This window comes from Phascolarctos cinereus, unplaced genomic scaffold (genome assembly GCF_003287225.1).
Source record: "Phascolarctos cinereus isolate Bilbo 61053 unplaced genomic scaffold, phaCin_HiC Scaffold_9;HRSCAF=440, whole genome shotgun sequence".
Taxonomy (NCBI): Eukaryota; Metazoa; Chordata; class Mammalia; order Diprotodontia; family Phascolarctidae; genus Phascolarctos; species Phascolarctos cinereus.
In genome coordinates this window covers 112,128,899-112,273,077 of record NW_027556402.1, presented here as the reverse complement: position 1 = coordinate 112,273,077, position 144,179 = coordinate 112,128,899, and the positions used below count along the sequence as shown (strand labels likewise).

Below are 144,179 nucleotides of genomic sequence, written 5' to 3'. Positions count from 1 at the left end.
GGAGTAGAAATGAAAATAGAATCCATGGCTGCTGATGAGATCATCAAGCAAAATACTACAGAAGAAGAAGAGAAGAGGACCAGGATTTATACCCAAGTCTCTCTTGACTCTAGGCCTGTTTTGCCTTTCCTTATATCATAGAGTGAGGATAGTTTCATATTTGTTTTTTTACTAAGTGCAAAATAGTTCCATTTAATATGATTAAATATTAAAGTTAATGTATACAATAATGATAAATAAACAATACAAGTAATTATAAATTTAATTTTACACATAAAATATATTTATAATAAATAACACAATATTAAATATTAAAATTAAATAATCATTATTTCATCCTTTGGAATTCCTTATTTAATGTAGTCACTTTTCATGGGTACTCATACTTTTGGAGCTTCTCCTGCAGGGAGGGTGATTTTGATTTTAAGCCTTTTCTTTATAGCTATCCTGTCCTTTTCTTGTTTTGCTTTCATACTCAGGATATGTGAAAAAGTCTCCAACCTATTGATTTGTTCTTTTGCCACATACTCCTTTGAGGTTTCATGATTTAACACCATGTAAAACTAAATTATTAATGCCATGTCTTTTGCTAGAGGTTGCTGGCACTTTGTGTGAGGGTGTAAAGAAGCCTGAATGGAGTTAATTTATGACTTAATTTCTTTGGATTTTGAAAATCAGTAACTTTTGTTTTCACTTTGATGACAAATACAAACATTCAGATATATGGGTGAAAATGAAGCCAATGCAAACAAGTCAAAAGCAAGAAAACACACAATTAAACACTCCCAATCAATTAAGAAAAATATGGTGCACCTTAGATTCTCAAATCCTTGAACGTTTTAGATATTTAATAAAAAATGTAGAAATCAATCTTACTGTTTGTATTCCCTGCATTTGATACATAAAACACTTAATAAAGCTTTTTTTTCATTCATTTGATGTATTTATTCATTGATTTATTCAGAATATGAATGATTTGGAAGAATGGGGTAAACCAAAGCAGCAGCATCAGGACCAAACTTAGAAGACGGGAGATATGGAGTTTTAAGCTAGACTCTAATCCCGGCTATGAGACCTTGAGCGAGTTACTGAGCGTCTTCAGTCCTCAGCTTCCTCGTTTATAAAATAGGGGTAATAATACTATACTACCATCTTCATACTGTTGGTATGAGAAGAGGATTTTGTATACATTATCACACCATATAAATGGTTTCACTGAATCAAATCCAATACTAGGACTAAATAGTCAGCCAACCAAATGATCAAAAAGTATTTATAAGGCATCTGCTATGTGCCAGGCAATATGCAAGGATGGCGTTGAGTCATTTCAAGTATGAAATGTTCCTGTCTCCAATTAAGTTATGGAATGCTGGCCTTCCTCCTCTCTGACTACTGACCTCCTTGACTTTTTTTTAAGTCTCAACTAAAATTCCAGCTTCTATGGGAAGCCGTGTGTGTGTGTGTGTGTGTGTGTGTGTGTGTATGTGTATGTATATACACACATATACACATTCCATATATATTCTGTGTATATGTGTGAGCTTATATGTGTATATGTGTGTATATATGTATATGTGTGTGTGTGTGTGTGTGTGTGTGTGTATATATATATATATATATATATATATATATATATATGAATGTATGTATACCCACAGAGCTTGCTTTGTATGTATTTGTTTGCATGTTGTGTCCCCTGTTAGATTGTAAGCTCCTTGAGGACAGGGACTATCTTTTACTTCTTTTTTGTATTCCCTAGCACTTAGCACAGTGCCTGGCACATAGTCAGCACTTAATAAATCTTTATGGATTGATAGGTGAACCATGAGAGTAGTATCACAAAAAAGAGCAAGTCCACAGTGTCAAATGGAGCAGATTAGGTGCCTTACCTCTGAGATCAACTTTCATTTACACTGTATATATTTTGTATATAAATACAAATAGTTATGTACATTTGTCTCCCCTGTTAGAATCTGAAATCCTTTTTGCCAGGGACTGTACTTTTGCCTTTCTTTGTATACCCAGTACTTAGGAGGGTGCCTAGCACATAGTAAACCTTAATCAAAACTGGTTGAATAACTGAATTACTGGTCCAAGAGGTAAAAGAATTTGATACCTTAAAAAAATCATTCAAGCTCTTACCCCTTATGCCAAAGCCACAATGAGGTGGGGGTAGTGTCCTTGTAAAGAAAATCATACTTGGCAAAGCTCCTAGTAAGCTATTCATCTCTGGCATCCCTGGCCCAGGGTAGGACTTTGGTTTATCCTCTTCTTCCAAAGGTGTTGACAAGAACAAGGATGCCCTTGCCACTTCGGCAGAATTTGGAATTTTCAATGTTCCTGGGGAAGCAATAACTATGTCCTCTCTCATGTAGGTTCCCAGCATGGCTTTAGCTAGCTAAAGGAGATTTTACCACCTCTGTCACTACAATGGATGGTTCCAGAGGGCCCCCCAGGGGAGGCCAGAGGATCCTCTGTTAGTCTCTTTCCTTGTTACAATTTAGAAATGTCAGGGAAACAGCTTAAATTGCAGCAGAAAGGATTTTAGATTAAGAGAGACATCTGAGGTGTATACTGTCTTTCTTTCTCAGGATGTCTTTCAGCTCAGCATGCTGAATGGAGGGACTTTTGAGAACAGAACAGTTAGAATTATAAAAATTCAAATCAAAAGAAAACAGTATGAGAATGGGGAAAGATAGGAGGAAAGGACGGTGAAATCATAGAACAGTGATAGCTGGCCAGGCAGGGGATAGAAGAACAGATGACTTTAAAATCAAATTCTGAACCCATGGAGGTTAAGTACTGATCTTTCTTCATTTCAATAAGGGTAGTCATTGTGGTGCAGGAGAGAGAACACCGGCCCCCAAGTCAGAGGATGTGGGTTCAAATCTTACTTCTGATGAATATGATCACATTCACATACCACAACTTGTTCAGCCACTCCTTAATTGACAAGCATCCTTGCAATTTCCAGTTTTTTTACCACCACAAAGAGAGCTGCTACAAACATTTTAGAACATACAAATTCTTTTCCTTTTTCCCTAATCATCTTTGGAAATAGATCTAGTAGCAGTATTGCTGGGTCAAAGGTAATTTAATAACTCTTTGACCATAATTCCACATTGCTCCCCAAAATGGTTGGATCAGTTCACAATTCTACTAACAGTGAATTAGTGTCCCAATTTTTCCATATCCCCTAGTTTATATTTGGAGCTATTCTCCCAAACATCTCCTCTGACTGCATGTTGAGTTTACAGAGCTGGGGGCAGGGGAAAGGGAGGTGGTAGTTAGGGGAGACATATCTTTTTATATCTCTTCTTCAGCAAAATTGTTCTTTATACTTCCACAACATTCACCTTTTCTTGTTTTGTGGTGGTTGTTCTTTCCATTTCCCTTGCTGTGGTTATTGTGTATGTTATTTTCCTGGTTCTACTTCTTTTTGCATTCAATTCAATTCAATAAACATTTTTTAAGTGTCTGTGATGTGCCAGGCACTGTGCTAAGCCCTGGGGATACAAATAAGGAAAAGAGAGACTGTCTCTTCCCCCAAGGAGCTTATGATCTAGGAGAAGACAATATATAAAAGGAAACTGTGACATGCTCTTCTACCAGTACATACAGAGTCTAGGGGAAAGTGGGCTAAAGCTTCAAGAGTAACGTGGCAAAAAAGTAATTCAGTGCTGCTGCAAGTTCTTTTGCTAGAGTTCTAAAGCTCTTTCCCTTAGGTATTTTTTTAATTAAATAATTTTTTTGGTTACATTTTAAATTCCAAGCTGTCTCACTTCCTCCTTCCCCACCTTGAACTAGAGGCCACCATTTCACACCCACACCCACCCACACCCCCCCCAACACTGAAACTATATATTGTATTACATATTGTGATATATCATATATCATATTATTTATCATACCATAATTATATTATTATATATGTATATGTGTACAGTATACATATGTATATGTGTATGTGTTATATACGTGTACACATATTTTATATGTATATATATACGTATACGTATATATTATGTGTATACATGTTATATGTATATATGTCTATATTATACATATGTATATATGTTATATATTTTTTTCTCTCTCTCACCTGCCAGCTGCTCAAATCTCAAATTCTTAACTAGCCTTCCGGTTTAATACCAGCCTCACAAAGCGTAATCAAGTCCCTTAACCAATCCAAAAAGATGTCCTGTTGCTCTTAGGGAGATATCCAGGCTTTGTTCACATCTACCGTCAATGTGTTCTTTCTTGGTGAAGGGAGCAGTCTCTCATCATCTACTTTAGCTGGGGTGGGGCAATTGTCTAGACTGGCCTCCCACTCCTACACAAATATATCTGGGGGTTTTTACATGCACGGTAGAGTGGAGATAGAATGCTGGACTTGAAATCAGAAAGAACTGGGGTTCAGATCTCACCTTTGATACATTATTGTGCACCTTTGAACAAGTCATATATCGTTTATGTGGCATCTCAAGCAATGCCCTGGGACTTATCTACTAATGCATAGAAGGGTTACATCTCTTTTGGTGGAGGAGCTTCCCATTCAGCATGGTACCCATGAAGGTGAAACTGCAAATCCTTGTCTTTCAAGTATATAAAGACTGAAGCTCATCTCTACATGTTCAGAAGACTTCTACATCCTTCCAGATGTACATATTGTTTCCTCTTCAACCCAGATGAGAAGAAGCTTCCAACATTACCAGCCCTCCAATGGGGGAGGGGGGCAGGAGGGGGAAGGAAGCCAGAAAAAGAAGGAAAAAGAAATGTATACAATAACTTTATTATATATTTAAAAGGAATAGCAAGTTGTATATAATAGATTTGCAGTTTCATGTACAATTATCTTTTTAATTATATATTATGTTATGAAAATGCTTGTTTTATTCCATAAATTAAAAATAAAATAAATTTTAAAAAAACAAAATGAAAAAGATGTACTGTAAGGAAAAGTTAAGTCCATATCCCATAAATATGGGCAAAAAAAGGCCCAGTGACTGGCGCCTGGGACAATGAATAAATGAATGAGTCAAAAGATCTGTATCCACTATAATTGATAGGCAATCTTGTCCAAATCTCTTTATCTCAATACCCCTAAGCCTCTCATCTACAAAACAGAGATAATTAGAGTGAAGTTATTACCCATATCTAGAATTGGTCACCACCTATACTGTGGGATTTTTCAAGGCATAGCAAGGATCCCTGGCAATGGGCAGAGGTCTCACTTCTAGAGGTAGAGTGTCTTCAGCTTCATCACCAACGGTCAATGTTTGTATTTGGACATGAGAGGAGGGGAAAGAAGCCTGGAGATGGTATTTTCAGGAGTCAGTTAGAGGTTGGAGGCTGGGGGCCATAGCTGTGCTCATCATTTTTCACTTGCATCTCTAGAGCTCCTCTGTCAAACCATGGCACCAAAGTGTAGTGGATAGAGCACTGGAATTTGGAGACAAGATGACTTGGGTTTGAATCCTGCCTCTGGCGCTTATTGGCCATGTGACCCTGAGAAAATCACTTAATCACTCTGGACTTCTGTTTTCTCATCTCTTATACGTGGATAATACAAGTATGTACTTCACAGCATTATATGAGAATCAAATGAGATAGATGCTGTGAATAAAGTGCTTTGGAAACCTTCATTTGTTGTTGTTATGAACTAATATTGTTATCCAAATAATTTCCTTATTAGTTACAAACTTCGCAAAAGACTTGCTACCACATCAAGGGATCCTGTCCTTAGGCAGAGAAGGCAAACTCACCTCTTCACATCTGTTCTAAGCTTCTTATTCATTTTTCTCTCCTTGCTTTCATTGTTTTGAGGTAAAATAAAAAGGCTAAGCTTTAACTGTCTGAGAAATGATGCTTGTCACCAAGTTACAGAACTGGATTTCTATTTATCCATTCTATTTTTTATTCCCTTGCTGAAGTGGTATCAATAGATTAGATCTGCTAATTACATTGTTAACACATGATCATACCTTGTCACCCTAAAATTAGGACCAAGACCCCATTATTATGAAACTGCTTCTGCTAACAGGACGAACCAGTGATTGCAAATAATAGTGGGACCAAGGGTGCCATGTCACTTGTCACTCAACGTGTTTGATTAGATTTTAGGAATTTTGCTGGTGAAGTTTCTGTCCAGAAGTCAGAAACCTTAAGATTTACTGAATATTAATACAGAGAGTTGATAAAGTATATTTATGAAAAAGTGGTGCCTACCTACTGAACACAGAATTGGACTGTTGGATGGTAGACTTAGAGCTGAAAGGAAACTTAGAGGTCATTAAGTCCATTCAGATGAGGAAACTGAGGACTGTAAGCTGTGCAAAATCACATAAGTAGCAGATCTGGAATATGAATACAAAGTTAGCTTTTTGTTTGTTTTTTGTTTTTATTCCAGACACAGCACTCTTTCTTTTGAACTAAGGTTTCTGAAATATCATCACAAAATTAAAGGTCTACTATAAAATTCTTTGATATTATACAGTTTGTAATACAATATAGGCAAAATCATACTTCCTTATGTTGGTATATATGTATGTGTGTGTGTGTATATATGTGTATATATATGTATGTATGTATATATATATGGAGAGAGAGAGAACCTCTCCCTCACTGTCAAATGGAACATATATAACATGGAGATTATTTTTGTCCTCCTCAGAATTATAATTTTGCTACATAGTATATTCCATACCTCATGATATAGAATTCTCTGATTGAAGTGTTCTTTTTAAAATGCAGTGCTTTTGTTATTCCCTCACATGTGGACCCCCACAAAGCCATCTCAGGTTCAAAATATTCTTATCACCCCTTGAAAACCATAATTCATGAACCCTGACCAATGTCTTTACTTTTATTATCAAGTCAGAGGAAATATTAGTTCAAAATCAGACATTTAATCAGACAACATAAAAAATAAAGTGACAGTATGAACGGAAGATGGGACACTGATTGCCTATCTCACCAGCTTTCACTTTCTGAAGTCTTTCAGAAGTTCCCTAGCATGTCATTGGTCCCCACATGGCCCCGAGATTGAGAATGAACTCCTGAACTCTCAAATTCCATCTTACAAGCTACAAACTCTTTCCAAGAGATCTTCCCCCGCCTTTTTGCCAGAAGTTTAAGTTCAAAACACGTCCCCAACTGGTGTAGTCTGAGGTCAAGTCCATTTAAGTGCCTATTTTTTCTTTAGCAGCATAGGCTGCTAAATGTAAAGTGCTTAGCACAGTGCTTAGCTCATAGCAGGTATTTATTTATTTATTTATTTTGTTTTTAGGCAGTTGGGGTTAAGTGACTTGCCCAGGGTCACACAGCTAGTAAGTGTCAAGTGTTCAGTCTGAGGCTGGATTTGAACTCAGGTCCTTCTGACTTCAGGGCCGGCACTCTATCCACTGCGCCACCTAGCTGCCCCACATAGCAGGTATTTAATAAATGTTTATTGACTAACTGACTTTGCAAACCCTAAGGCACTATAAATAAATGTTAGCTTACTGAGATAACCACATAGTCCCCACTTTCTGTATATGATTCAAATCATTTCAATAAACATTCCCTTCATTGATATCCTTGAAGCTGTAGCTATATCTGGCCGTGCCAGGTGGTGAGGTCAATAGAATATAAGTGCTGTCAAGTTTTAGCAAACTTTGAGTATAGCCACACTGAAAAACCCAGTTAAGTTTAGAGATCACCATATCATTATATGTCAGGCATAGATGATGGGGGTTTTTTTTTCAGCCATAATAGCACTCTAAGACCATCTACTAAGTCAAGAAGGAGTTGTAATTTGAGTTGGTGGAGAGCTTCCATACTTGCATGAAGAAGTGTATCCTTAGAATGTAAACCCCTCAAGCCCCTCAAGTAGTCGAACAAGGACTATTTAATTTCTGTTATTATATCCCCAGTAACTTGCATAGTATTTGGCACACAGCAGGCACTTAATGAATGCGTGTTTGCTTGATTGGCTGATCCATGAAGTTCAAGTTGAAATGTTAACTCAGGGACTTCCAAGGAACTGTTATTTTAGCAGTGAAGATACCCTTCTTTTGACATAAATTGGAGCCCTTCACACATTCTGTGGGTTGCTATGACTGAGAAATTCATCACCTTGTGGGCCACCTTCTGGTGAAGAGCCTCTTTAGTTTTAGGTTGGCTGGTCTTTGGAAAGTAGGCACATCAAGCCTTCATGTGAAACCCTTCTACTGTAAGAGTTGCCCTTGTAAATTATACATGTCTACATGGATTTTTTTCCAGATGTGCTTCCCAGGGAAGTGTGATCTCTCAAGAGTCTCCTCTACCCACCTATCTCCAAGGGAGACCAATTTGATTCTGGACAGGAGGAGAGCAGGAGATTAGGGCCAGAGGCTGGTCACTCTGCTCTCCACAGAGGGGATTCCAGGCTGGGAATTATATCTAACCACTCACTTAAATATTGCTAATGTGAGGAAAACAATTTTAGGTTCAAGCTATGTTCCTGATCACTATCTCTTAACAGGGTAGTAATGCTCCAGTTTATATGTCCAAGGCTTGACTCTCTTCCCACCAAATGCCAGTTATACAAGGATCACATAAAGTGAATAAGAAGTAAACCCTTTTATCTAAACCAATAGCAGAAATCAGAGAAGTCATGCAGATGAGAATATGCTAGATAAAACACAAAGTGAATGAGTTCTCCTACTAGGAGAGTGATAACTCAATTCAACTAAGAGAAAGAGTCCCCGATTTTCCCCCAGGGAAAATTTCTTAAAGTCTCTAGTGGAGAAGCTGGAGATAGGCGTATGACTAAGGCTGACTGTAGAGACTGGATCCTCTACATGTTAGCTTCTTTCCTGAGTCTTTCCCTTCAAGTGCCTCTACCTGGAAGAGCTGGAAGCCAGAAGACCAAAGATCTCTCTTCTCCAGAACTCTTCTTATTTCTACTCCTCACAGAGTCAGGGCACACTGAGTAAATCAATCAATCTCCACTAATGAGGAGAGTCATGAAATTGGACTAGAACCCTTGGCTACACTAGCTTAGTATGACATGCTATAGTGTCTACATGGTGTAGACTTTGAGAGCTCAACCGTATGATAAGGCATCAGAGTAAGACGTTAATGGAGGAATAGCACCTTTATAAGGATGAAAGGGAAAACATAACCCCTGGATACCCCTTTTCTCCTGAAGGCTTCACATAGCTCATTCTCATTCTCTTACTTTGTATTATTTTGTATAATAGCTGTGTCTTACTCTCCAATGATACTGTAAACTTCATAAAGGCAGGTACTATATTCATCTAAACTTTATATCTTTACCATTGCTTACCACACATAGAGTAAATGTTTAATAATTATTTGGGGGGGTGTACTTTTTGAAATATCTTAAAATATTTTTCTGAACTTACCAAATAAAATGAGCATTCCATTTATTAAGTAAAATAGAATACTATAATCCATGAAACTGTGAATCTCCATTATGTATAATTTTCTTTTCTTCGTAAATATATAAAAAGTAACTTTATGTTGTCCCATTTATTTGTATTTCCTTCTAGCTTTCCTGCTATTCTTTTCTGTGCATTAATTTTTTTAATAACACTCTCTTCTTTTTCTTTTTTGACAACTGTATTGCTATTCTCCCTCTTTACCAACTCCAACCTAAATCTAAGCTACTCAACACTTTTAAGTGCCTACTAAGCTAACCACTGGAGATATAGTTGATTAAGAGAAATTCAGTCCCTGCCCTCATGGAGCTTATAATCTAATGGAGGGAGACACACAAAACAGGGCAGGAAAGCAGAGGGTGAGGGAGCAAGGAAGAGACCAGGGGTACCCAAGATGGAGCTATCTTGTTCTGTGGAGTTGAAACCAGGTAGAGCAGCAGACGCAGGGTGAGCCAAAAGTCTAATTTCTGCCCTCTGTAAAGGAAGGCATTGGGAGGAATGTGGTACTATATCCTCAAGCCCTCCAATCAAAAGGGAGAGGAAGCTGAGGGATGTGGTATCAATCAAGGCTTGAGTTAGTAGCAGAGTGATGAGAAAATGAAAAAAAAAAGAAAAGAAAAACCCTTATAAAATGTGCATAGATAAACAAAATAAATTTCCACATTGGCAGATTCTGAAAATGTATGTCTTATTCTGCACTTTGAGAAATCACCTCTCTTCAGGGGATGAGGAGCATGCTTTATCATTGGTCCTCTGTCATCAATTTACTATTACATTGATCAGAGTGCTTAAGTCTTTCAAAATGATTTTTCTTTATAAAGTTGCTGCTATTGTATAAGATGCAATTCAGGTCAATTAAATAAAAATTTGTTTGCATTTGCTTATGATGTACAACACACCATATGAGGTGTGGAATTACAAATACGAAAAGCAAAATAGTCCCTGCCCTGAAGAAGCTTGCATTTTAATGGAGGGAAGGGAGACTATAGCATATAGTCACAATTACATGAACATAAGGTAGAATATGATAGGGATTAGAGATCCAGACAAACAGCACTAGAAAAATTAGAGGGAAAGAACATTTTTTAACTGGAGGAATCAGGGAAGGCTTCACAGAAGAAATGAATATTTAATTGAGTTAATATAAAGGTAGTGAGAGTGGGTAATTTTAAAAAGAGATATTAATGAAAAGGATACAGACATAAATGAAATTACTTAGCAAATTTAGAAATGAGACAAAACTGTAAGGGATACCTAATGCAATGGATGACAGTGAAGATTTGAAAAGATCTCAACCAATTAAAATGTTGGGCTGCATCCAAGATGGAAGGAAGGAAGGGAAAGAGGGAGGGAGGTGAAACTCTTTAACAACTTGTTGTTTTTTAGTCTGACTCTTCATGACCTCATTTGGGGATTTCTTGGCAAAGATACTGGAGTGGTTGCCATTAACTTCTCCAGCACATTTTACAGATGATGAAACTGAGGCAAACAAGGTAAGTAACTTGCCCAGGGTCACACAGCTGGTAAGTGTCAGAGGCTGGATTTGAATTCAGGTCTTCTTGACTTACAGGCCCAGTAGTTTATCTACTGCACTACCTAGCTGCCCCTTCCAAACAATTAGTTTTCCAAAAATTCAATGGGCTACCTCAGACCATCCTAGTGAAGGGTCCTCTCCACCAGCGTTCTTCAAGCAAAGGCCAGATGACCACTTATTTGGCTAATATGGAGAGGATTCTTGTCCAGACATAGATTGGAATTGATGGTTTCTGAGGTTCCTTCCAACTCTGAGCAAGCTCTTTAAGAGGAGGGGCTATTTTTGTTTTGTTTTTGCATTCCTGGCCTTAGCACTGTGCCTTGCACATAGAAGGCAACTAATACATGCTTGTTGGATTGGATTCAGATCCTGTGATTCTGCGAAAATATATTTTAGAAGAAGAGGCACTTCGGCACCAGGGTGTTCTTTATGGGGAAAACTAAAGCAATGACGTTCTTTAGTAACAATGCTTAAAGTTAAAAGTATAGGGTAAATACAGCAGGGTGAAAAGGGGACCAGACAGCCTGCAATAGTAGAATTCCTAAGCTCACATCAATAGAATCATTTATAGAAAACAGGGAACACGTGGTTCTCTGTTTAAGACCAAATGTAACTCTGCCACTATGTCTGTGTCTGCACTCTGACATAGTCAGAGTAAATATACAACACTTTGAGCCACATTCCCCTGAATGGATGTCATTCCCTGATGGCAGCTGAGATATTCAGGGAAGGGCTTTCCGCCTCAGGCGATGTTGAATCTAAAGAGTCAAGAGTGGGGGTCGTGGGGGTGGTCTCAGAGAATGTCCGAACATCCTTCCATTGTTTGCCCTGGTGGGAAGCTATTTGAAGATGTCTATTCTGCACCTTCAGCCACACAGATGTTGTAGAGTCCATACTCTCATCCTTGCCCCCTACCTGCCCCATAGGATATTAATTGTTTTTATTAACCCAGTTCTCAAAATTTTATTCTTTTTGTTTTGTTTCTTTGGTTTCATGGAGGTCACGGTTCTAACTGGCTCATAATGGAAAAGACAGAGTTGAAAGAAGAGAACAAAGGCAAAGTGGTTTAAGACAATACCATTCAAAATGAAAGAAAAATTGAGACAAAATCCCGTTGTTGCCATATTACTTAAACATATGAAACATTTATCAGAATATTTAACACCGGTAAAATCAGAACATATAACTTAAAATAGTACCCCATAACTGTTTCAAGGGAAAATGTCATTCTTTGTCCATATAGGCCTACAACACAAATGTATGTCTCTATCTGCCTTAAAAAAGATATCTAGAAAGTCATTAAATACCATTCTTTTGTTTTTTGGGGGGGGGTTTTGAGGCAATTGGGGTTAAGTGACTTGCTTAGGGTCACATAGCTAGTTAAGTGTCTGAGGCCAGGTTTGAACATCTTCCAAGGCTGGCGCTGTATCCACTGCATCACCTAGCTGCCCCTAGGTACCATTCTGTATGGTATCATTCATTAAGAACCTTCTCATGCCAGGCACTGGGGTTAGCACTGAGGATAGAAAGAAAGGTAAAAGATAGTCCCTTTCCCCAAGGTTCTCCCAGTCTCAGGGAGGAGATAACCGACAAACAATTATGTACAAATAAGCTATATAGAGAGGATAATCTCAGAGAGAAGGCGCTACAATTGTGGCGGCCTAGGAATGGCTTCTTGCAGAAAGTGGGACTTCAGGTGAGACTTGAAGAAAGCCAGGGAAGGTAAGAGGTGGAAATGAAGAGGGGGAGCCCTCCAGCACTCCAGGAATGGACAGCCAGTGAAAATGCTTGTAGTCAAGGAACTCACTACCTGACAAGTTAGCCCAGCAAATCGCTGGTGAATTGTTCCTTACCCTGAAGCAGAAGCTGCCTCTCTGCAGCCTCTATTCATGGCTCCTTATCCTGACCTTTGAGGTCAAGCAAAGTAAATAATCCCTCTTTCATAGAAGGGCTCAGAAAGTACTTGCTAATAGCAACCATGTCCCCTGCTAAATCCCTTCTTTTTCAAGCTAAACCTAGGTGTTTGGGCTCCAAATTTAGGTGTCTTTCCATTACGCTGTCCTGCACTCCTATTCCTTTGAACTTCGTGCAAAGCACCTAGCACAGTGCTAGGGACACAGTGGGTGACTATCCAGCAGGGACAATATAGGAAGGCTTCCAGCTTCAGGGAGATTAGAGGACCTTGAAGATCTGTCTCCTCCACTTTGGAGATTCTAGGTTTCTAATTCTCACTGATCTCCTTGTGAAACAATTCCCCTCTGTCCCCTGCCATAGTCCAGATTCTGGGACTGATTCCTTTAGGGAATTTAGAACACTTTATACTTTGAAATGCTGGGAGATGTGGATTTGACTCCCATCTACATTTATTACATTTTTGCTAATTGCCTCAAACACTTTTCAGCCACCAGTCCCCCCCACCCTCAAAAAAAAAGAAAAAGAAAAGAAAAGACAATGTTTAGCGTTAGAAGAAGGAATGTCATGTTCAAGGAACCAAATGGAGGCCAATGTCAATGGATTGGAGAATATGTAAGGAGTAAAATGTAAGAAGACTAGAAAGTTAGGACCAAAGCTTTGGGGGCAGGGGGAGGGGAGGTAGTTATAGGTTAAAAAAAAAAAAAAGAAAACGTAGCAAGACTCTACTAACTCTCCCCACCCACATGCGCTGGCAAGTTGGGTCTCCAAATAGCATCTACATCTTCTCCCTGAGGTTCTAGAAGTACCCCTGAGAGACAATGAAGTTCTTCTAATGCTATTAGCTCATGCTTCCATTCTAGTATTCCCATTAGCAATTGCCATACCCCCTCAAAATCACTGCTACCACTGATTGTCATTCAATTGAGCACTACTCTTTGCGACTCCATGGATCACTGCATGGCAAAGAAAGAGTGGTTTGCCATTTCCTTCTCCAGTGGATTAAGGCAAGCAGAAGTTAAGTGATTTGCCCAGGGTCACACAGCTAGTAAATGTCTAAGGTCAGATTTGAACTCAGGTCCTCCTGACTCCAGGCCCAGGGTTCTATTTGCTGAACCACTTAGCTGCCTCCTATCATTAGTGACCCACTATCAATGTAACCAGTTAGCTTTTTAAAATTAGCTTTTTCTCCTGTCCCCAGGAACCTCACCATCCTGCAGGATCACAGCCTTGACATTCACAATCCATCAATTCCCTTTGCTCCTGGGGTTCCTTTGAATGGAGAACAGAGCAGAGAGCTCCTCCTAAAACCTCCATTTAAGGAAAGCACCCAGAGCAGCCATCTCTTCATTTCACACCCACCCACCCACTCTCCTTTGAACTCCTTTACTCATGCCCCCAGCTGGATACTTTCCCCCTCTCCGCTTATGAATGTGGTATAGCCAAACAACTGGTCCACACCCTTGCTGCCAGTTCATGGCAATTGGGCTTCTAGTTAGATTCATTACCGGGCTAGTTTGAGCTGGTTACTCTTGAGCTAGGCTGCTGGTCATCCATCTTGTGGTTCTTCCAACCACTCAAAGTCTCAGAAGGCCCTACACCAAAGGAAAGAAGACACAAACAGGAAATGGCCTCATTTCAGACATAGGCATGCTCAGAGGCCAGGTACCCATGGGCCACCCAACTGTCAGGAAAGGGACCTTCTCCACTCCACCCCAACCCTCTCCCAATTCTAGAGAGTAGTGTGTGCTTATTACACCTCATGGCCAGAAAGAAGGAAAGAGAGCAAGTTTCTCTTTGGGAGCTTTTTGTAGACATTCTTACCTCCATCTTAAAAATCAAGCAAAAGGCCTCTCTTCACTAATTGGTGAATGGACAGGAAACAGTTACAGAATGCATACAAATGCTCTCAGGTGGTAAGCCTGAGACCTCTGTTCCACATAATCATTGTTCACTTCCAGAAGCAGGCTCAGCAAACCACCTCCTTTATGAATGCTCCCAAGACTGGGGCCTCATTGACCAGTTCCCTGTTACAAAAGAAAAGAGGTCATTGAAATTTTTTAAAATGTACAACACAATAGATTTTTATTAATTTAACAAATAGGTTAGATATAAAAACAAAATCCATAAAACAGAATGAGAAAATGATAAACAGGATAGTTTTGAAATTAACATGTTGCATTTATTATACGCCTTTAAAAAAAAGCAATCTGTGTATGAGAAAGAGTTGCAGTTTTATATAAAATCCTCTTTCTGTTCTGCTTTGTAAATGGCAATGCTCTTTTTTTGGGTGTGTTTAGATTCAGAAAAATTTAAATTAAAAAAGATGCTCAAATGAGTAATACAATACTGGACTGAAGGGACACATGAGTGCTTTTGGGTAGGTAACCTAAGGCTGGGCTCCAGATTTATGAAATAACAATAGCATTTTTCACTTTCATTTTCACATTATATATATATATATATATATATATATATATATATATATATAATACATTCAATTATCTGATCTATATAACAACCATCAGAGGAAGGTAAGGCAGGTACTACTATTTATATTTTATAAAGAGAGTAGGGATAAAAAAGAAATCAAGTCATTAGCCAAGTTACCACTCATCTAGTTAGTGACAGAATTAGGATGAGAACTCAAATCTCTTAACTTCTAACTAAAGCTTAGTGGTGAGATTCTTCCCTCCCATCATTCTCTTCTCTAAAGATTCTGATCTTTTCATGAGAGTATGTAAGAATGGTGGGGGGGGGGGTGACTGAGATCACTTCACATACTTACATAAATAGTTGTTCACATGTTATCTTTCCCTATAGAGTGTAAGCTCCTTGAGGGCAGGGACCCCATTTCGGCCTTTCTTTGTATTCCAAAGCACTTAGCATAGCATCTGACACACAGTTAAGTGCTTAATGAATGCTTGTTGACCCCTAAAATGTATTAAAACACTCGCTTCTCTCCATTCAGTGCTTCCCAGTGCCTTTCATTCCAGGAAAAACATAGATTTGGGATGGGAGATGCTGTGTTCATTCAGAGGTAAAATGTAGAAGAGTTAGATACTAATGTTCCCCTATGCCACTGATGAAAATCAACAGAGGGGAGAGGGGAAAGGTACAGAACACACTTGTGGAATAATAGAAGAGAAGAGAACAAGGATCCAAAGGAGAGACTAGGAGGCTGTATTGTGTGTGTGTATGTAAGCCTGGCTGACACTCTCCTTCCACCTTCTTCCATGTTGTTGTGTGAAAGTGTAACTCCCCAGGATGTAGAGATCAGGTGGGCTAGAATGGTCATGGTTGCATAGGAGAGCCCCAGCTTGCTGCTTCTGATGGCTTGGAAGAGTTCTTCTCCTCAGGTGTTGAGGGCTGTATGAAAGCAAGGCAGAGAAAGGATTGCAAGCTTGGTTTGTTTCCGTGTTTGTCTTGCGAAGCCCAACAAGGAATAGAAAGCAGTTTACTACCCTGTCAGATCTCTTTAAACAAAGGGGAGCAATAAGAGCATGTGTGAGGAACCCATCAGATTAGGAGCAGACTAGCCCAGCTGGAAGAAGCGGAGAGCCCAGCAGGGACACAAGGTGCTGCCTGAACTGGGAACAGACTGGAGACAGCTGTGGTTGGTGAGAGCAAGTGAAGTCCAGCACACACCTTCTTTCTCCCTGTTTCCCCCAGTGAAGTTCTGGGGAAATTCTCACCCAAAGTTTAACTCAATCCCTTTTCTTTCCAATTCCCCCTGCGACAGTCGTAGAGAAGGGAGGAAGACCAAAAGGAGACTTCAATCTAGGCCGTAGTGTTACTGGGCATTGTCACGCATTGTTTCAATATCTCAGTTATTTGATGCTATTGGATGTTGCTAAAAAATTACTTAGCCATAAATACTGATTTGCTTAATCTCGTGCTCAGTGGATAGAGTCCGAGCCTGGAGTTAGGAGGACCTGAAGACAAATCCAGCCTCAGACACTAGCTGCGTAACCTTGGACAAGTCACTTTACCCTGTTTGCCTTAGTTCCTCCTCTGTAAAATTGGCTAGAGAAGAAGATGGCAAATCACCCCAGTATCTGTGCCAAGAAAACCCCAAATAGGATCATGGGGAATCTGACATGACTGAAACAACTCTATGGCCACAATAACATGACTTTGGTGGTTCAGACTGAGGGGGAGGGAAGTCCACAAGAAAAATGGGGGCTCATGTCATTAGAAAAAGAGATCTGTATTTTGAGTAATTTATTATACCACAACAAACCTACTACCCTGTTTGCACTCAGAGAGAAAGTTAACGAGGAGAAGCACCAGTATAGGAGGTAGTGTGGTTGTCCCTGACCACCTATCTTTGACATTGTTTCTGGCCTAGCATCAGACAACATCAGACAACATCCTTACATTCAAATCTATATCCATACTCTATTTCTTATGGAAACATTGTGCTGGTGACATCAAAGGGTAAGTGTGCTTATTGCCAAGAATGGCACTTGATCACTGGGAAGAAAATTCAGGTAATCCAAGAAATTATGAGGGTAAGAATGTCCATTGAAGCAATGAACTTCCTTTGAAGAGAAATGTTGAGTGAACATTAGCCTTATCGTTACTGTTGGTACTACTACACTTCTGCTCTAATTGGTTCGTAATTCTATGAAAGCAAAGGACTAGAGAAAGTCAAGATGGGTTTGAAAACCCAGCAGGAAGCTATAAATTTTCCTTCTTGGAACGCAAAAATGAAAATGAAACGATCCTTACCCTCAGGAGTTTACATTTTACTGTGGATGGCAGTGGGGGCAGAATGTGCATACTGATAAAGATAAAATAGAAACAAAACATACGCAAAGTCATTTTGAGAGAAGAGGAACTCATATTTGAGAAAATCAGAAAGATCTCTTAAAGGAGATAGCACTTGAGCTTTGGCTTGAAGGGATATGGAAACCCTGTGAGGGACAGGCATTGTTGATAGAACACCTATACGAATATTCAATAATGAGCAAGTGAGAGTCAAGTGATTCTCTAGGAAATATCAGTCTTCCATATAAGGCTACTTCCTGCTTTTTATACAACCTAAAGATATTTTTCATGTTCTTCTTAACTCCATTTCTTATAAATACACCCCGCATTGGAGATGGAGTCTGGTAGGTAATGAGCCATTTAGATATATCAAGACATGATCTCATGAGCATTTTTTTTACAAGTTTATTCCATTATTCAGAAGTCTCCATATGTCTAGAACCAAGTCTTTTTTCTTCTCCAGTGGTCATTTGGGGGAAATAAAATAATCCCTACAAAGGACTGAGGGGAAAAAAAGCCCCTATCACAGGTCTGAGAGCCAGGGCACATGTATTCAGGCAATTACAAGCCACAAAGTCCAGCTCATACTTTTCAGTATCTAAATCATCAAAGAAAACCTCCCAAATAACTCGAATCAGGAAGTCCCTAGATTAGGTTTGTGTCTTTCTGTTAAGCATAATACAAGATGGCCTAAGACTGACACAGCAGAGTGCTCTCCTTGATAGCTGGGGGGAGAATAATGTACAGGAAAAGATGATGTAATGACTATATCACTTTCATTATTCTCTCCCAAATGAATAAGCCTCCGCACCACGGATGAGCTCACTTACTATTAGTGGGATAACATCTGTAAGCTCTAACCCACTGCTGAACATGCTCCTGGCTTGGGACTATATTTAATCAGCACAAAGCCAACAGTTGGGACACACACCTGCCTAGGTGGTGTGGTAGGCCTTAAAATCAGGAATCTGGTAAGAAGAGGAAAGAGGGAAAAATTCCTGCTTTTTTCACATATTGTCACATGCAACGTTTTTTCCTTATGAAGAAAGGCATTAGTCTCCTCTCAGAAACAATCTGGGACTATTATTAGAGTAAACTATGTAAAACATGTGACAGATGCCTCTTCCCTCTCCGGCTTTGGGCTCAGATGTTTGTCATAGCCTGCTAAGTTTAAATTTCAAACCACGGATAGGAATCTCTCTGCTTCAGTTTCCGTTCTCATACTTAACTTCCAGGCAGGCGTGCTATGCAGACAATTGAGAATTTTGCAGCGTAACCTCTCTAATAGACTTACTGTAAATGATGAATCATCCAAGTATTTAAATCTAATGGATAAGGCTGTAAGTCAATTTGGTATTAAAGAAGCAACATAGCGAAGGTCATTGGTTAAATGTGTTAACACAGAGTAATGTGGATGTTGGGAATACTCACGTGGGTCTGTGCTAATGGTCATGAAATAAGAACAGTCAGAAGTCTGTCTTGTGCCAGTGACTTCAGGATGACTTATTCACTGACAATCACTCTATTCTGAAAAGGATGGCATGAGTCAAGAATTTAATTTCATTATGTTCAGTAAAGCTTCTCCTCTTTCTTTCTTCCTTGTAAAAAATGCTTTGACACACTTGACTCTTTTTGAGTGTGAGATAATGAGAAGTTTACCTCACTCTATTCAAGGTTCTTGCCCTCTCTCTCACCCCTACTCAGAGCTCTAACTAGGGTGGAGTGTTCAGAGCTTTTCCCCAGGGCCAGGAATTTAGAGGTGCTTACAATAGTCTAGTCCTTCAGAAGCATAGAAACAACAGAGCTTAGCATCTAGTTAGCAAGATTAATGAGTTAAAATGGAAAGCTACCAGATGATATCCTGGGAAGAGCTCCCTCTGTAAGCTGTCCACCACTGAACCAATGTCCCCAGGTTCTCTGTCTTGCCCCTAGAGGGGGATGTCTGGCCCTCCATCTCCTTTCTTTACTTCAGACTCCTCAACAACAGCCTCACACTGGTGTCCCAGGCTCTCTATCTCCCTAACATTGGGCTGCGTCTTTCCCCCTCCAACTCCACATTGACTGAGGACAGCTCATTTGAGTACAGTAATTCTTTATTATTGCTATAGCTGTCTCAACTCCACGAATATCCAGTTTTTGAGACCATGGAGAGACCAGAGGTAAGAACTGTCAGCCAGACAACTATGACTTTTTTTCTGCTGCAAATAGGGAACTCCTACAATCTCTTGAAAAGATGAATTGCTGAAATCTGCTTTAAATCAATTAGGATTACATGTCTTTCTTTGATGAATTACGTGTCTTTTCCTTGGTGAATAAACATTTAGTTGCTAAAGGATAAGAAATCTAGTCTTAAAGTCAGGAGGAAGATATGGGAGGTGGAATATCTTTCATGCCCTGTATTCATGTAATTCCTAGAATGTTAGGGTTGTAAAGGATCTTCAAAATCTTCTAGAAAAGCCTTCTCATTGTACAAATGAGGAAGCTGAGGTTCAGTAAAGTAAATGATTTGCACAGAGTCACTGATGGTAACAGAAGGAGGATTAAAATCTGGACCTACTGATCTCTACTTCAGGATTCTTGCCCCTACCCCTAGGAATCTAGTTTCTCTTCTAATCCTTTTCCAATGACATTTTTTGAATTTCTGTTGTGGAACTACATTATTTTACCATATATTATATAACATTTTTAAGTGTTTTGTAAGATAAAAATTCTGATCTTATAAGAGGAACATTATTTCAAGCCATACTCCTAAACTGGTATTGTTTACCTGTAGCTGATGACTGATAATTCAATATTTTTTCAAAATGAAAGTGTTTCTATTTTCCCACTTTAACAGACCATGAAAGGTCATGCAAGGAAGAACATATTGGAATCCTCTAGTAAAGATTAACCTTAATTCTGAAACTTAGCAAGGACTGAAAATGGTATAATAGCATTTTGTCTTTTTAACACAGTTTATGGATTTTGTAATTTGAAATTAAAGGAACAACATTTCAGACAGTGGAGTTTCCTGAGACTCTTCAATAACTTTAGATTGTAAGGCAATAGGTATAGAGCCTTTCTAGCCTTGGTCAGACCAGAAGAAGAGGGATATTGAATTCCATTGGTAGCATATTCCCAGAATCTAGCCCTCTGGTCATTAAAAAAAAGATTTCCTGCAGAGTATCTCATAGGTAACCCCAAGTTTGAGAGTTTGGGGAATCACATAGTCTAGAGAGAAAATGGTATTTCCTGATGTAGTATGCTTCTTGGAGGAAGATCAACCACATAGTGCATAAGCGGGTGCACCACACCACACTAGAGGTTACACTAGTTCTCCAGTCCCTCAGTTTTTCTTATATCCCAAATCCCCTTGCTTTCCAAGCAACATACTCTATCTGGTAATTTATTGATTAAATTATAATGTCATGTGAAAACAATCTTTTCTAAAGACTCAAATACAGGGATATAGAATGATTCACAGGAATGCAGGTATATCTCTAAGTCACACAAGGCTCATAGGAATAATTCTATGCCTTGTTCATAAATATGTCACCTGTGGCCCAGGGGTCCCCTCCTTATAATGGTTTCTGGGCTCACAGAGACCTTTGTCTGATTCAGGTGACCTTATTCCAAAGGGGATTGATCAATTGCTCTTTTTGGCTCATTGCCCATACCCAGAGTTGCTCCAAGAAAAACTCTGAGTATCCTCAGGTTGTAATTAGCATCTAGGTTTCCCCAAATATGGGTAAAAGGGAACCTTTGTTCCCATACATGCTCTTTGAGTACTGAATGCTTATTAAGTACAGGATAACCTTTATTTCACCCCACAAAAAGTGCAAAAGACACTAATATCATAAGCATAAATAGACACAGAAGATACATAGACACTCATAGGTTAAGAGCCTCCTTTCCTCCCAGAAAATGAATTTGGGAATTGTTATCAGGGTAAACACTTTGACATTCTAATGAATCCTTCTTTCTCACAAAGTCCTACATAGTCTCCACAGGACAAACAGTTCCATCCCCTGGCTTAGACTCCCCTGGAAGGTAAATATACTTTGGGGACCACTGAATAAGGAACACTTTTCTCCTAAGAATTACATCCTATGATGTCATTGGTCCTCTTTGAAAATGAAGAACATACATACATAAAACACCATCTGTGTAACTCACTGGTTTTGTTCTCTAAGTAGGATGTGGTGTGGTGCACCTACTTATGGACTATGTGGTTGATCTTCTTTCTCCAAGAAGCATACTACATCAGGAAATACCATTTTCTCTCTAAAATATGTGATCCCCAAACTCTCAAACTTGGGGTTACCTATGAGATACTCCCCAGGAAATCTTTTTTTTAATGACCAGAGGGCTAGATTCTGGGAATATGCTACCAATGGAATTCAATATCCCTCTTCTTCCACACCAGATGTGATATTCATTGGTATTGTCTATAAAAGATTTTCTTGGGTCAAGTGGACAAACACATGTTTGTCTGCCAGTTGCTTCTGCAGAAAACACATCAGAGTCCCAGTTGTTACCATCTGTTGAGTTGGGAAAGTACATGAGGGATTTCTCCTCTCAGGTCACATGAAAGCATGTACCAACCTCTACCATATTCTTCTGCTGCAAGTTGATATCAAGTACTCCTGGGAGAGGAAACTGCATGGACATAGATCCTACCCCTCATAGAACCTTCTCAGGTTCTCACCCCTCATGCAGAATGCAGGTCTGTTATACTTCACCATCATCTATCTTCTGAACAGGGGAAGGAAAAAGGAAGTCCAATAGAAAGTTAGTTAGAGAAGGATCCACTAACTTGCTTTTATAGAACATAGGTTCTTTTATAGAACAGAGCTTCTTCAACAAGCATCCATCTTTTTGAGCTTCAATATATCAAATATACTGAATTCCCTGTGTCCTATAAGCAATGCATCAATTCTATCAGTTTATACTCCACAATGAAGTGTCCTTAAAGGTGCCACCAAAAACTCGTGCCCAGTATTTACATCAGTTTGACAGGGGAGCTCATTTAATCCATCAAAGAAGACTCTGATCCGCCTTTTTAAAGCTCAATGCATCAATACATTGGTAGTGGAGATTAATTTAGCAGAGTCTCCACAGAATACTTAGCTTGCACCTTTGCCACTTTATAGGAAATAACTCAGTACTAAAGGATTTGGGTGCTTTGGGATCATAATGAGATTACTGACTACTTATCAGGAAGAGGCACTTAGTTGACTTTAAAAAGGGAATGGCTCTACCCTCTGCCTCTCTTTTCTTTTCCTGGCTATAGATCCTGTGAAAACTGTTCAGGCCTCTTCCTGGAGGTGTGCAAGAGGGAAGCAGATGACCTTCCCATCTCCCTGCCCCCCACACACACCTATGGCAATTACTCCCATATGGCAGCTAGAACTGGTGCTAAAATGAGAGAACTTCAGACTAGGCTTCTGTCTGCCTCTTTTGCTTTGATTTTCTTTTTAAAAATAGTTTATTACTTAAATTTTTGAAGTAACAAGTATTTTAAAAATTAATCTGTCCCTCCCACTACACCCCTCCCTTGAGCAAAATTTTTTTAAAACTGAAAAATAAATCCCTTACTTCATAGCTACATAATACAAACAAGTATCTAATTAGCCATGTCTGACACTATATGTTTCTTTCTGAAGTTTAAGTTCACTCACTTTCTGTTAAAAGGAATGTCATGTTCCATATTCATTCTTTTGGACTTGTAGTTTCATTTATCAGAGTTCTAAAGCCTTTCAAAGTTGTTTTTTTTCTATAATATTGCTGTCATTGTATAAATCATTCTCCTGGTTCTCCTCACTTTGCTCTTCATCAATTCATAAAGTTCTTCCCAATTTCCTCTGAAATTGTCCATTTCATCATTTATCATGACAATATTTCATTATATTTATATCATAATTTTTTTAGGCATCCCCTAATAAGAGAATACCCTTTTAGTTCCCATTTTTGGCTATCATGAAAAGAGCTACTATGTGTATTTGCATACACACAATCCTTTTCCTCTTTCACTGACTTCTTCAGAGGTACATGCTGAATAGTGGTATAGATGGGTCAAAGGCCTTGCACAGTTTGGTAACTTTCTGGGCAAAATTCTAAGTTGCATTCCAGAATGCCTAGACCAATTCATAGCTACACCAACATTGCATGAATGTGTCTATTTTCCCATAATACCTCCCACATTTGTCATTTTTCTCTTTTGTCATAGACAATCTGATAGACAATGCAGTTCTGAAGAAACTTAAATCTGCTATAATGTTCATTTCTCTAATTAAAGTGAGATAGAACATTTCTCATATAATTGTTGGTAGCTTGGATTTCTTTCTTTGAAAACTACATTTAAATATCCTTTGACTATTTGACTATCTATTGGGGAAAGGCTTTTAGTTTTTCTAGATTTGAATCAGTTCCTTATATGTCTTAGAAATGAGAACTCTATCAGAGAATCTTCCTACAAAGATTTTTTCCAATAACCTATTCACCTTCTAATTTTTACTATAGTAAATTTGTGCAAATCTTTTTAATTTTGTGTAATCAATGCTATACATTCTATTATTTGTGTAATCATGAACTCTTCTCTTACCCACAGTAATAAAAAAGGTAATTTTAGTTAGAAAAGTAAGAAAAGGTAATTTCTTTCCTCAAATTTGTTTGTGATATGATAAATGACCATTTCAAGTTTTTATTTGTATATGGTAGGAGGTGTCGGTCTAAACCTAATTTCTGCCAAACTGCTATCAGTTGTTCCAAGAGTTTTTGACAAGTAGTGAATCTACTAACTGAGATCTTTGGTTTTATCAAATACTATGTTTCTGTGTTTATTTGGTTCTTTATGTTGTGAACCTAATCTCTTCTAGTGATAGACCTCTTTTTGTAACCAGTACCAAATCATTTTAATGATTACTATTTTGTAGTACAGTTTGATATCTGGTACTGATAGACCCCTTCCTTTCCACTTTTTTTTTCATGACTACCCTTAAGATTCTTCACCTTTTGTTTCTACTTTGTTTTCCTTTCCCTGATCATAAGTGACTGGACAACAATCTGGAGTTGAAAACATCCAGACTTGGAGGCAGTCTTACGCATTTGAGTCCCTTGGTCAGAACTGAGTAGTGGGGGGGGTGGTGAAGAGGGGAAGGGTAGATGACTATTCACAGGGGGAGAAAGTTAACCCTTGCTCTGTCTTGCCAAAAAACATGGACCTGGAGGAAATTGTTTGGCCAATACAAAATCAAGGTGAAATATGAAATCCTGTTAAGCAGTCTTGCAAACTGCACCATGTCTTGCTGTTTTAAGTATCAACCTTCTGGGAGAGTTTGACAATTATTATGTTACTGGCTGATTGTTTTGTTGTTTTTTTTTTTTCTCTGTCAAAGAGCACTTGTGGGTCCTATGAGTTTTTAGCATTTCTTTCATGTAGAAGAAATTAATTGGTGATCTACACTGTACACTGAGTATCTTTCTATTCTTTCTATTGCTTTGGAGAGACCCTAGACATGAGGCAAAACCTAAGCTTTAAGGAATTTCTCCCCAGAGTTCCAAGTTGGTGGGGTATAAAGAGCATGAGTTAGCCAGACTTTCTCAGGACTGAATCTATATACCTCCTAGCATCCAGAGCAGAAGGGTTTCTGAATGGAAAGAGAGATGACGTAGAGTTCTAGGTCCCTGGGCCCAACAGTAGTTCTTATAGTTAAATGTTAATGTATAAAGGACCTATGATTTCATTGGTATGGGCCTGCCTCCACTGATGCAGATTACAATCTATCCATAATCTTACAGAGTTACCTGAGGTTAAGTGAGATTAAGTGACTTATTCATGATCATATAGCTAATAAGTGTCAGAGGTGGAATTTAAATCCAGGTCTTCTTGACTCTGAGACCGATGTTTTATCCATTATGCCACAATGCACAAACTGAGACCTTAAAATTGGCTGAACTGAATTGAATTAGTGTCTGATTTGTTTTTAAATGCTTATGAAGAATGCCCAGTATATTTAGGGGCAATGTTCAAATTATTTTTATTTTTAACTAAGCACACGCATATCCCTGGAGTCTACACTAGAGGGAAAGATCTGTGTAGGGCTAGCCAAAAGTCGGGACATTATGACTCTTCTTAAATCTGACCTCATGTTAGAAACATTCCTAGCCTAGGGAGGTCAGATGAGGACTCTTGCTTCCATCATCCCCTGTCCAGACATTCTTCTCCACCACGAGAGTCTCTTTAAGACTATCAAAAAATGTTTTTTATCCATTAAGAAAAAATGGAAGCAAAAGCCCTCCACGAGAACAGAATGCTGATTTTCCTATTTAAGCTTTGTTGATGTCGTTAGGTTTTTTTTTATACCACTGTCATTTCCCAATATACTACCTCCCCAGAGCCCTTTCTTGTAATAAATCAAAACAGCTAAGCAAACCTACTAATATAGCAACAATATCCGACAATGTGTGATATTCTGCACCTTTAATCTCTCATCTTTCTATTGAGAGGAAAGTAGTGTCTTCTGGAACCAACTGGGCATTGATTTAAACTGAGATTAAGTGTTTTTCAATGCTGTTTTCATTTTCATTATTGAATTTATTGTGTATATTATTCTTCTGCTTCTAATTGCTTCATTTGGTATCGGACCATGCAGATCTTCCCATGTTTCTCTGAATTCCTCATGTTTGTCTAAAACTTTGAAAACTGACCAACACATTTGTGTGTTTATGGTTTATCTGTATATCATGTGTATAATTTCACCACATCATTTTGCCTTAGAACAATCTCTTAAAAGCCAGAGACCTCACTGAATGTACCTTATGTGGCATAGCCATGGTAGACAGTACAATTCACATTCGATACAATTGAGTAACACTATTATCAGTACATTCAACCAAGCTGCAACAATAATTAAAATGTATCCTATACTTTTTTTTAATTGTTGCCATATGTATTTTATAGCATTTAGAATGCTAGGTAAATAATTAAAAAAAAAACAACCCAACACCTCTCTCCCTTTCTCCTTCCCCACTCCATGATTTGTGGATTTGTCCTATACAAGAAAGATTCCATCACAATGATTAATAGCTAACATTTGAATAGAACTGTGAGGTTTATAAAGTGATTGTCACATGCTATTTTATTTTATCTGATAACCCTGGGAGACAGATATTATTATTATCACCATTTCACAGGCAGAGAAACTGAGCCTCTAAGAGGTTCCAAAACTCATCTGGGATTAGACATCTAGTAAGTGTCCAGAGTGGGATTCAAACCCAAATCCTTCTGACTCCAGGTCCCATGTTCTTCCTTCCTTCATTCCCTTGTTCCTTCCTTCTTTATTTTCTTTCCTTCCTTCCCTCCTTCCTTTCATCCTTTCTTCTTTCTTCCTTCCCTTCCCTTCCCTTTTTTCCTTCCCTCTTTCCTTTCTTTCATTTAATTTAATTTTTATTTTCAGTTCCAAGTTCTCTCTGTTCCTCCACCTCCCACTGTGTTCTTTCCATTAAATCAAGCTCCTTCATTATAAAGAACACTCTTGCAAAGAACAACTCTATACAACAAAGGCAGTGCTCTTGGATTCTACCCAAGGAACAAGAGCTGCAGTATTTTAGAATGCCACTTTACAACTACCATAATCCTCTCTCTGACCTCCCCCCCCCCCGTCTAACAGCCTCCCTCTTTAATTCAGGGGTTATTAATCTTGGTTATATCATGGACCCCTTTGACAGTCAGGGGAAGCCCCCTTTTCAAGACGGCGTTTCTAAATGTCTAAACTAAAGTACATATGTCAACAAAGGACAATAAAGGTTAGTGAAAATAAGGATTTCTGTTTATCCCAACCTTGTTCACAGACCTGAAATCTGTAATGGAAGAACAGTATTGTAGACAGCTGACATTGCTGGCAATGAGATGAAGCAAAACTTCTTTAGAACAATCCTCTCTAAAGAACTCTTACCCGAATCACCTACCTCACCCTCACCTAAATTCCAAATCCATTCAAATAAAACAACACACTGAAAGATCTAGAAAGAAGAATGGGAAAGGTAAAGTGTGTGAGTGTGTGTGTGATTAAGCTCCTACTAAACTCAAGGCATTTCTTTTCTCTCACTAATTTATTAGTGTCTGGACATCAGCCCTGCTTTTTAGCAGTGCATTCATCTTAATGAAATTTCATTAGAACTGAACAATTTGTATGTCAGTTTGTATGGAGTTCATGATAAAGATATTTTACTTTTTTTTTCCATTTGAGTGCCTCTGTTCTTTTCTTTTCTTTTTTTTTTGGTTAGGTGATGGGGCCAAGTAACTTACCCAGTGTCACAGAGCCAGTAAATGTTATGTGTCTGAGGTCAGATTTGAACTCAGGTCCTCCCGAATCCAGGGCCGGTGCTCCATCCACTGCACCGCCTGGCTGCCCCAAAGAAGAGTGTCTCTGTTCTTTTTTTTCATTTTTGTTTTTTCCCTCCTCTTTAGAAAAGATATTTTCATCACAAGGAAGATAATAATAATAATAGTAAATATTGAACCTGTACAGATTGCTTTCAAAACTCTTGCAAACAGCATGAATCCCTCTCAACTCCAGAACTTCTCGGGAATGTTAGCCAGTGGGGTGCTTTGGGTAATTATGTTTATGCAAATACAGCTCAAGGCTCCATTCCAGTGCACAATCTATTACAGACCAGTAGTGACCTTAAATCAATGTAAATGACAATGGGAAGACAACCAATGTGTGGGTAGATGAGGTGAGAAAAAGAGTCACTTGATCTGCATTTTCTCTCAGCTTCATCTCTGAAGCCAGTATGGAGCTTTACCATAGACTACCTGTTAAGTACAGACATTCACCTTGCTAGGTCCAAGGCTGCCTGACCCCTGGGTTCAAGGACAACATTGCAAACTCACCTTTTTTCCATTGACCATAGACTAGCTAGGTCCTCTCCTTCTCCATCAACTCCACCCTTATGTACCATGCTTTGAAAATAGTCATCCTTCCAAAAGTTTCCCCGACAACCAGAATCCTTGCCTTACAATGTTAATACTTGGTGCCAACATAGAGTCTCTGAGAAAGTGGGGTTCAGGATGTTGCTCTCAGTGAAAAATTCTCTTTGAACCACAAGCATCACGAGAAATAAAATCCTAGAGATAGTCTTCCTTGGTCATGTACCCTTTATACCGTCTGTTTTCAAGTTGGAGATTGTGACCTTGTGGCGGATGTGGTGGAGGATATTCTAACGGTGTCATGGAGCCTATCGTCCTGGCCCTTCCAGTACTTTATCAGCCATACATCCTCCTCATAGGTTCTCACTTCTTTTCTCCAGCTTTTCTGTTCTCCTTCCCAATGCTCTTATCTTTTATCATCTTCCCTTCCCTGTTGAAATCTTCCCTTTCTTTTTGGTACAAGGAAAGATATACTATCCCTATCATTCTTGTTTTCTCTACGATATGGAAACTTTGTCAGACAGTATTTTTGAAAGGTAGACTGGTGATCAGGGATATTTTCTGAGGAGAGGGAGTCACAGGGACTTTCAAGGGATTAGGCTGAATTTCTGGTTTTGCCTGTCTTTGACACCCCTTTAATTCATTCTTCATGCCATCCCATGCCTGAGCTTTCTTAGGTACATGTGTTCTCTGCCTAATTTTTCATTTGAGGTGATTAATTAACTTTATTAAAATTTTGATTAAGATCAAGGTCTGGTTACTATATTAAACTTCTGAATGCAGTTCTTATTGATAGAACTAGGATTAGTGAGTTGACTCCGAAGAGGTTAACACTTTTTCTGGTTTTCAACCTACTTGAAAGGATGGGAAGCCTTGATTCATCTGCCCAGCATTCATCATTCTGAGGGTCAAGTGATAGGAATTTCTATTTATTCTGATGATAAGTTTTTTTTTATTGAACACACTGAGCAGTAAGCTGAACAATTCAGTGCTCTCTGACTAACAGATGATGGAAATAATTGCTTATTCCCACTCCTAGATCACATCAGTAGACAGAATGAATCATGGGTTATATTCCTGGAATGTATGAGGAGTTAATCATCTTAGTGAAATAGGGTAAGGACTTTTGGCAATTCTCTCAAAAATAGGACAAGGCTAAGTGTTGGCCTTTTAAAGGTGTTTTCCAGAATGTATATTTTTGAATGCCACATCTGGCAGAAAAATGGTACTTGTAAAGAAACTAATTAAATAGCACCTGAAAAGGAGATGGATGAGAGACATGACAGCCATCTCCAAGTGTTTGAAGTGTTATTCAGCTTCAAGTACTATTCAGCTTGTTCTACTTCTCTGTAGAGAACAGAGCTAGCTATGATGAATGGAAGGCACAGGGAGGCTGTATTTGACTCGATGTAAGCCTGGGGGGCAGTTGGGTGGCTCAGAGGATAGAATGCTGGGCCTGGACTCAGTCAGGAAGACTCATCTTCCTGAGTTCAAATCTGGCCTCAGACACTTACTAGCTGTGTGACCTGTCACTTCATTCTGTTTGCCTTAGTTTCCCCATATGTAAAATGAGCTGGAGAAGGAAATGGCAAACCACTCCAGTATCTTTGCTAAGAAAACCTCAAACAGGCTTGTGAAGAGTTGGTCACAACTGAAACAACTGAACAACAACAGCAAAGGGAAAACTTCCCAACAGTTGCAGTGTTCCAAAATGAAACACCAGGGGATGTTCAACAGTATTTTTCCCCTTGCTAGAATTTCTAACCTAGAAGCTGGAGGACCCCTTGTCTGGGTTACTACAGACAGGATTCCTATTCAGTCCCAAGTTGGACCACAAGAACTCTGAGGTCTCTTGCAACTCCAAGCTCCTGTGACCTTCGGACACAAAAGCTCTATCTCAGACCCTATGGCAAAGAGCTTCTCTTTGGTTGCTCTATAATATGAGCCACATCCCAGAGATGTTTAAGTCATCATATGATCGTTACTACAACACTAGAAGGGACTTTAGAGATCACCTAGTCTAGTGTTTGTTGCTGTTCAGTCATTTTTTCAGTCATGTCTAACTCTTTGTGACCCCATTTGGGGTTTTCTTGGCAGAGATACTGGAGTGATTCGTCATTTCCTTCTCCAACTCATCTTACAGATGAGGAAACTGAGGCAAACAGAGGTTAAGTGACTTTCCTAGGGTCACACATCTAGTAGTCTGAGGCTAGATTTTAACTCAGGGAGAGGAGTCTTCCTGACTCTAGACCTGGTGCTCTATCCACTGTACCACTTTGCTGACCTCACCTAGTCTACTTTCCTCCTAATTAACAAATAAAGAAACCGAGTCTCAGAGAAGTTAAGTGATTCGTTCAAGATCCCATAGATAACATATAGCAGAGGCTTCATTCCAAGCCAAGTGCTCTTCCAAGCCTAGCCTCCTTCCTACTCTACCCCCATTTCTCCCTATCTCTCTATTTCTGTCACCAGCCAGTCACATTTATGATGTGCTTACTATGTGCCAGGCATTGTGCTAAGCATTGTAGACACAAAGAAAGGCAAAAGCCAGTGCCTGCTCTCAAGGAGCTCACAGTCTAATGGGGGAGACAACATGCAAATGACTATGTACAAACCAGATATAGACAGAATAAACTGGGGGGGAAATCAGTGGAGGGCATGCACTAGCATTACAGATTGTTGTTCATCCTTCGTTCTCCAAAAGGACCAATGACAATGGGAGGATGATGTCATGACTTTCAAATGAATTAGATTTCAGTGAGGCAAGGCTGTGCAAAGTCATCAACCTTGCTCTCTCCTCCAGAGTCATCTGAGTCCAGTGGCAAGACGTAAGCCAAGATGGTTGGGCTAGCATTACAGGGAATTGGGAAAGGCTTCTACTAGAAGATGAGATTTTAGCCAGGACTTGAAGGAAGGGAAGGAAATGAGGAGGTGGAGATGAAGAAAGAGAATCCCAGGCTTGAGGAATAGCCATGGAGTGTGGAGCTAGAAGAGCAGCAAGGAGACCAGTTGTCCAATGACACCATGCTTGCCCTCAGGTAAGTTTCCTGATCTTAGCATAGATACTTCCTTTCCTCCTTTTTGTTTACTGAAGACAAAAGGATATGAAGGATGTGGGTAGAGATGGTCATGCACTGTGTCTTCTCTTGGAACAGCATGGAAGCTAGATGTGTAGTAAGGCCAGCCCCAGTACCTAGTTAAACAGGAAAGGTGCTAGTTAGCTCAAGAAAATTGTTATATAGATAGATATAGATGCACACAGAAGCATAAACACTCACGTACATATACATAAATGTGTATATATACATATCTATTTTCAATTTAGGTATCTACTAAGAGAAGATTCCTGTGCTCTGTAACAAATCAGTTCTCTTATCAAGTCCAAAATCTCTTGACCTTTTAAAGTTCACAAGGTCATCCTCTGCTTAAGGGGAGGGAGAAAAGACAGAACCTCTTTCCTCTCCCTCCCCTCCCCTCCCCACCCCGCAAGCCCTCCACAAGGTGATTCTATCTTGGGAGTTTGTCTATGACTGGAATGGATTCCACCACCAGGCTGACCTCCAGCTGGAATGCCCTATTCCAAAGTAACTCGCTAGTTTTACTCCAACCCCCCACTTTTGTTGTTCAGTTGTGTCCAGCACTTCATGACCCCCATGGACCATAGCATGTCAGGTCCTTCTAACCTCCACTATCTCTCCAAGCCCCACAGAGCACAACTAACTCTTTCACCAGTCCTGAAACACTTCCTCTGTTTCATTCCATCCAAAGGCTGGAATCCCACTATTCCTTCCAAATTTGATAAAGGAATTTTCTCACCTAGTTTAATGCCTTTGATTTATTGATTTCATAGAAGTGTTCTCATATAAGCAGCTACATGATCTAGCAGATAGAGCACTGGACCTGGAGTCTGGAAGACTTGAGTTTATATCCAGCTTCAGATGCTTAACTAGCTGTGTGACCTTGGATAAATCACTTTACCTCTTTCTGACTCAGTTTCCTCAACTATAAAATGAGGATCATAATAGCAATCACCTCCCAGTGTTGTTGTGAGGATCAAATGAGATAATATTTGTAAAGTGCTTAGCACAGTGCCTGGCACATAGTAAGCACCTAATAAATGCTTGGTCTCTTCCCTTTCCCTCATCTGACATAGCTATTGGCATCTTGTTAGTTACTTTAAGTTTGATGGAGGTAAATGATTGATTAAATTGACTCCTACCCTTATAAGAGCATCATAGATCTAGAGGGACTTTACAGGCTACTGAGTCTGATCCCCTTACTTTACGGATGAGGAAACAGACAGACAGAGACTAAGTGACTTGACCAGTATCAAAGAGCTAGTCTAAGTGTCTGAAGCTGGATTTGAACTCAAGTCTTTCTGACTCTAGGCTCAATGCTCTATCCACTGTACCACACTGTAAGGGGAACTTACAATCTCTCAGGTCTCAATTTCCTCATCTATAAATAGAAGGGATTGGCCTCAATGACCTTTACTTTTCCTGCTGGTATTGTAATTTATTGGAAGTATGAAGTACCAGGAAAACATAGATAAACATTCCAACAAGATATAGAAGTACCTATAGGAAATCCAACATTTTTTGGACTGGTAAATGTTTAGCTAGAGGGTACGCTGGCAAATATTTAACAACAGGACCTCCGTGGGGGGAAATGTACTTATGATACCCCTTTTAAGTTTAATTTTCATTTTTAACATTTTCTCTATAACTTGCTTAAGTCCAGACAACCAACAGAGCAATAAACCAAGTGCTGGTTTGTAGTGTTTGCCGATTTTCAAGATATAAATGCTCACACTGAAAATTTAACTATTGGCTTCCACCAGTAAGAACTGACTCTATCATACCACTATTAGAAGGGTTGTAAGGCTCATAATCAGTCACCTCTTTTCACCCCTTTACACTCTCCTGCCAGGGTGAAGGAGGTTTACTTCTCCCCCCCTTTTTTTCTTCAATGATCTTTACTATCCTTTTCACCTCAAAAATCTATGGTCCTATGACCTGTCTGGGTTCCAGAACATGGAAACATTGATGTAGAACTGTAAGAGACCTTGGTCATTATAAATTTTTGGAACCTTTTTTCAATTAAAAAGCATTATTTTTCTCTTCTTTTCACCTTGAAATTGGAAAACAATTTAAAAAATTCCTTATAAAAATATGAATAGCTAAGAAAAACAAATTCCCACATTGTCCATGCCCATAAATGCATGTCTATTTTTGCATCTTGATTCCATCACCTCCCTGTCTCAGGAGGTGGGTGGCAGAGTTTATCACTGGTCCCTACAACAGGGGAGTTACCAACCAATCAGATAAACGCAGGCCAAATCACAGAGCCATAGATTTTGAACCAGAAGGCACGTTAAAGGTCATCTAATCAAGGCCCCTCATTTTGCTGGTGGAAAAAATGAGATTTGGAGAGATGCAATGTAGTAGGTGGCAATACCTGGATTCTCACCCAACTCCTCTGACCCTAAAACCAGTATTCCTTTCACTCTGCCATATTTGTTTGTTCCATCATGGTGTGATCAAAGACAGGAGTCTAATGAGTAAAGATTCTTTCTGCTCCTTTTTTGGGGCCAAACCAGCTGGCATATTAGAACACAATGGTTTCTGCATCACAGTTTGATTTGTCTTTTGACCGGTGTATTAGACCCAATGGTTAAGCTGCAATAGCAGATCTGCGGGTACTTTCCTCAAAAGAATTGTGTCCTGTCATTAAATCCAGAGGAGATGTGTCTTGTCCTCTTGTTAAACCACCATGTTTACTTTGTTTCAAAGCCTCCTTTGTACATGCTTATTGGGATAACCAAAGACAATTTGAACAAAAACTCCTCTTTATAAGGATTGTTTGAAGTTGGGGGTCACAATCTTTCCTGGTCACTTATTTTTATTAATGGTGTCTTTTAAATTAAAAGAGAAAAAGATGGAGAAAAGGGGCATTAGTCTCATGGATGATGATAAGCCATTTGGCATTCCATTTTGTACAATACCAAACACATCTTAGAGCAGTTGGACACTTAATGGGATGTACTGAACTTGGAGTCAGGAAACCTGGGTTTGAGTGGCCACTTTTCAAGTGGCATCAACTCTGAATGTCATCTACTTAGGAAACAAATAGTTCTGATAGGGGTACCAGAAAAAACCATATTATCAATATAACACTTTGGGACAGGGTTTCTGACCTGGTGAGTTAAAGCAATCCAGAGAAAATGGAAAGGCACCAAATATGAAATACATGTAAAGAAGGATCTGAATTCAAATCCCTGTTCTGGTATTTACCCTTTTTAGCCCAGGAAAAGTAATTTCACCTACTGAATCTCAATGTTCTGAACTCTTAAATGGGGTTCTGTAATAATAGTTGCACCTCCTGCCTCATTAGGGTCACTATGAGGAAAAGGTTTTGTAAATCTGAAAGCTCTGATGCTTTGTGAACTATTGCTATTTTTATATCATCTGGAATATGTAGTTGTTTTTCTTCACATGAAATATTCATGTAATTGATGGGAGACTTTTTTTTTGCCTTATTTATCCATGGGTCTATGTCTATGATATGTTATGACGTAGTTTCAGGGTGCTTTTTCATAGCTTTCCGAACATTCCTGCTGTGAAGCCAGATGACCCTGTCAAGCCACAGTATATGCAATTCCTCTCCAATTTCATTATTTTTCTTTCTAATACATCCAAACCACTTTCCTTGGTATACAGTAGATGGCAGGCACGTGGCACAGTAGATGGAACACTGGACCTGGAGTCAGGAAGATGAGTTCAAATCCAGCTTCAGATACTTCCTAGATGTATGACTCCGGTCAAGTTTCCTCCTCTGTAAAGTGGGTGTCATGATAGCACCTACCTCCCAGAGTTTTTGTGAGGATCAAATAAGATAAAGCTTCAAAAGCTCTGAGCAGGAAAGAATATAAGCAACAGAGAGAGAAGCAACGGCAGAACCATGAGCTCATCACTTCATGCTGGTCCAGGTAAAGAGGCCCTAGTCTCTCTCCCTACATGGAAGATTATTAATTATTGCCTCTTCACGCAAATGCAGTCAGAGAAGGAAGAGACTCAGCTGCCTCTGTGGGAGCCTTTTGTATGCACACCCAGTCCTGACTTAACAGCCAATCCAAAAGGTATATAATAAATGGACTAGAAACACTAATAGAATAACTGTGCACACATAGAAATCCACATGGGGGATTGCAGAATTCTGAGCATTCTATGTATGCTCATAAGGGCTCACCTCTCATTGGCCAGCCCCTTATTACATTTAAAAATTAAAAACTAAACTTCAATTTACAAATGAAAAATGGAATAACAGGCTCACAGCTGGAAGAGAACTTAGAATCTCTAACTGAAGGACAAAAGACTTTTTCATGATAACACAAGGAATAAGTAGCAAAATGAAGATTTGAATTTTGGTCCTCTGATGTCAGATTTCCACTATTCCACACTGACGAGGGCAGCTAGTTGGTATAGTGGAAAGAGTACCAGGCCTGGAGTCAGGAAGACTTGAGTTCAAATGTGGTCTCAGACACTTATTAGCTGTGTGACTTTGGGCAAGTCACTTAACCCTGTTTGCCTCAGTTTCCTCATCTGTAAAGTGAGCTGGAGAAGGAAATAAACCACTCCAGGATCTTTGCGAAGAAAACCCCAAATGGGGTTATAGAGAGTCAGAGGTGACTGAAAAACAGCTGAGCAACAACACAGTGATTCACCAGTATAGCCCTTACTTATATGAAGTCAGCCTAGAGTCTACCAATGGTGGATATTTAGAATATTTTAGAATAGACTCTGGGAGAACTATGAAAACTCTGTTTTGTTTTGTTTTTTTTTAACATTAGGGCTCACAGGGGCATACCCATCCTCTAATGTATGTACGCTTAGAGTGACCTTGGTGATGCCTCTTCTACTTAACCTCAATTTTCTCATCTGTAAAAAAGGATAATAATGCCTGCATTGGTGACCTACCAAAATTGTTAATGGGTGAGAATGCTTATAAACCCTAAAGTGCTGTAGAAATGTGAGTTGTTATTATAAAGATAAAATGGCTTCATTCATTTAAATTGTGTGAAGTGCAGTTGAATCAAATCTCCATTAACATAATCAGCTTTGTTAAGTCACTTGTATCAGTTTCTAAAAGCATTGTTGACATATGTAATAAAGATTCATGGTTTCACACATAATGCTCTTTTTCCTCTTCTACTGTGTATTATGAACAGCTAGGTAGTACATTGGATAGAATGCCAGGCCTGGAGTCATGAAGACCTGAGTTCAAATGTGGTCTCAGAAACTTACTAGCTGGGTGACCCTGGGCAAGTCACTTAACTCTGCCTCAGTTTCCTTATCTGTAAAATGAACTGGAGAAGGAAATGGCAAACCACTTCAGTATCTTTACCAAGAAAACCTCAAATGAGGTCAAGACTGAAACAATTCAACAACAAACTGCTTATTAACAGGGCATTGGCCAATGAAGGATCAGTTTTGGGAGCATGTACCTTTGGTGGGCTTGTTTCTGGAAGTTCATAATAAGCTGAAATGAAGGAGCCCAGAGGTGCATTTGAGTGTTTGGCTAATCACTTGGTAATGAAATGGACTTTTGCTTGGCTGCTAAAGTGGAACCAGGTCGGGCAGCTAGGTGGCGCAGTGGATAGATCATCGGCCCTGAAGTCAAGAGCACCTGAGTTCAAATCTGACCTCAGACCAAACACTTGACACTTACTAGCTGTGTGACCCTGGGCAAGTCACTTAACCCCAATTGCCAAAAATAAATTAATTAATTAATTAAATTAAATTAAAGTGGAACTAGGACAGCCGACAAAAGATTCCTGAGGAATCAATACAACTCTTTCCTTCCCCGGGACCCAGCTGAGCTGCTGTGGGCCTCCAGAGGAGGAGGGAGGGGAGGGGGAGGAGCTCAGGTCCTCTCTTAGCTGGAGACAGCAGTAAGCCCTAAGCATATAGCCATGGAGTTGTTTCTGTCCCTATAGTGTCTATCCTTTCCTGCCCTAGGTAAAAGAGATGGAATGGATTAGGCTGTGACCCAGTCACATATGAAAGGTTGGCAGAGCCGCAAGAGGTCCAGGAGCTGGATTCCCTGCCAGTTTATAAGCAGAAGAGCTGGATCCATCAGCCTAGAGGAGCCAGCCAAGCAATGTATTGGCTCTGCAGCCAAAATGCTGGCTCTTACAAGCGAGGGATTAACTCTGTACATTGACCAGGCCACACGTGGAAGTGAACTTGGTGGCAGCAAATGCTTTGGAGCAAATATTGGAAGTCTGAACCCACTCTCCTCAGGGACTTAAGTGGTGTGGGAGAGAGTGTGTCCTCAGGTACTGAGAGTGGAGAACATTTCTCTTACTATTCATGCTCTATCTTCTCAATAAATATTCCTTTGTAAAAGCTAATTGATGTTAACTGGTGGAATGATTTTAGGTTACTAATCCTTGGTAATTGATGTTGAGAATATATAGCAATGGGGCTTCAAGCCACTAAGCACTAGAGGAGACTCCCATGACCCCTCAGAAGCACTCTAGAACCCTGAGGGGGAAATGGAGGAAGGCTTCCTCTTAGGAACTCATCTCTTCTGTGAAAGCGGGGGTTTGTTGCTGCTGCTGTCCAGTTGTTTCAGTCACCTCCAACTCTTCACGACCCCATTTGGGGTTTTCTTGGCAAGGATACTGGAGTGGCTTGCCATTTTCTTCTTCAGCTTATTTTACAGATGAGGAAACTGAAGGAAACAGGGTAAAGTGACTTGCTCAGGGTCACACAGCTGGTAAGTGTCTGAGGCTGGATTTGAACTCAGACCTTCTTGACTCCAGGCCTAATGCTCTGTCCATAAGGTGGGATAAAGATCCCCAAAGCTTATACATGTATATATGGAAGTTTCTTTCTTTCTTTCTTTCTTTCTTTCTTTCTTTCTTTCTTTCTTTTTCTTTCTTTCTTTCTTTCTCTTTCTTTCTTTCTTTCTTTTTTCTTTCCTTCCTTTCTTTCCTTCTTTTTCTTTCTCTTTCTTCCTTCACATTTTTCTTTCTTTCTTTCTTTTTCTTTCTCTTCTTTCCTTCCTTTCTTTCCTTCTTTTTCTTTCTCTTCCTTCTTTCCATTTTTCTTTCTTTTTTCTTTCTTTTTTCTTCCTTCCTATCTTTCTTTCAAAGGGATTGTTTAAGTTCAAGATAAAAACCATAACATTTAATATAAAAAATAAAAGCATTGCTGATCACTTTATGAAGTAACAGTAAAGTAATCCTAGTAGGTGACACTTGCAGAGTCTTTATGGCTTATAAAATGCTTTATAGACATTATCATACTTGAGCCTTACAAAAGCCCTGAGTGAGATAACCAGAGCAAACATGATTATCCACCCTTTACAAATAAGGAAACTGAGCTTGAGAGAAGTTAAATACTTGACCAAGGTCACACAGGTAGAAAGTAGTAGGACAGGCCTCAAACTCTGATTCCAAGTCTAATATTCCATCTTCAGAGAGGTTTCTGAATATGGTAGAAAGAGCATGGGATTTGTATTCTCCAGGTGTGCATTCAGATCTTGCTGCTAATACTATCTGTATGACCCTGGGCAAGTCACTTTTCCCTTCTGCACTTCAGTTTCTTCATCTGTAAAATGGGAATAACTATACTTTGCTTATCTACCTCATTAGGGTGTCAGAGAAGAACAAACATTGCTAACCTTATGGCACTACCTACAGTGAATATGAGTTACTGTTATACAGTCCTGCCTAAGATGTTACAACATAATGCCAGTCTGACAAACTGTAATCAGTTATTGAATATGTTACCCTCCTGTGTTTTTTTAAAATATGTGTAGCATTTGTACCTATGAGAACATTTTTCTCAGTGAAGCTGCACACATATATTTCACTTATGTGCAATATGAAACTTAAAAAAAAAAGTCAGACTTCTTTTGGCTAACAGTGAGGGGAAAAGCATGTGTGGTACATTACTGGTGGGGAATTTCCAAGTTTCAACTCTCAATTTGCATTAAATTTTTTGTGTTGGAAGCTTCTGCCTAAGGATATCCCTTGAATTCCTTCCTCAGTACCCCATCCAAAGGCATTTAATGCATGAAATTGTTTGTGTTTTAAAATTCACCCTCTCCCTACAGTGATGTCAGACCTATGGTAATGGTTGCTTAATGTGCCAATAATCGAGGGTGTTTGTTTGTATTTAGTATAAACAAACGACAACTGTATGAACATGTGAAGAAAATTCTCCTTGGATGAAGTCAATTGTGCTTTGTGTGTTTAAGGGTCACTTTTACTAAATGAGTTTCTTATGTCCAAAAGAAAAAAAAGAACCAAAAACCCAAGCAAGAAGGAAGGAGAAATTTCATGAGTAAAACAGTTGCATTTTAATTCAGATGCTAATAACTTGAAGACTAGAATTCTGAATTGTTGACTCTCTTAAAATGGAACCAGTAAGAAATGAATCACTTTATGCAAGCTTTTATTTGACCTTTCCATGAAAGCAAGTTCTCAGTCTTGGAATTCACCTTCACTTTGATCCCCAACCACCATCCATCGACTTCAGCTCCACCAGAGGAGGGAGGCCAATCAGTGTTAAGAGTTAAGGGACACATTGAGTTTGGGGTGTGTGTGGGGGGGAATTAATGCAGAGAGAGTGTGCTCAGGAGAAGCCCAGTCAAGAGTTCACTGTGTTAAGACAATAATGCTTTTATTGATTCTTCCTTTTTGTAAAGTGTTTACAAGAAAAAAAAATTCAGTCCTTTTTTTTTTATTGCCTGAAAGTCGTCCACTTGAGCTGGCTGTGGGTTAATATGGGTATCAAAAAAAGCATTTTGCTATAAAAGAGAGGACTGACAAGGGTGTAAGATGTCTACATTTTGGGGGACGAGATCATCCTTTACTGTTTGTATGTTTAAGTTATTATTATAAAATATAACTTGTATTTTTGAGTCACATACAACTTCTGGTTTTGAAGAGTGTAATTATGACTTTGCAACTGAAATTTATTTTACCAATTGTTATTGTATGGCTTTGAAAATGCCTCTAGGCAATAAGAGTAAGTATTTCCAGTGACACGATGTTTGAGATTTTGTTTTGGCATTTGATGATGGTTTTTGCATTGTCCTGGGTGTCACAGATTAGCCCTACTTTTATGAAATTCCCAAGAACTTTTGTTCCAACTTTTGTTGCTGATGAAATTAATATCCTTAGACATGTATTTGGCCTTTAAAAGAGGAAAGGAGAAATAGAGCCAGAGAACTGCCTGAGAAGGACAGAGAGGGGAGAGGTTAGACACAAATAGTGAATTCAGGTCCCTAAGTAAGGTGGAAACCTAATCCACACCACTGCATCCCCAACTTCTTGGCCTCAGAGAGGTTTAGCACTGGCAAAGTTACAAAGGGGTGCCCAGAGGAGGAACCACCATTCAGTGGAGGAGTTCTATGTCAATTACTAGCTTGAGGGGAAGATTTCCTGGATCAAAGAACAAAGGAACATCAAGGCATAGAACTTATATGTGGAAGAACAAAACTGCACCATGTTCTTCACTGATTTCACAAGTCAAATGAACCATTCCACTTGATGAAGGGGACAACTATAGCAGCCCCAAGTTCTTTCCACTTTCAAGAAAACCCCAACCAGAGTAGTACCATGCATCTGGAAGACTGTCTAAGTCCCTGAGAGGTTGGAGGACCATTAGAAAAGGCAGGAGAATTACTCAACTATAGGCTTATGTTTAAATTTTTTGTGTTTTGCACATTGCATTGAGTAAAATAAAATCCTCCTTTTACTCGATGTGTTCCTAGCTTGGGTTCTTGCATGAAAATTGAGAGACCTTATCCTCTTTCATGGCAACTTAGACCTAAACTAAATTTGGTATTTCCAAGAGAAAACCCAAGGTGGGATTAATTTTTTTTTTAGACAGTTGGGGTTAAATGACTTGCCCAGGGTCACACTGCTAGTAAATGTTAAGTGTTTGGTCTGAGGCCGGATTTGAACTCAGGTCCCTTCTGACTTCAGGGCTGGTGCTCTATCCACTGTACCACCCAGCTGCCCCACCAAGGTGGGGTTAAAAGAGCCAATTCTGATATTCCCAGGAGAGAAATACTGAGTGGGGGCATGAGCCCAAAAGAGATATATTAGGAAGGAACCCCCCAAGTTTGAACCATTCCATATAAACTCAGAACCTGGTTTAGGGGTCATGGGCTCCACACACATTAAGCAAAATTGTGTGAGATTTTGTTCGGTCTGCTTCCACTAAAATTGGCCCAAGTTCATGATATGAATCACACCAAACTTTATATTCTTTCCCCCACCCTCACCCCACAGAAAGAACAAATATCATGGGGAAAGTATACCTCAGGAGTCCACAGAGTTTCTTTAAGGTCCAGTGCATTTTGGTCTTAATTTGTATTAAAAACAGGATTGTAGAGAATTTGTCTGCTTTTGATTTTAGAAGACAGCTTTTCATTCCTTATTTAAAAAAAAACCCAACAATAACACTGAAATGCCCAAGTAGCTTTATTAGGACTATGGGGCCTCAGGGTCCTGATTCGGTATGGATGAACATTTGGATTGCAACAGCACTAATTATACCTTTACTAAGATCAAAGGATATAGGAACATTAGCAGTTAAGAATCCATGATGAAAGTTGTATACAGTGACAGTCAGCATGACTCCTTATCCCTCTCTTGGTCCCTTATAAGTACATTCTTGGTCCTAATGGCAGCAGTTTGAGGGAACAATGAAACTCTTGCCATGTCAGAAGTATAACAACCTTCCTCCTCAAAGACTGATTTCATTCCCCAAATGCTAGATACCATATCAACTTGGGACCAGAAGGAAAGTTGCTTGAGGAAGTATCAAAAATGTGGTCTACCTGGAATTCTGCAACATGACTCTAGACTTTCTCCCTCTTCTGTTTTCACAATCTTTTTTTTCCCTGTGGTTAAATTTCTACCGTACTGTCATCTGAGAGGTACTTCTTTATCTTGACTCCATATAAACAAGCAGGATTTAATAGGAATCTCATCAAGATCTGACCCAAAACCTACTACAGGCACATTTGAACCTCTCTGGTCAATGGATGCTGAATTCTTCCTTTCTTTTTCTGTACAAACGTCTCATTGACTAGGGAAAAAAAGCTGCAAGGCACAAAGGGAATGATCAGGCTTGCCCTCTGTCTATGGATCAAATCAGAATGGGACTATTTGTATTCATATTTTTGTTGAGGAAAATCTGTGACATACATCAGTGCATCACAGGTATTTCCACAAATATTATTGCTTAGTATCACCACTCCTTGCCTCTTATCTTTTTTATTTATTTTATTTTATTTTATTTTATTTAGTTTTTAGACAATTGGGGTTAAGTGACTTGCCCAGAGTCAGGGGTGTTATGTGTCTGAGGTCAGATTTGAACTCAGGTCCTCCTGACTCCCCCCCCAACCCTTATCTTGAAGGACAATTCATGAAGACCATAAGCCTTTGCTAAACACTTCCAACACTCTTCTAGCATCAACAAAGCTTCTCTACCTCTGGTTCTTTGACTGATTCTTAAGGCAGTTTTGTGTGTGTGTGTGTGTGTGTGTGTGTGTGTGTGTGTGTGTGTGTGTGTGTGTGTGTTTGGAACATTTGGGAAGCATTTTATGTGGCTAACTTGCCAATGGATTGTTCCATCTTCCTGCTCCATGTGGATATCAATTCCCTTTAATTGGCTGAAATGAGCACATCTTAAGCAACTTGTAGAAAACATCTCATGGAAATTTTCATGATTTAAATCATATTTGCCCTTTTTCTAGCATGGAAAAATATGTGTTAATGACAACAATATTTTATACATGGAAAGGATAAAAATATTTGAAACTGCATGCTCTATAATTATAATGACCAAGAGATATGAATATGTCCCTACCTTCCTTCTTGCAGAACGGGAGTTTATGGGTTTGGAACATTGAAGGACTTGGTAAATGTTTTTGTTAGTTTTGCTGAACTGCTGGGTTTTTGTTCTTTCTTTTTTATTGTTTGTTAAAAGGATGGCTCCTTGAGGAGAGGAGAGAGGGATGTATAGCAACATAACGTTGAAGAAAAAGCAAAATATGTCAATAAAAGTATTTTGTAAAAGTGAAAAAAAGAAAATACGTGATATATCATCATGATGTAGAATCCTAGTCTTAGGATTCATTGAAAGCATAGGATGCCAAAGCGCCTAGTGAATTGTAAAGTGCTTACAACTGTAAATTGTAAAGTGAGGGATTGTTATAATCATTATTTCGATTAGGTAGCTAGGAAACAACATGGAGCAATGAAGACCAACCTTGGGGTCAGAAAGACCTGGGTTGGAGGGCCATCTCTGATATAAACTAACTGTGTATGACCTTGGCCCACTGACTTAACCTCTCGGGGCTTCAGGCTACTCTTAGAACTGGTAAATCACAGACAAATTGCCCATCTACAAGTGTGGAGGGAATTTCCACACCAGGTAACTCCTCACACCAGTGAAACCACACCAGACCCCATATGCTATTCCCTCCAAAATTTTATAGTAGAAGACTTCATTTGTAATCTAGTTTTATTAATTAAGTCTAAGAAAAATGTCATATTACTGCTATTTTCAAATCCTTCAGTACTTGGAGTTATTGAAGATAAGATACAGTAAAGAAGGAGAAAAAAATCCCCCAGGGTTCTGGAGTTTTGCTTAACCAAGACAAAACACATAGTTAAATTCAGGGTGCAACATGTTGAACGATTTCCCTACCTCCACCCTGCTTCCCATTCCATCAACATACAAACTTGGCACTGGATACCACTTTTTAAAAAATATTTTGGAATAAAACAAACATTTCCATAACGTAGTGCAATAAAAAAAAAGATGATTGCACGTGAAGCTGCAAATTTATAATGTACAACTTGCTATTTTAAATATATAATAAAGTTATCATGTAAATATTTTTTTCCTTTTTTTTTTCCCTTCTGTCCCCCTTCCCCTGCCTTAAAGACAACTACAATTAGACACAATTTTTTTTCCTCTGGATATCAGATATGTCCTTTATAGTTAATTTAGGTATTTATAATAGTCAAAATAACTTATTTGCTCAAAGTCATTCTTTTCTTTTTTTTTTTGGTCTAGGCAACAGGGTTAAGTGACTTGCCCAGGGTCACACAGCTGATAAGTGTCTGAGGCCAAATTTGAACTCAGGTCCTCCTGATTCCAGGGCCAGTGCTCTATCCACTGCCCCACCTAGCTGCCCTCAAAGTCATCCTTTTTTTTTTTAGGCTTTACATTTATATTCCTATTAAACATATTTTCACATTAGTGAAGTTGTAAGTAATAAAAATTAAAACCAATAGGAGGAACCATCAGAAAGATGAAACAAAACTCAACAGAAGGTAAAAATAAGTGATAGCAATTTGACTTCCATAGTTCTTTCTTTGGATGTGGACAGCATTTTCCATCCTGAGGCCCCTGGAGATGTCTTAGATCCTTGTAATGCTGAGAAGGGTTCAGTTTAACAATATTAGTCATCACATAACGTGACTGTTATTGTGTACAAAGTCCTCTTGGTTCTGCTCTCTTCACTCAGCATCAGACCATATAAGTCTTTCCAGGTTTTTCTGAAGTCAGCCTGTTCATCATTTCTTATAGCACAATAGTATTCCATTACATTCACAACTCGCTCAGCCATTCCCCAATTGATGGGCATCCTCTCAATTTCCAATTCCCTCAAATTCATTCTTAAAACGATATTGTTGTTACCCTACACAATGTTCTCTTGGTTCTGTTCATTTCACTCTTTATTATTTTGTGCAAGTCTTTCCATGTTTTCCTAAAATCATTGAGCTTGTATTTCTTATAGCACAATAGTATTCCATCACGATCCCCTCCCACAACTTGTTTAGCCATTCCCCATTTGATGGGAATCTCTGAAATTTCCAATTCTTTGCCACCACAAAGAGAGCTTAGGCACGGATCTTAATCTTCTCGTGCTCTTAGTTGGCATGTCAATTTGAGAGCCTAAAATAACATTGCAATTTCTTTCTAATTAGTATTTGAAGAAAAATATTAAGCTATCTAAAGAAACCAATAATAAGTTGAAATTTTTAAGGGAAGATGGGCATTATAACCATGCCTTACTACATGAGTGATCTCCTGATCCCTGAGGAAAGCAATGCACCAGCGCATAATTCAATCTGTCTCAGTCAGAAGTTAATGGACCAGTGACATCTAAGTTCATAATGAGGCCAGTGTCTTCACTCTATCTCATTTCTTTTTCTTTTTTCTTTTTTCTTTTGTCTAGGCAATGGGGTTAAGTGACTCGCCCAGGGTCACACAGCTAGTAAGTGTTATGTGTCTGAGGCCGCTTTTGAACTCAGGTCCTCCTGAATCCAGGGCCGGTGCTGCCCTCACTCTATCTCATTTCTACAATGTAAATGATCAAAGGAAAAAATCTGAGTCTTTTCCCTAAGGAAAACCATCTCATCTTATCAAAGGGAACCAGTTGCTAGAGTAGAATGAGGGGAACCTTGCAGGGCAGAGACTGCCCATCTTAGATTTTGGGCTAGAGAGAGACAGCAAAGTTTGCACTTAGGTCTGCCATGAAATTTAATTTTTAGGATGGCAGATTTCAGAGGGATCAGAGAAAGGATAGGGACTAAATTTTTTTGTGTTGTTATTTTAAGAGAAATGGAAAATTCTCAAGAGTGCAATTCTGAGGTCACAAAGAAAGAAAATTATAATGAAGAAGAAAAGGGGGAATTGTCTAAATCAGTTGATATGGATGCAAAGGAAACTAATTAACTAACTTTGATTCTTAAAAGATGTGCAGCAGATGGAAATGAAGGCAGGAAATGGATATTGAATACAATAGAGTGGTGATGTCTTATAAGAACAGTGTCAGGACTGCTAAAGCTCAGAGTAAACTAATTCTGAAAGAAATGCAAAAAGAAGACATAGGAATTCTCTTTGGAGTATCATGATAACTGTCAATAAGGAGAAGGCACATTCATTTTCATTTTCTCTGCCAAGGAAAAATTGTCTTTTGACAGGAAAGGAGACAGTAAGAGAGCAACTGTTTGCCCTTGATGAGTTCAAGTTGCCAGGGTCCAGATGAACTATAACCTAGAAAACTTAAAGAACTGGCAGATATTATTGCAGAGCCTCTGCCAGTGATTGCTAAAAGGTGAGGGATAATGGAAGAGGAACCACAGAACTTGATGAGGACAAATGTCTCAATTAAAAAAAAAAAAGAAAGGAAAAAGGAGCACAGTGGTATCTATGAAATATAGGTTGGTGAGCTTGACTTTGATTCCTATCTAAATACGAGAATGAATTATTTAAGGGATGGTTAGTAGACAGTTAGAAAAGGAAGCAGTGAAAGCCATCATGGCTTCATCAAAACCGGATAGGCTAACCTTATGTCTATTTTTTGATAAGGTTTTCAGACTGGTTGATCAAAGGGTTACTATAGACACAGATTTGCTATATTTCAGCAAAGAATTTGACAAAATCTCTCCTGCTATCCCTATGGACAAGACAGAGAGATATGCACTAGTTGATCGAATAGTCAGGCAAATTGGGATTTTATCAAATAACTACGTCCAAAGTCATAACTGTTCTAAACCAACCTAGAAGGTAGTAATATCTACTGAAGTGGTTCAGAAATCTGTGCTTGGTTTTGTGATGATTAGTATTTTCAACAACGACTTGGATAAAGGTATGGATGGCACCCTCACAAAATTTTTGCAAGACACAAAGTTGTGAAGTATTTCTAACACCTTGTATGACAGAATCAATATTCACAAAGATCTTGATAGGCTAGACCATTGGGCCAAATTTTGGAAGATGAAAGGTAATACAGATAAATGTCACGTCTTTGTCAGAGGTGCAGTTCTAGCACCAGCACTCTTTTAGTTCAGGTTTGATACTGGAATGAAATGAGGTACTTGTAAGTCATTGAATAGTTAACAAATAATTTACTTTGCCCTTGCCCTTACTCAGCAAAACTATACAATGTAGATACCCTAGAAGTTAGCTTCTTCAGAAGTGGCCCTCTCTCATGTCCATATGGAAACTTGTTTAGTTATAAACATGTTTCCATATGGTAAAATTCATGGTGACTTGTGTGCTCTTCAGAAATCTACCAAGTCTGCAGAGCCCAGACTCCCTGTGAACCAGGAGCTGTGCCAGGGAAGCCCAGGCCAATCAGCACCCATGAGGCAGCTTTGTCTTTTTTTAGGTAAAGTCACCCCCTGTTTGAACTGGAGGAAAGAAGCTGCTTCAGGGAAACATTGGTCTTATCGATCAGACAACTGGATGCAAAAAGACTACATCCCAATGCATGATGATGGCATGTTACAGTTAATATGGTGACATAAAAACTGTTAGAAGAATTAGATTCTCCCACATGTATTCCGGCAAAGATCTAAGAAGGGCACAAGATTGAATAATGATCAAAAATGAAAAGGGAAACACTAAGCTCTCTATCCAACCCAGGACTACACAAAAAGATGCCCAGAAATCTGGAAACTGAAAAAGATAGAGACAGAGACAGGGAGAGGGACAGAGACAGAGAAAGAGAAAGAGAGAGACAGAATCAAACAGAGAGAGAGAGAGAGAGAGAGAGAGAGAGAGAGAGAGAGAGAGAGAGAGAGAGAGGGAGAGAGAGATTGAGAGAGATTTCATTAAGGAAACCAGCAGAAGCTCAGAAAAAATAAGTCTGAGACTTACCAGCTCTAACTGGGATGTTCAAAGCACTCTGACTAGGAATGGTCTAGGAGCCCTGGAAAGCCTTACTAATATGACTTGGACACTGCAGTGAGTCCTGAAGCCAGCAAAACTTTGACCAAGGATGCTCCAGGGACCCAGAAACCCACAGCACTTCAACTGGGTAAGCTTGAGGATGGGAGAAGAAGACAGAAGCCCACAACTCTAGCCAGAGATGCTCCATAGGGGCTTGAAGCCCATAGCCCTTGCTGGAAATGCTCTAGGTGGACCTAAAGCCTGGCAGTTCACTAAGCATGGAAACATCAAGAGAAGAGGAAGCCAGTGGTAGAAGAACCAGAAATCAGGAACAAAACGAAACCAGGTCTGACTGCCTCATCCAAGAGTGTAGGAGTTCGGATGTCCTGGCTCTGGCACAAAGCCCAAAACCAGAAACTGAGGCTGCAGATGTGAATAAACAGAAAAAAACACCCTACTGTGAAAAAATATGATGTATTCAGAGAAGATCAAGAGATAAATACAAAAGTGAGCAACTACACAAGTACATCCTAAGTATATCCTAAAAGACAGAAAACGGCACGGACATAATTGATTGGGCAGCAACCTCAGGCCTCATTGTCCTGGAGGGAACACTGGCATCATTCCAAAAACCCATCAGCAAGAGTTCTGGGCCTGCCCCTCTCCTGACAAGCCCCTGTGAAGGAATAAAATGCCCAGGCTCCAACAACACAGTGCCACCCTCCACCCAGAGATGGCCTAACACTGACAGCACATGGGAGGAAGGCTCCTTGTGACTTGGTGAGAATGAGTTCTATAGGGACCACCACCCTGTCTCCTTCCCTAGTGTAAGTATGTGGGGTGTGTGTGTGTGTGTGTGTGTGTGTGTGTGTGTACCCCACTGGACTGGACTGCCCAGCCATGTCCACTCCTGTAACTTCCCCTTTGAGGCTAATAAACCATTGTGGTGATCAGCATTCCAGGTGTCTCTCCTTCCTTGAGGAATCCAAGTCCACTGGCTAGTTCAGCCAGCTCAGTGATTACAACAAGATTGAGGAAATGAAGCAAGAGTTTTAAAAACTCATAAAAACAAAATTATGAACAAAATAAGAGCTTTGGATGAAAAAATTGAGAGAAGCCCAAGTGGCTTATAACAGAAGGTAGAAAACCTTATCTAAGGAGTGGGCTCCCTAAAAAAGTGAATGGAACAGACAAAAATCAATGACTTCATGAAACAACAAGAAATATTAGAACAAAGTTAAAAGACTGTTTCAAAAAACAGAAGAAAATGTCAAATAGCTATTCTCCAAAGCAGCATACCTGGAAAACAGGTTAAGGAGAAATAATTAAAGAATCATTGGACTCTTGACCATGACCAAACAAAAGATTTCATAGTTCAAGAATTCGTAAAAGAATCTCTTAGAATCAGAGGCTAAAGCAAAAATAGAAAGAATCCAACAGTCACATCATGAAAGAAACACCAAATTGAAAACATAATGTAAGATGGTGGTGTGGCTGGAAAACAGTTCATCTGAAAAAAAAAAGTCTGGGAGTTTTAATGTATTCCGAGTTCAATGAGTCAACAATATAATATGGTAGGCAACAAAAGAAAACAAACAGCGAAACCAACAGCAAAAACAACAACCTAATATGATCTGAGACTAAAGAATATCACAATGTCCAAGACAAGGAAGATGATAGTCTTCTGTGCCCTACCATGGTCAGACCACATCTGGAGTATTGGGTGCGGTTCTCAACATCACATTTTAAGAATGACATTGAGAAGATGGAGAGTATCTAGGAGAGGGCAAACCTGATGATGGAAAGTCTCAAGATGATAATCATATGAGGTTCTATTGAAGGAATTAAGGACGTTTAGCCTAGAGAAGAGAAGATTGTGTAGGGACAAGTATTTGGATGGGTTAGACTTGTTCTATTCAATTCCAGAAGGCAGAACTTGGAACAACAGGTAGACGTTCCAAAGAGATTTGAGATAAGAAAAGGTTTTTCCAACACAGATTTGTCTGCCTTGGAAGGTTCCTCTAAATTCGAGGTGTGCTTGTTAGGCATGTTCTATAGAGTATGATCATTCAGACAGGGGCTAGACTAGCACTGGATGGCCTCTGAGATCCCATCCAAAGAGGAGATTTTGTGATTCTACTTTCTGAGTCATAGAATCCACAGTAGGAATGCTTTTGCCTCGAAGCCTCCCCTCCGCTTTAAATGGTGCTGTCTTTGTCAAACTGCGTGCAATCAAATGACTGCAGTCCCACAGCCACATGTGCCCCATCTGGGGTTGATTTGTTTATTACATCTACCAGACACATGGTTTTATGTTTTGATTTTTCAAGTTTGTTTTGTTTATTTAGGCAGATGTTGTAAATTAGCTATGAAAATATTGCAGATGAGGGAGAGAGATTTTTTTTTAGTTGATCTGAGTCTGAAGTGGATTTTATGATGAACTCATAAAGACAGCTCAACCTCAGGTCTCTATGCAAGTGCCCTGGAAAAACCTTGGAGGAAGTTGAAAAGACTTTTGAATGTCATTTTTTTCTCTCTTTGGTGTGTAACATCTTGCTGCACCTTATTGCTTCCCAGAGGTCTGGGAGGTATTGAGCTTAGATTCCTTTCTGACCACAGAAAAAGTGAGTCCTTTTGACCTGTTCCTAGTTTTTCCAGTTGTTACAATAATGCAATGTTCTTGAAATAGCGTTGGTAAGGGACGGCTCTCCAAGTGGAGAGGGGAGAAATGGGAGGAAATGAGGGTCTGTGGGATATAGATCTTTAGAAGAGATATCAGAAGGAGTCTAGTCCAATGTGATCATTTTACAGAAGAGGAAACGGAGGCCAAGGGGTCTAAATTTGCCTATGGTCACAAAGGCAATGGTAGAACTTAAACCTATGTTCCCTGCCTTCAGGGCCAGTACAGTTTTCACTGTACAACCTTACCTTCTAAGGTGTTTTAAAAATAAAAAATATTTTTAAAAGAAAGTGATGGTATTTGGTATTGATTGCTAAAGCCTTCTCTTTATCCTACTATAACACTAAGGAAGGCTTTGAGTTATGTATGCAATCGGCATATCTGGAAAGCATCCATCTCATAGATATTTTATTAGAGATAAAAAGTCTAGACACCCAGAGAGATGTGTGCTTTGTGGGGAGGGGGGAGGTGGAATTGGGCTGGCCAACATATGAACTTTGAGAAAAGTGGGGGTAAAGATGACATGGTGATACCCCTACAAAGAGAACTCAGTATGAGTTTACAGCCACTTTCCTATGCTAAGATTTAGATGTCAAGGTTATGATAATAAGGCTATTCCTCTAGACAGGAATAACTTTGTGGGGCCAATGCTGAGTTACGTGAGTTGGAGGTATGGCCAAAGCTAAGTGGACTACAAATGGGATTGGGTGGAGGAAAAAGCAACATTTAAATACAGAATGCCCTTGAGGATGAGTGGTGGTTCTTGGTGGAGAAGGATGAATGGCCAAGTGTGAGTGGAGTCTCTCTATATGTTCTTGACCTTGAGTGGGCTCAAGGTCAAGAACTTCCCTATTGTGTGGTTTGTCCTTCATTCTCAAAGAGGACCCTGACATCAGACAGATGATGACACGATATGGATTTGAGTGAGGCAGGGCTGTGTAAAGTCATCAGCCTCACTTTCTCCTCCACAGCCATCTGGGTCCAGTGGCCAGATATAGATCAGGATGACTGGAGATGGCTCAGGATGCAGTGGGAGACCCTTTTAAGCTAAGGTCTTTCCCAGTTCTCACTTTGAGTGAGGCAACACACATTCAGTGAATAGGCCTGTCGAAGAAGTGAGTCAAGGGGTGGTCCCTTTAATAAAAAAAAAATCAAACTGCGAGAGGAAGAGCCTCAGGGCTGCTGGCCAAAAAAGAAATAATTACTATTTACATTCACTCTGAGCCAGGAGGGCACAAAAAAATAACCATTAAGTGGTGCAGGGGCAGGACCTATTGTTGTCCAATCCACAAGAGCCAGAACAAGCCTTGAGGAGCAGTCAAGACTTCCAAAAAGACAAGCCAACAAACAGCAGCCAGAGGAGACCTAGAGCACATATATAGCCAGGATACTCTAGGTAGCTAATGCTTCTTCCTCCCTGTGGTAGTAGAAGGAAGGGTTCTAAGTCCAGGAACTTAAATTCTGTTCCTGGAACTCCTGGCTATCTATAGACAGCATTTGGGTTGCCTGGGACTAGATGGGATAGCAATCAGAACAGCAAATGCTAAAGCGCATTAAAGCACTATCTAAACGTTAGGAGCAGTAGTAATAGTAGTAATGACCAACATGGTGCATCATCAGCAAATCTTCTAGATATGATATAATCTTAGGGAAATGCAAGAATTAGAATGTAACGAGCACCGGAATCAGAGATCTGGAGAGATCTGAAGTCAGAAACTCTGGGTTCCCGTCCTGGTTTTGTTACTTATCACTGTTATAAACTTACAGAATTAAGTTCATCTTTATGGAACTCATTTTTCCTTCTGAAAATCATGGGGTAGAGCATAGGTTTCCAAAGTGGGCAATACCACCACTGGGGGGTGCAGGAATGATCCAGGGGGGTAGTAGTAGCCTCAGGTGCAATTGGAGGGTGTTGAATAAAAATGAGGGAGTGGTGGAAGTATGAGGAAAGAAGAGAAGATAAGAAAATTTTGAAAAACCATTTGTACATGTTTCATCTGTTGTGTAACAGAATTAAAGTGATAGTGATTACATTATATTCCAAATAAACACACAAAATGCAAGTTATAACCGATTAATGGTCAAGTCTGCCAATAGGTCTTAACAAGCAAGTGTTGGCAGGCAAGCCAGTCACACATTGTTGGGAAGTCCAGCATGTAATGGCAGGAATATATATAATGACTTGTTTACAATACAATACTATATGGTTGCATGATGCAATATTGCATCATCAAAATTTCAATTCAGGAAAAACCCCACAAATTTACAATGAATTACTAAATTTAAGATGCATCATTTTTAAAAAATGTATATTTTTTTGATGTGACACAAATTTTTTAAAAAATCATTAAAGGGTTAAAGAAAATAGATTTCCAGAGGGGTGCTGAGGAATTTTCTTTTAAAAGTAGGCCAAATACATTTGGGAATCTCTGGGGTAAAAGATGGGGGAAATCATTTACATAGAGCCTACTATATGACAGGTACTGTACTAACAGATATTATCTCATTTGGCCTTCACAACAATACTATGAGACAGAAGCTATTATTACCCCCATTTTTACAGTTGAGACAAATGAGGTTAAATGACTTGCTCAGGGTCATGCAGCAAATAGGTGTCTGGGGCTTATTTGAACTCAGATCTTCAGGCCTGCTACTCTATTCACTGTACCTATGTCTGGTTAGAGTATACAACTGTGATTTCATTTGTATAGGGAACTTCTGAATGAGGAAAGTTCTACCAAGACAGAACAGCAACTTATAGTTGCTGCCAGAGCACCCTAGACTTACCTAGGGTGATATAACCAGTATGGGTCAGATGGGAACTCTAACACAGGTAAAAGTTCAAAATGAGGAATTTGGACTAAATGTCCTCTAAGGTCCCTTCTGATTCTTAATCCTATGAATGCATAAAGTAGTATATTTCTTTTGATATGTTTATCCAATATTTCAGTCACCTGGGTTTACCAACAATCCTTTTTTTTTTAAATAAAATTGTCCATCAAAAGACTTGCTTTTTAGTTCTGAAATCAAATGAGGTCTCAGAGTCTCTGAATAAAGAGTACAGATAGCGCTGATTGTTATCTAGCCAATGAGAAATTAGAACACATGAAATAAACTATTGATTAAAATCTTGACACCCTGACTTTGTGTTCAGCCCCAAAAAGCAAACTCCCAGTACGTGTCCTTGTCAATATATTTAGTGGTACTTTTGTTTTCCTTCTGTCAAGGGTGTTTGCCTTGGGTAGTTACAACTCTGGGGTCATAATTCCTCATGACTTGCTACCTTGCAGTGGTTTTCCAAACAATTGAGTCACTATTGCAAATTGCAAATTTTTCTTCTGATTGTATTCATTTCTGCATTTGGTTCTTTCATAATCATTACTGAGAGTATTGCCAGAATGCCCATGCATAAGTTTGAAGCAGTGTGATATAGTGGAAAGAACACTGACTTTGGTGTCTAGAGAACCTGAGTCCGAGCCCCAGTTCTTCTTCTGACTACCTAGGTGACTAGGAGCAAATCCTTTCATCTCTCTAGGCCTCAGCTTTATCATGTGAAAAAATAGGATGTTTCTTTTTTAAAAAAGTTTTTTTAAGTAAATTAATTTTTAAAATTACATTTTAAGTTGTGAACTTTCTCTCTCCTAGACTCCCCCCTCATCTCATGCTAGAGAAAGCAACATTTCTTTTTTAGATCATGGTAGAGTGGAAAGAAAACTCATTGACTCTGGAGTCAGAGGACCTGGGGTCAAATCCTCCCTTTGATAATTTTGTCCTGTGACCTTAGGTTAGACACTAACCTCCCTGGACCTCAGTTTCCTCACTTGGAAAAAGAAGTATTTGGTTAGATGAACTTTTGGGCTCCCTTTAGTTCTATATCTGTTATCCTATATTATGTCTTCTCATGCCTTCTCATATAGTACAATTCTTTTTTTTTATAGACATAACATATTTTCTTTGTAAATGCTGATTCTCTAAATCTGTTTCTACAAATTCCAAAACCCATAACACTCTGTACAGTTCAAAAAATTCAAATTTTTTTTGCCAACATTAGGCGCTATTACACAGAAGGAAAATCCTGCAATGAAAGAATACTGGTAGGATGTATACAGTACAATTCTTGTCTATGTTCTTCCCTGAATGTTCCATCAAGGCTCTATCCAACACATTAGAGACCTTTCTTTAGGGGCTTTAACATTCGGTGGTACCATTATGGCATTTAGGCTCTCCATCTGTTATCGTTTTTTTTTATTTGAACTTAACAAACAAACATTTTAGTATATAAAGAAGAGCAGAGAGGATTGAGTATGAAACAGTGAACTCCTACTACATGTAAAATTTGATTTTTAAAGTGTGTATTCAATTGAACACAACAATAACCAAACTGCCCTGCTTTTTGGTATTCCCGTATGAACTTCCTTCTATTCTTTTCTGTGTATTTTCAAATGTCTCATTAATGCTTCTTTCATTTCTTCTCTTTTTGTATCCCTATTTCTCTACAACTCCCTTCTCCCTTCTCTCCCCCTGCCATCCCTGAAGAAGACCTCTCTATCTTTTTTTTTTTTTGGCAATTGGGGTTAAGTGACTTGCCCAGGGTCACATAGCTAGTAAGTGTCAAGTGTTTGGTCTGAGGTCAGATTTGAACTTAGGATCTCCTGATTCAGGGCTGGTACTCTATCCACTATGCCACCTAGCTGCCCCGCTGAAGACCTCTCTCTCTTGTCACAAATAAGTATAGTCAAGCAAAACAAGTCTACACATTGGCCGTGTCTGAAAACGTATGGCTCTTTCTGTATCTTTCCTCCATCACCTACCTCTCTGCTGAGAAGTGGGAAGCATACTTCATTATCAGTCTTAGGAAGTTATAATTGGTCATATTCTATAATCTTTCAAAGATTATCACTCATTCTTTTTACATAAATGGTCCATCTCCTTTTCCAGTCACACATATAATGGATGATATCTGTGATGCCATTTTTTATTCACAAGTCGTTGCTTGTGACTACTTATGGTCACCATGTATCACCTCTGGTTACCTGCAATTTATATGCTTTAGAATCTGTGGAGAAATGTGATTAGTAGCCATGTGACAACTCCAGGAGAATGTTATGGACAGTAAGAAAGGCATCTGTGTTCGTTCCTACATCAATGACTTGACTTGGAAGCATGTGGCAGAGTGGAAAGACTGTAATTGAAAGCTGGTTCAAATTTTAGTCAATCAATTAATAAACATTCATTAAGTTCTTGTTATTTGCTAGGCACTGTACTAAATGCTAAGGATATAAAAAGAGGTGAAAGATACTTCCTGCCCACAAGAAGCTCACAATCTAAAAAAAAAAAAGAAGAAGAAGAAGCAGCTCACAATCTAATGGGGGAGATGACATGCAAACAGATATATACAAAACAAGCTCTATACAGGATAAATAGGAAATAATTAACAGAGGGAAAGCACTAGAATAAAAAGGGATTGGGGAAGGCTTCCAGTAAAAGATGGTAACTCAGTTGGGACTTAAAGGAAGCCAAGGAGGTCAGTAATCAGAGAGTGAAGGAGAGAGAGTGTTCCAGGCCAGTATTATTGGATAAAAATTACTTTGGGGGAGTAAAGCTTAAGAAGATTGGAAAGTAGGAGGGGACTTTGAAGGTCTTTGAATAACAAAACATTTTGTATTTAATTCTGGAGGTGACAGGGAGCCACTGGAGTTTATTGAGTTGGGAAATGACATGATTAGACCTGAACTTTAGGAAAATCACTTTAGTGGCTGCATGGAGGATGCACTGGAGTGGAGAGACTTGAAGCAAGCAAACCCAGCAGTAGGCTATTGCAATAATGCAGACGTGAGATAATGAGGGCCTGCACTAGAATGGCTTCGGTCTGAGAGGAGAGAAGGAGGGATAGTTGAGAGATGTTGCAAAGGTGAAATGAAGAGACCTTGACAATAGATTGGATATGATGTGTAAGAGACAGTGAAGAATCCAGGATGACTCCTGGGTTGTGAGCCTGAGGGACTGGGAGGATGCTGTTGTCTTCTATTGTAATAGGGAACGTAAGAGGGGGAGAAAGTTTAGGGGAAAAGAAAATGAGTTCTCTCTGGGCAAATTAAGCTTAAGCAGTCTACTGGGCATCCAGTTCAAGATATCTGAAAGACAGTTGGAGATGAAAGATTGGAGGTGAATTTGGGGCAGGATAAGTAGATTTGGGAATAATCAGCATAGAGATGACTTAATTACCATGGATTTAATTATCCATGGGAGTTTATGAGATCTCCAAGTGAAGTAGTATAAAGGAGAGAAGAAGGTCCAAGACAGAATCCCGAGAGACACCTGTGGATATGGAAGAGGATCCAGCCAGGAGATGGAGAAGGAGTAGTCAGATGGGTAGGAAGAGAACCAGGAGACAGTGGTATCCTGAAAACCCAGAGAGAAGAGAGTGTCAAGGAGGAGAGAATGATCAGTAGTGTGGAAGGCTGAAGAGAGGCCAAGGACAATGAGGATATAGTAACGGTCATTAGTTTTGGCAACTAGGAGATCATTAGTAACTTTGGAGAGAGCAGTTTTGGTGGAATGATAAGGAAAGGAGCCATATTGTAAGGGGTCAAGAAGAGAGTCAGAGGAGAAAAAATGGAAGTTGATGACCTTTTAAACCTTTCTGAGGAATTTAGCTACAAAGGGCAGAAGAGCTATTAATAGTGGGGATGGAAGAATCAAGTGAAGATTTTTTCAAGATGTAGAAGACATGGGCATGTTTGTAGGTAATAGGGAATTAGCCAATAGACAAGGAGAGATTGAAAATAAGTGAAAGAGTAGGGATGACAGAGGGGGCAATCTATTAGAGGGGATGTGATGCAATGGAATCACTTGATCAGATAGAGGGATAAGCCTTTGTAAGCAGTGAGGCCATTTCATGATTGATATAAGGGTGAAGGAGGAGATAGTAGTAGACAGCATCTGAGTGATAGGAGATGAGGAAGAGGGGAGAAGGAGTTTACAGCAAATACTCTCTTTTTTTTTTCAGTAAAACATGAGACAAGGTTTTCAGCTGAGAGAATGGCATGAAGAGGAATCATGGGAGGTTTTGCATTGATTTATCAAGCAATGAATGCCAATTGCCTAAGAAATTTGGACCGGGGCCCCTTCTTTAGCTTAAGGCTGGACCTGAATACAGGAGGAGACAGACTTGTATACATTAAAAACAACCAAATAAGACCAATTCATCAAAAGGAAACAATACAACATTAGGTAATATGATTTCTAACTGCATGAAAAATTAGGGACTTTCTAAGTTGGGAGGGGGAGAGCAAACAGGTATAATTCCCTGAATTCAGAAAAAGAGGTGGCCCACTCCCCTCAAGTGTCTGTAAACAATCAAAGGAGCATGGCAGCAATAACTGATTGATTAGTATGGGAACAGTTTTCAGATAAGACATATGGACTGCTTGAGATGTACAGCTGTGAGAAAACTCCTTGCATCAATCTTTGGTACTGATTGGGTCAACATAACCTAGGTCTTTAATTAAGGGTCCCTCAGCAATAGGTAAAGGTGGTCTAGCTTTCCAGCCATTCAGGAATAGGCTCAAAAACATACAACAAAATTTTCTTCCAACTCCTACAATAGAATACAATTTTCTCACAAGACAGAAGTTGGACTAGACCCATAATTGAACAGAATTGGAACTGAGCTAGCTCCAGAATTGAATCACAAGATGGGGTCAATGTGGTTCACTCAATTCCCACAATTAACCACTTACTATCCTAATCCCCTCAATTCCCTCAAATTGAAAGGTTTGGAAGAGATACCGTGGAGGATGTGATAGTGAGCTGATAAATTCTGCCTCTAAAACGTATTATGTGGCCATGACTAGGTCATGCAACTTTTCTGAGCGTCAGTTTCCTCATCTTGTGCAATAATGGATCAATTTCAGCTTGGAGATGATATTATCTCTAGTGGAGAGTCCCAGGGATCGGTCTCTGGCCCCACGCTGTCTAGGAAAGCAGACAATTCCAAGTCCTATTTGTCTTTGGTGTTTAAAACTAATTTACCTTTTCCTGATGATATTGTATTTAGACTAATCTTAACCTTAGTTTGCGTATACTGAGTCCACCCCAGTTGATAACAGATGGCCACAATGCATAGCTTGTTCTTCCAAATGCAAATATATATGGAATAGCATGGGTATCTCTGGACTGATTCTTTTGGTATCTTTAGCCAAGGACTCATGTGACATACAGCAAGACCTCTCCTATTTTCAGGGATAACATTGCTTTATAGATTTCCATCTTGGCCAATATGTACCATGACTTTAGTAACATAAATGATAACAACGTTAAAAGATAGTTAAATTCTGATGAATCATAATAAACAACCTTGGTCCTGCTGTAACATACTCCCCTTGGCTTATTACAGCAGTCCACATAATTTTAGTAGCTGCAGGGGGAAAAAAGCCTTTGACAAAAATATAACATTCATTTATATTAAAAATCCCAAAATCTATAGGCATAGAAGGCTCTTTTTTTATGTGACCAAATGCATATATATTCAAAACCAAGAGCTAATGTCATTTGTAAAATAGAAGCAACTTTGATTGTGTTGTATGTGACTCTCTGTGACTCCATTTGGGTTTTCTTGGCAAAGGTACTGGAGTGGTTTGCCATTTCCTTCTCTAGCTCATTTTACATGTGAGGAGACTGAGGCCAACAGGGTTAAGTAACTAGCCCAGAGTCACACAGCAGTAAGTATCTGGGGCTGGATTTGAACTCATAAAGATAAATCTTTCTGATTCCAAGCCCAGCACTCTATTCATTGCACCACCTAACTGTCCATGGATTCAGAGGACCTGAATTCAAATCCCAAGCCTAACACTGAGTGACTTTGGGCCTCTGGGTAAGGCCCTTTCTGGGCCTCAATTTCTTCATCTTTAAGCGTGGGGATGGGGTAGGGGAGGAGAGAGTACACTAGATGACCTTTGAGGTCCTTCCAGTCCTAATTCTATGGTTCTCTAATCCTATGACTCCCTGGAGAGGAGATAAACACAGGGGGAGGCATAAAGAAAAAATGATGCAATTTGTTACTAGGATTTTGTTATTCTTTTTTTCTGTCTTTTTTTTTCCAGTGTGGGAGGAGGTAGGAGGAAGAGAAAATTAATGCTTATTAAATTTTGTTTAAAAGATGCAGTGACTGCATTATATGAGCTGCCTAAAACTCAGAAGCCTTTCTAGATCCCCAGACAGAGATACCTGGGAAAAGGAGTGCTTGGAAATTAGTCACTGAACTGTTGACCAGGAGTTGTTAAGTGAGTTTAAATCCCCCGTAGTGAGATCAGTACAGATTGTAGATGATGTAAAAGGTCCTCTCAGTGAAGGGGCCAGGAGGGGGAACATACTCCCCAGCAGCTGCTGACCGCGTGCCAGCATTGGCAGGAGGGAGGGGTATGGGCCAGCCAGAGGAGTATCGCCATGGAAAGTTATGGTCATTTTCAAGAGGGAGTGCTTGGGCATCCTTTGAGTCCTGACCAAGAGATGGCAGAGAGACAATTCAGGAGTGTGTGGGAACTGGCATAGAGAAGAATAGGAGTCTACAAGACAGCCTAAGACCACTGGCCGTACCCTGAAGAAATAGCATTGGAGATCACAGTACTCAAACGTCTATAGATGCTGCATATTTAGTTTGGTGAAAAAAAATTTCATCTTTCCCAATAGAAGGAAGAAAAACTCTTCGACTTTGTGTTCAGATTATGTAACCTTTGGCTTCTCCAGGATACACTCCTAACTCTCCCAGACTTTCTCTACGATGTCCTAAAACATCTGCACCCTGGACATTTACTCCACCCCTAGACTTCACGTTGGAAGTATCCTCTGGCCCTGGAGCCTCTCCCTGGCTGGTTCTTCCCAGAACCTCCATTTCAAGGAGCCAATCCAAACCATCCATGTCTTCATTTCTCTCCAGGCTGTGCTGACTTTCCTGGATTTTCTCTACAATGGCCCTGTGAGTTCCTTTATCTCTCCCCAACCCCCTTTTTAGTTCCTTTTATGCTTTATCTTCTCCCATTAGAATGTAAGCTCTTTGGGGGCAGAGACTATCTTTCTTTCTGCTTATATTTATATTCCCAAAGTTTACTGGAGAGAGCACAACTCCAATGGGCTGGCCATGTTGTTCTAATGCCAAACGTACGCTTGCCAAAAAGACTATTTTATGGAGAATTCACACAGGGCAAGCACTTATGTGGCGGTCAGAAAAGGGTGATACAAGGACACTTTCAAGGTCTTTCTTAAGAACTTTGTAATTGATTGTGTGACATGGGAGACACTGGCACAGGACTACCCAGCATGACCTGCACTCATCATAGAAGGTGCTGTGCTCTATGAGCAAGGCAGAATTAAAGTAGCTCAAAAGAAACACAAAATGTGCACCCCACCCCACCCCACCCCAAATGGACGTACTGAAACTTGACTCTAATGTAGTGATGTCATTCTGGACCTCTTCAATCATGAAAGACAACAACCAACCATATTCCCAGAGTTTAGCAAAGTACTTGGCATATAGTAAGTGCTTAATAAATGCTTGTTGACTTATGACTCTGTGCCCAGCTCTGGTTTTATGGACCATTCCCAAGACTAGATTTGGTCTGTGCAAAGATCACTCTGACTCGTTGTCCTCACCCAGAGATTTTGATTAGAAAACAACCAAACAAACAAACACATAATTTCATTGGGTATAGGAGGCAACTTCCTCTGAGGAATTCCTTCTACCAATGCAGATGCAACCTCAGTCCTGCAAAAGTGACAACATAGCTAGTATGTTGTCTGACTTCAATGCAGATCTTACTGATTTAGTGACAGCCCCTTTCTCTCTGCCAAAACCTCTGAACTCTGTGTAATTAAAATGATAAAACTTAGTCCCAAAGGAGGGATTAAAAAAGTAGATCTTCTTCCCTTCTCTGCAGAAGTGGGAGACTATGGGTATGGAATATTGCATACACTGTCAGACTCCATTGGCGAGGGAGATAGTGATGTAGCCTGATTCACAGCCATGTGGGAACTTCAGGAGAATGTTAAGGACAGCAAGAAAAGATTTGTGTTTGTTCAGTGACTTTGCTTGGAGGCAATGTGGTTTCTTGGTAAGAGTACTCAGGATTTACTCTGGGAAAATCTGCAAATACAGTTCCTACCTATGCCTCTACAAATAGGTTGCCACCTCTAATGGATAGTGCTGGTCTTGGAGTCATGAAGATCTGGGTTCAGATCCTGCTTCTAATACTTACTGATGGGTTGAACCTAGACAAGCTGTTTAGAGACACTCTTTGTGTCTCTTTCCTCCTGCAAAATGAGGCGTTTGGACTTTGCCCCTAATTTAGCTACCTCCCGAGGTTGTCTGAGGATTAAATACGATATTTCCAAAGGGTTTAGCACAGTCCATCTCCCACACAGTACTCAAGGCAACAGTAGTATTGGATACAGAACAGTCTTTATTTGACCTTTCAGAAAACACATGGAACTAGTAAGCCTCTCGGGAGTCCATAAATAAATGTAGAAAACTCATAAAGGGATTTTTAATAGCCCGTGAAAAATCAACACAATTCCCCCAATTCTCTTCTCTCTCTGATGGGTTTCACTCTTCACAGAGTCCTACAATTCCTCAGACTCAATCACATTTCTTAGTAGGGAGTCTCCTTGGACAGAAACTGAATTGGGGGGAGCTGCTGGGGCTACTCTACCACAGGAACTGGCACAGTTTCCCTCCAAACTCATATTGCCACTGTGATTTGGACTTCCCTAGAAGGGAAACTTAACTTTGGAGCTGCCAGATAGCTGACTTCCTTCTCATAAGACCTACACTGCCCAGATAATATGTAGGGTCATGGGATCATATATTTAGAACTGGAAATAATCTCAGGGGACCTCTAGTCCAACACCCCCCCCCCCCATTTTACAGATGGGGAATTGGACCCAAGGCAGTGAAAAGACTTGTATAAGGTCTCATGGATAATCAGTAATAGCAGAGGTGGGATTTGAACTTAGAACTTCCAACTCCAAATCCAGCATTCTCTCTACTGTTCCATACTGCCTCTCTAGGACTTTTATTCTATCACCAGGGAGCAAAGCCAAGGCCCTTTGACACTTCATATTGAAGCCTTAGTCCTTTAGCTGTAGAGGTCATGTGGTTACCCATGTGACCTCTAAGAAGGCCCTTTACTAAGAAGGTCCTCCACCCATTCTGCTCTGGAAAGTCCCCTTCTTTTCAGCCAAATGGTAGATCTCCTAATTCTTGAATTTGGGATTACTACCAAAACAATCCCCCTGGGGAGCACTGCCCAAGAAATCTTTCTTTTGACTAGAAGGTTCTTGTTCCAGGAACAGGCTACCTAGAACATTCTTCCTTCCATAACCAGCTGCCGGTGGCTCAGGAAGGACTTGTCCTTAAATCCTCTACTCAGGCTCCTAAAGCCAGCACACAAAATTCATGTGTGCTTTTCAAGGACCACCCTGAGTGTTGCTATCTCTTGGGCCATGAAAATACACTCTTGTGTACTCTTCTCAGAAAGGAAGGTCATCCAAAGACTCTCCTCTTGAGCAGATTTGACTCCCTTCTGTTTTTGCCTCAAGGCAGCCGTTAGCTTCTCCTGGTGCAGGCTGAGGGAGGAAAAAAGTCCCCTGAGCACACAGAGCTGTAGCATTCCCTAAAAGACCAAGCAAAAAGCAGCCCAGAATCTTCAATGAAGACTCCTTTTCCAGGCCAATGTAAAGAAATGGCTCCTCTAACAAGGGTGCAGCTAAGAATCTAAATCAACCAATTCATCCTTTTGGGGCAGCCTCAAGCACCTGCAATCATAGGACTGGGGAATGGCTAAAGGGCAGCTCAGTGGTGCAGTAGATAGAGCTCAGGGCCTGGAATCAGGGAGATACATCTTCCAGAGTTCAAAGCTGGCCTCGGACATTTGCTGGCCATGTGACCCTGGGCAAGTCACTTCACCCTGTTTGCCTCAGTTTCCTCATCTGTAAAATGAACTGGAGAAAGAAATAGGATCATAAAGAGCTAGAAGGGATCACATAGGCCATCCACTGTAACCATTTTACAGATGAGAATACCAAGGTCCGATAGTTAATTGCTCAAGGTCACATAGATGGTAAGAGGTGGCATTTGAATCCAGATCCTTTGACACTAGAGTCAGTACAATTTCCACTGTGCATGCTACCTGCTCTAATGAAGGAGCATCTATTTGTTTCCAGGTCTTTGCTACCAGACAAAAATATTCCTATGATATCCATAAATTATTATCCCATGCACTTCTTGAGATTGGAAAGGAAGAGGTATGTTTGAATGTTCTTTTTTTTGATGCCATTGGAAGTATCCATTTAAAAGTTTTAGAGATTCACATGCTCTAATTTGTTCAGCCCTTCCTCAGTCCATGGACACCCCATTAGTATCTAGTTTTTCTCCACTATAAAAAAAGCTACTAATAAATACTGGTGTGCACATGGGGCCCTTTCATCCTTCTTTGATCTTTTTGGGGTTTAGGCATAGTATTGGTATCAGTGGGTCAAAGTATATTTACAATTCAGTAATAACTTTTGGGGTATAGTTTTTTTAAATGTATTTTATTTTCAATTTACAGAACAAAATAAGCATTTCCATGACATAGTACAATAAAACAGATGATTGCCCATAAAACTGCAAATCTACCATGTACAACTTGTTGCATTACCCCACATGTACGCAAATATTTATTTACAATGCCCCTCCAGCATTTGTCATTATCTGTTCTTTGTCAACTTTATCATCCAGACAACGTGAGGGGAATATCAGAGATGCTTTGATTTTCATTCCTTTGATTATTAGAGATTTTGAGCATTTTTTCTCCCATATGGTTGTTAATTACCTGGATTTTCTTCCTTTGAAAACTACCTGTTCATATCCTTTGACCCTATTTATCATTTGCGGAATGACTGAAAAAAATTATGGCACATGAATATAATGAGAAACCTAGGAAGACTTGTATGAGCTGGTGCACAGTAAATTAAGAAGAACCAGGAAAACGATTTATACTATAACAAGATTATTATGGCAAACTTTTTGAAAGACATAGGAACCATCTGATCGATGCAATGACCAATGACAATTCCAGGGAATTGATAATTATGGGTGCTGGCCAGCTCCTGAAAGAGAGACGCAGAATAAGATATAAATTTTCAGACAAGGACAATATTGGAATTTCTTTTCTTGATTACTCATACTTGTCATGACAGTTGTGTTTTTTTCTCTTTTTTTTAGTGGTAATTGGATAGAAGGGAGAAAAAAATAAGTGCCTGTTAATTTTTTTAAAATTTAAAAGCAAAAACCCACTATTTAAAAAAAGTGCCAGAGAACATTTAGCCTATTTGTTATCATCTTACTCTCCATATGTGTCACTTTAAGATGTAATTCTACATTCTAGAACAGAATATATTATCCCTTTAATTAAACAGGCTACTTGTGAATAGCACTGATTCCATACGCCTTCTCGGAGCACACGTTTTCCTTCTTACACACCCTGTCCCAGGATAAAAACCAGGCCTGAGCCTGCACAGACACATCTCAGGTATTTGCAGCGAACAGTAAGCAAATGTTTGATTCATAAAACCCCCATATCCACTTCTGTCCCTTTCGCTCTGGTTTCTGGCAGCCTGTGGCTGACTTCAACAACATATGTGCTTACTCACTGTCTTTATTTTGCCAACATAACACCCACAATCTCAGAGATATTTTCAACTTCCTACAGAGTATGCCGATGTCTATTTATATTGACATCCAGACAGGTTCCTTTCACCACTGGCACAGAAATGACATTTTTTAGACTAATTATTGCTGTGATAATGTAATGCAATCTGTCCAGCAGACAAAAGGCCAGACTGCCTGCCATTGCTCAGAGAGATTCTCTTCATAAAGGATTTTTTGATCCCAAGAAACTCACTATTTGATCCCATGTGATTCTAAACATTTGTAAAGAGAAGGGTGACCCCCTTCTAGTTCATAGGATCACAGAGGTAGAGTTGGAAAGGACCTTAAAAGCCATTGAATATAAGACCCTACCCATTTTAGAGATGAGGAAACTGAGGCAAAGGAGATTAAGTTATTTGCCCATGGTCACATAATCAGTAAGTGTTTAAGATGAGATTTCAATCCACACTTTCTCAATTCCACATTTAAACAAAAGCCTTTAAGCAAAAGCTGTCTATTAATAGTCAGTTGACAAACATTTATTAAGCACCTACTATATGCCAGGCACTATGCTAAGTGTTGGGAAGATAGATAGAAAAAAAGGCAGTCCCTGCCCTCAAGGAGCTTACAGTCTAACGGGGAAGACAATACTTAAAAGAAAGCTGAAAGGGGGAGGGAATAGAAGGTAACCAATGTAGGGCAGAGTGATGAAGACATCCAAAGAGTATAGCTGAGTGGGAAATGAATAGTTAGTTAGTATAGGCACCCTCAAATGGAGGTTTGGGAAGGAGCTGTCCAATCAGAGGGGCAGAGGGCAGGAATGAGGTATGAATACCAAGGCTAATGACATCTTGCACAATGATGAGGTTCTTGGGGCATGACAGAGTCCACAGTCCAGTCCAAATGGAAATAAAGTGTGATTTTAGCATCATTTGAGCCATCAAACTACTGGGATTATGTATTTGTCCTTGGCTTCCTCACTGTGAGAGTCTAGACAAAAAGTCATTTAATCTCTCTGATCCTCTGTGTCCTAAGAATAGTTTAGAAAGAATATGATTTTGGAAATAGTTGGAAAATATTTACCTGTTATCTCCAAATTGATAAGATGGGGGTCCAAGATGGAGATAGGGAAGTCATTCCATAGGAATTGAGAGTTGGGCTATGGCAGTTCCATTTTTTTTTTGGCAGTGTATTTCTTGGGAAGACTGGAATGGAGAGAGGGGGATCCTGGTTTCATCATTAAAGTAGGGAGTATGAGCTCTGTGTGGGCTGCACAAACAGTGCAGAGAGATTGGCTCCCCTAGCACTGCAGTCACAGGGAAATAGCTAAATGGAAAAGAACTAGAGGAGACTTCAGGCCAAGATTACTTCCTGAATGGAGGCATACCACCAAGATTCTATATACCTGCTACAGGAGAACCTGAAAATTGCACCAGACAAAAATCATGATCCAGAAATCCAATGAGAAATGACAGAATATGACTTATACCCCCAAACTGCACAAAAAATCATCAGGAAGTATATGGGCAATAGGAAAGGGAGTCTTCAGCACAACAATACCAGCACTGGCAAAAAAAAAAAAAGCCATCAGCTTCTCTGTATGTAGGAAGGGTGGAGAAGGTATCCCAGGCAGGAAGAAAATTGCTTCTGTTTGAAGGTTCTGAAGGTTTTAAGAAATAAAAGGAGGAGTAAAAGGAGGAATATGTTAGTATGGAAAAGAGGAAGAAGAGGATGGAACTTGTTATTTGTCATCATTGGGATGCATTGATGATGATGATGATAGCTAGCATTAATACAGTGCCTACTATGTGCTGGCTAGGAGGAAAGGGTAAGGGGAGTGGGTATCAGGTGAAAACCCTGATCTAAAGAGACAGAGGAGGGTCACACACACACACACACATACACACACGCACACACACACAGAACTTGTAGAAATATATCAAAACTCAACAGGGAAACAAGTGGGGATGTTTTGGGAGGCAATTAAGAGGAGGTTAATATGAGCTAGGTTGTGCAATGGATAGAGGACCATTCCTGGAGTCAGGAAGATCTACCTAAGTTCAAATCTGGCCTCAGATACTTACAAACTATGTGACTCTGGCCAAGTCCCTTAACTCTGTTTACCCTGATTATTTCATCTGCAAAATGAGCTGGAGAAAGAAATGGCAAAACCACTCTAGTATCTTTGCCAAGAAAACTCCTAAAGAGAGACACGAAGAGTTGGACACAACTGAAATGGTTGAACAACAAATGTGAGGGAGGGAATGGACAAAAGCAAAACAAGCTTCTTGATCCTGAAGGTGGAAAAATTAAAAACAAAGAAATAGAATCTAAGGGGGTACCCATAAATTGGAGAATGATTAATCAAATTGTTATATGTTAATGTAATTGAATATTATTATCCCTTAAGAATATGACAGAAGAGTAGATTTCAGAAAATCCTGGGTAATATGAATTGATACAGAATGAAGAGAGCAGATCCAGAATAATTTTTTTCAAGGGCAACAATACTGTAAAGAAAAACAACTTTGAAAGACTTAAGAACTCTGAGCAGTCCCATTGGTCATGGGACATATGATGAAGTATGTTGTTCTCCTCTAACAGAGAGGTGATGGCACCAAGGGCAAGCATTGGAGTCCTACAGAAAAAATCTCTTCACTAGACAATTCTGGTACTTTCAAAATTCATATCTGAATAGGACATGGAGAAGGAAATAGGTGCTAGGAGCTTCCACGGAATCAAAGCCAAATAGATTCCAGATCAGAAAGGAAGAAGGAATGGCTATTCATTGGGGAGTATGCTCAGAGCTGGGTCGCCAGAAGTTCTACTTCCATCTGTGGCAGAGGTTCCCAAACTTATTTGGCCTACCACCCCCTTTTCAAAAAAATTACTCAGTGCCCTCCTGGAAATTGACTTTCTTTAACCCTTCAATGTTTTTAATTTGCATAATTTCAAAAAATATAAATTTTTTTTAAAAAAAACTGAAGCATCTTATATTTAATAATTTATTGTAAATTTGTGGGGTTTTTTCCTGCATTGAAATGTTGATGACACAATATTGTGTCATGTAACCTATAGTATCGTATCATAAACAAGTCATTACATGTACATATTTGTTCTCTGCATGTTGGACTTCCCAACAATGCAAAACACACTCACCTGACAACACTTGCTTATTATTGGACTTGAGCACTGATAGATTATAACTTGCATTTTGATTGGAAAATAATGTAATCATGACGACTTTAATTCTGTTACACAACAGATGAAACATGTATGAATGGTTTTTCAAAATTTTCTTCTCTTCTTTCTTTATGCTTCCACTGTTCCCTTATTTTTTATTCAATGGCCTCCAATTGCACCTGAGTCTTCTATAGACCCTCCCTGGATCCTTCCAGGGCCCCCTTGGAGTGGTATCGCCCACTTTGGGAACCTATGAAAGGGGTCTCTGAGAGGAACAGTCCTCCTCCTCCTCCTCCTCCTCCTCCTCCTCCTCCTCCCTGGTTAGTCTTGGAGAGTGGCCAAAGTTGCTACCAATTTATATCATTAAAAGGGTTCAGCTGAAGATAAGGACAATGACCTTGTTACATTACTACCGAGGTAATTTTTGGCTAGGAAAAAGCAGGTCCCTTTCTTGGGAGTCAACCATTACTCAGTAATCTCTGGCTTCCTATAGTTCTTAACAAAAAGTCCAAACTCTTTCAAGCATCCCTTTCCAGTGCCACAATGTCTCTAAAGTAGATGAGCTCTTAGAATGCTCCTGTGGAGTCCTCTGACTCTTGGTGGCCCCTGTCCAAGGCAGCAAGCCCAGGAACTTCCCAAGGATGTTTATTGTTATCTACAGCAAATCTTGTTATCTAGAAGAGGATCTGTTTGTTGTTATTGCTTCGAGAGTAGTTAGTTCTCTTAAGGCTGTCTTTGTTGACCTTTCCTCATCCTCCAAGGATCTGGCTTAATCCACTTTATAAAGAGTTGCTCCTTTTTATTTCCTGCAGAGAACGCTTTGAAACCCAGGAACTTAAACTCCCCCATTGCTCCAGGGAAGATCTCACTTTGACCATAGAGAGAAGGGAAGGGATGACCTGTTCCTGAGGTAAGGAAACTGGATAGTTCTTGAGTTGAGTCTTCATCATACAGTTTCATTATTTCCCATTGAAATGTCAGAATATCAGACACACCCAGAGACCACTATAATTACAGAATCACTTTTCTGAGTCAAACGGTAGTGAGTTGTTTTTGTTTTTGTTTTTAATCTGTTATTTTGGATCAGCTCTACTCCCAGCCATTATTGCAAAAATAACCAAGAGTTGACTGCTTCAACAAAGCATATGCTCTCCTTAGCATATCACAGCGATGTTGAAAGGGTCAGGGAAACCATATTTGGTAAATGATTGGAGTTTGGGTACTCTGTGAATAATGTTAAGTGTTGAGCAACTCGGTGGTGCAGTAGATAGAGCATTACACCTGGAATCAAGAAGATTTATCTTCCTGAGTTAAAACCTGACCTGAGACACTTACTAGCTGTGTGACCCTGGGCAAGTATTTAACCCTGTTTGCCTCAATTTCCTCATCTGTAAAATGAGTGAGAGAAATGGCAAACCACTCCAGTATCTTTGCCAAGACAACCTCACATTGGGTCACAAAGAGTCGGACACAACTCAATGACAACAACAAGGAACCATAAGACAAAATAAGCAAAATAATTGTTAAATCAATTGGCCCCATCCTTAGTAAAGATACACAGTAAGTCACTTCAGCCAGCACCTGGTAACTTCTCTGACTGTAGACAGGCAGCTCAGCTGGCCCTTTGTCTCAGGAGTCAACATTGCTGATTTATACATTGATCCAGGAAGGCTTCTCCTGTGATGCTCTTGGGATGGTGGATTCTAAACACCTTTCTAGATGGAAGGCATGCTACTGTGGAGAATGATGGGTCATCTGCACTTTTTAGCATAAAAGAGTTGCTATCTAGTGAGCTCAGTGTTCAGAGTTTAGCTACTGGATCCCTAAGCAAAAAATGTAAGAAAAGGTTACATCTGCTTAACCTTTGCTATCTGGGAAATAAACAGGTTTCCAGGGTTGAGGGGTTTTTTTTCTTTTCTTTTCTTCTTCCCTTGAAGTGTAAGGGTTGCTCAAGTGGTGTGTATATCAGAATCATTATCTCCCAGCTGGAAAGAACCTTGGAGGCCATCGGGACACCTGAATAAGAATTCCCTCTAACTATATGCAATAAGTCATCATCCAGCTTTTACTTGAAGACCTGCAATGCGGAAGGACTCACAATTTAGGAAACTGTCCATTCCACTTTTAGGTAGCTTTAATTGGCAGAAAGTTGAGTTTTGGTTTTTGTTTCCATAAATCTAGCCACTACTTGCCTCTTCTCAGCTTCCATCCATTGTTCTTATTTCTGCCTTCTGGGGCCAAGCAAAATAAAGCTAATCTCTCTTTCAAGGAACATGCCTTCAAATACTTGAAAACAGTTATCATGGCCTCACTTAGTCTTCTCTTCCTCGGACTAAACGTCCCAGTTCTTTCAGCTGGTTCTGGAATGCATGACTCCATAGATCTTCATCATCCTAGTCACCCTCCCTTCACTCAGCATGTTCTGGTTTAGCAACGTCCTTTTCATGATCAGGATAGAGCTTAGCACGACCATCACTTCCCAAGTCTTATACCCTAAGTCTCTCTTAATGTAGCTTAAAATCAGGGTTCTTTTTAGTTTTTTTTCCTTCACACTGTTGTTTCATATTGTGCTTGTAGTCCACTAAAAACCTAAAACCTTCTTCAGAAGAACTTCTGTCATGCCATACTTAGCTTATCTTGTACTTTTTTTAAAAAAAATTTATGTTAACGCTTTACATTTATCCCCATTAAACTATGCCTCTTTAGATTTGGCCTAAAGTTCTAGACTGTCAAAATCTTTCTGAATCCTGACCCTCTTCTGACATGTAAGCTAGCCCTCGTAACTCTGAGTCATCTGCAAATTTGATAAGCATGCCACCTATGATTTTATCATCCAAGTCGCTGATACAAATGTTAGACAGCACAGAGCCAAGCACACATCCCTGTAGTTCTGAACTAAAGATCTCCACTAGAGATGACATAGAATCATGAGTGAGTATTCTTTGGGTCCAGACATTCAAAGAGCCCTAATCCATCTAATTGGACTATCAGCTCTCCCCCACCACTGCCTTTCCCTCCAATAAGAATAATATTGGAGACTTTGTCAAATGTCTTTGAATTTTTCCAGGATTCAAAGACAAGCTTGCTAGCCTATAGTTTGCAGACTTCCTTCTCTTCCCTATTTTGGAAATCAGAACATTTGCCCTTTACTAGTCCTGTTGTATTCTGCCTGCTCTCCATGTTCTTTCAGAGATAACTGACTGCCTCTATAACCAAAGCTTATAATATTTAATAACTGGCCCCCCTGTCTTCAAGTCCTCAAAGGTAGACAGGTGCTCTCATCTCATCTCTTTGTCTATCAACTCCCTATTACACATTTTTTCCCATCCTTTCTGGTTCAAATATCTTTCTCTTTGGAAAAGAAAACAGAATTAAAGTAATAGTTGAGCAGTTCTACATTCTCTTTGCTGTAAGTTATCACCAGTTGTTTTTTTTTTAAGGCAAATAGGGTCAAATGACTAGCCCAGGGTCACACAGCTAGTAAGTGTCCAAGGCCAGATTTGAACTCAGGTCCTCCTGAGTCCAGGACTGGTACTCTATCCACTGTGCCACCTGGCTGACCCTGCAAGTTATCATCATTTCCTCTGCCCCAAGCAGCAATTCCTGATCCATGTTTGGTCTGCCTCTACTCCCTAATACAGCTTAAATTTTTTTGTTGTTCATAGCTTCATTTGCGACCACAAGTAATTCTGAATTTAAGCATTCCTGACACTATCCTCATAGGACAGTGCCATGTTTTTGTATTCGTAATCTCTTACCCTTTGGTGTACACCTTTCACCTAATCACCACTTATGGCTCCAAGAAGCTACAACATGAGGAGCAGCCACACCCTGGCAAAACCATCTTGGCAGACAGGCTAAACCAGGTTGAGGGTAACCGACAGGCCTGAAACCTGAGTTAGGGTGATGTCTACCCCAAAAATGTGAAGATTTCCCACAATGGGAGGATGAGAACAATTTGTTCCAATGACCATGAAGGCTTAGAGCTTGGTCAGACATCAAAGATGCCAAGGGGATCCATTGTATCCCAGGCAATCACCAGTCATCCTGACTTTTGTCTTGTCACTGGACTTGGATGATTCTAGAAGACAGAAAGAGGCTGATGACTTTGTGCAGCTCTGCCTCTCTTCAATTCAGTTCACACACAAGTCAAGACATCACCCATGATACCATTGATCCTCTGAAATGAAGGACAAATAACAACCCCTTGCTTCTATCTTCTATAAGTTGTTTTAAAAATCTAAGTTTTTTTCTGATACAACCATTCTGGAGAGCATTTTAGAATGATGCATACCTTTTGATCCACTTATAAGATCTGTATCCCAAAGAGATCATAAAAAAAGGAAAAGGACCCACCTATACAAAAACATTTATGGTAGTTCTTGGTGTGGAGGCAAAGAATTGCAAACTGAGGGGAATGATTGAATGAATTGTGATATATGATTGTAATGGAATACTATTGTTCCATAAGACATGATGAGCAGGCAGATTTCAGAAAAACCTGGAAAGACTTGCATGAACTGATGCTGAGTAAAGTGAGCAAAACCAGGAAACAATGTGCACGGTAACAGTAGCATTGTGTGGTGACCACCATTGATAGACTTAGCTCTTCACAGCAATGCAAAGAAGACTCATGATGGAAAATGCTATCTACCTCCAGAGAAAGAACTATGGAGTCTGAATGCAGATTGAAGCATACTATTTTCTCTCTCTCTCTCTTTTTCTTTCTCATGGTTTTCCTCTTTTCTTCTGATTCTTCTTTCACAACATGACTAATATGGAAATATGTTTAATATGATTGTATATGTATGGCCTATGTCAGATTACATGCCATCTTGGGGAGGAGGTATGGGGAAAAACTTAGAACTCAAAATCTTACGAAAGTGAATGTTGAAAACGAAAACTAACTAAATAAAATTTTTTAGATGTAAGTTTTTTTGATGAGGTCACTGCAAATCTGCATCAGTCTCTGTAAACAGCCATTCCGTTTCTTCTCATCAGAAGTATTTCTCTTTATATCTTCATGATTTCATTCTCAAGAACTTCCCAATCCTCCTGGGCTAACTTCCCCTTGTAGAATTTCATACCATGCAGTCCTCCTAAACCTTCTTCTAAATTCTTTGAAATCTGTTGTCCTCAAATTTAGGGGGCATGTCAGACTATGCCTAGATTTTTTTCTTCTTTAAGTCAGAAATTCTAAAAATGAATGGTTCTTACCACCAAGGTTGCATCATTTCCACCCCAGCACATGGTTCCTCCTTGTTGCTGAGAATGAGATTCAGAATGGTAGTTTCCTTTCATTGGTTCCTCTACTTTTTGAATGATGAAATATTATTAAATCAACACACAAAATTATTAGCTGTGCAGTTTTGGAAAAAAGAGTAGGGGAGGGAGAAGAAGAAGGGGAGAAAAAAGGGGAGGGGGGAGAAGGAGAGAGAGAGAGAGAGAGAGAGAGAGAGAGAGAGAGAGAGAGAGAGAAATAGAGAGAGAGATCTGCAGTCAGAGTCTGGAAAATTGAAGGCCCCTATCCCCTGTTATATCAAGTATCTATGACAGACATGATTTCCCAAGTCCCTCATCTATTTCCTCTTTTAGTACAAGTGGTTTATAGTGTACTCTGGTGATAATATTGCCTTTGTTTCTGAAGCCTCAGTTGATCTCTCCCCAGATGGTCTCCACTATGTTTCCTGCCTCTGGTTCAGGAATTTCCCCTCATGAGCCTATCTTATTGATATATAGTGCTCCTCAATCTATTCCCCACTCCCCTTTCCTTATCCTGCTTCTCTTAAATAATGTCTAGCCTTCCAGAACCATGTCCCAGTTACCATCTCACTACATCTAAGCAACATCTAGGAAGGCAAGTTTGCATGCCTGAGTTAGAATCTGTAGTTCTCTTTGATCTTTAGAGACATCTGGAGCCATGGGTTTTTATCATTGGCTTCTTTTTGGATTTCTTTATCTATGCCTAAGGGATAAAAATTGTGTTCTCATTTCGTAAGGATACAAATGATCCCCCCCCCCCCAGACTAGGCAAAACAAAAACAAAAAACAAAAAACAAAACAAAACAAAAGATGTAAGTGACATTAAGTGGCATACACTTGGATGTTGGATATACTTGCAAGAGAAAGTGATAATGAAGAATTCTGGATTTCTTCCCTGTCCTGAGGGGGAACTCATTTGCTAAAAATCCTGTCATTCAGCCAAGGCAAGTGAAGAGATCACCTGTGAAAGCATTCTGAGTCTTTCTTTTCCTTAGCTGCCCTGGGCACATTTGAACTTGTTCAGCCAAGACCCACATCCTCCTCTCTGGTTTCTGTTTGATTTTGATTCTATGTCCTCCCTGCCTGTCATTCTCCCTCTCCCCCTGTCTCTGTCTTTCTCCTCCCTCTTCCTCCCGCTCCTCTGTTTTGCTTTAAAGTTTGGGAACTTGTTCAGACATTTAGCAAATGCATTTGTGCATATGCCCAAGTGAGGCTATTTCCTGTGTATGAGGAAGTCTAACTTTACTTTTGAGGTTTGGCTGAGTGCTGTGGGAGGAGGAGAAGGAGGAAGAGGATGAGCAGGAGAAGGAGTGAGGGCAATGCTGTCTCTGAACCTGTGCCCACAGGGGCGGGTCTAACCCACCCAGGCTTTCTCTGTAGAAACACAGAGATTATAGCCTTCCTCACTGTCTCAGTGGATTATGAGGGAAATGAACCCAGTTTGGAGTAAAGGGAGTATCCTTGGATTCCCAAAATGCACTTTCTGCAGGAGATAGGACAGTGGTCAATTCTGCTTCCAGATGTCAATTGATCTCACCGACCAACCCAAAGCCAGATTTTAACAAGTCATCCATTTATTCAGTTCCCTTTATCTCCAAAGTCAATTCAGTCCTGGCCCTTCTTTCAAAATCCAGCAAGAAGCCTTTCACTTTTGGGGGGAAGAGGGCTGGAGAAATCTACTCTACTCCTGGGGCCCTACTCATCTTTGAATCAGTCAATAAACATTTATTAAGCACCTACTACGTACCAGACACGTGCTAAAAGCTGAATAACCCCAGGGCTTTACGAGTGTGGGTTCCTATCCAGTGAAAACAGTGATACTAGGGTTTCCTGTATGTGATAGATGACCAGAGACCCAAAAAGTGGTGGGCACTATTAGAGCACATGCACAGATGCGTGCACTTATGCCTAATGTATTACATTGTTTATATGAATGTATGTAGAGATGCCAATCTATGTAGGTATGTCTTAGTCTGGGGCTTCATTGGGACAAGGGGGTGACCCTGAGTTCTCAAGGGCTATGCCAGTGAAACACAAGCCTTGACAAGTCCTAACCGACCTGGAAAATCTTCAAGTACAGGCCTGGCTATGGTCTCTGCAGCTGGAGTGAGGCCACTGACTTGGCGAAACTCAAAAAGGTTCAATCTCAGTTTGGTCACAGAAAGTTGATTTTTTTTTTGGAGGGTTGGGGCACAACAAGCCATAAAGACTGTTGACTAAAAGAAAAGGGGCTGTAATCTGGGGGAGTGAGAGGAATACCCACATCAATGATGTCATGCTTCAAAGTTACGAAGTATTTTATATATGAGCTCATTTGATCATTAAAACAACCCTGGGAGCTGAAATACTACTTTTGTTGTCTTTGTTTGAGTCATTTCAGTCATGTCTGACTCATCATGACCCTATCTGGGGTTTTCTTGGCAAAGATACTGGAGTGGTTTGCCATTTCCTTCTCCAGCTCATTTTACAGATGAGGAAACTGAAACAAACAGGGTTAAGTGACTTGCCCAGGGTCACACAGCTGGTAAGCATCTGAGACCAGATTTGAACTCATGAAGATGAGTCTTCCTGACTTCAGGCTCAGTACTTCAACCGCTTCGCCACCTACCTGTCCTGAAGTACTCCTGGATCTTAGTGCAGTTTTAAGCTACACCAGTATGGGATACTCCATATATCACAAACCCGGAGGGCTTGAGTTCCCCCAAAACAGTATTTCATATTTGCATGTGTACATTATGTGAAGCTCTCTCTTCGTTTCCCATGTGAGGGAACTAAGAGTCAGGAAGAGGTTAACTTTGTCAGAGGTGGAATTTGAAGCCAGATTTTGCCTGACTCCATGTCCAGTGTTCCTTCCTACACTGTGTCTCATATACACCTGGATGCAGCATCTTGAAGCCATTGTTCTTTTTTTTTTTATTCTATTTTTAGGCAATTGGGGTTAAGTGACCTGCCCAGGGTCACACAGCTAGTGAGTGTCAAGTGTTCGGTCTGAGCTCAGATTTGAACTCAGGTCCTCCTGACTTCAGGGCCGGGGCTCTAACCACTGTGCCACTTAGCTGCCCCGCCATTGTTCTTTTAAGAAAGATGTTTGGAATAAGAGAATGCTGTGGATGCCCCAAAGTGGCTTTCCTTTTCCACTAATGCAGTAAAAGAGAGAGGAGATTGAAGTGATGGTGTGTTATAGAAGTGTTTGGGTGGAGGAATTGAGAAAAATATGTTGGAAATATATCAAGTAAAAATTTTGTATTTTCCTAGTGAGGGAAGTCTAAGAATTATTCTTTTGTTTTTGTTTTAAATATTTATTTATTTATTTTTAGTTTTCAACATTCACTTTTGTAAGATTTTGAGTTTTAAGTTTTCTCCCCTCGCCCCCTCCTCAAGATGGCATGCAATCTGATAATAGGTCATACACGTGCAATCATATTAAACATATTTCCACATTAGTCATGTCGCAAAGAAGAATTAGAACCAAAGGGGAAAACCACAAGAAAGAAAAAAAAATTAAAAAGGAAAAATAGTATGCTTCGATCTGCGTTTAGACTCCATAGTTCTTTCTCTGGATGTGGATAGCATTTTCTATCATGAGTCTTTTGGAATTGTCTCAGATCATTACTTTGCTGAGAACAGCTAAGTATGTCAAAGTTGGTCATCACACAATGTTGTTACTACTGTGTATAATGTTCTCCTGGTTCTGCTCACTTCACTCAGCATCAGTTCATGCAAGTTTTTCCAGGTTTTTCTGAAGTCTGTCTGCTCATCCTTTAAGAATTATTCTTTAGAGAAGACTCACCCTGTTTTCAGAAGCTTTGGTGAAGAGAATGTCAGAGTTGAGTCAATAGTAATGGTGGTGAATGGTGGTGGTGGCAGAAGCAGGATTCAGATTCAGGTTCCTAGAATCTTACCATTCCATGCTCTTTCAATAAGAAAATTCTTTAGTCCTGAAAACACCGTGGGGCTGAGCAACATGTAGGCTGTGCTGGTATGTGCAAAGGCACAGGCATGGAACACGGAAAAAATGGAGAAGAAGGAAAGGAGAAAAGAAGAGAAATGGAGCTTAGGAATCACAGAATTTCAAAAGGACCCACATGTACAAAAATACCCATAGCAGCTCTTTTTGTGGTGGCAAAGAACTGGAAATTGAGAGGATGCCTATCAGTTGGGGAATGGCTGAGCAAGTTGTGGCATATGAATGTAATGGAATACTATTGTGCTATAAGAAATGATGAACAGGCTGACTTCAAAAAAACCTAGAAAGACTTGTGCGGTCTGATGCTGAGTGAAGTGAGCAGAGCCAAGAGAACGTTGTACACAATAACACCCACGTTGTGCGATGACTAATACTGATAAACTTAACCCTTCTCAGCAATACAAGGATCTAAGATATCTCCAAAAGCCTCATGATGGAAAATGCTGTCCACATCCAAAGAAAGAACTATGGAAGTTGAATCGCTATCATTTTTTTTCTCTTCTGTTGAGTTTTGTTTCCTCTTTCTGATGGTTCCTCCTATTGGTTTTAATTTTTACTTACAACTTCACTAATGTGAAAATATGTTTAATAGGAATGTAAATGTATAGCCTATATCAGATTGTGTGCTGTCTTGGGGAGGATGGTGGAGAGGAAGGGGGAGAAAAATTTTGAACTCAAAAGCATATGGAAGTGATTGTTGATAAATCAAAATAAATTAACAAATCAATGAAAAAAAAAAAGAATCACAGAATTTCAAAGATAAGGGACCTTAGTTGGCATATAGCCAAACTCAAATCTGAAAAATTAGGCACTGTTGGTGGAGCTGTGAATTGGTCTAGCAATTCTGGAAAGCAACTTGTAACTATGTTCCAAAAGTTATTAAATTTTTAATGATGTCATATACTTTTGGACATGGTTAATTTGGGAATTTGTTTCACCTGACTGTGTATATTGTTGCAGGGGTTTTGTTTTTTGTTTTCTTTTTTCCAATGGAGAGAGAAAACAAAAGTTTGTTAATTGAAAACAAATTAAATTTTAAAACTTGTTCTTGTTTAACAAAATATAGGTGTCCCAAGATCTTAGTGCAGTTTTAAGCTACACTAATATGGGATACTCTATATATCATAAATCCAGATGGCTTGAGTTCCCCCGAAACAGTATTTCATATTTGCATATGTACATATATGAAGCTCTCTTTCCACATTTTTTTTCTGAAGGACTACTCAGCTTCTCATAAACTATTTCCATGATGATTGGTCATGATTCTTCCAGCCTCCACTCTATTCCACACTCCCAGCCCCTCATTTGTTTTCTTATTTCACTCTGGTAAGGAAGGGATAATGGTCACTTTCAAAATGCATGTTTTTCAAAGGAAAGGGCCCTACACGTACCATATTGTACAAAAATGTACATGTACATGTACAACATATAACAAATATTTATAGCAGCTTTTTTTGTGGTGGCAAAGATGTGGAAATTAAGAGGATGTCCATCAATTGTGGAATGGCTGAACAAGTTGTAGTATATGAATGTAATGGAATACTATTGTGCTATAAGAAATGATGAGCAGGTGGACATCAGAAAAACCTGGAAAAACTTACATGAACTGATGCAGAGTAAAATGAGTAAAACCAGGAAAACATTGTACATAGTAACAGCAACATTGTATGATGATTAACTTAGCTCTTCTCAGCAATACAATGATCTAAGATAATTCCAAAGGACTCATGATGGAAAATGCTATCCACCTCCAGAGAAAGAACTGAGGGAGTCTGAATGCAGATCAAAGCATACTATTTTTACTTTATTTATTTTTTGTGGTTTGTTTCTTCTCTCACAACATGACTAATATGGAAATATGTTTTACATGTTTGCACATATATAGCCTATATCAAATTGCTTACCATTTTAGGGAGGGGGAATGAAAAGGAGGGAGAAAATTTAGAACTCAAAAAATTTTTTTAAAAGAATGTTTAAAATTGTGTTTGCATGTAACTGGAAAAATAAAACATCTTTTTTTAAAAAAAGATGCATGCTTTTCATAATTTTTGTTTCACTCACCCAGAATGTAGGACTGACCCAGCTAACCTAAAAGAGCTGCTCCACTAAAAAAGCTTATACACAGGTCTACTCCCCAGAATCATTGTTCCTGCTTAGGTCTCTCCTGATACCTCATACCTGAACATGACCTTTTTGCCCTTGAGGCAATCTTCCTCTTTCTAAAAAGAAAACCTCACACATTAAGAAATGTGAACCCAGAATTAATGGGATGACAAAAGAAATGTCTGAGAACAAAAACCAACATTATTTTTTAACCAGAAAATGATATTGCTGAAAAATTTCTGGAGCATAGTAGTAGGGTCCTGAAGAAACAGTCATATTTACTTAAGGCTTTGCTTATTTAGGTAGAAAAACATCTGTTTCTGAAAAACCATGCCTCCAACTCAACATTCCTTCAATAGTCTGCCGGCTGGTTGGCATCTTACTGTATGTTGGAGGATTCATACTGGAATTAAACCTTATAAATTTAATGTATGTAGTAAAGTTTCAGAGGTACCAAACCTAGAGTTAGGAAGACCTCAGTTCAAATCCATCCTCAGACATTTACTTAGCAGTGTGAAGCTGAGCAAGTCACTTAACCTTTGTCTGCCTCAGTTTTCTTATTTGTAAAATAGCCATTGTAATAGCACCTGCCTCCCAGGGTTGTTGTGAGAATACAATGAGATATTTGTAAAGTGCTTTTCAAACCTTAAAGATCCATATAAATGCCAGCTATTATTTCAATGCCTCCATGAAGGAAACATACAGCAACACAGACCCTTCCTCCAATGATGCAGATAGTAACCTGTCCAAGTCTCCATATAAACAAGAAATTACATAGGAGGACATCATTAGAGAAATGTATGATTGGAACAAAGAGATGGGGTATTCACATAATGAGGTGATCTGGGTTAGGCTTGACTTGTGACAGTCCCCTAGTAGTTTAGGTTTGATAGTGGATCCAAATGAGACATTTGTAGGTTTTTCAGCAAATAACAAAAAGAGATTTACTCAGCCATAATAAAGAAGGAAGACTACTTAACAACGACAGTCACCAAGGACACCTGGAGTTTTTTCACCTGAATGAGGCTCATTTGCCTGGGTTGCCCATAGTGGTCCAAGCATCAAAGAGGGTGCCAGGAGCACCTCATGGCTACTGGGTACTTAGATGACTAGGAAATGGTATCAACATCCTGAGCTTTAGTCCTCTGAGCCAATCAAGTCCCAAGGATTGTCTCAATATCTTTTAAGGAAAAGCTAGCCTAAATGCTTCAGGACAGCAGGTACGATATTGTTCCTTCCACTTGAGAGATAGCCCTCATGCTCCATTAATATCTAAGGAATGTTAAGAGAAAGAGAAGAAGTTCTCCCGCCCATTTAAATGAGCTTCCTGTGTCAAATTTATGAGAAGATATAGGTGACAGTCCTTTGATAGTGGGGGAATTGTTTAGGGAGGCAGCATGGTGTTAAAAACAAACAAACAAACAACAAACCCACTAGATTCAGAGCTCTAAGCCCTGTGGTTAATTTCTGGCTCTGCCACTGAGTAGCTGGGTGACTTTAGGTAAATTCCTTCCCCTCTATGGAAAACCTCTATTTTCTCGTCTGTGGAATAAACTGGTTTGACTAAGTTATCTTTATGGTCTCTTCTAGGCTCTAACATCCCCTGATCCTACTTTCCCCAACCCCTTCTTTGCCCTAGCACCTGTGCCAAATTAACATCAGGCATTTAGTCTAAAAAGAGAATGTGGCCAGGGTGAGGCCAGAGGGCACATTTGCCTGGAATTCTTGAAGATGCTGCTGCTGGCTCCTTTCTCACTGGTTACATCTCTGTTGGTGGGCACAGAACAGCTGAGTTTGGAACTCAATTGGGCAGACCACTGACTTTTACCTAAGCCTATCAGAGGTTCCCAAAGTGGGTGATACCACCCCCTGAGGGGCTGGAATGATCCAGGGGGCAGTAGTAGCCTTGGGTGCAATTGGGGGGCGTCGAATAAACATAAGGGGGTGGTGGAAGCACAAGGAAAAAAGAAGATAAGAAAATTTTGAAGAACTGTTTGCACATGTTTCATCTGTTGTATAACAGAATTAAAGTCGTAGTGATTACATTATTTTCCAAACAAACACACAAAATGCAAGTTATAACCCATCAGTGGTCAAGTCCACCAACAGGTCTTAACAAGCAAGTGTTGACAGGTGAGCATGTTGCATATTGTCAGGAAGTGCAGCATGCATCAGCAAGAATATGTGTGTGTAATGATTTGTTTACAATATAATACTATAGGTTACAAGAAGCAATATTGCATCATCAAAATTTCAATGTAGAAAAAACTCACAAATTTGCAATACATTATTAAATTTAAGAAGTATCCTTAAAATTTTTATATTTTGAAATGATGCAAATTTCAAAACAACCATTAAAGGTTAAGGAAAGTAGATTTCCAAGGGGGTGCTGAGTAATTTTTATTTTTTTTTAAAGGGAGACAGTAGGCCAAATATGTTTGGGAACTTCTGGCCTAAATGAAGGGGAGGCTTTACGCAGGAGGTGAAAGACACCCTTAATTCCTTTCACCTTGAGAACACATGTTGTTTGAGCACATAAAAGAAAATAAAGCTTAATAATAAAAGATTAAGAGTAACATAAAACATAACATAAAAGATTCTAACAGGCAGTTCTCAAAGGGAAGAAATCCAAGTAATCTAGAGCCATATGAAAAAATGTTCTAAATTATTAATAATTAGAGAAGTGCAAACAAAAACAACTCAGAGGATCCACCTCACCCTTATCAAATTGGCGAAGTTGACAAAAAAGGGGAAATGACAAATGTTGGAGGGGCCTCTGGTACATTAGCATTATTGATGGGGCTGTAAATTGGTCCAGCCATTCTGGAAAGCAATTTGGAACTATACCCCCAAAGTACTAAACTGTACATACACTTTAACCCAGTGATAACACTGTTAGGTCCATACCCCAAAGATATCCAAGAAAAAAAAAAGGTTCTATATGTACAAAATATTTATAGAAGTTCTTTTTGTAGCAGCAAAAAAATAGAAACTAAGTGAGTTGCCATCTATTGGGAGAATGGCTGAAAAAATTATGGTACATGAATATGATAAAATATTATTGTGCTGTAAGAAAGTATGAAAGTGAAAGTTTCAGAGAAACCTGAGAATTGTAGGAATTGATGTAGAGTGAAGTGAACAGAACTAGGAGAACAATTTATATTATAACAATAACACTATGAAATGAACAGTTTTGTTAATTTTTTTTCCTTTTTAGGCAATTGGGGTTAAATGACTTGCCCAGGGACACACAGCTAATAAGTGTCAAGTATTTGGTCTGAGGCTGGATTTGAATTCAGGTCCTCCTGACTTCAAGGCCACTGCTCTAGCCACTGCACCACCTAGCTGCCCCTAAAATGAACATTTTTTAAATAATTCGAACTATGATCAATGCAGTGATGAATCATGGTTCCAATGGATCAATGCTGAAGAATGCTATCTACCTCCAGGCAGAGAAGTGATGGACCAAAAATACAGAATTAGACACATTTTTGGACATGGTCAATATGGCAGTTTGCTTCATTTGACTATGAATATGTGCTGCAAGAATTTTGTTTTGTTTTGTTTCTTTCTAGTAGAGGTAGGTAAGAGTGAAAAAAATGCATGATAACTGAAAAGAATAAAGTTTAATTTAAAATGAGGACATTGTGCTTTTTCTCTCATTCAAAATGTTTTTAAAACCTTGTGTCATTCATCTTCTTAATATCCCTATAGAATTCCTTTCTTCTCTTCCTTCTTTCCTTCAAAAATAATTTTTTTAAGCACCTGCTTGGTACACAAGGAAGCCTGGTATATAGAGAAGCTAGAGAATCCACCAGAAGTCAGGATAGCGCATGTTCCTTCTCTGACATACTGACTATTTGACTCTGGTCCAAATGGTGCCTGTCCCAGTCAACTTTAAAGACCAAAACTTATAGAACTGTTGCCCATCAAATTGATAGAGAGTTCCCTTATAAGGGAACTTGTTTCAGCCATGAAATTACAGGTCCTAATACTTCGCCCCTCAAAAAAATGTAGAGAATATTTGCTGGACATGATATGAAATTTAGATAGGACACCTTGGAGTTTGGGCAGCTAAGTAGCACAGTGGATAGAGCTAGCCTGGAGTCAGGAAGACTCCTCTTTGTGAGTTCAGATCCAGCCTCAAACATAGCTGTGTGATTCTGTGCAAGTCACTTAACTCTATTTGCCCCAGTTTCCTCATCTGTAAAATAAGCTGAAGGAAGTAACAAACCACTGCAATATCTCTGTCAAGAAAAGCCCAACTGGTGTCATGGCAAGTCAGATGCGCCTGAAACAAATCAACAGCAGCAACAAAAAACTTTGGAGTTTACAGACTAGTAGAGGGATAAGACAAATAAAATATCTCTAATACACAAATTATGTTATATGTGCCTAAAAAGAGGAACAAAGCGTGCTATGTAAGTGCAAGTAATTGGACCAGGATTAGGGGAAGCTTCCTGGAAGAAGCGATATTTGAGAGGTGCTTTAAATGATGGGTAGGAACCAAATAAAGAGAGAATGTCAATGAATTCATGTGACTCCCCTACTCAAGTGACTCCAAAGGCTTCCAGTTATTTCTAGGATAAAATATACTCCTCTCTTTAGCTCTTTTTTTTTCTTTTTGGTGAGACAATTGGGGTTAAGTGACTTGCCCAGGGTCACACAGCTAATAAGTGTCATGTGTCTGAGGCCAGATTTGAACTCAGGTCCTCCTCACTCCAGAGCCCATGCTCTATCCACTGCGCCACCTCGCTACCCCTCTCTTTAGCTCTTAAAGCCCTATACAACCTGGCCCCAACCACCTTCCTGGCATCATTGGACATTATTCCCCCTCCTACACTCTTTGACACAGCCATATTGCCCTTCTCTGTGTCATTCAAGCATCATACTCTATCTGCAGGCTCCACACTTATTGTCATGGCTGTTCCCCCATTCCTGAAATGAACTCCCTCCTTATCTCTGGCTTACAGAGAACAAGACTTTAAGTTTTACAAAATGCTTTATATATGCTGATCACTGGATCCTTACAACCCAGTGAGGTAGGTACTATTATCCTTATTTTATAGATGAGGAAACTGAGGGACAGAGAAGTTAAGTGATGCCCACTGTCACATAGCTAGTATCTGAGGCAGTTTTCAAACTCAGGTCACAAGTTCCACAATCAATAAATTGAGCCACCTAGTTGCCTCTATTCCTTTGAGTTAGATATAGTGCAGGCACTGTTTTCTACAGGAAGTCTTTCTTTGCTGCACTCTGCTCTTCCCCAACTAATAGTATTCTCCTTTCCAAATGACCTTGTACGTAACTACTTTGTAAATATCTGTATTTATTCACTTGATATTTATGTATTTCTCTCCCTCATCAGAACTGGAGTTTCTTGTGAGAAAAGATTGTTTTAGTCTTTGTACTTGTATCTCCAGCACCTAGGATAGTGCCTGGCACATAGTAGGCACTTAATACATTTAAGTTGATTGAATTATGTTACCTGGCCAAAATAAACAATGTCATGAGGAACTGAAAGAACTCTCACTGATATTTGAAAACCTAAGGTGAAGGGAAACTGTTTAACTTTTTTTTCATTGATGACTTGGTTAATACCACAAATGGCAACCTTAACTATCACATTTGCAAGACAGCCCAAAACAAGGAGGAACAGCTAATAACTAGGTGGCAAGGTCAGAATTCAAAAAGATCTTGACAAGCTAGAATATGGGGCTGAAGTTTGGCAGATGAAATCTAACTGGGATAAATGTAAGCCTCACACTTGGGTTTTAAAAACAGACTCATAAACACAAGATGAAGGAGGCATGGTTTGTGGTTGTTCTGTCATGTCTGACTCTTCGTGACCCTATTTGGGGTTTTCTTGGCATAGATACCAGAGCGGTTTGCCGTTTCCTTCTCCAGCTCATTTTACAGATGAGGAAACTGAGGCAAATGGAGTCAAGTGACTTGCCTAGGGTCACACAGCTAAGTGACCAAGCTGGATTTGAACTCATGAAGATGAGAGTCTTCCTGATTCCAACATCAATGTTCTATCCACTGAACCACCTAGCTGCATATTTAGATTAGATGTCAAGAAAAGCTTCCCAGCAATCATCAAAACTACTTTGTACAGGCTGAGAAATAGAGTGGTGGATCAGTGGAATATAGTAATCTACTGTTTGATATACCCAAAGACCCCAGCTTCCGGGATAAGAACTCACTATTTGACAAAAACTGCTGGAAAAATTGGAAAAGAGTATGGCAGAAATTAGGCATAGACCAAAATCTTATACCATATGCCAAAATAAAGTCAAAATGGGTTCATGATTTAGATATAAAGTCTGATACATAAGCAAACTGGGAGAGCAAGGAATAATTCACCTGTCAGGTTTATGGAGAACAGAAGAATTTATGAGAGATAGAGAACATTATGAAATGCAAAATGGATAATTTGGATTATATTAAATTGAAAAGTTTTTGCATAAACAAAGCCAATGCAAGCAAGATTAGGAGGGAAGCAGAAAACTAGGAAAAAGTTTTTACAACCAGTGTCTCTGATAAGGGCTTCATTTCTAAAATACGTAGAGAACTAAGTCAAATTTATAAGAATACAAGTCATTCCCCAATTGATAAAAGGTCAAAGGATATGAACAGGAAGTTTTCAGATGAAGAAATTAAAGCCTTCTATAGTTATATGAAAAAATACTCTAAATCACTATTGAATAGAAAATTGCAAATGAAAACAGCTCTGTGGTATCACATTACACCTATCAGATTGGCCATCATGATAAAACAGGAAAACGATAAATGTTGAAGATGTGGGGAAATTGGAACACTAATGCGTTATTGGTAGAGTTGTGAGCTGATCCAACCATTTTGGAGAGCAATTTGGAACTCTGCCCAAAGGGCTATAAAAATGTGCATACCCTTTGACCCAGCAATACCACTTCTAGGTCTGTATCCCAAAGAGATCGTAAAAATGGGAAAAGGACCCACATGTATGAAAGTATTTATAGCAGCTCTTTCTGTGGTAGCAAAGAATTGGAAATTGAGGGGATGCCCATCAATTAAGGAATGGCTAAACAAGTTGTGGTATATGAATGTAATGGAATACTACTGTGCTATAAGAAATAATGAACAGGCAGACTGCAGAAAAACCTGGAAAGACTTGTATGGACTGATGCTGAGTGAAGTGAGCAGAATCAGGAGAACATTGTACACAGTAACAGCATCATTGCGTGATGACTACCTTTGATAGACTTAGTCCTTCTCAGCAATGCAAGGATCTAAGACATCTCCAAAGGTCTCATGATGGAAAATGCTATCCACATCCAGAGAAAGAACTAGGGAGTTTGAATGCAGATGGAAGCATACTATTTGCTCTTTTTTTTATTCTGTTTTGTTTTGTTTGCTCTTCCTTGTGGTTCCTCCTATTGGTTCTAATTCTTCCTTACAACATGACTAATGTGAAAATATGTTTAATGGGAATGTATATGTAGAGCCTATATCAGATTGCATGCCATCTTGGGGAAGGAGGCAGGAGGAGAGGGGGATAAAAATTTATAACCCAAAAAAGTGTGGAAGTGATTGTTGAAAACTAAAAATAAATTAATAAAAAGAAAGAAACAGAAGAAAAAGAAAGGCTTCCTATCAATTAAAGCTATCCAAAAATGAAACGGTCTGCCTTGGGAAACATTGGGCACTGCCCTCAATGGAGGTCTTCAGGTAAAGGCTAGATGACAACTTGTGGGGTAGGCAGTAATGGGGATTCTTTTTCAGGCTACTGATGTCTCTTTCAATTTGAAAATGCTTTAAATCTTTGATTCTGTGATCCTAATGAGGGAGAGCATTCTAGGCATGGAGAAGAGAGAGATAGGTGTCATTGTGGTATCATTGATATGAGGAGCTTCCAAGTGAGGAAACTGTCTCTACCAATGCAGAATGGCACCTTCTCTATAATTTATAGGCAGAGTTGCCTGCACCGCTAAGAAATTAGGTGATTTACCCAGGGTAACCTGTGTGAACCCAGGTCTCCCTTTCTCCAAAGCCAGCTCTTCATCCATTTAGCAATGTTGCCTCTCATGAGCGAAGGTTAGAGGTGGGAGAGGATATTATGTGAAAAAATATTTCCCTAAAATATCTTCAATTCAGCAAGTATTATTTGAACATCTCATCATGGCACTAGCTGTGGGTGAGGCAAAAGAAGTACAAGGCTTGCTTCTTGCACTATCTCATTGGGAAGGCAAACATACAAGCATAAAAGAGTTAAGTAAACACAATACAAGGAAATATATGATTAAAGGTCAAAATGATATCACAAGTAGTATTGGAGTTCAGAGAAGGAACAGAGTGGCCAGGAAAGCTTCCTGGAGGAGGTGACACCTGACCTGGACCTTGAAGTTTAAGTAGCATTTGGATAGATAAAGCTTGGGAGGGATGAGTATTCCAGGAAAGAGGAACAGCCTGCAGTACTTAATTGAATTTTCACTTAAGCTTATCTGAGAGGTCTAGGCCCCAGAGGAAGATAAAAAAGAATGTGTATCATAATCATAAGCAAATCACTTGATTTCTCAGAACTTTGTTTTCCCACATCTATAAAACTGAATGACTTTATATTGCCTTTATCACAAGTTTCCTGGGAAGGGAAGTGTTAGCAAATCTTAAAGAGCTATTTAGATGTGAATTTCCATTGTAACAGGCAATGAAGAGAGCCCTGAAATACATTAGACAAATTTGATTATATAAAATTTAAAAGTGTTTTTTGCACAAAGTCAGTGCTAGAATATAAAGAGAAACTTAAACAGAAGGCATATCCTTGTATCAAATATCTTCTGAGAAAATCTAATATCTAAAACATTCATGGTATTGCCATAAAGATATAAAACCAAGAGCCATTCCCCAATTGACATGTTGTCAAAGGCTGTGAACAAAGAATTTTCAAAAGAGGAAATGAAAGGATAAAGGAGGGAAGGGAGGGAGGGAAGAGGGAGGGAGGGAAGAAGAAGAGGGAGAGTCAGATTTGGGGTCAGAGCCCCTTGGGTCAAACCTTGGCTTTGCCATTTACTACTTGTATGAGCCTAGTCAAGTCACTTTTTTTAGACCTAAAATTTTTCATCTGTTAAATTCTAAGGACTTCTCCAGCTCTAAGTCTGTGATCTTACGACTAATAAAGTATGGTATAGTAGAAACAGTCTTGGATTTTGATCAGAGAACTATGTGTGAATACAGCCGTTGCTACTTCCTACATGACCTTAGGCAAATCATTTTTCCTTCTCTACCTCAATTTACCCTCCCAGAAGATAAGGAGGTTGAACTAGATCAAGGATTCTTCACCTTTTTTGTGACTTGTGATGCCTTTGGAAGTATGATGAAGCCCAGTGACCCTTTCTCAGAATCATATTTTTTAAATGCATAAGATAAAATACACCAGATTACAAAAGTAACCAATTCTATTGGAATAAAGTTATTAAATTATGAAAAGCTCCAAGTTCACAGACCCCTCCAACATCTATCTACAGACCTCGTAGACAAGAGGTCTCTTCCAGTTCTAAATCTGTGATTCTAAAATGTGAGGGAAGTTTTTCATTTAATACACTGAGCCAACAATGTCCCAAACACAAACTATAACCTGGAAGTAAAGTAGGGACACTGGGAAGTTGGCCTATCTCTTTCAACCCTTACTATCTCTATCTCCACATTCTCTGTTCTAAATCATAAATAGCTGGATGGCAAGAACCAGGCCAGTTTGTTTTGAGGGGAAAAGCACGTGCAAGCAAATGGATAATAAATGCTTTTCATGATGATGGTGATGACTAGACAGATGATTTACATTTATTTATACACTGGGAAAACATGTACAAACAAGTATGAACACATACGCTGAAATACAATTAGAGAAATAGTATTGAATGCAGAGGAGGCCAATAGGACAAAAACAAGAGCAAAGTGGTAATAATTTAGTCTGGAGATAATTAGATTAGGGATTTAGCTGCATGCAAAGAAATGGGGAGAATAGAAATGGTATTATGAAGGTAGAAGGGACATTTCCAAGTTCAGTATTTCTAATCTTATTTCCACATTATTTGCATGGTATATAATTAAAAGTAAATGGATCATCAAGTCATTTAATCCCTGTGAGCCTCAGTTTCCTCATCAGTGAAATGGGGTTAAAATGCCATTATTACTTACGATCCAAGGTTGTTACAAGTATAATATACGTTATAATATAAACGTTAAAGTACTATAGAAATGGGAGGTACTGGTATAGAGAATTTAGTGCAGAAAGATATTCAACAATTAGACCAAAAGGTGCCTGTTATGTGCCACTCAATGGTTATTTTATTCCTAGACATATAAATCTATTAAAATTTAATCAAGGTAGGAAGCAAGATAAATAACAAAGATGAATCAGTACCCATTCCCATGAATGAAGCCTCTTTATACTCCCCAGGCAATCAGTGAATCACAGTCGCCTACAATCCCCTAATGTCCCAACCCCTAAAAAAAAAAAAAGGAAACTTTTCTGCTTAACTCCTGCCTGGGTATTAGGGTAAATACCCATAAATAGAGAGTAAATACCATAAGTAGCTTCTGTTCAGTCTCCAAATATCAGGATCAGGTGGGTGTTACCTTATTCAACTCCCCACGCCTTTCTCCCTTTCCCCTGGTGGGATTTGGGCCATCCTTTTAAACTGTGCATACTAAAAGTTGCTGAGCTCTCTTACAGGCTTTTGGGCAATGGAGTTCTGAAGGAGACATGATGTATATACCCTGGGCCCTGGGCCCATGATGGGTATACCCTGGGCAGGATAAAATTCTGCATCTTTTTTAAGTTCAAAACTATGTCATGGGGCATAGAGTAAGAGTCTTGTATTGAAATTAGAATGTTGGGTATGAGTTTTAGCTCTGATACTTATTAGTTATATGACCTTGGAAAAGCCAAGTCACTGAGCTTCAGTTTCGCCTTGTGTAACATAGTAATAATAATACTTGCATTACTGTATTAGGACTAATATTGGCCAGTGTTTCCACAATATTTGTAAGGTCCATACCTCTTTCCTCTCTCCCTGCCATATGGGGTAAGGCCACTCCTGGTCCTTTTACATAAAAGGCAACAAAGCTGTTCCTGGGACTACTGGCCCCTGCTTCCCTTGCCCCAGCTTCATGGTCACCCAAGGGCATGAAAAATCCCACTCACGTGGCCTCTCTGACTTGGTGGATTTCTGAAGAGCCCAAGAGTCAACTATAGCCTGCCCTGCTGAGCAGATGCATGTCCATATGGAGAATGGCAGGATGGAAGTTGGGGCAAGCCCAGAGGAACTTAAGTACTACTGCTTAACTACTATCCATGTTGCATATCTTTGCTGTGTTAGGGTAAAGTGAGTTTCCTGGTGTTAACTATTCAATGGCTTGTAAATGCTTCATTTCTTTCCAATATCAAACCTGAACTAAAAGAGTGCTGCTGTTGGGTCCATCTTGAACAATTACTGTTCATAGGGCTATGGGAGGGTCAAATGAGAAAATGCACAGAAAGTGCCAGGAAAATATAAGCTTTAATAACTTATTGACCTGCATTTTAATATTATGCCTCTATATCTGCCATTATCCATCTTATCGGGCCTTCATCCACAGCATATTTACTTATAATGTCTACATCCATTATGGTGAAAATTACTTATCTGGCAACAGAAATCACAATGTTACCAGTGCTGTAATCGATAGGATAATATCCTATTCAAATCCTTCTTATGTCATGTTAGGATCATAGAATCTTAGATCTAGAATTGGAAGGGACCTCAGAATTCATCCAGTCCAATCCTCCCATTTGACAGATGAGGAAACTGAGGCTCAAGGCAGTGAAGTTACTTGTCTGAGATCACACAGAGAGTTAAGTATCAGGCCATGGGTTTTGAACCTAGGTCTCCTGACTACAGAACTAGAGCTTTCTTCTATTAACTGGTTCATGTTATTATTAAAGGCTCACTTTTCTAAGGCTTCCCTTTTCTACTGTGTTATAGGCACTGTGCTAAGTACTAGAGATACAAAGACAAAAAACAAGCTGTTCCTTTTCTACATGGGGGATAGGGAGGTAGAAAGAAGGGACCTTAGAGATGTCAATGTTCAAACCTCTCATTTTGCAAATGAGGCAACAGAGGTCCAGAGAGGGGAGGTGACTTTCCCTGTGACATTAATAGCTAGTTAGTGGCAGAACTAAGGCTGAAACTTGAGGCTTCTGACTCCTGGTCCTCTGATGACTTGATATATTATATCTTATTGGCAACACATTGCATGAGGAAGCCTAAAGTATGGTTTGTGTAATGTTTGAATTCACTTATTGTTCAATTGATTTCAAATATTTAGAATACATCCAGTTTTGAAGAATCTTTTTTTTGTTGTTAAATACCTTCATTTTACCTCTGGTTCCATAGTGGTCTGGCATAGATTTCTCCATATGATATTTTCAAATAGTTAGAAATGATGTTCTCAGTATCATTTTTTAAAATTGAGAGTAATAAGTAAATGACCTTGTTATGTGAGCAATAAATTATAGAGACTACATATTAATAGATACAGTTTAGTATAATCAAATCTTCTAAAATTTTGTCTGATGCCTATTTACTAAGTCATGTAATATTTAAGAATAGATGGATAGCAAATTATGTAAATGATTTTAATTAGTGCTATTTGTAAATAGACAAGTGATCTTAGAGTTTCTCTCTTCTTGTTTTGCTAATTCCACTAGTTCTCAACAATTTGTTATCAATGGCTTTCTTTTTAGTAATGCTGCTGATTTCTAATTGACATCTATATAGTACCTTAAAATTTACAAAATACTTTATATACAGTATCTCATTGAATCACACTATAATCTTTGAGGTACTCCAGGTATTCCTATCTCCATTTATGAATGAGGAACTTGAGGACCAAAGAGGTTAAATGACTTGTTGATGGTTGTATAGCTAAGAAGCAGATTTTGAACATAGATTTTCTCAACTCTGTGAATCAGTCAACAATGTGCTGTATGTTAAGCAGTTAGGTGGCACAGTGGATAGAGAAGACCTGAGTTCAAATCCAGCCTTAGACACTTACTGGTTCTGGAACCCTAGGCAAATCACTTAATCCTGTTTGCCTCAGTTTTCTCATCTGTCAAATGAGCTGGAGAAGGAAATGGCAAACTGCTTCAGTATCTCTGCCAAGAAAACCCCAAATGGGTCAGACATGACTGAACGACAACAACAACAACAACCATGTATTAGGCATTGCGCAAGGTGCTAGGGATAAAGATAAAAAAATGGAAATAACTCCTGCCCTCCAAGAGCTTGCATTCTATTGTATCTATCCACTGCACTACAACACCACACTGGTGTACAGTCAATGTCCCTACATTGTTCCTGAGAATTCTCACACATAGCTGAAAGGGATCTCAGTGGCCATTGAGTCCTGCCCATACGTGACCACAAGACCCCTCTACAACAAATGGTTAGTCAGCTTTTGGGAGAAAATCTTGAGTAAAGAGGGATACCCTACTTCTCTAGGAAATCCACTTTGCTTAGTTTTTCCCCATATCTAAGCTAACTTTGGCTCTTCAGCATCTATCCATTGCTCTTCTGGAGACAAACAAAATAATTTTAAAGCTTCCTCCACTCAACAGTGATAAACATACCCTAAAAGGCTTTGGAGCCTACTTTTATCCTTGTCTTTTTCATCTATTTCCAAGAGTTAGGACTGTGGTTCTCTGTGCTCCCCTGGCATTCCCCATTGCCCACACGATCACACGATCACCTATCTTTTCCTTTCTGAAGGATCATTGTCTTAATTTTACCTACTCAAACAGCCACAACGGTGAGCCCAATAGAACGGCAGCTCTTCAAGAGCAGAGATTATTTCATTTTTATACCTGTATCTCTAGTGCCTGGAACATAGTAGGTGCTTAATAAATTCTTGATGATTGATTAGATATCGTAGGTGCTACAAGGCTCCAGGAAAGAGAAATTCTGTCCAACAAAGCTATGGACAGCTGATGGAGAAGGTTCAATGGCCCTCTTCCCGCCTTGATTAAAAATGGCCCGATTACCACAGGGAAACTCTGTATAGGGGTCACAAAGCCAAGCAAAATAGGGAGGAAGAAGGAAATCACAATATTCTATATTTTCAGTTCAATAAATACAAGGATCTGGCTGCATATTTAATACTCTTTGGCCTTTAATTAAGAAATAATCTTCAAAACACTTGGGAGCTCTGAGCATAGCAATGACCAGCCAGAGGACTGATGACAAAACAGCCTACCCACATCCTAATAGAGAGCTGATAATTATAATAGCGAGCATTTCTGTAGCATTTTAAGGTTTGCAAAGTGCTTTACAAATATTATTTCATTTTATCCTCACAATAACCTCAGGAAATAGGCACTGCTACTATTCCTATTTTACAGATAAGCAAACCTAGGCACAGATAAACTAAGTGATTTAGTACCCTGGACACTTAGTAGGACTAAGAGTCACACAGCTAGTAAGCGTCTGAGGCTGGACTTGAACTCAGGATGCAAAAGAGAATGTTAAGTTTATCACAGGACTAATGTGAGAATTTATTTTCCTTAACTATGCATATTTGTCACAAAGTTTTGATTTTCCCTTCTCCCCCCCCCCAATGCAGTGGAAAGTGGAAGGAGGGGAAAAGAGATTTTTGTTAATTGAAAAAAGTGTATGTATGTGTATATACACATACATATACATAAATATATATATATACACGTAAAATATATACATGTACATATATATGAAAAAATATGTGTAAAATATGTGCATATGTTTTGCTTTAAGATAAGCTATATTCATGTGGTTTGTTTATTACACCATAGTCTTTCTCTGATTTTCATCCCCACCCCTAAACTGCCCCTTACAATAGGCAAAATCACCAAGACAGCAACATAGGGAGCATTCTGTTGCTGTGATCGATCCCGCACCTCTCCATTGAGAGGAGAGAAGTGTCAGCGTGCATTGTCTCCAAGCAAGACTGGTCACTGAGTGAAATTTAACCCGGCTAGCTTTTACTCCTGTTTTCATTCACATTGTTGATGTCATTGGGTATGTTATATTCCTAGCTCTGCTTACTTTGTGCCAGTTCATACAAGCCTTCCCACAGTAAAGGTTATTTTTTTTTAACCAGATACTTCCAAATGCTCAGTGTTTCCATAAAACAGACCTCAAACATTTTCAGAGTAGATTGTAATATATTTTTACTCTGGTTCTTCCTCCCTGCTACATCAGAACCAAATAGGGAGGGGTGGCTGGGGTTTAGGAAAGATATTTTCGCATACTATGAAGCATGGGGCTATAAAAGTACCATGTAATAAACTGTGAGTTCAAAGTCAGTGCTGAGACAGCAGAAGAATTCCAAGTGGAGGGGGAGACCTCTTTGGAGTTTCTGTTCAGACAAGCTCCTTCTCTCCCATCCTACCCTCAATCCCTGCCAGAAACTGGGTGCTTCAAACCCTCAATCACCTCAAACAGCTCAAAAAATTCCTGGCTTCATCCAGCTTTGGAACATCTGAGCACGAAGGCATAGATAGACTCTACAACATTGGCAATTCTCCACTGCCCCCTTCCTCCAAGAAATGAGAAAGAATCACAAAACTGTTTAGCACTTAGAGATTTTCATCTTCAAAGTACACAATAAACATTAACTAATTAAGCCACTTGGGTAGTCCTATGAAGAAGGTAGGTAAATATTATTGTCTCAGGTTCATTTGACTAGAGTAACTGAGACAGAGGCTGAAGGATGCCTCAGGCCTCATTACTAGTCATTACTGGAAGATCTCTGTTCAGAAATAAAGAATTTCTTCTTGGCTCCTGAGCCTTATTTTCTGTATAATGGGAGATTTGAAGTGTTTGGAAAGATTTTTTCCCCAAACTACTCTTTAGGAAAGGAGATATGATTGTACTCATTCAGGAAAATGTGGGCTGTTGATTGTCCTTATCTAGGTCACCTACAGGTGAATTAGTCTTAGAAATTCCCAGTTTTTTAATTGGGTAGGGACAAAAGGGAACCAGAGGGAGAAAATACAGTGGGAAATCTCCCACTATTTGAACTCAATTTGGTAGAGGTCTAGAGCTGGGGTTCTTAACATTTTCCTTGTCATGGGCGCTCTTGGCAACCTGGTGAAACCTAGGGCCTCCAAATAATACCATTAAATACAAAGAAAGAAATACATAATATTACAAAGCAAACCAATTATATTGAAATACAGTTATCAAAATATTTTTTAAAACACTCATGGACTACATGTTAAGAACCTTTGGTTTGGTGCTTATTGAAATGTGGGCTTTATATTCTGCATAAATGTAAAATAAAAACTACACAGTCAGGTAAACAAGCCAAAGGGATGCCGGAATTGCATTCTTTTCTCTAGGTCGACAAGAAATAAATCCGTTAACTTCCTTGAACCTGGGGATGAAAAGGGCTCAATCCATAGTCTCCAAATTGTGCACCAGGTGCCCAGGGATGCTGCTTTGAAACCACAAGAGTGCTGTGGGGTGTGTTGAATTTTAGAGGGAAACACCATGATTCTTCTTCATCTGTTGGACATGGAGGATACTTCTAGCTAGAGATAGTTCACAATTTCCAAAACAGATTGCACTGCATTCTTTCCAATGACATTCTTGAATGTTTGAGGTGTGTTTTGGTTTACTTGTGCTTTTGGCTGTCCCAGTAACCTCTCAAACTTTCTCCTTTGTGATGTCATGTCTTTGCAAAACTGGGAAGGGTGGGGGAGGGGGGCAGCTAGTCAAAAGGTCAAAAGTCTTATACATCCCGATAGAGAGTAACTATGGCTATTTAAGAATGAAATGAAAATATTATTCTTTTCTTTAAATTTTTCAGCTAGGTGGTGCAGTGGATAGAGCACTGGCCTTGGAGTCAGGGGGACCTGAGCTCAAATCCAACCTCAGACACTTGACACTTACTAGCTGTGTGACCCTGGACAAGTCACTTAACCTCAATTGCCATGAAAAAAAAAACCTGGGAAGCACAGAGAGAAAATCAGTGCAGAACAAGGAAATGAGAATAGCAGTGTCTAATCTTATTCCAAGGTTTAAGAGGTTGTACAGTAACCAAAAGTCATATACGTCCCAATAAATATGAGTTATTTACCCCAATTGTGGTTATTTAAGAATGAAATAAAAATATTATTCTTTTCTTTCAATTTGTATATATATATTTTTCAAATGTCTACTAAGTTGTTAGGTCATAAATACTTATTAGGTTGTCTGGACCTAACCATTAAATAAATTAAACTCATAGGTATTTCTTTTTGCCTAAGAGTACTGTGAAAAAAAATTGCTGAGATACTAAGGGTATCATGAGCTGAGAAAATTTGTGAACCAGAGGATAGAAATAAGAGGGAAAAGGAAGGGGAAAAAAAAGAAGGAAAGAAGGAAGGAAGGAAAGAAAGCAGAGGTAGGAAGGAAGGAAGAGGTAGGAAGGAAGGAAAGAAGTGGTAGAAAGGAAAGGAAGAGTCATTAAAGCATTTTTAATGCACCAAAGAGTACAAATGGAAAGTCAAAAGGTAATACAGACAAGCAAAACAGCTTTGAAAATTGCAAGTTGAATTTCTTATATACTTAAAAAGAAAAGTAAGCTATAGAGACTTGTAGTTTCATTTACAATCCTCTTTTTCTTTTCTATTTTGTATTATAGAGATAGATATAGTTGGACCATTTAATATAGAATGACCCATGTGTGGCATGGAGAGATACATGGAATTTGGCCCATCCTATCTCCAAGGGAGATTATGATTTCTACCTTTGTTGGGGAATAGCAGAAGGATCTTCACTTCCCTGTCTCCAAGAAGGGTATTGGGTTAGAATTTTATCTATCTATCATATCTCAAATGTTCGTAGTCTAGGGGTTTGTAGCAAAAGCTACTTTCTGTGGTCACTCTAGAAGGGAAAATGACAGCTCCCTCTCTCCAATTTAGCTTCCTCCCACCAAATGCTGATTACACAAAAAATAGTCATGAATACTTAAGAACATCTTTTACAAAGGGAATAGTAAAAGAGAAATTGGGAAAGTTACATAGTTTAGAGTAGGCAATAGGATCAGTCTAGTCATTTTTCAGTGTCCCCCATTTAGGGTTTCCTTGGCAAAGATACTGGAGTGGTTTGCCATTTCCTCTTCCGGCTCATTTACAGGCAGGGAAACTGAGGCAAACAGGGTGAAGTGACTTTCCCGGGGCTAGTAAGTATCTGAGGCCAGATTTGAACCCAGGTATTCTTGACTCCAGGTCTGGAGCTTCATCCACTGTGCTGTGTGGCCAGATACACAATAGTAAATTAGCTCTTTGACTTTGGAGCAAAAATAAAACCTCAGCTCAACCACAGAGACAACAGTTTTCACTAGAAGTCCATTCTTAGCAGTCTATGGGGTCAAAAGTCATGTGGGAGCAGCCCTCCAATGCCTGTGACTCTGGGGAGAAATCCCATCCTCCATTCAAAAATTGGTCCCTTGCCTCTTTTAACTATCTCTAACTTTCCAGAATTGCTTCACCCTTAAGCAAGTAGAGGATTCAGAGATCTCTCAGGCAATCAGAAGTCACAAACATCATCATCATCGTCATCATAATAGGACTATCCTTCAGAAAACTGCTCCTCCTGCCTGGAAATGTAATAACATATGGAAATGTACATTTTATCTGGTGCTTCAGAATTTAATATAAAAACATAAAAAAAAATATCCAGGCTAGATATCACATTTTTATTTTTTTTAATATAAATTTATTTATTTTTAGTTTTCAACATTTGCTTCCACAAGATTTTGAATTCCAAATTTTCACCCCATCTTGCCCCTCCCCCACCCCAAGATGGCATGCATTCTGAATACCCCTTCTCCTAGTCTGCTCTCCCTTCTATCTCTCCCCCCCCCCTTCTCTTATCCCCTTCCCCTTCTATTTTCCTGTAGGGCAGGATAGATTTCTGTATCCCATTTCCTGTATTTCTTATTTCCCAGTTGCATGTGGAAACATTTTTTTTAAACATGTGTTTTTAAAACTTTGGGTTCCAAAGTTCCTCCCTTCCTGCCACCCCACCCACCCTCATTGAAAAGGCAAGCAACTCAATACAGGCCATACGTGTGCAGTTATGCAAAACACTTCCATAGTAGACATGTTGTGAAAAACTAACTCTATTTCCCTTAATCCTATCCTGCCCCCCCATTTATTCTATTCTTTCTTTTGACACTGTCCCTCCTCAGAAGTATTTGCTTCTGATTACCCCTTTCCCAATCTGCCCTCTCTCATCATCCCCCTGCTCTCTTGTCCCTTCTCCCCTATTTTCCTGTAGGTAAGACAGATTTCCATACCCAATTGAGTGTGTATGTTATTCCCTCCTTAAGCCAAATCCTATGAGAATAAGATTCCTCATTTCCTCTCACCTTCCCCTTTTCCCCTCCACTGTAAGAACCTTTTCTTGTCTGTTTTGTGAGATAATGTACCCATTCTACCTCTCCCTTTCTCCTTCTCCTAGTATAATCCTCTCTCCCCTTAATTTTATTCTCCAGATATCACCCCTTCACTTCAACTCACCCTGTGCCCTCTATCTATCTATCTATCTATCTATCTATCTCTATCTCTATACATACATATAATTTTTTCCTCCCACTACCCTAATACTGACAAAGGTCTCATGAGTTATAAATATCATCTTTCCATGCAGGAATGTAAACAGTTCAGCCTTAATAAGTCTCTTATGATTTCTCTTTCCTGTTTACCTCTTCATGTTCCACTTGAGTCCTGTATTTGAAAGTCAAATTTTCTATTCAGCTCTGGTCTTTTCATCAAGAATGCTTGAAAGTCCTCTATTTCACTGAATGACCATTTTTTCCCCTGAAGGATTATACTCAGTTTTGCTGGGTAGGTGATTCTTGGTTGTAATCCCATCTCCTTTGCCCTCCGAATATTATATTCCATGCCCTGCGGTCCTTAATGTAGAAGCTGCTAAATCTTGTGTTATCCTGATTGTGTTTCCACATACTTGAATTGTTTCTTTCTGGCTGCTTGCAATATTTTCTCCTTGACCTGGGAACTCTGGAATTTGGCTACAACATTCCTAGGAGCTTTCCTTTGGGGATCTCTTTCAGAGGAGATGTGGATTCTTTCAATTTCTATTTTGCCCTCTGGTTCTAAAATATCAGGGCAGTTTTCCTTGATAATTTCTTGAAAGATGATGTCTAGGCTCTTTTTTTGATCATGGCTTTCAGATAGTCCAATAATTTTTAAATTCTCTCTCCTGGATCTATTTTCCAGGTCAGTTGTTTTTCCAATGAGATATTTCACATTGTTTTCTAATTTTTCATTCTTTTGGATTTGTTCTACTGTGTCTTGATTTCTCATAAAGTCACTATCTTCCAATTGCTCTATTCTAATTTTTAAGGAAGTATTTTCTTCAGTAATCTTTTGGACTTCCTTTTCCATTTGGCCAATTTTTCTTTTTAGGGCATTCTTCTCCTCATTGGCTTTTTGGACCTCTTTTGCCATTTGGGTTAGGCTATTTTTTAAGGTGTTATTTTCTTCAGTATTTTTTTGGGTCTCCTTTAGCAAGCTGTTGACTTGTTTTTCATGATTTTCTTGCATCTTTCATTTCTTCTCCAGTTTTTCCTCTACTTCTCTTACTTGCTTCTCAAAGTCCCTTTTGAGCTCTTCCAAGGCCTGGGACTGATTCATATTTTTCTTGGAGGCTTTGGATGTAGGAGCTTTGACTTTGTTGTCTTTTTCTGGTTATATGTTTTGATCTTCTTTGTCACCAAAGTAAGATAATATAGTCTGACTCTTTTTGTGAGGTTTGCTCATGATCCCAGGCAACTACTTGAGTTTTAAACTCTTTGTTAAGGTAAGAGTTCACTTCCAATGTGGAGAATGTACTGTTCCAAGCTTTGGGGGGTTGTATAGCTGTTTTCAGAGATACTTTTAGTGACCTGTAAATTTTCAGTTCTTCCAAGGTGGTATGATAAGGGTCAAGGTGTTTACTCTTTTCCTGGCCTGTGCTCTGGTCTTTGAGTGACCGTCCACAAGCAGTCTTTTCTCTCTTGGCACCGTGAGGAGGGTTTCCTTTCCTCTGCCACTACAAGCTGCACCACGCCAGCACTCCTCCTCGCCCTAGGACCATCACCCAGAACTGTGACCCAGATCCAAGCATGGGCAAAGCAAGAGATTCCTGCCTTAGCACCAGCAAAGAGATCCCTGCAGTCCCCCTCTGATCAGCCACTTGATTCCCCCTCAGTCTGTGGGCCAGAAGCTCAGGAGGCAGTCACCACCCTGGCGCCTGCACTCTGTGCTCTGGAACTGGCTCTGACCTAGCTCTTCTCTCACCGCAAAAACAGACTTTTCCCACTGACCTCCTCAGTTGTCTTTGGCGGTCGTGGATTGAGGAGTCTGGAAACTGCCACAGCTGCCCGAGATTCAGTCCTCTGAGGCCTGCTCCAGGTTAACTGTGGCCTGTGTGTCCATGCCACACTTCACTCCTCTCCCCGCCCAGCTCGATATACCTTTCTGGTCAACCATCTAGGCTGTCTTGGGCTGGAAATTTGTTTTACTCTGTCTATTTGTGGGCTTTGTTACTTTAGAATTTGTCTACAGCCATTTTTTTACAGGTATTTGGAGGTGTTTGGGGGAGAGCTCAAGCAAGTCACTGCTTTCACACTGCCATCTTGGCTCTGCCTAGATCTCACATTTTTAGATAGGGGAGGTGAGGCCCAGAGAGATGATAACTTTCCTAAAATTACACAGATAGCAAATAGCAGATCTGGCATTGCAACTCGGGCCTCCTGACTCTCTTGTTCTTGCCACCACTTAGATCTGTAATCAGTATTGGCTCAGAGCTCCAGAATTCTCACCCTGGGTAGCTGTGGAGCACTGGGTCTGGAATCAGGTTAGACTTGGGTTCAAACCCCGCCTCTGACACTTACTAGCTGTGTCAACCTGAACAAGTCAATTATCTTTCTCAGTCTCAGTTTCCTCATTTGTAAGAAGATGAAGTTGAATTTGATGGCCTCTAAGGTCCTTTTCAGCTTTAAAATTTATACTATAATAAACAATAAATAATAAATAAATAAATAAACAATGCTACTAGAAATCTACTTCCCTATGGTTTCACTCACCATTCCTATAAGTTTCCAAATCAAAATACATCTCTGCGGCCCCTATTCTTCTATAACTGTGTTGTTTCTCCCATTAGAATGTAAGCTCCTCGGGGCCAGGGACTAGCTTTGTTTTTGTTTCTGTGTCCCTAATGCTTGGCATTTTCCATTCATTCATGGGTTAACCAGGGCTTTATTCTGAGGTACCAACATTGGAGAGGCATTTTCTTTCCTGTAACAGTAACAGTAATAAGAGAGAACATGCCTCAACGTGACAGAGCAAAGAACAGAGAAATGCCTCAAGGGGGAAGGTGTTGTTGCCTGTCGGGAGGAAGTGTATACTTCCCTCCTCTATCAAATCTAGGTAGAGGCCACCAAACCCCTAGGGACTGTCACTCCTCCATCCTGCATGGTACCTGGCCAGAGGATGCTCTCAACATGGTTAGGTCCACGTTACATAGTTAGAATTTATGGCCTCGGAGTATACTGGGGTTTCTGTTCCTCCATCCAAATTCCTGCTTACAATTCTGCCAGGACTGTGGCCAAAAGGAAAGTGAAATATTCCTAGAACAATCAAATAAAAAAAAATCTAGCTGACTTTCTGCTCTCTATTTTAGTTTTCCTCTGGGAGGTGGCTCAAGCCTTTTCACAGAGGAGAAGGAGGTCAGTATAATAAACTATTCATTGGGAGGCCCAATTGACACCTCTCTGAGTCTGTCAAGATTTGAATCCCTTGAAATCTCTTCTTTCACAAGTCTGGTTGGCTGACTTGCCTCTCTCAGCTCCCCTGACTTCTCACCTTGAAGAATGTTTTGATTTTTTTCTACCTTCCTGGTTGCTGAGACCTGGCTGAGGAAGAAGGTTTCCTTTAGCGAAGGATTTCTCCCCACCTCCTTACTGCTGAGCTTGTGAGAAAAGGAGGTGGGAAGGAAGATGATGTCCTGTCACCAAGCTTGAGGTCCCTTCTCTTCCTGTCATTGAAGGTGCTAAGAACTGGAGTTCTTAGCTAAAAACTAAGTCTCACACCTGGACTGATCTCTTTATCTCTGGGGCAAGGGAAGCCAAGCTATATTTAATTCCCTATCCTAGGAGTAGCTCTTTATTTCAGTTTGTGGCTTACGGGGATGAAATATTTGGCATGGGGAAGATACTGCATTGAATGTGAGAAGCCCTTTTGCTCTGAACAGCTGCAATGAGCAGCCATTAAAGTCTTGCTGAACAAGATCTACTTCTGAGAACTCGGACAGTACCAGCCATCTTTAGTTCCTGACTGCTCTACCACCTCCTAAGGATTTACCCAAATTTCCCAGTCTGGTCCTCCCTGCCCTTTCCAAATCCCACCCCCAACACACACACCTTGGTTAAAACACAGGCTGCTCTGCATAGATTCCCTCTGGAAAACATTCTCAGGAGAACCAACAAAACCCACCAATTTGTAGGATTGAGTAGGGAGCTTATTAACTGTTTTGGTGGCAGAGAGCTAGCTGGCCTTGGAGTTCTTCAAGTCCCTAGCTGGCTGGTTGGCTGACCCCATAGGCAGCAGCTCAGTGGCCCAATGGATAAAATTATAGGCCTGGGGTGGGAAAGACCTGAGTTCAAATCCAGCCACAGACCCTGACTAGCTGTGTGACACTGGACAGGTCACTTCATCTCAGTTTCCTCCACTACAAAATGAGGATAATAACAACACCTACCTCACAGGGTTGTACTGATGATCAAAGGAGGTAATATTTGTAAAAGTACCTGGCACACAGTAGGCTATACAAATGCATATTCCCTCCCCCATCTCAGGCAAAACCTCTTAAACTCTCTGTGTCCTTGGAACCACTAGAGCAATCCTTCTGATGAAAAATATCCATGTAATCAGTGTCCCAGAAAACACAGCTCTCTTTTTCATTCTATGATTTAAGCATTCAAGTAGGTACCATGATTGAGTATATGGGGGCCTGCTTAAAGATATAGCTTACACAGTACACTTTCTTCAAAACAACCCTGTGAAGTGGGCAACCCAAATATTATTATGTGTTTTACAAATGAGGAAACTGAGATTCAGAACAATCAATCATCTAATTAGTGACAGAGCCAGAGTTTGAACCAGGTCTTTTTGGTTCAATTCTTCAAAAATCATGAGCTTAATGAAAATTAAAAAGAAATGAACATTTCCATGTATAAAGCAGAACAGAAAAGAGGATCATTTGCAAAACCACAAATCTCTACTATATACAGATTGATTTTTTGAAAATCTGTAATAAATTCAGCATGTTACTTTCAAAGCTAACCTGCTTGTATGTGTTTCCTTTTGAACTCCCTTCTATTCTTTTTTTTTTTTACATTCAGGAAATAACCTTCTTTTCTTTTTTTTCTTTACAACACCATCACTAGTTTCCCACTCCCCAAACCCAAATATATCCTGGCAGACTGAAACTGAGATGGCTGAGCTAGCCCTGCTGATCAAGATGAGCCTGCCAGCAGAGACTACAAGAGACTGCTCTGAATCATCCAGACCCCGATGCAGAAAACAGGCAGGACTTCTGGGAGATGACATCATGGCCAGAGCCTTCTTGGAGGGGGAAAATCTCTTGGGAGCAAGAACAGTGAAGGCAGAGTAAAGATGGTGTGGTCAAGCTATCTTTGGATTGGATGACTATATACACATGATTAGCATACATGCCAGATGTTTATCTTATGAGTATATGTTCAATCCTCTCACAAGTTTGCGTCTGACTTTCCTGACTTCTACAACATGCCTCAGCTGCAGTCTCATCCTGAAACTTCCCTCAGCAACCGGGCCTTCTTACCATGGAACATCCCTGTCTCATGCCAGCCCCTTTCTCCCATCGGTGAGTTCCTCCCAGCTCCATGTTGGGGAGGAGCCCAGGACAACCAACTTTCATCCACCTCCCAGCTCTGCTTCTGGTTTTCTGAACCTCAGCACTGTGTTCCCCCCAAAGTTATCTCCCTTAGCTCCCCCCATCACCAAGTTCCAGCTTTCTTTTGTGTTGTCTTGATCCATTAGACTATAAGCTCCTTGAGGAAAGGGATTACCTTTATTTTGGCTTGTATTTACATAGAGAGCACTTAATAAATGTTGCTTGTCTTGCTGCCTTTATACTCAAAAGGGGAGTTTATGGGAAGCTGAATGCCACTGAAACAGCATCAGGAAATGCCAATGGGGTCAGGGAAAGGGAAGGCAACAATGAAATTATTTAAAAAAGAAAGAAAAGAAAAAAAACTCTAGCCCCCACCTATTTAGTAATGTCTTAGCCACCATCTTTGTACCACACTCCCCAAGATGTGGAGAACTCAGGCATCACCATGTCATTCATTGTGGATTCCACTCAGTCTCTAACCTTGATGGCCCCGACCGTAGAAACACCAAGGAGAGTAGCATAGATACTTGATTAAATTATAATGCTTTTTCTTTATTGATGATATCAATTCAATTCAAAAAGCATTTATTAGGATCCTATTATAAGCCAGATACTGTGCTAGGCCCTAAAGATGTAGAGAAGTCTAAGACAATTCTAACGTTGAGAACATGGGTGATTAGAAAAATGGTGGCTTCACATCACACCTATGATATTGGGCAAGACGACGAAAGAAGAAAATGATGGGTGTTGGAGATGTTGGAAAGTTGGAACACTAATGCATTGTTGGTAGAGTTGTGAAATGATCCAACCATTTTGGAGAGCAATTTGGAACTATGCCCAAAGGGCTATAAAAATGTACATACCCTTTGACCCAGCATTAGCACTTCTAGGGCTATATCCCAAAGAGATCATACAAATGGGAAAAGGACCCACATGTGCAAAAGTATTTATAGCAGCTCTTTTTCTGGTGGCACAGAATTAGAAATTGAGGGGGTACCCATCAATTGGGGAATGGCTGAACAAGTTGTGGTATATGAATGCGATGGAATACTATTGTTCTATAAGAACAGGCTGACTTCAGAAAAACCTGGAAAGACTTGTATGGATTGATGATGAGTGAAGTGAGCAGAACCAGGAAAACATTGTACATAATAACAGCCACATTGTGTGACAACTAATATTGATAAACTTAACCCTTCCCAGCAATACAAAGATCTAAGACATCTCCAAAGGCCTCCTGATGGAAAATGCTATCCACATCCAAAGAAAGAACTACAGAGTTTGAATGCAGATCGAAGCATACTATTTGCTATTTTTTTTTCTGTTGAGTTTTATTTCCTCTTTCTGGTGGCTCTGCCTATTGGTTCTAATTCTTACTTACCACATCACTAATGTGAAAATATGTTTAATAGGAATATATACATATAGCCTATATCAGATTGTGCACCATCTTGGGGAGGGTGGTGGGGAAGAAGGGGGAGAAAAATTTTAAACTCAAAGCATATAGAAGTGATTGTTGATAAATCAAAATAAATTAATAAAAAAAGAAAATTTAAAAAAAGAAAGAAAAATAGTGCCTTTAACAGAAATTGGGAGGTGTGAGAGAAGGGTAAGTTGGGGAGAAAAGAGATAATAAAGTTTTGTTTTGGACTTATTTAGTGTGAGAATCCTATGGGGCATCCAGGTAGAGATGTCCAGGAAGCAGTTGGTAATGTAAGAACTGGAACTCAGGAGAAAGACAAGGGCTGGTCATGTATACTCAGAAAACATTTGTATAAAGACAACCTTACACCTCAGTTGCACACTTGTAGAATACATCCCAAAAAACACTACTAATGGGGGGGGGAACCCTCCCTGTTGAAACTCACACATTCCATGTAATTTAAACTGTCTCTGAACTAATCCTAGTTTTAAAGGGAATGTGAAGACAGGGTAGTCATTAGGAAAGGTAATTGTACCCTGCTTCCAAGGGAAGTGAGATGTTCCTTAATGACTTAGAAAAAAGATTGGACTTTACTCTTGATCAAATTTGCCAGCCCCTCCCCCAAACCAGAAGACTAGAAAGGTAGTAACCAAGAATGGGTGGAAGAAGTTGCCTGGAAGAGCAATGGGTAGATCTTTAAAAAAGAAAAAGAAAGAAAGAAAAGACAGTAGCCTTAAAATAGTATCACCTAACAGTCTCTCACCTAGGAGAGAATGATTGACATGGGATTCATAGGGATTCTTATTCAACACATGACCCTATAGATCTTATAGCCAAGGCCAAAGGGGCAGAGACCTGGGGCACTGAATTCAACCCTTTAGCTGTCCCTCAAGTGGGCTCTGTTGCCCACTTTTAGGGAGCCCCTTTCTCTCTACCACTAGCTGTGAGCTCAAAGCCCACACTAACTACTGTATGACCTTAGAAAAGTGACTTCCCTCTCTGTTCACTCTCTATTCCCTTCTCCTGATTCAATTCAATTCAAACAGCATTTATTGAGTGCTTTTTATGTGTCACAACATGGTGTGGTGATGAATGAGAAGTGTGGTGGAAGCCTTGGCCCCAGAAAGATAAGGCAAAAACTCACCAAGGAGCCCAGTTTGGTACTAGGGATGGAGTCCCAGGTTCCAGTAGGGAGAAGGTGATGGTGATGGTCTAAGGGGAGAAGGCATAGCATAGCCTTTTCCATTCTTCCACTGCAGATATTTCATTGGCTCTAACTGGAAATAAATTAGTTTCAGTTACATTGGACAAATTCAGTGGTGTGCACCTATTATCAGCTTTTTCAAATGCTTTGAATAGAAATGTTTGAAGAAATGTCTGCTCATTCTAAAAATATTTCTGTAGGATGTGACTTATTGCTCTAAGAATGTCTATCAACCTCTACCATTATTACTATTGTTACTGTTATGTAAAAATCATTCTTCTCTTTTTGTTTACTAGGGTTCAAATAGAAATAGTTCTAGGAAAAGACACTATCTTGCTATTATCCTTTTTATTTAATGTTCTATAAACTATTATAATAAAAGAATTGCTCTTTTGTAGTTGAAAAAAATTTTAGGCTACAGATAGTATGACAAGGACGAGACGTACCTCATCTTGTTCCTCTATGATTTTGATGATTGTGGTGGTGACAGTGATGTTTCTATCACCAGGGTACGAGGACAGAGTGGACCAGTAGGCAGTGTGATGCAGTAGAATGCTGTGTTTGGAGTAAAATGACTTGAGTTCAACTTCCACCTCTGCCACCTACTACCTGTATCACCTTAGCTAAGTCACTTTAATCTCTTATGTACTCGGTTTTCTCATCTTTAAAACAGTGAGATTGGTCTAGAGGACCTTCTAGCTCAAAGACTATGATTTTGTGACCTGAAGCTAAGTCACTTGAACTACAGAGAAGGAGATCCTATATTTTCTCTGCTAAGGCAAAACTAAATGGACTTGATGAAGGCCAAGTGGAAATTTAATGGGTGGAAAGGAAGGGAGAAGGCTAGTGATTACAACAGACAATGTCACTTAAATTGTGCCTAAACTTTCACTCTGACTCTAGCGCTGTTCTCATGTAATTCCAGACTTGCTCAAAAAGTCAAATCTATTCCTTTTGAAGTTATGAACCCACTGGCAGGCATGCCAGGCTGTTAACAAATCACAGTTTAAAAAGAGAAATTCACGCACTCAGTGGAGCCAAGTCTTTTCTTGGCACTTGAGGCTCACCCTCGGCTGCTTTTACTTAAAATAAAAATAACAGTAACTCAAGAGAATAAATGACAAAAACAAGTGTTCAGCCTGTGAGGGGATAGTGCAGGAGGTAAAGGATTGATGTCCACAGCTGTTTGGGACTTTCTCTCCTAGGTTTTCTTCTAATCAACTCTAGTCGTATCATATGTGCCTTTAAGAACCACAAATGGGGTAGAAGGCATTCCAGGCACTGAACCTGTGGGCACAGCAAAATTGTTATCCAGGGAAAATTGATCTGCCCAATGTGGTGACATTGATTTGGAACCTAAATTTGAATCCCACCTGATTTACTTCCTACAAGACCTTGAACAAATCTGTTCACTTCTTGACATCGCAATCTCTTCATCTGTAAAAAGAAGAGTTGAAGGGAAATGATGAAAAAAGTGGGAGGGAAAGGGACCTAGTAGTACCAGATTTCAAAGTATACTACAGCATAGCAATCATTACAACAACTGTTATTGGTTAAAAAGATAGAAAAATTGATCAATGGAACGCAAGATGCAGAAGTCATTGAATATAGTTGAAAACCCCAAGGACAACAGCTACAGGGGTAAGGACTCAACTATTCAATAAAAGCTGCTGGGAAAATTGGAAAACAAATTGGGAAAAATTAGAGTTAGCTCAGTAACTCACACCCTATACCACAATAACTTCCAAATGATTATATAACTTAGATGTGAAAGATTATATCATTTTTAAAAATTAGAAGGGAATGGAAGAAGATATCTTTCACAGCTATAACCAAGGGAAGAATTCTTCACCAAAAAAAAAGGATTGAGATGATCATGGGAGATAAAATCAACAATTTGGATTACATAAAATTGAAAAAGTTTTGCACAAACAAATACTATTAGATTTAGAAGGTAAATAGTTAACTTAGGGGGAAAAATCTTTGCGGTAAATTTCTCTGATAAAATCCTCATACGCATAACAAATTGATACAAATATGTAAATACAAGAACTATTCCCCAGTACATAAATGACCAAAGGATATGAGCAGGCAATTCTCAAGTGAAGAAATATAAGCTGTCAATGACCAAAACATTAGTAATAAATGTTAATTAAAACAAATCTGAGGTTCCAGCTCACGTCTATCAGTTTGGCAAAGATGACAAAAACAGAAAATGACTACATTTGGAAGGGCTTTAGGAGGACAGACATGCTAATGAGCCATCGGTGGAACTATGAAATAATACAACCATTTTGTAAAACAATTTGGAAATACATCCCAAAAGTCACTAATCCGTGCATCTTTTGACCCAGAAATAACACTACTAGGCAAATACCTCCAAAAGATCAAAGACAGAAGGAAAGGAAGCTGTGGCAGAAGCATTATCTAAATACTTGCCACTAGACAGATTAGGCAATTTTTTTTTCTTTAAAGATATTGAGACATTCATTGAGATTTGGTTGGTTAAAGGAACTAAGGACTGAGACTGCTGGACTCACTTTCTCATCACCTGAGTAAAAGCAGTCTTTAGGAACCAAAGGGGCTGTCAAATACTAGCTGCTGGATCTAGATGGGAACCTCCCTCACATGAAGCAACACAAGAACTTCTCAATGGCTATGTTTGTTGAATATCCTTTGCCTGCTATGGTAAAGTAAATCTCCTTCTGTTAACTGTTGAATGACCTACTAGTATCTCATTTTATTCCAGTACTAATTCCAAACTAACAGGAGACTAACTTGAGTCAAGACCAGCCCAGAATAGGTCCATATGTACAAAAATATTTACAGCAGCACTTTTAGTTATAGCAAAGAACTAGAAAACAAATGAGGTATCCATTGTTTGGGAAATGTTTGAACAAATTATAGTATGTGAGTTAGGAAGACAAGTTCAAACTGAGCCTCAGTACTGAATAGCTATGTGACCAGGGGACAAGTCACTTAACCTCTCTGTGCCTCTGTTCCTCATCTGTAAAATGGGGATAATAACAGTATCTACTCAAGATTGCTATGAGAATCAAATGAATGAATACATACAAAAGCATTTTACAAACCTTAAAGGGCTATATAAATGCTATCTAGTTATATGAATATAGTGGTATATTATTGTGTTATGAGAAATAAGAAATTTCTTACCAGAGAAGCTTGAGAAGACTTGTAGGAACTGATGCTGAGTCAATTGAGCAGAACAGGAAAACTATTTCTACAATAATTATAGCATTGTAAAGGAAAACAACTTTGAAAGACTTAAGAGTACTGCTCAGTGCAATGACTAATCACAACACCCAAAGACTGATGATGAAATTTACCTCCCACCTGATGGTAGAGGCAGGATGCACTAAAGGTGTGAAATGAGGCAAACATTTTTAGATATAACCAATTCAAGACCATTAAAGAAACTATAATTGTTACAAGAGAGGAATTTTATTTGGGGGAAGGGGAGATCCCTGTTTTCAGGGAGCTTACATTCTAATAAGGGAGATAATATCTATAGGTTTCAGCTGCAAGTCATATGGAAAGGTCCCAAGAGCCGTGCGTTGACTCTATGTCTCTTCCCACTCCCCATCAGACGTTCCTTTAAGTTATAGATTATTCTCAGAATGGCACATTCAACGCTCTCAATTTGCAGAGCAGAGACAACCGGTAAGTTCTGAACTCAATGAGTGATCGAGTTCAGGTCACCAGCTCTGCTCACGGCAAAAAATGCCTTACACATTTTATCTCATTTGACCATCACAACAACCCTATAAAGCAAGTGTTACTATTATCCCCATTTCACAGATGAAGAAATGGAGAATTGGGTAACTAAAGTTAAATAATTTGCCCATAGCCATACAGCTCCTCCTAATTCTAAGTTCAATACTCTATCCAGCATGCCACCTAGCTATCTAGGTAGAAAACAAAGGTTATAGACTAGATTTCTGAGGTCCCTTATAGCTCTAAATGTTTGAATCTATGATCCTATGACTATATAAATCTTAGCTATTATTAACAGGAACTTAATAAGGCTTAAGATTTCTATGAATCAACAGATGTGACAAATCAGGGGAATTGCTTAAATAGCATTTTCAACCAGATTAAAAATAGGAGATAGCAGAAGTTTGAGAATAAGCAGGAATTTGTAAATTCAATGTTATTAACATATAGGCAAAGCTCAGGCTTCTTAAGACTCACTTTGAGTCTATGCTCCATGGTGCCTCTTATTGGCCTGAGCTGCTGAGTACAACATCATATGTGGTCATCCCTCCCACGCGGGGATGGGCTCAGAGCTCTGGACACTGAGACCATGATTCTGGCCCAACGCATTCCAAAATTTCTGCCCTGGTCTCTGGTTGTACCACTGTAGGGCAGCAGTATGTTGGTAAATGTTTAAGTAACCTGATGTCAAAAAAAAAATGGCAGCTAGGTGGTACAGTGGACAGAGTACTAGGGGTGGAGTCAGGAAGACCTGAGTTCAAATCTGCCTTCAGACACTATTTATATGAGTCTGGGCAAGTTAGATCCTGGTTACCTCAGTTTCCTCATCTGTATGATGAGCTGAAGAAGCAAATGGCAAACTACTCCAATATCTTTGCTGAGGAAACCCCAAACGGTATAGCGGAAGATGCAACTGAAATGGCTCCCCAATAAAGTATACTTTTAAGTTTAATCAGAATTATTAATTTTTTCCATCACTTTCTGACAATCAACGAAACAATAAATCAATCCCTTATCTGGAGCGTTGGAGGTATAAATGATCACATTGAAAATTTAACAATTGGCTGTCGGAGCTGGTTTGAGCTGGCTCCAGCATTGAATTTATGATCTCAGACTGGAAAGATAACTCATTGAAGTTACTCTTTCAATTTTCCATCACTAGGTGGTCTGACATTCTTTATGGATTGTCGTTGGGGGTGGGGCATGGAGAGGAGCTGGGCTGTGCTACTGTCTCCTACTCTGTCAGCTCTACTGGCTGGTTCTGGGGCATACTTTTGAATTCATACCTGTTCTGAGCTCCCAGTTTAATTCTGTTTCTAGCCTTTTCCAAATTTGGTTTCTCACTGTCCTTTTGTAAATGAGGATTAGAATCCAAAGATTAGTGAAGGCTGTCAAAGATTATCTCAGACCAGAAGTAAGAGACTTGCATAAATGTAACTTCCAAAGGGCACGGACTGGGTCTTCTCTATACAGCTTCAATGCATTGATAGTAATAAATACTTAATAAATGTTTATAGAGGGAAGGGAAGAATGAATGGGGAGAATTTTTGCATGAAAGTGTCAAACAGAATTTTATAGTAGAAAGGATTTGTATTCAGATACAAGTTGGACTAGATGGTCCTGAAGGTTCCTTAAAACTTAGATTCTGCTATTATGTGAAAGGGAAGCAAAAGAAAGGAAGAAAAATGGTGTTGTCACCATAGCTGATCTGGTCAAGTCAAAATAAGTCAAATTAACAAGCATTTATAAAACTCTTAGTTTATGTCAGGCATTGTGCTAAGCATAAATGTAAGTAAATATAATATAATATATATAATATATTTCATATAAATATAAAAGCAAAAAGGCAGTCCCTGCCCTCAAGGAGTTTATATTCTAATGGGAGAAGATAACACAAAAAGAAACTAAAAAACCAGAGGTAAGGAGGAGGAAAGAAATCCAGTTAGTCAGATAAGAAGGTCCTAGGAACTTGGTGCTGAAGTGTGCTTACAGGGGAGTCAGCTGTGGGGTCCAGAGAAGAATGAAGGAATGAACATAGTTGCTCTGTGCCACCCTTTCTTAAACTGGAGGTTGCAGAGAAAACAATCAATATGCCACAAGCTCTCTCTTAGGTAAGACTTCACAGGGTTGTTGTGGGGGGAAAAAACTGTATAAACCTCAGAATGCTATGCAATTATCCCTTATTGTTATTGTTACTTGCAAGTGGTTATGAAAAGAAAGGGAGGACAATAGCTTTTATATCAGTTGATTCTTCCACTCACTTTCCCAGTAATCTCCTAGACCAAATCACCTTTCCTTGGCCATCACTCTCTTCCATGTTGTCCTACCTTCTTCCCCTCACCCCACTCCCAATAGAATATAATCTAAGCTCCTTGAGGGCAGGGACTGTTGCACTTTGGTATTTGTATCCCCAACCCTTAGCATATCATAAACACTTAATAAATGTTCTTTCATTCATTAATTAATCACTTCAGTTGGAAAAATAAAGGAAGTAGGGTAGTTTATCAGTCAGGTACAATTCTTTAGGGGGAGCTGTTGAAAGGTACCTGGATGATTTCTTGGAAAGAGTTATAGTACAGTGCCTGGCACATAGCAGGCACTTAATGTTTATTGGTTGGAAAAGAGAGGTGACTTGGCACTTACCTTATTTATTCCTACCCTATCGCCTGTATCTAAACAGCAACGCTTTGAAGCTCCATTACTGTGTTTCTCCACATCTGGATAGCCCATTGATGCATTTCCATAGATCATATATGAATAGTTTTCATTTCCATCTGGTTTGTTTCTTGTGGAGGAAGAAATAGGAATAAAATAGGAAGAAATTTTCAATCCTTCCTTCATCCTAGAATTAATGAATAATTTTTATTTAATTGTAAGTTCCTTGAGAACAGGTCTTTGTATCTCCAGTACCTAGCAAAGGCCTGGCCCACAGTATGCAAGTAATAAATTTTTATTGGATTGAAAGAAGATTGCAAAATAACCCTGAAAGAACCTGTAATTAAAAATATAAAGAAACTTGCTTAAAATAATAGGTACCATTTTTAGTCATATATAGATAAAATGAGTGATTTAACTACAGTCTACTAAGTGCCCCATTTGTACACCTAATATTGATGCCTAGTACCTCTGTCATGAACAGAGTCACAGTACACAGAACCAGAGTGACAAAGGACCAAATCCATGGCATCTAAGGATCAAGAATTCAAGGACCTGAGGACATTCTGTTTATAAAGAAGACTCAGGCTGGGGACGTGATAGCTACCTTTTAATAGAGGGGTGGGGTCCTTAGATGACTGTGTGTGTCTGCTCCATTCTGGAGTAGATGTTCCTGGACCAAAGTGCCTCTCCCTAGTCAACGCTGCTCTATGTTGCCTCTTTCTATTAGAATATAAGCTATTTGAGGACAGAGATTGTCTGCTTTTGTATTTACAGTTTAGGTTAGTGCTTGGTGTTATTGTAAGAGCTCAACAAATGCTTTTTAATTGATAAAAAAACAACAGTAATAATATCTAGCATTTATATAGTTCAATGTAGCTAGCATAATAATAATAATAATAGTAGCTAGCATTCAATTAATAATAAAAGTAATAGCTGGCATGTGCGGCCCTTTAAATTTTGTAAAGTATTCCACATATGTTATCTCAGTGAATCCTCACAACAACACTACAAAGGACGTACATCATCCTCATTTTGCAGAAAAGGACACTGAGGCTAGGAGAGGTTACATGACTTGCCCAGGGTCACATAGCTAGTAATTATCTGAGGCAGGAGTTGAAGTAAGGTCTCCCTGACTCCAGGTCCAGTGCTCTACCCACTGTGCCACCTAGATGCTCATGAATTCCTTCCTTCATTCAAGTGTTTGAAAGACTACCATCTACAAGAATGATTATGTATTTCATATTCTGCCCTATAGGGCAGAACTAAGAGCTACCATCTCTCAGTGCTCAATCTTCTGTAAGGACCTACAGTGGTTAACGGAAGTGCAAGGCATGTTTAGGAGATATAGATATTACTGAGGAAATTTTCATCTTTAGGAAGAGTCCAAGTCTGTGATCTCAGTGGTATGGGGACCTCCAGGTGTGGCAACTCTCTCCACTGAAGCAGCTCACAGTTAGGCAACCATAAATTTGTCTAAAAAAATTTCCTGGGACATCAAGAGATGAATGAACTTGTCCATGGTTACACAGACTGTATGTCTCCACACAGGATTTGAACTCAGGTCTTCCTGATTCAAGGTCCAATCCTGGTCTGTTATGCTACATTAACTCTTGAGGAAATGACTATATGTTATGATTTTTAAAAATCTATCAGTGGGGCAGCTAGGTGGTACAGTGGACTCTATCTTTTTTTTTGTAAGGCAATTGGGGTTAAGTGACTTGTCTAGGGTCACACAGCTAATGTCAAGTGTCTGAGGCCATTTTTGAACTCAGGTTCTCCTGACTCCAGGGTTGGTGCTCTATCCACTGCACCACCTAGCTGCCCCCATTCTATCTCCTTTTGGTAAGCCTTCATAAGTTCCTCCAGCATTAATACTGAAGAGAATCCACCCTTCTAGAGAAAAGGGGTTGCTGGGAACACACCAGCAGTTCTTTGGTTAGGAGTGGAGACAGCTGTCAGATGTCAGACACATAAGTAAAGCCAAATTTCAAAGATCAGGAACACAGATATGTGTGTATCATATAACCCCAACTGTCTGAGATACTGCTCGTTCTCTGTGTCATTTTGTGGTTCATTCTTAGAATAAAAAGCAAACCATCTTGTTTTTCATTAAATAGTTCAGGCCAATGCAACCAAGATTAGGAAGGAAGCAGAAAACTGGGAAAGAATTTTTTACAACCAGTGTCTCTTATAAGGGTCTCATTTCTAAAATACATAGAGAACTGAGTCAAATTTATAAGAATACAAGTCATTCCCCAACTGATAAATGGTCAAAGGATATGAACAGAAAGTTTTCAGATGAAGAAATTAAAGCTATCTTCAGTCATATGAAAAAATGCTCTAAATCACTATTGGTTAGAGAAATGCAAACCAAAACATCTCTTAGGTACCACATCACACCCATCAGATTGACTAACATGACAAAATAGGAAAATTATAGATGCTGAAGACGATGTGGGAAAATTGGAACACTAATGCATTGTTGGCGGAGTTGTGAACTGATCCAACTATTCTGGAGAGCAATTTGGAACCATGGCCAAAGGGCTATAAACATATGCATATCTTTTGACTCAGCAATACAGTTTCTAGGTCTGTATTCCAAAGAGATCATACAAATGGGAAAAGGACCCACGTGTACAAAAATATTTATAGGAGCTCTTTTTGTGGTAGCCAAGAATTAGAAATTGAGGGGATACCCATCGATTGGGGAATGGCTGAACAAGTTGTGGTATATGAATGTAATGGAATACTTCTGTGCTATAAGAAATGATGAGCAGGCCAACTTCAGGAAAACCTGGAAAGACTTATATGAACTGATGCTGAGTGTAGTGAGCAGAACCAGGAGAACATTGTACACAGTAATAGTCACATTGTACAATGACTAACTTTGATACACTTAGCTCTTCTCAGCAATGCAAGGATCTAAGACAACTCCAGAATGATGGAAAATGCTATCCACATCCAGAAAAAGAAGGGTGGAGTCTGAATACAGATTGAAGCATACTATTTGTTCTCTCTCTCTCTGTCTCTCTCGTTTTGTTTCTTCTTTCTTGTGGTTCCTCCCATTGGTTCTAATTCTTCTTTATGACAAGACTAATGTGAAAATAGGTTTATTATGAATGTAAAAAAAAACCCAACCCAACAGCTCAGTAATGGACAGCTCCCCCTCTTCTACTAAAGGATAACAGAAGCATTTGATTTTTCTTCCAGTCACCACAAACTTAGTTCTTTAGGCTTCTCTAGGGACTGAAGCATATGCACAATAACACAGAAAGCTTAAAGGTATCATGGTTTAGTTAAGGGATTGAGGGCTAGAGTTTAGTGACCCAGCATCCCTATCTCCCCTCAGACACTTCCAACCACTGAGACACTGATCAAGATGGTACAGTGGATAGTTGTGTAAGCTGAGCAAATCACTTCACCTCTGCCTGCCTCAGTTTCTTCCTCTGCCAAATGGAGATAATAATAGAACCTACCTTCCAGAGTTCTTGTGAGGATAAAATGGTTCATTTGCAAACCTTAAAGTGCTATATAAATTCTGGCTCTTATTATTATTGTTAATAACTCCTTTGTGCCTTGGTTTCTCCACCTGTAAAATTGGAATAATAATGCCTGTAGTACTTTCCTCAGAGTTGTGATGATGCTCAATTGAGATAATGTATATAAAGTATTTTATAAGCCTTAATGTGCCATATCAGCATCTATTATCATTATTAGTGTCATTACAAAATATTGTATAATTAAATAATTCTTTGTGTATATATATATATATATATATATGAAGTCATTGCAGTTAAAAACCATTCATTAAGTACTTAGTACATTCTCACTATTGAGAAGGAGTGTGATATTATAGGTAAAGAACCAGCCTTTGAGTCTGTAATCCTGGGTTCTAGTCCTGACTCTGACCCATACTGGCTATGTGACCCTGGAAAAGTCACTTAATCACAAGAGTGACTTAAGCAACTTTTTCAGGCTATGCCCTGCAGACAGTTGCTGATCTGTATACAAAAGAATAGCTGACACCAGTGAAATCATGTCTGGACAAAAAAAAATGCATCCCACACTGAAGCTACAAAGGTAAAAAAAAGTTGCACAATGTTTCCCATCACAGAGTTTATGTTCAATATAATATTGGAAAACTTTGTTAATAAGGGCTTACAAATAATAAAATATATTTTAATATAGGCAAGAAGATGGTAAAAGTTAGTCAGTGTCCTCCTGAGTTTCTATCTGACCTTCTGCTTTAGTTATTTCTTGGGAAGAGTGACAGCTTTTAGCTAAATTCTTAAGCCACTGAGGTTACCTGAAGAGCTAATCCTAGACTGCTTACATCCAATTGCATGCATTTGTACCCACTTCTTTGGAAGTGACCGGAACCAGGAAGAGTGATCTCACCTGCTTAGATCAGGGTGTTGGAATGGCAGTACGAGCAAACAAAACAAGCATAGCAGTGAACACATGTATTAATAATCACAATAGCAGTTTGCTTTGCAGAGAGCATTTTCTCAGAAGCCCAAAGGCTTAGACTGTTTCTGATGCTGATATGAAACTGGGGATATAGGTGTTGAACATGCTGAACATTTCTTTTCTTTTCCTTGGCCAGATCTCTAGAAAGGATTGTCTACACTCCTGGACTCCACTTCCTCAACTCTTACTTATTCAGTCCCCTGCAATCTGGCTTCCAACTTTACCACTGCTTTCTCCAGGATTATCACTGTCTCTAGACAAACAAATGGGCTTTTTAAATTTTTTTTCCAATCAGCAAAAAAACTCACCTTCTTTCCCTCCCATTACAGCTCTCATCTCCATCTCCAACACACACACACACACACACACACACACACACACCACAATTGAAAATGAAAGAAAAATAAAATATCTGTATCAAACACGTAGAGTCTAGCAAAACAAATTTCTTCATTGGATGTGTCCCAAAACATATGTCTCATTCTGCACTCTGAATCCTTTACCCATCTATCTGAAAGTAAACAGGATGGTTGGTCCTCTGGAATGGTGGTTGATTGCTACACAGATCAGAATCCCTAATTCTTTTAAAGTTGCTTTTCTTTACCATATTGTTGTCATTGTATAAATTGCTCCCTTGCTTATGTTCACTTTTCATCAGTTCATATAACTCTTCCCAGGTTTCTCTGAAACCACTCCCTTCAGCATTTCTTATAACACAATAGTGTTCCATCACATTTGTATACCATTATTTGTTCACCCATCCTCCCAGTTTATGGGTACTTTCTCAGATTCCCATTACTTCCCTCCTGAAAAAAAGTTATAAATATTCTCCTACATTTTTAGTTAGTTTGTTTTGCTTAAGACTAACCCCTCCCTTTGTTAGAAGATAACCTCTCTCTAATTCTCCCTTTTCCTATTTACCTATTGAGTGAAAAGTATTTCTATACCCAAATCTGTGTGTGCATCCATACATGTGTGTGTGTGTATGTGTGTGTATTTTCCTCTCCTTGACTAATTCAGGTGTGAGAGTGAGGTTCAAATATCAACCACAGTCCCTCATCCCCATCTCCTCGTTTACATAAATGTCTACTTGCACACACTGATTATGTGAGATAATTTTCCCCAGCCTACCTTTCCCTTCTCCCCAAGCATATTCCTCTTCCCCTCTCTTTCCATTCTCTTTGTAAGATCATCAAGACAGAACCACTCCCAGGCCTCAACCAATTAAGATTCCCTCTATCACCCTTAATGATGAGAGGGCTCAGAGGGGATCCATGTATCATCTCCCATATTTAAATGTAAGCAGTTTATCTTTATTTAGTCCCTTATAATTGTTCATTCGTATTTACTTTTTTATGTTTCTCCTAACTCCTGTGTTTGAACTTCAACATTTCTACACAGCTCTGGTTTTTTCTTCAGGAGTACTTGGAAGTCTTCTGTTTCATTAAAGGTCCATTTCTTCCCCCTGTAGGATTATATTCAGTTTTTCTGGGTAAGTTATTCTGGGCTGTAAGACTATATCCTTTGGCTTCTGGAATATTGTATTTCAAGCCCTCCACTCTATAGTAGTGACTGTTAAATTGTGTATGATCCCGACTGTGGTCTCCTGATACTTGAATTCTTTCTTTCTGGTTGTTTGCATTATTTTTTCTTTGACTTAAAAGCTCTGGATTTTGACTATGACATTCTTGGGAGTTTTCATTTGGAAGCTTCTTTCTTGAAGCAACCAATGAATTCTTTATATTTCTACTTTTGCCCTTGGGTTTAATAGATCCAGGCAGTTATAAGATGTCTTGAAATAGACTATCTAGGCTCTTGTTGTGGTCATGATGTTCAGGTGGTCCAGTGATTCATAATTTTTTCTCCTCGATCTATTTTCTAGATCAGTCATTTTTGTTATGAGATACCTTACACTTTCTTCTATTTTTTTTAGTCTTTTTGACTTTATTTTCATATTTATTATTGTCTCATGGAATCATTGGCTCTATCTGGTTCATTCTAATTTTTCAGGGAATTTGTTGCTTGGTCAAGGTTTTATAACTCTTATGCCAAGCTGTTAATTCCATTTCTAATTCTTTCTTTTATAGTTCTCATTTCTTTTCCAATTTTCCCCCCTAGTATGCTCATTTCATTTATTAAAAAAATTTTTAAGATTTTTATTGCTCAAAGACTCAAGTCTATCATACAATCAAGATTCAAAGCTGGAGAATTGAGAGGCCACTTCTCCCAACCCCTACATTTTATAGATAGGAAAACTGGTAAGTGGCAGAATTCAAATTTGAACTTAGATTTTCAGACTTCAAATTCAGTTGCAGGGAGAGGAGTATTGTCTATTGGGTTATGTGCGTCCATGGTCTGTTTAGATGTGGTTCACTGGGAAGCATGAATAGATGTCTCTAGTTTCCTCCATCTTCCCTTCTCGAAGGGAGACTTTGATTCCTCCCAGGATGGGAAGCAGGAGATTAGTGTCAGAGGCCAACCACTCTTTTTTCCTTAGAGAAAGGATACAAGGCTAGAATTATCTCTATCTATCCCCCCTTCCAATATTGTCTAAGGGAGATAATTTTTAAATTGATACTCAGCTCCTGATCACTATCCTTCAATGGATCCAAGACTTGGCTCCATGACCGCCAAATGCCAGTTCCACAATGAATAGCAAATAAACCCATTTATCTCAGCTGAAAGCAAACAGAAATCAGAGAAGATATATGAAGAGAATATGTTAGACGATACACAGAGTGAATGAGATCTCCTACTGAGAGCAAGTTACCTCAACTCAGCTTAGAGACAGAGTCCCAGTTCTCACCCAAGAGGAAATTCTCTGAAGTCTTTAGTGCAGCAAGCTGAGGATAGTGACCTCATTAAGGTGCTGACTTCTCTATATATTGGCTTTTTCTCAGAGTCTTTCTCTCCCTTCAGGAACTTCTGCCTGAAGAAAATCTAGAACTGTCTTCCACAGGTTACACAATGTACTTTCTACTCTGCCATGCTTCTTCCCAAGTTATCCAGGGTTGTAATCTTTGTTGTTGGAGAGGAAGTATGCACTGAAAAAAATCATGAATCCTTGAAGTTATTGAATTCAATTCAATTTGTTAATCATTATTATCTATATCAGAATACCTCTTTAATGAAAAAACACTTACTGGTCTTTTTATAAGCTTTTAATATTTTCATTAATTTTTAAGATTAAAACAAAAATGTTATAAAAAATAATGCTCTATTTTACCTTTGGTTCAAACATAAAAAAGGAACTTTAAAGTTATTTTAAAAAAACAGATTCAGAAAATACAAAAATTATGTTGTTAACTAAATTAGACCATAACAAATGTAAAGATCAAAGAAATTTTGGGAAACACAACAGAGCTGACAGTAGTTAAGTGGCATTTAAAAAAAACTTGTCAGAATAACATATGAATCCCAAATAACACAAGAATTACAGCATCATACATGAAATATAACAGCACCAGATGTTGTCCTGGAGGGCATAGTTGTAGGACAGGGGAAGATATAAAAAGGAGAGCCATAGGCCATGGATTATGTGGAGGGAAAACTTCATGGTGTACTTCCCACTTAGAGGACTTGGTTCTGCTCTGTATCAGGTACCAGCCTCAGAAAAGGGGAAGGAGATTTGGGAATTGGAAGAATTCAGTAAACAAGCACAGAAAGCAGCCCAGTTTAATGAAAAGAGCACCATACTTGGAATCAAAAGACTCGGATTCAAATACTAGGCTCTTCTATTTACAAATTGTAAGATCTTGGACTAGTTGACAAGCATTTATTAGACACTTAATATGTGGCAGATGCCGAGTTAAGAGCTGGGGATATAAATACAAGTGAAAAAAAGACAGTTCCTGCCCTCAAGGAGTTTACAATCTAATGGTGGAAAATAATACTCAAAAGAGATCTCTAAGATCCTATCCGGATTTAACAGTCTGTGAGAGTCTGTGGAAACCATTAGTTTAAGATCACCCAGTGCCCAGATGGATGAGAGATGGGCTCGTTTTTGAGGCATTGTAGCTGTGAACCAGGTTCTGAATCCTAAATAGCAGAAGGAGAAGGGTATATGCCAACAAACTATGACAAATAACAGTAAACAACATTTGAGAAGGCCTTGGGCTAAGTCTACTTGGGTTTTGAAGTCACAAGTCAGCAAGGAAAGCAGGTACGAAGTACAAGATCAAAGGTAAACTTTTGGAGGGTTGGAATCCTTTTTGTTGCTTCCTTTTTGGCTTGGTGGCATGTGTAGATGTCCTTGTGAATTGAATAAAAGCCCCACCTTCCCATTACCCAATGAGCTGCAGGAGCTGTGCTTTGCAGGTGGCTGGTGACAGATGACAGCTGGGTAAACCATGGAAACCAAAGCCACCAAGGACACATACTACATAGAGCATATTCTTTGTCCAGAAACCCTAAGCAAGAGAAGTGGGGTGAGCAAAAAGGATGTGGCTAGAATAAAGTAATAAAAAAAAAAGCTTATTGACTGAGTCAATAAATCACCCACCCCACATAGCTGTGATATCTTTTTCATGTGAGTATATCTCCATTGAATCAATAGCTCATGCATCCCACCCTACTTAAGAACACCTTCATTGAGTCAATCAAAGGCAATTCAACTGTTGCATGAGATAAAGTCTAGGCAGATTGGTTGAGGGACTTGGTTGTGCCCTGAGAGCCAGTGTGAAATCAGAAAGCTGATTTGAAATGGTGGTTCAAGAATTTGGCAGTCTACAGATGAGAGTTCTGAGAGGGAATCACTTGGGAAAAGGGAGAAGACTCTCCTCTCTACCTCTACTCCCCCCGAACAGAAAACCACCTTTGAAGGGCTGGAGGATTTTGTATTTCCCATGGACATCCAAGTCCTAGCAGCATCCCAAGAATAGTTGACATAGTATCTTCATTGGGAAAAATTAGACACAGGCAGATTCTTAACTCTACAAGTAGCTTAGCAGCAAAGCTATGCCATGCCTAAGGGAACCTTCATTAGAACCCCACCCGGAAGAAAAAGATTTCCATCAACCAAGAGTTATGAGTTTGATCTCACTTTCCCCTGTACTCTCTATGTACTGGTAGAAAAGTATTTCACAGGCTTTTGGGGGATGTTTTGTACCAATTGTTCTCACTCTACCACCCTAGGAAAGACCCTAACTAAAAGCTGATTAAGATGGCCTAATTGCTATCAAATGATAATTGTTAGAGAGGCACACTAGTGGGGACTTACTAACTATAGCATTAGAAGAATATCTCCTAACCCTGAAGAGGTATCGCTAGAATCATGAAGGAGGACATATTAGCCTCCCTCTGGGGATCTGACTTGACAATGTGAGCGGATCCAAGAGAGTAGTGCCAGGGCATGTGTTACAGTAAGACATGACAAATGTGTAGAATTTAAACAAATGAGAGAAGATTTGCATGAACTAATGCTGAATGAAAAAAGCAGACCAGAAAAAAAACCATATACAATAATTACAACAATGTAAATTAAAAGATTCAAAGGAGGCCAAACAATGAACCAATAATGGTCCCATAAAAAAATTTTGATATATACCTTCCCCCTCCCAATAAAAATGTAGGAATCTGCTCTGCAGAATGTTGTATACATTGTTAAATACAGTTCCAGTATCCAGGAACTCACATCCACACTTGAGGGTTAGGTCCCCAAGAGAGAGCCTACCTTAGGTTCAGTATACTCTATGAATCCATAGACCTGAAACTATAACTCATGAGTCCCAATTGATATATTTGCCTCTAATAGTCAGCCAGTAGACACAATTAGCTCAAAGCGAAGGCATAGTAAGAATGGTAGCTACAAAACATTCCTCCCATAAACCTGGAGTACACTCCTCCACAAATACCCAAAGCATCAGTGGAAAGAATGGACCAAAATAGTGCACTGGTAGTGAGGCACATACAAAGGGAACATATGTGACCAAGGTAACCACTCATCCAGCATAACAGCACTCCAGTGTCCTTGCTTGTCATGGTGTCCTTATGCTACTCCCACCTCCTCCACCCCTTCCCTGGTCATATTCTTTGGAACCATCTCCACTTATTTAGCCCCAAACTCCCTGGACCTACTCCCTTCTGAGCGAAGCATCTCCTACGGGTGAGTCACTGTGCTGTAAGACTTCATGGCTAACGGGTACAAGAAGCAGGGGGAGAAGAGAGAATTCTCTCTCAAGGGCTAGGTTTTTACTTAATGGTTCACTTTGTTTTAGACAACCAAAGATCACACACACTGTTTGAAACTTCATCCTACCTCAACTTTGTCCAGGGCTGACAAACTAGCTTTTAAAAGACTATCAAGCAAGAACCCATTCATTCTTCAACAAAAACTTTTGGGAAAACTGCCAAGCAGTCCAGCAGAAATTAGGTACAGACCAATGTCCTCACACCATGTAGCAAGAGAAGTTCTTGATAATGAATGCATTATTTGAATGTAAAGGTACCATCATACACAACTTAGAGGAGCAAAGAGGATGGAATTTCCTGTCAAATCTATAGATAGGAAGAGAGTTCATGATCAAATGAAAGATAGAGAGGATCACAGAAAGTAAAATGGGAAATTTTGATTATGTGAAATTTAAGAATTTTTGCACAAACAAAACCAGAAGATCTGAAGGTGGGTTTCAACACCATTGCTGCCAGCCAAGTGTGGTCACTGCCCTTTAATCTGAGCTCAGCTACGGTTTCAAGTTGTTTCCATTTACATTGTTATAGTCCTTGTGTATATTGTTCTCATAGTTTTGCTTATTTTGAATCAGTTCACACAACTGTTTGCATCAAGGGTTTTGTTTTTCTTTCTTTCTCAATGAGGGGAAATGGGAGAGGTAGGAATAAGAGAAGGTGGATTTTTGTTGATTGAAAAAAATTTGATCTTTTAAAAAAGATTACCAGGGATATATGGCAGCTAGGTAGTACAGTGAATTCCATCACTGGGCTTGGAATCAGGAAGGCTCATCTTTGTGGTTCAAATCTGGTCTCAGGTACTTACTAGCTATATGACCCTGGGCAAGTCACTTGACTCTGTTTGCCTCAGTTTCCTCACCTGTAAAATGAGCTGGAGAAGAAAGAGGCAAGCCACTTCAGTATATTTGCCGAGAAAACCCTAAATGGGGTCACAAAGAGTTGGATAGATCGGAACCAAACAAGCAACAAAGACCAGGGATGTGGCTGATAGTCAGCCAACCAATCACTCTAATTCCATCAAAGATAATTTCTTCACACTGGAATTATACTGTGCTTTGTGCTTTCTTCTCTCCTGTGACACTACCACTACTTTACTGCAGATCCTCACAATATTCTGTTGGTTGATTATCACCTCGGGCTTGGACTATCCCAATAATAGCCTGCTCATGGGACCACCTGACCAGGCTATTCACTTGATCATTCCCCAAGCAGGAGTTCATCATGCAGCCTTTGTGGCAAGTATTCTTCCTGCCCTCTCTCCTTTTCAGTTTTGTGTGTGTGTGTGTGTGTGTGTGTGTGTGTGTGTGTGTGTGTGTGTTGTCTTCACTTATGAGGTTGTGAGCTCCTTGAGGGCAGGGACTGTCTTATGCCCTTTCTTTGTTGCCCAAGGGCTTAGCACAATACAGTCCGTGCTTAATAAATGTTTATTGAGTCTGTCTCTGACTCCTTGCCTCAAGTCTCTCCCACTTTAGTTCATCTGCCATCAGTGATCTTCCTAAGCACTGACCATCTCATTCCCTCTTCAGTTAATTCCAGTGGCTCCCCATGACCTCCAGAATCAAATATGAAATTCTCTATTTGGCTTTTAAATCTTTTCACAACCTGGTCTTTTCCTGTCTTTCCAGTCTTCTTATATTATCCTCCCTTCCAGGTCCACTCTGTTCTAGTGATACTAACCTCCTCTCCAGCACAAGACCTCCCATCTCTCACCTCCATGCATTTTTACTGACTGTCCCCCACACCTGAAATTCTCAGATCTCACCTAAAATCTCACTTTCTGCAGGAAGCCTTTTCTGATCCCTTTTAATTCCAGTTCCTTCCAGGAGTGTGCTGGAGCCAGCTCCAAATGGCTCACAATTGTAAATGTTCAGTGGGAGCATTTACAGCTCCAAAACTGGCAAATGTTACGGATCTCGGCTTGCTTTATTGTTCTGTTAATTGTCTAGACTTAAGAAAGTAATGGGGAAAATGTTAAGAATACAGATTAAACTTAAAAGCATGTCCTGCACATTTACCAGCAACACCCCTCCCCAGTGCCTTTCCTCTGATTATCAACACTTTGGCCTGTCTAGAGCTTCTCTCTAAAGAGTTGTTCCCTTACCAGGCTGTGAGCTCCTTGAGAGCTGGAACTTGACTTTCTTTATATTCCCAGAGCCTGGCACAGTACCTGGGACATAGTAAGCACTTAACTGCTTCTTGACTTGACTTGAATACATTAACACCTAATTGTCTCTGTTGTCTTCGGTGCCAATGATTTCATCAGCTGGGCTGAGGGAAATGAGGAATTAATGATCCAGCTTCCATCTCTGCAGTTATAACAAAGGGCTCAGTTTGTGGAAAGGGACATGTGGGGGGCAAAGGCATATTTCCAGAAATGATTATAATGTTAAAATAAGAGTCATCAATATAACTTTTTAAAAGTGCAAGTTGCAAAACACTATTTCCATTAACTTTTGGGTCCATTAGGAATATGTTTAGTATTACTATTTGGTAATCCAGCTCTGTTTCTAAGGTTCTAATTTTCCAGTTCTAATCTTCTGTGTTTTTAAGGTTAAACAGTTGGAAAGATCCTGGACAAGTGGCAATGTTTGGAAGTATAATGTGCTAAGTGCAAGGGAACTTGGGTAGCCCCATGAGAGCAAAGGTTTGGGTGAGGGTCAATAAAGAAGGTAAAAAAAATTGACTTCACCTACTTCATTTTTTTTCCTAGAGCCTATACATGGCAATGTATTGAGTTGCACACACTAATAGTTAGTGATTCTAGTGAGTCTCCTCTTAGCTAGCCCCAATTTCAGAGTATTGATTAGGTCATCTATCCAGAACCTCAGCCCAACTCCTCATCAATACAAAGCAATGTCAGACTATCCCAAACAACAGATGAATTCAAAAGCAAAAGACTGAATTAAAACAGAATAGTGAGGTATTAAACTGAGGAGTAAAAGTTATCTGTGCCTATGCAGAAATAACTGCCCCTTCCTATGATTCCAGTAGAATGCAAGTCAGCTTTCTACTTACTCCTCATAAGTCCACAACATAGGAAAGGGAAGTAGGAGAGGGAAACAGATCAAACTTAGACCAGGGATGTTGAAGTGTTCAAAACCACTCTTCCTAGTCAACTGTCGGTTCAGTCTTGGCTGGAAGCCTCCATCCCATGCCAGACTATCTCTCCAGTCTCTTAGATTTTTTTAAAGTTGCTGGTGCCAAACTTCTCCAATCTTAGCATATGCCAAGTTCTGTTACCATATTGTACTCTCACACAGAGTTTTTTGGGAGATATAACCCAGGCACTTTCCCCAAAGACTGTAGCTCTCTCAGTCCCAAATGTTGCCAGAAACTGAGTCCATGAACAGCCTCTACACGTGATCTGAACTGGAGAGAAGAGATCAATTGTTACTTTGTAAGATTTCAGAGTGTTTCTCCTTTCTAAGTTTTATTTGAAGTGAGTCCTGGCAAAAAAAAGGTAGAAAGGGGAGGGGCTTAGTCAATAGAAAATGGGAAAGCTTGACAGGTAAGGTTTGAAGGAGAGCATACTTTAGGAAGCAGCCATGTGGCAAGTTTGAGGATGCGGGAGGTTTGAGCTGGGCTATGTACACAGTCCTTGGAACATAGTAGGTGCTTAATAAATGCTTGTTGATAGCATGATTGATTGATTGCTGAAAAAATCTGGGCATATTTGAGAATAAGTTTATCATTCTTTCCCAACTGACCTGCCTTTAAGTTTATACTGCATTTATAATAATAACAGCAATAAAGAAAATGATTGACATTTATACAGCATGTTAAGGCTTGCCAGGCATCTGACGCAGCTTATCTCATTTATGATCTAATAATGGAATCATAGTAACATAATTCCTATAGGCTTCTGTGTCTTATGATCGGCCTCCAATTTCTAACCCAATACTCTTTCAACACATTTAAAGGCAAATGTTTATTTTTTAAATTTGACTACAAACCACAAACACTATCTCTATCTTTCTTTTCCCCTTTTGCTGTCCTTGGTTTTTGTGTATGAGTTTGTGTGTGTGTGTGTGTGTGTGTGTGTGTGTGTGTGTGTGTGTGTGTGTGTGTGTAGTTCTGTGCATTTAAAAGAAAATAACTTTCTGTTACACTGAGGAGACATGTAATGCATCGTTTTCTGCTTCAGGGTTTTCTGGGAAGAGATAAAAGGGAAGAGAGCAGACTACCCCCAAGGTAACGCCTAATTGCCCTCTGGGGGAGTCCAACCCTGGCTGTCCTTTATAGATTTATTATCAGCTTGATGTCATTTGTAGAGGATCCCTCCTGCCCCACCCTCCTGGGCTGCCAAGATTCCAGGGACGTTCCAAGATGATCCCTTACTTGTCTGACACTCTCTTTAATAGTGAATCCACTTCATAAATACGCGACACATTTTTTCAGCTGTGGGTCAGCTACCTCTTTTGGAAAGACATTTAGAGTGAAGTCGGCTGTTTCCTTATCTAGATACAGGGGAGTGATTGCCAAGGCTACCTAATACCAGGATAGGGTCAGGAGGGAGGCATTCCTGAAACAATGCTTTCTAGGTGCCAAAACAGCATGCATTAGCTTTCTAGTGCTCAGCCACCAGTGCCCAGCCAGTGTCCCAGCTGCTTGAATGACCTGGAAGTGTCCTAGACTGCCGGGGACTAGAGCCTGAGAAGTAACCTCACTAATTAATTTTAAAGAGGTTATATAGTGCGTGGTGTGTGTGTGTGTGCGTGCGCGCGCGCGCGCGTGTGTGTGTGTGTGTGTGTGTGTGTGTGTAGAGTGTGACTTCAATATCTCTTCCCAATTCCCATGCCCCTGTCTCAAGAAGCCATCAAGACTTTTGGAGGGGTGTATAGATTGGGATTGGAAGAGTGGACGCAGAGGGTGAGGGAAGACTTTTGGAGGGGTGGGTAGGATGAGATGGGGATTGGGAGAGTGGGAGAAGATAAGGTGACCAGGATAGGGTAAAAAGAGAAGCTGAAAAAGAAAATAGTGAGTGAAAATAAGATGGAGGGAAATTTGTAAGTAGTAATTACAATTTTGAATGTGAATGGGATGTTTATAGCAGCTGCTCTCTTTGTAGTGTCAAAAAATAGAAATTGCAGGGATCCCCATCAAATGGGGGTAAGCTGAACAAGTTGTGGTGTGTGATTGTGATGGAATACAACTGTGCTATGAGAAATGATGAGCTCAATGATCTTAGAAAGGCATGGAAAGACTTACATGAAAGAGTAAAATGAACAGAACCAAGAGAACATTGTATACGGTAACAGCAATATTGTTTTAAGAACAACTTTGAGTGACTAAGTTATTTTGACTATTATAAATACACAAATTAAAAATAAAGGACATATGAAGAAAGATTCTATCTGCATCCAGAGAAAGAACTGATAGAAGCATATATTGAATGATTTGAATAATTTATATATGTGTAATGGATATATGTATATGTGTGTATGTATGTGTGTGTATGTATACACACACACACACACACACACACACACCTATTTGTGTCTAACGGTAGCCATCTCTAGGGCAGGGAAGGGGGAAGGAAGAAAACAAGGGGAAAAAAAGAAATTTACATGATAACTATTATTTATTTAAAAGGAGTAGCAAGTTATACATAATACACTTATACATAATAGATCTGCAATTTCATCTTTTTTATTATACTATGTTATAGAAATGCTTGTTTTATTCCATAAACTAAAAATTAAATAATTTTTTTTTAAAAAAGAAGCCCTCCACATTGCAACAAAGAAATTTGTAAAGTAACACCTGGGTCATGTCTGACAGTGTTTTCATCATTCTGTACCTATAGTCCACCTTTTCTTTCTCTAGAAGAAGAGATGGCAAACTTTTCCTGTAAAGGGTCAGGGAGTAAAAATTTTAGACCTTGCAGACCAAGAGGCAAAATTGAGGCTATATAGATATTTATATAACAAAAATAAAAATTAATTTCTACAAATATTTATAGATGAAATAAAAAATATAATAATAATAATTTTATACAATTTTTTTTGGTAACAGGTGACTATTAATGAGAAGAATGGAATTCTTTATTGGAGGGGATAATCTTTTGCTTTATTAAAATTCAAAGCTAGTGTTTCCTATCATCAGAACTGATTGCAAAATGTTTGTTAATACTGATGTGTAATGAGATTTTATTCATTTCATCTTTGAAAATGTCTTTTCACACAAAAAGGCACTGCCAAATAATGTATCAGTCCACAAGCATATGATTTTAATTGAGTATATTTATCACTTGGAATGCATTTATAGAATTCTATTAGATTCTTCTCTTGATATTTGCCTTTCAGCATGCCATTACATTGCAGATCAATTATTTTCAACTGAAGGTTAGGTAGAAGTTCCTCAATTACACAGTTAAATGGATATTGAAATATGGACATTTCTTTTATGTTTGCTTAGAGGTCTTAAAAATACTACTGGAACTGTAGTTTGAGCTCAGAAAATGTATCCACAGCAAATTTGTAGGGAAATGGAAGTGTTGTTTCTTGTTTAAACTTTTGGCAGCATAGAAAACGTATAAAACAGCTTGACATTACTTGTGATTAAAAAGAAAGAAAGGAAAACAAAGAAATAGAACCCAAGAGGGTGCCCATCAATTCGGGAATGTCTGAACAAATTGTTGTACGTGTAAATGTAATGGAAAATTATTGCCCCATAAGAAGTGGCAAAAGAATGGATTTCAGAGAATCCTGGGTTGTATGAACTAATGCAGAAAGAAGTAAGCAGAAGCAGAACAATATTTCTTTTATCTTAAATTTTTAAAAATTTAATTATGTTCAATAAAGATTTATTTTCTCTTCTTCCCTTCTCCTGACATTGAAAGAGAGAGAGAGAGAGAGAGAGAGAGAGAGAGAGAGAGAGAGAAAGAAAAACCTTTGTAGCAAACATTTGTAAATGAGCAAAACAATCCTCATATTGAGTATGCCCCAAAATGCATGTCTCATTCTTTTTGAGTCTATCACCTTTCTGTCAGGAGTTGGATAACATGATTCATCATTGGTTCTCTGGAATGGTGATTGGTCATTGTATTGATCAGAATTTTAAAGTCTTTCAAAATTGTTTGTTTTAACAATGTTATCATTATTGTATAAATTGTTATGCTGTTTATACTCACTTCACTATCAATCCAGACAAGTCTTCCCAGGTTTCTCTGAAACTGTCCCTTGTATCATTTCTTAGAACACAATAGTATTCCATTATATACTATAACTTGTTCGGTCATTTCCAATTGATGGGCACTCCCTTGATTTCTGGTTCTTTGCCTCCACAAAAAAACCTCTATAAATATTTCTATACACATGAGTACCTTTGGTTTCCTTTTTTTTTTTGGTTGAGGGGTGCATTAAATTGACTTACTAGTGGTAACTCTGAGCTGAAGAATAAGAACAGTTTAGTAACATTTTCACCATTGTTCCAAATTATTTTCTGAACGACTAAACCAATTCATAGTTTCAGTAATAACACATTAATATGCCTGTTTTCCCACAGCCCTATCCAACATTTGTCATTTTTCTCCATTTTCTCCATTTCACCTTTGTCAGTCTGAAGGGAATGAAGTGGAACCTCAGGTTGCTTTAATTTGCATTTCTCTAATGATTAAAGATTCAGAGCATTTTAACATGGTTATTAATATTTTAGATTTCTTCCTTTGAAAATTGCCTGTTCTAGGCAGTTTTCAGATGAAGAAATTAAAGTCATCTATAGTCATATGAAAAAATGCTCTAAATCACTATTGATTACAGAAATGCAAATCAAAACAACTTTGAGGTACCACATCACATCTATCAGATTGGCCAACATGACAAAACAGGAAAATGATAAATGGTGGAGAAGATGTGGGAAAATTGGAACACTATTGCATTGTTGGGGGAGTTGTGAAATGATCCAACTGTTTTAGAGAGCAATTTGGAAGTATGCCCAAAGGGCTATAAAAATGTGCATACCCTTTGACCCAGCAATAGCACTTCTAGGTCTGTATCCCAAAGAGATCATAAAAATGGGAAAAGGACCCATATTTACAAAATATTTATAGCAGCTCTTTTTGTGGTGGCAAAGAATTGGAAATTGAGAGGATGCCTATCAATTGGGGAATGGCTGAACAAGTTGTGGTATATGAATGTAATGGAATACTATCATGCTGTAGGAAATGATGAACAGGCTGACTTCAGAAAAACCTGGAAAGGATTGTATGGTCTGATGCCAAATGAAGTGAGCAGAACCAGGAGAACATTGTACACAGTAACAGCCATGTTGTGCAATGACTAATATTGATAGACTTAACCTTTCTCAGCAATACAAGGATCTAAAACATCTCCAAAAGCCTCCTGATGCAAAATGCTATGCACATACAAAGAAAGAATTATGGAGTTTGAATGCAGATCGAAGCATACTATTTGCAATTTTTTTTCTTCTGTTGTGTTTTGTTTCCTCTTTCTGGCAGTTCCACCTATTCGTTCTAATTCTTATTTACAACATCACTAATGTGAAAATATGTTTAATACAGTTCAAGTACTGTGGAAACACAATCAGGATAACACAAGATTTAGCAGCTTCTACATTAAAGGACCACAGGGCATGGAATATAATATTCCGGAGGGCAAAGGAGATAGGATTACAACCAAGAATCACCTACCCAGCAAAACTGAGTATAATCCTTTAGGGAAAAAATGTTCATTCAGTGAAATAGAGGACTTTCAAGCATTCCTGATGAAAAGACCAGAGCTACAGAAAATCTGACTTTCCATGTTCCACTGGAACATGAAGAGGTAAACAGGAAAGAGAAATCATAAGAGACTTATTAAGATTGAACTGTTTACATTCCTGCATGGAAAGATGATATTTACAACTCATGAGACCTTTGTCAGTTATCAGGGTAGTTGGAGGAAAAAAATTCTATGTATGTATATGTAGATAGATAGATAGAGGGCACAGGGTGAGCTGAAGATTAAGGGGTCATATCTGGAGAATAAAATTAAGGGATAAAGAAAGGATTATACTCGGAGAAGAAGAAAGGGAGAGGTAGAATGGGGTAAATTATCTAAAAAAAACAGAAAAGAAAAGTCTCTTACAGTGGAAGGGGAAAAGGGAGAAGGTGAGAGGGAATGAGTGAATCTTATTCTCATAGGATTTGGCTTAAGGAGGGAATAACATACACATTCAATTGGGTATGGAAATCTGTCTTACCCTACAGGAAAATAGGGAGAGAAGGGGACAAGAGAACAGGGGGATGATAGAGAGGAGGGCAGATTGGGAAAGGGGGTAAACAGAAGCAAATACTTCTGAGGAGGGACAGTGTCAAAAGAAAGAATAGAATAAATGGGAGGGCAGGATAGGATTAAGGGAAATAGAGTTAGTTTTTCACAACATGCCTACTATGGAAGTGTTTTGCATAGTCCCACATGTACAACCTATATTGAGTTGCTTGCCTTTTCAATGAGGGTGGATGGGGAGGGAGGAAGAGAGAAAATTTGAAACCTAAAGTTTTAAAAACATATGTTTAAAAAAAATGTTTTCACATGCTACCGGGAAATAAGAAATATAGGAAATGGGGTACAGAAGTCTGTCCTGCCCTACAGGAAAGTAGAAGGGGAAGGGGATAAGAGAAGGGGAGAGAGATAGAAGAGAGGACAGACTAGGGGAAGGGATATTCAGAATGCATGCCATCTTGGGGTGGGGGAAGGGGTGAGATGGGGTGAAAATTTGGAACTCAAAAACTTGTAGAAGTGAATGTTGAAAACTAAAAATAAACAAATTTATATTAAAAAAAAGAAAATGTGTTTAATAGGAATGTATATGTATAGCGTATATCAGATTGTGCGCTGTCTTGGAGAGGGAGGTGGAGAGGGAGGGGCAGAAAAATATAAAACTCAAATGCTTATGGAAGTGATGGTTGATAATTCAAAATAATTTAATAATTTAAAAAAGAAAATTAAAAAAAAGAAAATTGCCTGTTCTTCATTGCCCACAGTAATAGCAATATTGCATGATGATAAACTTTGAATGACTTAGCTATTCTCAGCAACAGAATAATCCAAGACAATTCCAAAGGACTCATGATGGGAAATGCTATCCACCTTCAGAGGTGAACTGATGGAGTCTTAATGAGGAATGAAACATACTATTTTTAATTTAAAATTTTTTTTGGTCTGTGTTTTCTTTCACAACATGACTAGTGTGGAAATATATTTTATATGATTGCACATGTATAAATTATTTACTGTCTCAGGGAGAGGGTAGGTCAGGGAAGGAGTGAGAGAACTTGGAACTCAGCATTTTTAAAAAATGTTAAAATTGTTTTTACATGCAACTGGGAAAAATAAAATATTGTTTAAAACAAAGAAAAAAAGAAAATTGTCTGTTTTTATCCTTTGACCATTTATCAGCTGAGGAATGGCTCTTATTCTTATAAATTTGAATCAATTCCTTATATATCTTAGAAATAACATCCTTATTGGAGAAACTTTCTGCAAAGATATTTTTCACCTCATTTCCCTTATAATTTTAGCAGCATTAATTTTGGTTGTACAAACTCTTTTTAATTTTATGTAATCAAAATTTCCTACTTCATCTTCAGTAATCTTATCTATTCCTACTTTGACAACAAACTCTTCCTATAGCTATAGACCTGAAAGATAATCTCTTACTTATTCCTCTAGTTTGTTTATGATGTCACCTTTTATTTCTTTAAAAACATTTTTTTCAATCAAGGAAAATCTTCCTTGTCTCCTACCATCCATTCCCCGAACACATTGAGAAAGAAAGAAAAACAAAACCCACGTTATAAACATGTATAGTCAGGCAAAGTAAATTCCCACATTGGTCATGTCCAAAAAAGGTAAGTCTCAATCTGCGCTCTTGAGCCCATCACTTCTGTCAGGAGGTAGGTAGTATGTTCATCAGCTGTCCATTGAAATGGTGGTTGGTCATTTTGTTGTTAGCTCCTAAGTTTTTCAAAGTTGTTTGTCTTTGCAACATTGTTGATATTTTATAAATTGTTTTCCTAATTTTGTTCACTTACTCTGTTCATAAAAGTTTTCCCAGGTTTCTATGAAAAGGTACCCTTCATAATTTCTAATAGCATTACAGAATTCCATCATATTCATATATATTCATAACTTAATCATTGCCAAATTCATTTTGGTTTCCAATTCTTTGCCACTGAAAAGATGAGCTGATACAATTTTTTAATACATTTGGCCCCTTTTACTTCATTCTTTGATTTCTTTAGGATACAGACCAAATAGTGATATCAACAAATAAATCAAAGATAAATCACAGCTAATTAATTTTTGTTGCATAGTTCCAAATTGTTTTCCAGAATGGTTGGACCAGTTCACAGTTCTACCAATGGTGTAATAATATATGTGTTTTCTCACAGTCTCTCTAGCATTTATTATTTTCTTCTTATGAAGTGATACCACAGGATTGCCTTAATTTGCGTTTCTCTAATTATTAATAGGGCATTTTTTCATATGACTACAAATAGCTTTTATTTTTTTCTCCAAAAATGCATGATTATGTAATCAGACCATTTGTCAATTATGGAATGTATCTTATTCTTACAGATTTGAATCAGTTCCTTATAAATCTTAGAAACAAGACCTTTTTCAGAGAAACTTTCTACAAAGTCCTTCCCCATCCACTCACCTGTTTCTCTACTGATCTTAACTGCTGGTTATGTTTGTGCAAAAACTTAAGTCTTAGTCATTGAAATTGTGCATTTTATCCTCGATAAAAGTACTCCATCCCTTGTTTGCTTATGAACTCTTCTATTCATAGATCTGTAAGGTAGTTTCTTCCTCACTCCTCTAATTTGTTTATGGTATTACCCTTTATTTCCATGCCTGTATCCATCGGGAGCTTATCTTAGGATATTACATGATGTTTTGGTCTTTAACTGATTTCTGTAAAACTGCTTTCAAGTTTTCCCAGAAGCTTTTGTCATACAATGGATCTTTACCCTAGTACATGGGTTCTTTGAGTTTATTGAACACTAGGCTACCGTTTTTGTTCCATTGATCAATTTCTCCCTTTCATCACTGAAATCAAACTATTTTGATGATTATTGTTTTGTAACATAGTTTGAGATCTGGTAATTTATAGGTCCCCTTCCTTCCCATTTTTTCTCATTACTTTTCTCAGAAATTCTTAATTTTTTGTTCCTTCAGATAAATTTTGATATTATTTTTCCTAGGTCTATAAAGTAATCCTTAGATAGTTTGATTGGTATAAATGGAATAAGTAAAGTAATTTAGAAATAGTCATTTTTATTATATTGTCTTAGCTTACTTATGGCAATTAATATTTCTCTATTTTGTCTTTATTTCTTTAAAGTATATTTTGTAGTTGTATTCATATAATTCCCATGTGTGTCTTGGTAAGTAGACATCCAAGTATTTTATGTATTCTATAGTTATTTTAATGATAATTTCTCTTTTCCTGTTGAGGTTGGTTTTTTTTAGGGGGATATATAAAAATTCTGATGATTTATGTAGATTTGTTTTATGTCCTGTAACTTTGCTGAAGTTATTAGTTGTTTCAATTAATGTTTTGGTTGGCTCATTAGTGTTCCAAAGGAACAATTTCTTCATGGATGACAATAATATAAACGACTTTGGAAGACTTTGGAATTCTAATCAGTACAAAGACCAGCCATGTCTCCAGATCACTGAAAATGAATCATGTTACCCACCTGCTGACAAAGAGTGCAGATAAATACGTTTTTGGACACGGACACTATATGGATTCACTTCACTTGCCTGTTTATTTGTTACAAGAGTTTTGCTTCTCTCAGTTTTTATTTATGGAGGAGTGGTTGGAGGTTTCTAATGGTGAATCCAAAACAAAGAAGCCGTTGAAACTTTTCTTAATTTGAAGAAGAGAATAGAAGGTGATTCAGAAGGACACACCAACAGGACAAGCTTTGAATGTAATGTATAGAATTTATTTTATACTTTTTATTTAAAAAGCAAGTAATATAGAGTGGAGATTCATGGGTTTATGTACAATCTTTTAGTATTCTGTTGTTTATATGGAAATTATCTATTTTTAATGATTAAGTTCAGAATATTTTTTAAAGTAAATTAAAAATTTTTTTTTCTAAACCGTAACGGTTCCAGAAAACGGATAACACATTTCTGCCTCTTCTTGGCAGAGTGGAGGGTACAAACTACAATGAAATGTTGCATATTCAGGGTCGCTGTGTCTGTGTCATTGTATTTGCCTAACTTTCTTTGTTACATGAAAGAGTTCAGTGGGACGAAGGGAGAGAGTCTTTGAAAATAATTGAGACATTTAAATAAAAGGCATCAATAAAACATTTTTAAAAAATACTGTAACATCCTAAAGTATGGTTAGAAACCAGGAAGACTCTATGATTTGTCTGTAAGCACACTAAAAGTGTCTGTTTAAATTAAATGCTAACAGGAAATAGAAGCAGAGAAAATAAACAGGCTTTGCTTAGTTTGTTAAGAAGCTCTATTTTTGAAGAGATCTAGAGAGCCCTGGTTTGTTTGGTTGCCAGGCTGTGGCTCACCTGTGTATAAGGAACACCTGTGTACCTGTAGGGCTGTCTCATTTTGAGAACTGGTATAAATTAACACTTGTCTTTGGATACTCATACTAGAGTAGCAAATGCTGTATCCAAAGTCCTGGGAATAAATTTGAATGGGTTGGGCACCAAGGGTGAGGGAGAACCCCAAAGCCAGAGCCCTGAAAAATACAGAGAAATTTCTATATTTGGTTTTTGCATAGTCGATGACATCCATCAGCCCTCTACTTTGCAGGAACACTGACTGTACTATAACTGGATTATAGATTGAACGTAGATGGTCTTGACTTTTACACTCTGACAATAAAGGCAAAATATGTAAATCCTTTAAAAATGAAAATAAAAAATATGTATAACAGTTTTTAAAAAGAAACAGTGCTGGTGGAAAGGCAGGCTATTTGGGAGGGCCTCATCATTTTCAACTGTAACATGAGGGGAACAGATCAGTTGGCTGTTTTCTACAGTCCCTTCCATTCCAAGAGTCTTTGATTCTATGAAAGCTAGGCTGAGAAGTTGGATGGTGCATGAAATAAACTCTCTGTTTGCCAAAGCTTAGTGACATTTCCTTCATAATGTTTCTCTAGACCAGGGGTTCTTAACCTTTTTGGGTGTCATGGATGCCTTTGGTAGTCTGGTGTAACCTATAAACCCCTTCTCAGAATAATGTTTGTTACCTACATTCATAACTAAAGGAAATGCTAAATTTCAGGTAGAAGTTAATCGAAATAAAGATAATATATTTTTCCCATACAATTGCATAGACTCCCCCCCAAAAAATCTATCTGCAGACCAAAACCTGGGGACTCCAAGTTAAGAACCTCTGCTTTAGACTTATTTCAGGCTGACCTCTAACTTTAGCCTGCTCTTTCAACTAGTTTCATGACTCCTGCTCAGCCCTCTGGTTCTGATTATGTTGTGTACTTGACTTGTTTTTATTGTTAAGTTGCTTTAATTGTGTCTGACTCTTGGTGACCAATGTTTGGGATTTTCTTGGTAAAGACACCAGAATGGTTTGCCATTTTCTTCTCCAGCTCATCTTACAGATGAAGAACTGAGGCAAACAGGGTGAAGTGACTTACCCAGGGTCACACAGCTAGTAAATGTTTGAAGCCTGATTTGAACTCATGAAGATGAGTCTTCCTGATTCCAAGCCCAGAGCTCTATCCACTATACCACTTAGCTGACTTGACCTGACCTCCTCTTTACTCTCTTGGATCATAACTTGGAGTGTAACCTCCCAACTCCCTCTCAACTCCCTCTCTCCCCACCAAGGTTTCTCCTTCCCTATCAATCACCCCTATTTGCCCTTGCCAGTGGGCTCTTTATTCCCAAGGGGCAGAAGCCACCATCTTTTCTATTCAAGGGAGTTATGTCTAGAAAGTCTGCAAAGTAGGCAATGCATAAGCACTATCTTATAAGCATGAACACCAATAATAATTGCAAGCAAGAAGGAATCCACGCCCCACCCAAAATACATGAGGAAGCTGCTCATGTCTTTCTACAGAACTCTTCCTTTTTCAATTCTCTTGCGGAATTGTGATAGTCAGACAGCTGGGGCTCAAAGCTGTGAAGACCTGGGTTCAAGTGCAGCCACTGGCACACACTAGCGATATGACCAAGCAAGGCACTTAACTTTTCAGTGATCTGGACAACTCTTGAAAACTCTAAGCTGCAGAAAAGATGCTGACCTGCACTGGGGGAAGTTTCCACACCTGAGAGTACTTTTATACAAATGATATCACGGGCCCAATTTGCAATTCTTACAACGAACTATGAGGTATTCTTCTCTGTGTCATATCTCTTCAAAGCATTTGGTAGCATTTGTTAATTCACATGCTTGTTCCTTTCCCTTTGAGCGAGCCCAATCCCTCAAAAAGCCAGATGTTAAACAGTTTGTTGTTAAACAGGTTGTAGCCTTGGATTGTTTCCACTTAATGAGAGTATATAGTTCATTTCCCGTTTTATCAAGATGGGTGTGCCCCTAACCCAGTGGTGCACTGGAGCTGTCTGCTCTTACCTGCCAGAGAGAGCCAGTTGTCAAATTTTTAGCACGAGCATTTAATCCTTAGAAACTGGCAAAAATGCTACAAATCAGGGCTTGATTTATTGTTTTGTTGGCTGTCTAAAAATATGATGGAGAAAATGTTTGTAAGGCAGATTAAATTTAAAGCATGTCTAGCATATGTTTTTCTCCCTAGAAAGCTAGTTGTGAAACATTTACCATCACACCTGTCTAATTACTTCCCAAAGTAGAAAGCAGAATCTAGCAAGGTATGGGTTTGGGGGAAGAATGTTCACTTCAAGTCAATGAAAATTTCTTTTTAAAGTAGCACCAGAAAGAATTTGAGCCACTGTTGTGTCAGCATAGTACACTTTCAATATTTAAAACTGCAAACCCTGATTTTATAAATCCAAAAATTTTCTATAGTTGCCAATGTGATATATTCCCTTACAGTTCAATTTTTTTAATAGTCTTTTTTTTTTCTTGGTCCTTGGTGAAATCCAAGTCATAGGTAACATGGCTCTCTATGGATTATTCTGTTTCTTTGTGACACTTCATTTCTAGCAACAATTTCAGTTATGTACTTCACATCCTTTCCCCCTCCAGCAGCATTACTTTGTTGGTTTAATAAAAAAAAATTAAGTCATTTCATGGAGTCATAAAATTTTGGACCTGGAAAAGATCTTAGAGTTGACTCCCTATCCAATGTCTTCGTTGGTGAAACATTTTTGCCACCATCAACATTTCAACCCTACCCCCATTCCCTTCATTTACAGCTATGACCTTCCCTCCTACTTTGCTACAAAGACTTAGATCATTAAATATCAGCTCCCTTAGTTTCCCTCCTCTCTACCTCAAACCATCTCTATGTTTTCATCCTCCCTTTCATCCCTTTCCTGTTTCCTGTTTCTCTTCTCTGCCAAAGCTAACCTCCACTCCATCTGGGCTCTTCATCCTATCCCCTCCTACTTTCTGTGGGATCTTGCTCCATAAATTATCCCCTCTCCCTCATCTTCAATCTGTTCCAGGCAGCTCCTTTCCCTCTGACTACAAATATGGTACGAAATCAGCAGAGAGAGAAGAGAAAACAGTGAAATAGAACTGAGGGCAATGATCCGAGCCACAAGGACAATTCTGCTATTCAGGAGCAGAGGGCAGTGATCATGGAAAGACAAAGCAGTGGACCCCTGCCATAAATGGAGCCATGTTGGGGAAAAATAGGAAGCATAACCCTGATCTCCTCTCTTACTGAAACTCTGCCCTGGGGGATATTGTAAGTCATGTAAACTGTCATGGGGATGGGGCTCACTTAATGGGAAAAGAATACATATTTATATAGCATCTAATATGTGCCAGGTCCTTTTTACAAATATCATCTCATTGAATCTTCACAACAATGCTGGGAGATAGGTGCTTTTTTTTATCTCCATTTTACAGTTGAGGAAACTGAGGGAAACAGACTTGCCTGGGGTCACACAGTTAATAAATGTCTGAGGCTAGATTTGAACCTAGATCTTCTTAGTTCCAGACCCACTACTCTATCCCCTGGGCCACCTGACTGCCTAAATGTTTTTTTCCCAAGGGAAAAAATCTCTCTTGACCTTTTGTGGATGATTCAGTGCAAGTACTTCCTATATTATTTATTATGTAAATAAAATCTTTGTTACATTTTATGCTTTGTAAGCTGAATCCTTATAAAAGGAACCGGTGGCCACCATCAGCTTCTTCCTGGGTGAGAGACATAAGCCAGAGAAGGTAGAGAGATTCCCAAATGTACATGGGTCATTTGTGCCAAGAAGACATTGTGTCCCAAGTGCTATATTCACATTAAAAATAAATTCAATCCTATGTGGTATTTTTTTTTTGTTTTTTATGTTTTTGTTGGTGGTTATTAAGGCTAGAGGAAAAAAACCCAAAATAGAGGAACTAAGCTTTGAAAGTATGTTTTTAGCAGGGTTATTGGATTTTCTGATATCAGTGATTCTCCAGCTCCTTCATCTCATAACTCGTCACAACCATGCTCATTCCTGGTAGTCAGGTTTATAAAGTACTCCTAGGAGCATAGTAGTATTCTAGGCTTAGATAAATGCAGCCTCTGCTCTCAAAGAGTTTGTAATCTAATAAAAACTTAGATCAGTATGTTCATGAGCCATTGGATCTGAAGTTGGAAAGCAGATAAAATAGTAGTAATAGTAATAAAATAGATAAATTAATAGTAGTAATAATAATAACTGACATTAAAACTCCCAAAGTTTGTAAGAAGGTATCTCATCACATAGCTCATGCAATCCTCACCTGTGAAGAAGTCATTTTAGATACTATTTTATTCATGCTATAAATGAGAAAACTGAGAGATTTGGAAGTCATTGATCCTGTCAAGGCTCCTGTTGCCTCATCTGTTAAATGGGGGGGGGTTGGAAAAGGTTATCTCTAAGGTTCCTTCTAGGTCCATATTCTGTGCTGCTATGTGGGGTGGATTGAAGTGGAAGGTATGTATGGAGATATAGGGTGAGGTGGGGGGTGACCTATTGGTAGGGAAGCTTGAAGGCAAAAGAATTTTCTGTTTGATTTGAGAGTGATAAGGAACCACAGAAGATGGAGGCTCTTGGCTATCTAGGCCTAATATTGTCCTACCAGGAGGCAATGGAAGATGTCTATCTAAAGGCTTAATCACCTTTTGGTATTGGGAGTGGTTGGCCAACAAGGAATAGTGTAAGTATGAAATCACTATGCCCAGAGGTAGAATTCTAGACTTAAGCCAAGCAGTCAACACAGCCTGAGGGAAGAACTTCCCTGGGAAAAGAGGGGAAGAAGAACAGAAAATATGCCTGACAATGGGAAGTCAAAATTCGCTGAGTAACCAAATCCAAGAGGCTGAAGTCAGGGGGAAGGGTGGTATGCAGAGACCAAAGCAATGATCCAAAGCCTAGTAGGCAGCCAGGAGAACACACTATTAGTGGGTAAGTCAGAGTAGGCAAGGGGTCATTTATGCCATGTATCATCTCTGCCAAAAAGACAGAATCATTTAAAAAAAAATTTTGGAAGAGGAATCAATGGAGTGGAAGTGGAGAAGAGGCTGGAGGTCTTAGCTATGGTCCCTCCTGCATCCACTGATGTGGTGAGGCTGGAGGTCTGGGCCACTTAGATCTCTAAGCATACCGAATTTAAAATGGTAGCAGAACATGTGAAGGGTTTATTTAAAGAAGAAGATGATAAAGCACCTAGCCATGTGGTTCAAGATTATCTAATCCACAATAAATCAATGATGACATTTGACTTGTAAGCAGAAGCCAAAAGATTCTATCACCTTTTAGTAAACACAAAGGATGTTAGAGTCAGAACTAGAAAGGACCTTATTGGACACATAGTCCGATTCCTTCATTTTATGGATGAGGAATATGAGGTCTCACGAGTTGGATGATACAGGCAGCAGGTGACAGAAATGTTCTTAGAAACCAGATTCCTTCATTCTCTAGTCAGTGAATCTTCTACTACATAATCCTCCAGCAACCAACCCCTTAGGGCAGGGGTCCTGAACCTATGGTTCGTGAATTTGTTTTTTCAATATCTTGAGAACTATATTTCATTACAGTTCATTTTCTTCATAATCCTGTGTATCTTATTTTATACATTTAAAAACATTATTCTGATATGGGTATTCTGATAGGTTTCACCATGCAGCCAAAGGGGTCCATGACACACACAAAAAGGCTGAGAATCCCTGCCCTGTGGCATCACAATGGGTGAGCATCTGCTGTAAATGGCTTTCTAAATCCCACCCTGTCATTTGAAATGGG

General features: G+C 39.1%; 1 long non-coding RNA gene across 1 annotated transcript; it reads left to right on the top strand.

Moving 5' to 3' along the window:
* The first annotated feature begins 60,121 nt into the window (after positions 1–60,121).
* On the top strand, positions 60,122–106,583 carry LOC110202288 (uncharacterized). Its single transcript, XR_002322689.2, has 3 exons — positions 60,122–60,932; positions 69,638–69,735; positions 104,650–106,583. It is a non-coding gene; the product is annotated as an uncharacterized LOC110202288 (long non-coding RNA).
* The last annotated feature ends 37,596 nt before the right edge of the window (positions 106,584–144,179 follow it).